Source organism: Neofelis nebulosa, chromosome 14 (genome assembly GCF_028018385.1).
Source record: "Neofelis nebulosa isolate mNeoNeb1 chromosome 14, mNeoNeb1.pri, whole genome shotgun sequence".
In the NCBI taxonomy this organism is placed as follows: domain Eukaryota; kingdom Metazoa; phylum Chordata; class Mammalia; order Carnivora; family Felidae; genus Neofelis; species Neofelis nebulosa.
In genome coordinates this window covers 54,006,711-54,150,889 of record NC_080795.1, presented here as the reverse complement: position 1 = coordinate 54,150,889, position 144,179 = coordinate 54,006,711, and the positions used below count along the sequence as shown (strand labels likewise).

The window sequence follows — 144,179 nt, the reverse complement described above, 5'->3', positions numbered from 1 at the left end:
TATCTAATGATCAGGTTACTTAATTATCAGGTTGTTAGTTGCAGCAGGGTATTTGGTGTCACTGATGAGATCATCCTAGCACTGATGTGCAGAAGGGACCAGGTCTCCACAAGGAAATGATTTCTAACAGCCTCACAAGTGGTTCAAAGTCACAGGAAAATGGGTGGGGTGGAAACTTGGGGGTGAAAGTGATAGGAATGGAGGTTTATTTGAAGGAGTTAAGTAAGATCTGCCAAAAATCAGAAGAATAGCATCTTTGAAAAATCAAAGGCCACCGTAATATTGGAAATGATTAAAAAACAAAAACACAAAAAGAGGCATTAATGTGGGATGAATTTTTAGTTTGTGAAATCATCATAGTAATTTCTCCTAAGACAAGATGTTTCTGAAGTATTTTATTACATTTTTTTTCTTAAACTTCCCAGTCTGGGGGGAAATCCTTTGCCAAGAAGGACAGCAGGGAAGCAGTGTAGTGGATGGATCAGGAGATGACATTAAAGAACAATTTCTCGGGGGAGAGGTTCATTGGTCTGTCCACCTGTTTTTCCATTCACACTTGTTAAATGCTTACTTAGTGCGTGCCAACTATTTGATAGGCTCTGTGCCAGACACTATAGATAGAAATGTAAATACGAAAAGCACAGAGCCGCTCCCAGCCTGGCGGGAGTGACTTACATAAACCACCAATTATATTCCAGTGTGTTAGCTGCTATAATTGAGGTGTGTACACTTTTTAAAAGATGTACAGTGTTAGGAGAGGCTAATTGCATGTAAAAAGGTTTAGAGTAATTTCAAAGACCAGGGAGAAGGCCAACAGGATGCAGGGCCAGGAGAAAAAAAACCCAAAAAACAAAAAACAAGCAATAAAAGAGTTGGACAAAAGCCCCTGACCAACAAACTGGGGAACAGAGAAGTTAGGAGGCATAGAAAATTCTCAAAAAGAGAGCAGCAGGTTCCTGGTCTCTCTCTGAGGATTTTCCGCAGTGAATGCTAATCTGTAACATACAGTACCTGACTCCCCCACCCTTGAATGTAGAACCCTACTGCTAGGGCTAAGGCATATGCTAAGTCCAGGGTTCTTGACTCAGACTCACTGGTTTTCAGTCCCAGTTCACTTACTGTCTGTGTGACTTTGGCAAATACTTTAGCTTTTCTGTGTCTCAATACCTTCCATTTTAAAGTAGGGATAACAGTAGTAGCTCTCTAGCTCTCTCACAGGGTCTTGTGTTCTTTTTAAGGATTACATGAAATAACATGAGTTAAAATTATTAGAACTCTGCCCACACACAGAGTGTACTGAGTAAATTTTAACAGTCAGTATACTTAAAGTAGAAGAAAAAGACTGCTGATTTTTGAGATGTGGGTTTCTGAACTTGTACCCGCTAAGTGGTTATTGGTTTCAAGAAGCGGCAGGGCCAGCTACAGAAGCTAAATGCTATCTATACTGCAGAGAAATGATAGAAAAAAGACAGGATATGAGTCTATTTAACGATGAAAAGCATGGATAGCATAGGTCCTTTAGTGTTGAACAATTTTTTTGAAATAAGTCAGGGAGGCTAGAGTGTCTAGCTAAGCATCACTATTTTCAAATTGCAGTTGAAACCCAGTATTTGATTATGAAATCAATTTGAAGTTTCATTAAAAAATTTTAGGTTGCAGATAATATAGTATTATTTCATAAATTTCTCATTCAAATAAGTAATAATATAATGGCTGACACTGACAAAAGAACACTATATATGATAGTAAGAACTTGATGTATACTTAGTTAATTCTCATAACAATCCTAACAGATAGATCTTATTATCAAATTCATTTTGCAGATGAAGAAACCAAGGGGTTAAACAACTTTACAAGGACAGAGATGATGTATTCCAGAACCAGGGTTTAGACCTGGAAGTCTGGCTCTAGAAGCTATGAGGTGTATGATTATAATATAAAATGTACACCTTACTATGGGTCTGGGTCAAAAGAATTTCAAAGATACTATGATGAAGAAATGCGCAACTCCCATCATGCAGCAGCTCTAGGTAAGTGCACTGTCTTTGCAGAATTTCCACTGGCTTGAAAATCATGTTAATGTTCATGTTACTTCTGAGTTTTAGCCATGTGATTTATTTAAAAAAAAAATTTTTTTTAATGTTTATTTATTTTTGAGACAGAGAGAGACAGAGCATGAACAGGGGAGGGGCAGAGAGAGAGGGAGGCACAGAATCGGAAGCAGGCTCCAGGCTCTGAGCCATCAGCCCAGAGCCCGACGCGGGGCTCAAACTCACGGACTGTGAGATCGTGACCTGAGCTGAAGTCAGACACTTAACTGACTGAGCCACCCAGGCGCCCGTAGCCATGTGATTTAATCTACTTAAGAATGAAAGAGGAACATAAGAGCATACAAAAAAGTAAGACATCAAAGTATTCAAGGACATGCTTTCAGAGAGAGAGAAAATGATGAACTACTAGAATGTGCAGGCCATAAAAAATTCCATTGGTATCATTCATGAAATGTTATTTCAGAAAATAAACATGTATTGTGCATCCCCTATTCCAAGTGTTGTGGGGAGCAAAGATAAATAAAACAGGGTCCCTGGTTCTCAAGAAGTTTACAGTCCAATGTGAGAGACAAACAAACACAAAATCTGAGTTACAATATTACCTGGTAAGTTTGATGATAGAATGTGAAGAAATGCAGTGAGCTCTTAAGTTGTACATAAGAGTGGCCACCAACTTGGCCTAGAGGATGATTATTATTTAAAAAAATTTTTTTTTAACCTTTATTTATTTTTGAGACAGAGAGAGACAGAGCATGAACAGGGGAGGGTCAGAGAGAGGGAGACACAGAATCTGAAACAGGCTCCAGGCTCTGAGCTGTCAGCACAGAGCCTGATGCGGGGCTCGAACTCATGGACCGTGAGATCATGACCTGAGCCGAAGTCGGACGCTTAACTGACTGAGCCACCCAGGCGCCCCGAGGATGATTATTTTTTTTATATTAAATATAATTTATTGTCAAATTGGTTTCCATATAACACCCAGTGCTCATCCCAACAGGTGCCCTCCTCAATGCCCATCACCCACTTTCCCCTCTCCCCCTGACCCCCCATCAACCCTCAGTTTGTTCTCAGTATTTAAGAGTCTCTTATGGTTTGCCTCCCTCCCTCTCTATACCATTTTTTTCCCCTTCCCCTCCCCTCTGGTCTTCTGTTAAGTTTCTCAGGATCCACATATGAGTGAAAACATATGGTATCTGTCTGTCTCTGTCTGACTGATTAAGCCTTGCCATGATTCTTGAGAGTGGGAAAGAGAAAGGGGTATTTCAGGCTGAGAGAAGAACATGTGTAATAAAGGAGTGAGAAGGTAGAGCATGTCTATGGAACCAGGAATTATTTCACCTTACTACTGTGAGAAGGTCTTTTGAGATAAACATTTTCTATGTTTCTACAACATCCTAATAAGTGAAGAAGTGCCAAACCTTGCCAAGGTGGTGGCATTCTGCTGGCTCTATTGAGTATGTATAATCGAATAGTAGTGCAGCTGGAAAAAAGAAAATTTCTACAATATTATGCCTGTCCTTAATAAATTCTGGTTGAAATGGCTTACCTAAGAGGTTAGTGTACTTCAAAGATCAAAACACTTTCTGTTGATTGATTGTCTGACTTTCAAGGGAGATGCTGCAGGCAGCAACTTTAAACTCTCCTTGTTTGTGTCAATTAGATGACGCTGTGTTCACCGCCTCTCCAGGGCACAAAAAGCCACGAGAATATTTTCTCCTCATTCTAGACACATGCTTTTAACAACATGTTTCAACAAGCAACATGAGCTTTTAGCAACCCAGAATTCAGTATAATGGGTAGTGATCCAGTGTCATTTTTAAAATTATTTTTCATGTTTATTTCTCTTTGAGAGAGAGAGAAAGTGCATGAGCAGGGGAGGGGCAGAGAAAGAGGGAGACACAGAATCCTAAGCAGGTTCCAGGCTCTGAGTTGTCAGCACAGAGCCTGACATGGGGCTTGAACCCATGAACCATGTGATCATGACCTGAGGTGTAATTGAATGCTTAACCGACTGAGCCACCCAGGTGCCTCCAGTGTCATTTTTTTAACTTTGTTTATTTATTTAGAGAGAGAGAGAGAGAGAGAGAGGGAGAGAGAATCCCAAGCAGGCTCCATCCTGTCAATGCAGATCCTGATGTAGGGCTCAAACTCAGGAACCATGAAATCATGACTTAAGCTGAAGTCAGATGCTTAACTGGCTGAGCCACCCAGGTGCTCTGATCCAGTGTCATTTTTAAAAAGAATCAGCCCATGCTTGGAAGAATAAGGAGACAAGGTGGTATGTGTCATAGAAATAAAAGCCTTGAGTGTCCCATAAAAGATGTGAGGATCCTATAAATCAGCTGGTTGACCCTCAGCAATTTGCTTCAGTTCTCTGAGCCTCAGTTTCCTGGTCTATAAAATAAAGGTGTTGGAATAATTGATGTGTCCTGGTTTTAAACGTCTGATTTTGAGAGTACTTTAGGCTATTCTTGAGAACCAAGAGAAGAGATGCTTACGATTCAGGCAGCTAAGAGTCCTACTATAGCATCTCTCTTACCCCATCATCTCAAAGGAACCAAAATGGAAGAAGTCAGTTTCCTCTCTGAAGTTGGACAAAGCTGTCTTCTGAACCGAGCCCAGGAAGTTGAACCCTCTGGTTGTGTCTCTGGAATTTCATCACATCTGTAAAACTGCTGGGCTCCTACTAACGGCAGACAGGGGTGCTCTATTTGGCTCTCCTGTGTTGGTTTACCTCCACTGTGGAAAAGGCCCAAAGCTCTTCTGCATCATAGACTTAATGCCATTGGCTTACAGAGTCTGTGGAGACAAAGAGCTGCAGAAGAGAACCGAGCAGAAAAACCCACATGATGCCAAAGGATCAAGCTCATGGGGACCTTTAAACCCACTGTACATATGCAGATAGGTCCCCTGGAGAATACAGGGTAAGATCTCCTCTCTGGAGATAATAATTTTATTTACCCCCTTGCTTTTTGTTCTTACAGAATGCATATTAATGCAAGAGAAAAACAGAGCTCTACTGGTATACTGATGCATATTTTATGGTTGTTATGTCGTAAATTCATCTCTTTTATTGGTTACTCCCTTCACTGTGGCTAAGGAAATGCCAAATCCTACTCCTGTGCTGTTGCTATAGTGATTCCTGAACGATAAAAGCCAGCCATGAAGTATTCAGGTGAAATTTTTATCCAACTAATGTTTAAATTAAACGTGGATTTTATTTATTAAAATATTTGAAATCCAGTGATCAGGGAAGCTGAAGCACTACTTTCCCAACTACCTTTGCCACTTCCTCTTTGATTGTTGTTTTAGGCATGTAGTTGTCTTCAGCTAAAGCCACGTACTTGAATTTTCTTATTCTCAGGTGAGAATCATGCAGCCGCAGGGAAGGCAGTTGGGTGACTGGCTCAGCAACAGTTTAGCCTATTCTTCAATGGAGCAATCTAATTAAAAAGAGGTTTCATTTTTATTATTTTATTATTTTATTTGGGTATAGTTGACACACAGTGTTACATTAGTTTCAGGTGTATAGCACAGTGATTCAACACCTCTATACGTTATGCTGTGAGCACCGCAAGGGTAGTTAGCATCTGCTATCATACAACGCTGTTACAATACCACAGACCATAGTCCCTGTGCCTTACTTTTACCCCTGTGCCTTATTCATTCCCTAACTGGAAGCCTGTATCTTCCACTCCCCTTCACCCATTTTGCCCATCTCCCCACAGCCCTGTTCTCTGGCAACTACCAGTTTGTTCTTTCTATTTCTAGGCTGATTCTGCTTAAAAAGAGATTTTAAATGCTTATTTCCCCACCCACTTGAACACTGGCCCTAGTATTCTTATAGTCGCAATAACTATCCTTTGGAAACTTGTTTTTATGTCTGGTTCCATTTTGTAGAATGTCCTTATCTATTTTTGCTGGGATACTATGCTTATATTTCTGTCCACACATTTCGAGACACAGTAAGCTAACCCATGGGTGGTAGGTCAGAACTTTGACACTGTGTCACATTCACACACGGAAGCAAAGATACGAGAATGAAATGGATGGGAATAGATGGAATGGAGGTTTTGCCAAGACAGCAGTAGAAGGACAGATCATCACTTGGGTACAGCAAATCTGGAGAATTCTCCTCAGCCCTTGCTCAGCATTGCATGGACCAGGCACTGGGAAACTTTTTTTTTTTTTTTTGAAACTTTTTTTCTCAGAACTAGGCCAGAGAATTAATAATTTTGGCTTTGCAGGCCATACCACCTCTGTTGTAAATGCTTACGTCTGTCATTGTAGTGCAAAAGCAGTCATGGGCAATAATATATAAATGAATACATGTGGCTGTGTTCCTATCAAACTGTTTATGAACAATGAAATTTGAATCTCTTGTGATTTTCATCTGTCACAAAATACTCTTTTTTTGGTTTTTGTACCCAACATTTTAAAAAATGTAAAAACTATTCTTTGCTCATGGGCCACTAAAATAACAGGCAGTGGGTCTATTTGGCCAGCAGGCTGTTTGCTGAACTCTGGCATTATATGTTAAGGAGATGGAATCTTGGGTGAGATTGTCTCTGAATTCTGGGCTCTTCCTATTTATCTGTTTTACCTTAGATAATTAATTTCTCCATGATTTGGTTTGCTCATGTGTAGAGCAACATTGGTAATGGTACCTACTCACAGAGTTTTTTAAGGTTTAAATAAAGGAACAGATAAAGAGTGTTTTTCGCATAAGAAATGCTCACTAATAGAAGTTATTATCATTTCACAGAGGGCCGCAGGGCACTATGGGAAATGCTCTGTCATCCTGGGACTGGACTGAAGTAGCCAGATTTGATATCATCAAAGATCCAGGTGACCTAGAAAGAGAATATGACTGTCCTGCCTTTCTTTAGCAGTCACTAAAGTATTAGAGGGCTCCTTCCTTCCACCTGCCCTGGCCGCCTGCCCCTGGCCACTGCCTACTGGCCATCTACAGCCCACTTCTGATGAGTGTTTCCCTATAGAAATGGCTGCTTGTGTTCTGCCTGCCAACACCTTCTGCCACCCATAATTTAATCATCTTCATTTCCCTTCCACTGCAGTTTCTAAATGTTGACACGGTGATTTCAGGACTGGTATCATCATTTCAGATCTGATGATGGCTGTGTTTTATACCTCATAAATCCAGAGAGGCAAATTTTTGCTGAACATTATGCAGCTGTTGGGCAGCAGAGAACTGCCTTCCCAGAGTTGTATATGAAAATACAAAGTTATTTTTTTTAATGATGCTTGTTGTTTTCTCTCCTCATTTAACTGTTCCCATTTATTTCTGGTTCCTGGTCCTTTAGGGCAGCTTAGAGCTGAGAAATATTTGCTTTGAGGAGGAGTGTAAAGGATCTAGACTAAGCATGTTTATTTGGAGGAATTTTGAAAATATCTAGAGGCTATTTTTTTGATGATTTGCTTTCTTTTTTGATAATTGGTTTCAAATCTTTCAAATCTCTTTCTTTCAAGAGAGGCCAAATCAAAATCTTAATTAATTTTGTTTTAAATATACAAGCCACAAGAAGGAATACTGTACCAAAATATTCACTCTCATTTAGGGAGAGCCAGAATTTTGAAGAATTTCATAATGGAGGCCTGTGACAACACTTTTTGTTGCTTCTTAGGAATGAAAAAGAATTTAGGTCTGTGATTCTCTACTGAGTTGTGTTGTAATTAGTTCAGTTTCTAAAAACCTAATTATTCATTGATAAAACTTTGGTTCTGGAGTCAGTTCTAATCATAGTCCCATCACTTACTAGGCTTTGTGGCTTTGAATATGTTATTAAAGGTCTCTCTGCTCAGTTTCCCTCTCTAAAAAACAGGTGGTTAATAATCACCCACCCTGTAAAGGAATTGTAGAATTGTAAAGAATAAAAGTCACAATTCATATACAGTTTAGAAAGATGCCTAGCACAGACGAATTCAGGGGCACCTGGGTGGCTCAGTCTCTTAGGCATCTGACTCTTGATTTCAGCTCAGGTCATGATCTCAAAGTTCTCAGGACTGAGCCCTGCATGGGAGGGACTCCCCACACTGACAGTGTGGAGCCTATGTAGGATTCTCTACCTCTCTCTCTCTCTGCCCTTCCCCTGCTTGTGCTCTCTCTCTGTCTCTCTCTCTCTCTCTCTCTCTCTCTCAAAATAAATAAATAAGCTTAAAAAAAAGAACTCAATAATGTTGCAGCTCTTTTTACTCGTTTATAATTCAGCAGGGAGTTCACTTGTCTGTACTATGCTCAGATCTTGCTCCCTTTCATTTACTGGGTGTGTTTTCTTGGGCAGGTTGCTTAACATCTCTGAGCCTGAGGTTTCTCATCTGTAACACGAAGATGATAATAGTGCTTAGGAGAAATTGAGTTAATACATTCAAAGCATCTAAATCAAGTCCTGACACAAAGTAACTGCCTAATCAGTGTTAGCTGTTATTATATTTGCAATTTGCCAAGGCCCTATGGTAAATTCTGGATATTTTGAGACAAAAGACATTGTCACTCAGGGACAGTGTGGCAGACTCCACAAATGGTAAAGAAGAGCACGAGTAGGTCATTAATTGTAACACAGGGTGATGATGGTGATGACAGAGGTGTGCACTGGCAGTGATTAGTTTAAGGTAACCGCCCTTAGGAAGGCAGGTAAACTCACGGTGGAGGGGGGTTGTGTGATCCAGAGGAGAGCTGGTGGAGTCAAACAGACCTGGGTTTGGTTCTTCTCCTTGCTCCTTACTAGTGAAGTTCCTTAGCACCTGAGAAGCTCCGTTTTCTTCTTAATAAAATGGCGGGTGATCTTACCTGTCTGCTTCTCGAGAAATACTATTCACTCCACAATGGGCAAATGGGAGATATGTGTAAACTATTGTAATTTTTACCTGGGAGTGGAAGAAGAAAAGACCATTGCCAAACTAGTACTAGGGTTAGAAAAGTAATTATCTCTTGATGTAAATAAGGCTTCATCTCCCGGATTCTACAGACAAAACTTTAACATTCCAGTGTTAGCCTCTGAACTTATAGAGATTCAAACAGCACAAATGACTACTGTACAGACAAAATAATTTAGCTCACAGGAAAAATATGATTAAAGTTTCCAGGAGAGTTATTTAAAAATTAATGCATTGGCTAGTCCTTGGTACAGACCTTACCTGGTGATTACTGTTTTACTGAGAACTCAAAGTGTTTTACTGAAAACTCAAGTCCAGCTAATCCCAAATAATAAGGATTCTGTGGTTCAAACACGAGAAATTGTCGGTTAAACAGATTTCTTCATTACAGAGTGTTTCATACCTTTTAAAATTAGAAAATGTATTGGATATCTCTATGAAGGGATAGAGTATATAACATTTCCCCAATGTATTTGACCATGGAATTCTGTCTTCTCTTCCTTTCCTCCCCCACCCTGCCCACTGTGTGTGTGTGTGTGTGTGTGTGTGTGTGTATGTGTGTGTGTGTGTGTGTTTCATGTCCTAGTCCAGTAGAACTCTTTTGGAAAACGTTGCTTTATCTTTTTATACACCCATATAATGCTCATATATGTCTGCTGCCTCCTACTGACATTCCTGCTAGTGTTCTGAAGGTCAAAATATAATATCATACCAGACACAAAAGTGTTCTTCACATCTCCTGAAACTTACAGGAGTCCTAGAGATTTTCCTTTGAACTGCTTATAGTGAGTTCATAATGAGCATCTTAAAATTTTTTTTAAAGAAAACTTTCTCAAAGCATCAGATTAACACTTTGAAACAGGGGGAAAAACAAATAATAGGAAAAAAAAGGAAAAATGATAGTTGAAATCCATTGCAAATGTGTACTCTGAAAACAGTCTTTCATCTTGATTTGAAAGAATTCTGCTTTGTGCATTAATAAAGGTTTTCCCCTCCATCTGATTCAAGCTCATCGTAGAAATTACTTTCAGGTATTGTTTGTACAAGGCTCACAACCAGAAAGAACGCCTATACATGTTGCATAAATAAGGATATGCTGCCTGAAAACAAATGTATCCTTTCAAAGATGAATGAAGAAAACAGCCATGGCCAAGAACTAGAACGTTCTAACCATGGCCATGAGTTGCGAAGTACCTAAACACACAATCAAGGACCCGTGTGAATTCTTCAAATCTGGGTCTATCTGGGAAAAAAGAAACACACTTTTGGTCAAAACTGTTGTTTCCATACATTTCCACACATATGAATTTACATACTCATGCAAAACCCCAAATGCACATAAATATTTCTGGAGCGTGTGAGCAGTTTCACGGCAAGACCCACTTGATGCTGGCAGGCACACTTGGTTGGTCTGCTGTCCTGAGCTCTGAGAGAGTCATGGAGCCCGATGGATCCATCTCCACCGGGGCCTTGTAACTACACAGATGGCAGTCCTGTTTTTACATGTGGTTTGGTGATAACCACTCAGTTCTTAATGAGGAATAAAAATAGATTTGATAAATTCAGTAAGACTGTAATTAATCTGTAAAAACTATAGAAAATCTCCAATTTGAATACCTTTAAAACTACCCAATAACTCATTCTACTTTTCCAATTTGTTCCCTCAAATTAAATTTGACCTGTCAAGCTGACATAATTCCATGTACATAGGATTACTGAGGGGTCGCAGTAAGATCGTTCCAAAGCATAGAGCTTAGACTCCACACGCTTGAAGGCAAGCTAAATGAGGAAAGTGAGCCTCCCCCTTCATTTCTCAGTAACTTTTAATTTGTCCTCAAAACAGGAATGCTAATTTAGAAACACCTTGTTCTGCTCTTTCTTTACATAAGATTTAAGACATGAATTATAAAAAATGCTCCATTTTTATTTATTTTTTTTTAAATAGCAAGTACTTGGTTGTTCAGATTTATCTTAATTGCTTAAGAATATTTTGTGAGGAAAAATAGAAGTTTAATGTTCTTACTTATCAGCAATTCCATATTCCTCTTTTTGTTGTTCCCAGGGATCTTCTCCTCACAGCTAAAATAACTTAAACCTGACCCGGAGCCTCAGACCTGCCCAAGACCCTTTGATGTAGAACTGTTTTTCACATCCCCACTTTGCTAGTAAGAAAACAGACAAAAAAGGTGGTAAGAAACTCACCCGCCTTCTGTGGAGCAGAGCTGGGATTTGAACTTGGGTGCCCTGTCCTTGGAGCCTGTGCCCTTAACCACATGCTCTGGGCCTCTGCAGTGCCTACCATTTGAACAGACTCATTCTTTGGGACCTCCTTTACTTAAGCGGGATGGAAAACAAGAAGCACACGTGAGAGTGCTCCCCGCCCCCCCCCCTCCCCCGCCACTGTTGAATTCTAGAACATGAGCTCCCAAAACAGCCACTGTAACTGTGCTTTCTTCCCCCATGACACTGTGTTTTTAAAAATGTTTGTTTATATATTTTTGAGAGAGGGAGAGACAGGCAGAGCGTGAGTGGGGGAAGAGCAGAAAGAGAGGGAGACACAGAATGTGAAGCAGTCTCCAGGTTCTGAGCTGTCAGCACAGAACCATACTTGGGGCTCAAACTCATGAACAGCAAGATCGTGACCTGAGCCGAAGTTGGACATTTAACCAACTGAGCCACCCAGGCGCCTCAGCCCCCACAACATTTTGAAGGAAATGGTATTCACTAGGATGCATAAATGCCACTGCATCTGTGAGATACTAGTCTCGTTAGAGTGTCATCATATTTCATATATAAAAATCAACATGGCTAAGTGACAAATACTTTTTTTGAGAAACCAACTTCTTTTTTTTTTTTTAATGCTAAGGGGGAAGGTAGTACAAAGACAGAACACTGAATTGGTTTCATCACGGTTATGTTTTGCCTGGCATAACACTCTTAATGATGAAGACAGGGAAGTGTTTCGATGCTGGTATGATCAGGTGGATGAATCACTACCTTTAAAGCAATACCTGTGAGGAATTGTGGGTAATTCAGGCTCACATGCTGTAATATTCAACAGACACTGATCTGTGTCCCAAGTTAATTCCTCAGAGCTTCCTCCACTTCTGCAGGTCTCTGTATCCTTATCAAATTTTTCTTCTTAGGGCCCCTTCCTTCTCTTAACTGGGAAAAGGCCCTCTGATACACTAATAAACCCCTGTGTGTTTGACCCCTGCACTCTCCACAAGCTCGTTGAAATCATGATGGCTTCACGTAGATCTCAACGTGCAGTCTCAGTCCTGTTTTCATCAGTGTCCAGTTCCTGCTGATGGGCACCTAGCGCCCCACTGATCTCTCATAACTCTCTGCACAACTTTTGCAGTAATTCACATTTCCTGCAAAGACTGCAAAACTTCTGTATCATCTCCACTGTTCAGCTTCAGCGATTGAAGACTTTCTTTGTAATCTCCATACTGTAAGTGCACAGCTTCAAAAGTATTTGTTGGCAATGTTGAATGAAGTCACCTGACACAAAATGTGTTTTATTAAAGCCCACCCTCATATTGGATAATATTCTCATTCCTAAGGAAGGAAGTAGTATGTCATCTTGGGAAGTATGATTTGTGTAGGGAGTATTTCTTCTTAGAAATTGCAGCAGACGTTGCTATTTCCTTCTTAATATTCATTTCCCGCTGAGCAATGTACTTTGCTCTGGCTTTAATTCTCAGCTCCTCTTGAAGCTCTGAAATGCAAGTGGAAGTTGCCTTTCAGGATTTGAAGGAAATCTTCAAGAAATCTGTAAGGGAGCTGGGAGGTAAGTTCTTTGAATTTTTGTCTCTTCCTGGAAAGTAGGTGCAATGGTTGGAGATCTAGCAGCCTTCATGGACCGTGAAGTAACTTTAGAGGTGCTAGGACTTATCTTATTGATAGAAGAAGCCTGAGTTTCTTATGTTCATGGACAAACCAGCTCAAGACTCCTACTTCTTTTATGTGAAAAAGAAATACTTTTTAACTTTGTTTAAGGTATAATTTTTGTTTGTTTCTTTAACTTTAATGTTATTTGCAGACAAATGCAATTCTAACCAATAGAGAAGTTAATTAGGCTAACTTAAGTGAGTATCCAATTAAATTTTAAGTGGCATAGTACAGGCAAAACATAGGAATTCAGTAATACCTTAAGACCTTCATAAGAGAATAAAGCAAGTTTCTAGTCCTAATTAGGGTGGGTTGTGAATCACTGGCAAAATAGGAAATGCAACTCAAAACTGTCATGAGCAATTAATTGGAAAATATGAGAAGCAGCTTTGTAATGCATCAGCTTCGCTAGGCTGAACTACTTTTCTCAGAATTCCTTTTTCTGTATGTTTCCAGATAGGGTGAGCCACAAGGGAGCTCCTTGCAAGCTACGTGGGGGGCAGAAAGGAAGCTACACACACTTTGTAACTCACACAACATGTCCAACCCATTCACTAGAGGCAGCAGTCAGGCCTGCAAGCATCCCACCTTCCTCGGGATCCTTCTTCAGCATCTCTGAATCCTGGGCCAGTTGTGTGAGTTTAACTCCGTGATGAAAGGCCCTGATTTCTGTAGATACTTACATCATCAAGGTCAGACAGAGGCAATAGGCAACCTGTGTCAGAGGAAACCTGTGTCATCACAGGGATTTCAGTCTTTCCTTGTGGGTTCCAGATCATGTTCATGGATTCCAACTTTTCCTTGCTCTCCCCTCCTTTATCTCCATCTTCCCTTCCTGGGAATGACTGTCTAACGAGTAGATTTTAAGCTCTAACGAGATGCAAAGACATTAATCTTGAACAGACCACTTAACCAGCTGCCACAGTTTCAGAAGTTCCAATCTCTGTGACAAATCCCTTCAGTAAACTGTAGTGGTTGCTGTTTTTATTAGGATTGTGTCATAGGGATTAAAAAAGAGAGAGAGAAGATGTGATAAAAATCCATGGAAGAGGAATCATTAGAACTCAGTATCTGATTACTCTTGATACTTAAGGGGAGATCGAGTAATGGGATGTGAATTCCAGCCTCCAGAATACAAGGGACTTAAAAAAAAAAATAAAGAAATGACTCTCCATATTGGTAAGATAGTAAAAGAAAAGCTTCATTAATTAGGAGAATCAAACAAGCAAGTGTGGAATATGGCAGAGATAAAAGTAAAAGATAGGGATATCTGCTTTATCCAGAGATAAAGCAGTCTGGAATGTGGCAGAGAAATGTGTAAATGAATATAAGGAAGAACATTAGCCATCCATAAGACAAACCCCTGGGTACATTGCTGAACTTGAATCTCTGAAGAGCCTTAACGGGAAATTTAAACAGGTGAAAATTGACTGATTGCATCACTTTTGTTTGGAGGAACCCAGCTCCAAGCTTGTGTAACCCCATGATCTTCTACTTTGGGGATGATACTGCTGCAGGTACCTGAACGGGACCATGAAGGAAATCAGGAAGGTAGCCAGGGTTGTAGTGTGGCTGAGCTGAATCAAGGGCCACTGTGGCTAATGGTACGTTAGCTCTGTGTAGCTCTGGAGATGGGTTCCAAGCTTGGAAAATGTCATGCAAGCTTCCCTACAGTCCCTGAACACTCCTTAGATGCCATTCCCATTGGCCCGTAATGATTAAATACACAAGGTAGAAAAAAGTGAAAAGATCTCATTACCTTCTTTAAGACACTTTTGTTTTTCCGATGAAGAAGACTGAGTAGTAGGTACCATGCTGTTGAAAGAGTTAAAGGAAAAGTTTGGTAATTAATAAAACCAAATGAGATATGATGAGCTGCATTTCAGCAGGAGTAGTGCAAGGAATAATTGCACTTTCAATAGTTGTTCCCAGCAGTACATCACTGATCATCTCCCCTGTGTAGTGAAAGAATTAGGAAGGGACTAAGGAGAGGGTGGGGAAGCAGGGACAGCAAGACAGAACTGCGGAGGGGCTGTGCCAAATAGTCACCATGACCTCGCCTGATGACAGCTCAGCTGTCTGAGACATCCCCAATTATACCCACATTTTTACTGAATTAAGTGGGAAACAATTCTTAAGCTTTCTAATGGAGAAAATATTGATGTTCTGGCAACATTTCTTTGAAGGCAACCCATGAAAGGGTTAGGATGAAAACAATCTTTTGGCTTAGAGCACTGAGGAAGCACGTTATTAACACAAATATTCAGAATAGAAGGCACTGAGATAGAGACAGAAACTATTTTTGTTGACCCTGGTATGTGCCTGAAATGTTCAAAGTTCTGATGTCCTATTTGGGAAGAGAAGTTATTGAAGACTAAACATATCTGAAACCTGGAAATCATTTGGGATTAAGGTTTTCAACAGTTGATTCTATAAAGCATATAAGGAAATGAATGCAGAGAAAGGTTAGACCCCTTTTCTAAGTTAAAGGAAGAGAATAAACACGGTGTTCTTTGCGGTCACCTTGCTTGACCCATGACCCAGGATCACTTCTCTCAAAGTGTATATAATGCTCCTTGAGTGCTGTAGTCAAATTTAGTCAATATCTTGTCCTCTCCTTGAGGTCAGTGAGCACCTCAAAGTAATAAGCATGATAAAACACTTTTTAGAATAGTTGGACTGGTCCAGGTATTGTTCAAGGCTTTTCTCCTGTATCCATCCATGTAGTCCTCATAACAATCCTATGTAATAGGCACTATTATTATTTCCATTCTACAAATGCAAATGCACAGATATAGGCACAGCAAGGCTATACAACTGGCTCAAGGTCACAGAGCTTGTAAAGGGCTAACTGGAAGTCTATTTTCAGAATCTGGTTGTACACAAGCACATTGTGTAGTTACAAAGAAATGGGTTACCCTAGAAAAACAGCATCTGTATAATTATATGTGAAAATGCTCACTGGTGGAAGCAGTACTTAACATGATCTTTTCTTACTGATTCTTTTTGGACTAAGAAGCCATTTGCACTACAAAAGTTAAAGGGAGAGTTGGGCAACTCTCTTATGACAGAATAAATTGGAATGCCAGAAGAGATGTGAATTTTTATTATTGATTAAACATAATGCTGTGTGTGTATATGTTTGGACATGAAATATCTGCAAAATGAACTTTAACTTCATGTGTAATACTTCATTTTAACTTCTAAATTTTAGTTACCACCATGAATAGGTAGGAATACCACTTAGCAACTTCTGTGCTAAATTTTAAGATCAGATGAGAAAACATATGTGAAACTTTTTCTTCATCAAGATTCTGTATGCATGACCATTATTACAATGGCCTTGACTATAGCCCTAGTGTAGCAAAGACCAGTATTCCAGTTTCATTGTGTAAATGAGAACCTTGAATGTTTGACTTGTTGAAGTCACAGCAAAAGTTGAATGCAAAGCCAGGACTTACTTGAAACCAGCAATTCTGAGTCCCAAGTCCAATGCTATTTTCATTATGCTTCATTATGTAACGATTTGGGATATGTTAAAGACAATTGCTATGTATTTGTCCAATATGGATAATGTAGAAAGACCAAGTGTCCCAATTGGTCCAGGATCCAAAAAGTTCTCTGGACATGGGACTTTTCAGTGCTTAAATCTAGAAAGTCCTCAGAAAACTGGGACTAGTGGGTCACTTTCTGTAACTCTAATTGTTTATGTGATTTAAAAGAAATACAACAGTTGTCGGTTTTAATGGCCATATGTTTATATAGGGGGAAAAACATGAAAAGATTAACATGCCATTAGGTGGGTTGTCATTGAGAGTGAATTAAAAAATAAATGGAAATATTTATTACTCACATTAAAAACTAAAAGAAATAAACATGGCGGAGTGTGACTGCTCCTCTTTCAACTCATTAAAAACATGTCACCATAAAGCGTAGGAGTATGGAAAAGCTTTGAGTGGAGGGAAGTTAGTGACCAGTGAGGTTTGAAATATTGTTCATAGACAGATGGGATATTTTTCCCTGAGTACTTTATGAGAATCTAATGAAGGTTGGAAAAAAAACCCTGTTTTTCACAATTAAATTGAAAGTGTCAATGGAATTTTTATAATTATAGTTGACTCCTGAACAACATGGGAGTTTGGGGAGTCAACCCCTGTGCACTTGAAAATCCAGGTATAACTTTTGACTCCCTTCAAACTTAACTACCAGTAGCCTCCTGTTGACTAGAAGCCTTGTTAATAACATAAACAGGCTGGCAATGCATATTTTGTACATGATATGTGTTATATACCATATTCTTACAATAAAGTAAACTAGAGAAAAGAAAATGTTAATAAGAAAACCGTAAGGAAAATCCATTTACAGAACTGTACTGTAAAAAATCTGCATATAGGTGGATCCACGCATTTCAAATCCATGTTGTTTAAGGATAAACTGTACATGGGTATGGAAATGGAGAATTTAGATTACTACTTCTTGATCGCTAACATTTACTGAAAACCTACTCTGTTCCAGACACTGTTGTTCTACATTTAATCCTCACAACTCTGTGAAGGAGACATTATCATCCCCATTACATATATGGAGAACTGAAGCATATTCAACATGCCCGAGTCTATGGCAAAGCTATGATACAAATCCAAGCCAAACAGCTCCAGAGTCCATGTTCTTTTTTTTTTTTTTAACATTTTATTTTATTTTATTTCATTTATTTATTTATAAATACATGAAATTTATTGTCAAATTGGTTTCCATACAACACCCAGTTCTCATCCCAACAGGTGCCCTCCTCAATACCCATCACCCACCCTCCCCTCCCTCCCACCCCCATCAGCCCTCAGTTTGTTCTCATGTTCTAATCTCTATGCGGCATCTAGTTAAGAGCATAACAGGAAGTGGGGGAAATGTTTACTTATATAGCTCTCACTTTGAAATCATTTCCAAATGTATAAGAAGTGAAGTATCCGGGAAGGGCCATAAGGAGGAACAGCTACTGGCGGATCAGGGATGTAGTGGGGAAGGGTTACCGACAGATGCATTATTAACGGGCGTCTTAGAGGCACCATTTTCCCTTCCTCTTCGTCTTCTTATTAAGCAGTCTCCCCTTCAGTGGTAGTCTCTGAGAGTCCATAGCTCTTGCGTTGTTTGAATACCTAAACAAGACGAAAAGAAAAAGAAATCCATGAAGCAGTTTCATCCTTGGCCCTGCCCCTGCCCAGTTTCCTTGAGGAAATCTGTGGTTCATTCTGTACCTTATTTCTTTTTTAAATGGAATTTTGTTAAGGAGGATTTTCCACAATTGGAATATGGGAGGGGATTATGGTTAATTTGTTATAGCAATAGCAATACTCTTGTAGAAAGTGTCCCGTAGAAATGACTCACATTCAAGATGGGGGTGAGAGAATGTTCTCTGCCTCTGTGATTATATTAACAACCACAGATATCAATTTTTTGTCTATAGAATAATATTTAAATGTGAGACATAGTAAACAGAGTACATTCATTCTGGTCTCTTCTATTCAGAGTACTTTACACAGACTTTTCTACAGGGGTAGATTATTTCAGACTTATCCTCACAATGATGAAGTATCTACCTCCTTTGTTCTGAAGGAAAGACAGATACTGAGAGATGAGCACCAGGAGTAAAGTTCCTACACATCCCAAGCCACTAATTGCATGTTTTAAAAGGCTTATGTAAGATTGGTGCTTTGTGGGGAGAGAAGAAAAAGCAGGCTTTGGGGTTAGACTTCGATTCAAATTCTGGTGGCTTCTCTTCTTAGCTGTGTCATCGTTCAAGTTTGTCATCCTCATTTTCCCTATCAGGAAAAAGAGATGATAAAACCAACCTATCTAACTCACAGAAATGTGAAAATTAAAGTAAGTCATGGAATTAAAACTTTAATAGATAGTAGACAAACAGTAGGCATATATTTATTATATAGACTTCCTGTGGAGTTTCCTACAAGCCTTAGACTTCCTTATGGGCAAAAATAGAGCAGAAATGGATTATCAGTAGTAGTCAAGTTTGTCAAAGTTTCCCTGCCTGTGGACCTAAATCTATCTGCTTACACAGGCATCAATTTGAGTGTGCTGTTCCATCCTTAGACAGATGCCAATTTGCAGAGGAAAATGTCGTGCTTACAGATTTCATTCAAATAGGCTTCGCTTCTAATGCTACTTGTGTGATTGCAAGTCTAGTCAGAACCCTTGAATTTTTGCTTCTTGAGAGCTGGTCAGGAAACTTTCCCACATGCGTGCCACATGAACCCGAGATGGCAGAATTAATGTTCTAGTCATTAAGAATTAAGAGAAATCTAAATTTTTTTTTTACAGTTAAAATATGAGCCCATAGGTTAAAATGAGTAGAGGTTGGCACTTGGCAATTTATTTTCTTCCAAATTTTTGGCAAGTATATCTGAATAAGACAATAGAGAGTTAAGAGCAAGGTAAGGATTAACCTTCTTTTGTCTAGTATACTTTAAAATTAACATTGTTTATCCTTAACTACTCACATTGATACACATGCCCTCATATGCACTTGTTTACCCGTTTATGTGAACCACCTGGAAAAACTCCCAAAGTATAATTGTTACTAATACATTACATATAATTCAGATTTTCTTCTTTTAAGGGAGATGGTGAATTCTGAAGGTAATTACAAGAAACTGAATAATGGTTGCCCTTTAGAACCTATCTCTTCAGTATTCTCATTTCTTTGCTTTCATTCCTGTCTTTTTACATCTTCATTAGAGGCATTCATTATAATTGGGCATTTCTAATTGAAATAAAGTTCTCAGAAGTTATTGCTGCAAGCACAAGGAAGAAAATGTTAATTTTCAGATTGATTAACAGTATTTTTAAATTACAGAATGATTGTCCAAACTTCCCAACCATGACAACTCAGATAAAGTAACTAAGATTGGGGAAAATTATGAATACATTATGTGTTTTAAATCTGTGTGCTTCTACTCACAATGGTAGATTTGTTTATCTATACCCCATAAATGCAGCTTGACACACAGGAGGTGGTGTAATGTTTTATTAACTAGATATTATGACATGCTAGTGAATGCTTACCCAATCCATGTAAAGGGAACCAGTTTATTCAACAAGTCATGGTGCTAAATGATTGAGTAGACCAGTGATTTGACTCAGAATTACACTTTTAGCTTTCACATCTTATTAACCTTTTCATACTCGACTCTTACTAGTCTCATGTAAAATTTTCAGGTCCCGGAACTTCTGATACTCTCTCTTGCTTTTTTTCTTCATATGCTTTTGCATATGCCGTTCAGTCTTCTTGGAACATACTTTCCTGTCTACTGAAACATCCGTATTCCCTGGCTAATATTTTCATGCATCTATCATTCAGTCATCCATTTATACATTTGAGAGTCAAGCACAGTCCAGCTCTAGCACATGCGCAGCATGTGGGTGGGAGGGGGATATAGCCATGAACAAGACGCTCATGGCTTTTCCACTCAAGGGATTTGCAGCTCTGGCAGAGGGTTTCTCCATCCAATCCCTTTCCTGTGTTTCTTCTCAGCTTTGTCACTGATGGGGAGAGTCTGTTACTCTAATAACTTTGACATTAAAGAGAAAGACAGTCCATAGTCACAGACAGGTTTGTTTGCCATATAGATTAACTTACCTAAGAGATCTATAATGAACCAACACCTCTAAGAATCCACCATAATCTTCCCATAAAGGAGCCAGGAACAGGGCCATTCCTGCCTTGACCTTCAGTGCAGCACTATTTCTGGGGAGCAGGAACCTTAATTCAGTAGCAAAGAGAATTAGAATAATTCTAATAGAATTATTAGAATTCTATAAGAGAATAGAGGCAAATCCTGACATTCACTTCTTTCTCTGAGTTAGAAGTCTCTTGTTAGAGTTACTGTGTCATTCTGCTCTCACTATATTATAATTATCTGTCCCTTTGCTCATTTTTCCCACTAAACGCTAAGATTCCTCCTAATCTTTGTGTCCTCAGAGTCTATCCCAGAGCTTAGCACATAGCAGATGCTCAGTAAATATTTAATGAATGAACCAGAGCAGCCACCAGGTATGGTAGCAAAGGTAACCTGATGTATATCCACAGGGAAGCCACTCGCATAGACCACAGTGTGCGTATTATTGACTAGAATTTCTCTGTTGCACAGCCACATGCTGTGACTCTGGAAATAAGCTAACAGTGTTACTGTCTGATAAGTGGTAATATGGTAGTGTGTCTAATTTCAGGTGCTAAACGTATTGTACTTCCATTGTTAGTGCTTGATCATACATTTAAGGGTGAGGGAAAATAGATTAGAAAACTCGTCTGTTCAAAACACCCCACAGTACACAATGTATTCTATTTACTGCTGATGAATATAAAATGGAATTTAGACTCAATACACTTGGGTTTGAGTTAAGATGCTGTCTTAATGGGTAGATAACCACAAGAACATTTATTCTCTACTTTCAGTCTCAGTTTCTTCATTTGTGATACCAAGGTAAAAATATCTAGCTCTCCTATCTGAGGTCTACAGGTCTATCCACTTTATTGTTCTCTACAACCATATTTTGGTTTTACTGATATTCTGCACTGATCTTTCTGTTTTCAATTTCTTTGATTTCTACTCTTCATAGTTTCCTTCCTTATGTGTGATTTCAGTTTAATTTGTTCTTCTTTTTCGATTTTTTTAAATGTAGAAATTGATCATTGACTTCAGAACATTCTTATTTTCAATAATAAAGAAAAGAGGGTAACTCTGAGGGGTCCCTGGGTAGCTTAGTTGGTTAAGCATCCGACTTTGTCTCAGATCATGATCCCACAGTTCGTGAGTTCGAGTCCCGTGTCCCGTGTTGGGCTCTGCGCCGGCAGCGCGAGCCTGGGGCCTGCCTCAGACTCTGTCTCCCTCTCTCTCTCTGCCCCTCCCCTGCTTACTCTCTCTCCTCTCTCTCAAAAGTAAATAAACATTAAAAATTTTAAAAAAGAGGACAACTTTGAATTAAACAAAAACATTTTTGAAGTGTATTTGTCAACATGTACATAAAGCTATTAGTAGATAATTGAATGAATACTTAAAACCATTTTTCTAACAAGTTTGCTGGGGTATTGTTTTGGCCAGATTAAAAACAACGAATCAAAAGTTGTCCACAAATAACTAGTTATTTAAAAATGGGTGTCTAGGTACTAAAGAAACTATGGGTGAGTGGAGAAAACATTAAGCTTCAAAGCAGAACATCTGATATGTTTTAATTTAAATTTTAGTTAGTTAATATATAGTGCAATATTGGTGTCAGATGTAGAGTTCAGAGATTCATCACCCACGTACAACACCCAGAAGAGAAATCTCAATTCCAGTCGAAATTTCCTGAGCAATCTTGATCAGGTCATGTCACCTCCTTTCAGAGGTGTGCAAATTATGACCCAAAGACCTGTTTTGTGGATCTGCCATCTCTTCTGTGGAAACAGTTCCACTGGAACACCACCACACTCACTCGTTCGAGTATGGTCTGTGCCTTTCACATTGCAGTAACAGAGCTGTGTAGTTGTGACAACGGCTTAATGATCCACGGTGTCTAAAATAATTACTCTCTGTCCCTTCATAGAAAAAGTTTACTGACCTTAGCATTACTGCCCCTGCTTCTTTATCTGTAAAATAGGAACGATAGCCCCTATTCTTCACAGGGCTTTTGCCAGGATGCTCACTTTGGTAAATTTGTGTGGAAACCTTTAGTGCAGTGCTTAGCATATAGCCATTGCACAACTGACGCCCTTCTAAAATTCCCACCCACCACCCAATGGTTGATTTAAGACTAAGCTATTCTCTTTTTAACCTTATGTTTATAAGGCAAGACAGTTATGTGCCAGAAAGCAAAATTCCACATTTTGCTTTTTAAAAACACTGTTATTTGCTTGTCATCATGGCTTTGTCAAACGGTATACTCTTTATCCATCTTTGTCATAAATAATTAAAATAACCAGAGGAGATTTTAAATGCTGTAGCTGATGCAGTGCCGAACTCCAGAGACTTCATGCAAATGGAAATGAGATAGAATATTTCTGAGTCTTTAAGTGGTAAAGATCATAATTTTCCTTATACAGCAGCAAAAAAAAAAAAAGCCTATAATAGTAGTCAAGATTCTTGGTGGTTCTTTCCTAAATGACATTGTTAAAGATACAGGATTTTTTTGCTTTTGTGCTTGATGTTTAGAAATACATTGCATGCACAATGAAATGATAATTTGGAAAAAAATAAGGGGCTGCTGCATGCTGTGTATACTGTAATTCTTAGCTAGTCATGCTGATTACAGCGAGTAGGTAAATAAGGAGAGGAAGTCACAGGGGGTATTTCCTCTTTGCAGAATTGCCTTTATTAAATTGTTCTCTACTGTGATCGTCAGCCTATATTGAGGTAAAATATAAGAACATTAGTAAGCACATCCTGTTTGATCTTAGGACAATAATCATGTATCCATCCTGATAAATTGCTGTTTCTATGTTATAAACCCTGTGCATTGAGGAACTGATCAGATTTCCATTTGCCAGTAAACTTGGTAGAATGCTCTGAGCCAAATTTGTGATTTAGTTGTAACAATCATATGGGTCTTTATGATGTACATTTTACAATCATCTCTAGTCGTGTTTTATGTCCGTTGTTTCTTCCTTTTGATCTGTTTTTATTTCCACTATCTAAGTAGTAATTTTGGAAGTCACATTCTATCTTTTCTGGAACAAGATTGGGTATAAATAGGTAATAGGGTAGTGGATAGATAATTTCCAGTGAAGTGCTAATATGTCTTTTGGTTCTCTCCTCAAGATACCTTATAAATAACACAACAAAATAACTCCCAGCTTAACACTTGATAAACCTTATAATTTATTAAAAAAATTTTTTTAAATGTTTATTCATTTTTTGAAAGAGAGAGACAGAGTGTGAGTGGTGGAGGAGCAAACAGAGGGAGACACAGACTCTGAAGCAGGCTCCAGGCTCTGCCCTGATGTGGGGCTCGAACTCACAAAATGTGATATGACCTGAGGCTGAAGTCCGAAGCTAAACAACTGAGCCACTCAGGCACCCCAATAAGTCTTACAATTTAAAGAGAACTATTTAGACGATACGGGAGTCACCTGCTCTCCGGACTAGATCACAGCACAGAGGGGATGTCCTGAGTTACCTTTCTGGAGTCGTCCACAGCCAACTCTGGCCCCAGGGCAGCGGAGGCGGGAGAGATTAACAAGATTGTGGCTGTTGTCTTCTTTCTCACAAGGCTAGTTCGAAAACATGGTAAATTGAAAAAAGGGGCAGTTGAGAGGTTTGAAATTGACTCTTAAACTTCAAGAAAAATACAACATCACTGGTACCCAGAAAAACCATCAAAAGAACAGGTCTATGGATACATCTGTGTCAGTACAGTTCAGAGAGTCGACCCTGATGTCCTGAGACATCTGCATGAGAACAGCTGCATCTCTGAGACATCTGCATGAGAACAGCTGCATTTCTTACACCCATCTAGGTTTGCGAAAGGAACTCACTCTGGGTGGGTCTACCTGAGGTGTGCTGTGGGTACAGAGAGAAAAACAATGTTGCCAGCTTTGAAAATGAGGATGAGAACAAGATGAAATCTCCAAGAAAGTTACCAGGCCCCTTGATAACGTTATCTCTGAGTTCAGGATCCTGACCTAACAATGAGGAAACAAGCAAGAAGAAGTGAAACCCAATTCCGTGACTGCAACCCCAAGCCCCTTGTATCACATTTCACAGTGGATATTCCTGCATCTTCCATTGTGGCATCTTTTGCTCAGAAAAAAAGCCAGGAATGTGCTGAGGGAATGGCCATCAGAATCCGTACCCTTCTCCTATTCCATTTGTTATCCAAATCACGAAAGGAAGAATGAACCATTTATCACCCAAATCCCTCCTGGAATGCGTTGTGATCAGAATCACTGGATTAATCCTCAGGTGTTAGCACCTCACTAGCTGCTTTTGATTCTGTTGGTGTCAATGATGAGAGAAGGTAGAATAAGTCTGACCACATATTAAAAATAAACGTTCAGGAGCACTTGGGTGGCTCAGTCAGTTAAGCATTGGACTGTTGCTTTCGGCTCAGGTTGTGATCTCCACTGTTTCGTTTAGTGGATTCAGCACCCCCGTCAGATTCTGTGCTGGCAACTCAGAGCCTGCTTGGGATTCTCTCTCAACCTTGTACTTATTTGCACTCTGTCTACTGTTTCGTGCCTTCTTCCCTTTACGTAACCTGCTCACCTGTAAGAAATTCTTTTGTCCCTTATCCTAAACTCAGTCAGGCTTCATATTCTCTAGAACCTTCCCTGTTAACCCAGATTGAATGAAATGATCTTTGTTGGTTTTCATACTGCCCTGTACCTACCTCCATTATTTCTCTCAGCATATTACATATGAAATTCTCCTTTGAAGTGTCTGCCACAATTAGACTAAGAGGCTCTTTGATGGTGTGGGCCCTACCTTATTTCATTCTCCTCAGTGCCAGCTACTTTGGATGTTGAGAAAAGATTTATTGAGTTAAACTGAACCGAATCAGGCAAGCAGTAAAGAACCAGGGAGCACGTAGGCACTATATGCACCATAGATCACACACTCAAACACAGAGCATGACAGATAAATAAATAATCGCGTGTTCTGTCAAAGGGGGGCAGCTCCTCTAATCCAGATGATCAGTTGTTACCAAGTGGGATTGCAGTCCCATCTTGCCAGATCTGTGGTTTTGGAGAAGTCAGAAGGGTCAATTTTTTAAGTAAATATTTCGATCTTAGATCTTAGTGGCAATAAATTCAGTTTTAAAGACTCTGTGGGCCAAAAAAACCTGGCTGTTTCCAGCATGAGGCTGCCAGTTGTGTCTCTGCTGTGATATTTCAACTAGGAATTTTGTTGTTGTTGTTGTTGTTGTTGTTACAAATTACAAAAAAAACAACTCTAGATATCTGGCACAAAACAACAAACAAAAGAAAAAAAAAACCCAAAGAAATATAGTGGAAGGATCTAGGAGAAGGGGTAGTTAAAGAATTGGAGGAACAGCTAAATAACTACGTTTGAAGCAGGACAGAGCCTGGATGGTGATAGCAAATCTTGGAGACAAAAAGTAATCAACAGAGGAGTGACCAGACTCAGACAGGCTTCTGTCTGTGTCCAGAAGTTATGACTTCAATTACTGAGAGGGTTGCCAGATGTAGCAAGTAGAATATTGGACACACAGTTAAATGTGAACTTCCAATAAACAACCAATTTTTAGTATAAGCACATCCCATGCAAAATCTCATTTTAGCAATTCTAATTAGTAGAAGTCAGAGTCTGAGTTGCTTAATTTGGGTCACATGTCTATCCTTAGTCCCCTGAATGAACCATCTAGGAGCACTTAAAGTAATGGATGATAGGCTTTTAAAAGAAAATTGGGTTTTTCAACCACAGGAAGAGGTAAAGAATGTTAGGATGTCAAAATGGACCATTCTATCTATCTATCGATCTATCTATCATCTATCATCAATATATATGTTTATCATTGTCTTTTTACATAAACATGTAGTAGGGTGATATTAAAAATATTTTTTATTTAAAAAAAAATTTTTGTATAGGGGCACCTGGGTGGCTCAGAAGGTTAAGCATTTGACTTCGGCTCAGGTCATGATCTTGCGGGTCGTGGGTTCGAGCCCTGCGTCAGGTTCTGTGCTGACAGCTTGGAGCCTGGAGCCTATTTCAGACTTTGTGTCTCCCTCTCTCTCTGCCCCTCCCTGTTCACACTCTGTCTCCCTCTCTCTCTCAAAAATAAATAAACATTAAAAAAAATTAAAAAAATTTTTTTTGAATATTTATTTATTTTTATTTATATTCAAGTTAGTTAACATATAGTCTAGTCTTGGTTTCAGGAATAGAATCCAGTGATTCATCTCTTACATATGACATCCAGTGCTCATCCCGAGACATGCCCTCCCTAATGCCTATCACCCATTTAACGCCCCCCCAGATCCCACCCTAATATTTTTTTAGATGTTGATAAGTCTGGATCAAGGTTCTCTGCTGTGCTGCATGTTATCTGTGCTGGATTGTGGGCAGGAGGTCTGGGGAGGATCTGAGGATCCAAGGAAGCCATAGAGAGGCACCAGGAGCTCTTGTTAACATCTGTTTACCGCTCAGTGTACAATTATTAGATGGTACAGGGGTGCCTGGGTGGCTCATTCAGTTGAGTGTCAGACTTCGGCTCGGGTCATGATCTCACAGTTCATGAGTTCGAGCCCCACGTCAGGCTCTGTGCTGACCGCTCAGAGCCTGGAGCCTGCTTCGGATTCTGTGTCTCCCCCTCTCTCTGCTCCTCCCCTGCTCACATGCTGTCTCTCTCTCTCAAAAATAAAGATTAAAAAATTAAAAAAAAAAGATGGTACAAAGGTAAACCTTAAGAAAGTGATTGTCCTTGTTTAGAAAAATACCTTGATGTAATGTTTTGACAAAGTTCGGGTGTCGCCTTTAAAAACAGAGGAGGAGAAAGTGAAGATATTCTGTGAGGGGTTAACATGAAGCTGAATCTGTGCCAAGGAAGAAATTAGAGAGTAGTAGAAGAAGACAAGAATGTGAGGATGCACACAGTCATTGGCCAGACTCTGGAAGGATGGTCATTGAGGAACGCCTGGTGGCATGACAGTATAGGACTTTTAAATGAGAATGGTTAATATTAAAATTTAAATTGGTTGTTGTGCTAAAGTATGCCTTCTGAGAGCAGTTTTGGAAGAAATAATATAAAAGGAGGTATGCTCTGCATGTGGGTTAGCAGAGACAGGAGAGAAGGGAGCAGTCATGGGAAGTGGGATGTGAGTGAGTCTGAGAGCTCAAGGGCTCAGAAATACAGAATGTGGGCATCGGAGGAAATGTGAGCTGTCAAGAACCCCTTTGAATTTTGTGTGTGTGGTGAGAGGAAGAATCTAGCATTTTATAACAATTTAATTAAATATCGGAGTACAGGGTGACTCCAGCTGACATTTGAGTCATAGATATGACCTAGATGGATAATTTACATTATGCAGTTGTAGCTTTCAAAAAACTTTCATTTGGGGGCGCCTGGGTGGCGCAGTCGGTTAAGCGTCCGACTTCAGCCAGGTCACGATCTCGCGGTCCGTGAGTTCGAGCCCCGCGTCAGGCTCTGGGCTGATGGCTCGGAGCCTGGAGCCTGTTTCCGATTCTGTGTCTCCCTCTCTCTCTGCCCCTCCCCCGTTCATGCTCTGTCTCTCTCTGTCCCAAAAATAAAAAAAAAAACAAAAAAAAAACAACAAAAAAAACTTTCATTTGTTTATTTATTTTTGAGAGACAGAGAGAGAGAGCACGAGCAGAGGAGGAGCAGAGAGAGAGATGGAGACACAGAATCTGATGCAGGTTCCAGACTCTGAGCTGTCAGCACAGAGCCCGACGCGGGGCTCAAACTCACAAACCGCAAGATTATGACCTGAGCTGAAGTCAGACGCTTAACCCACTGAGCCACCCAGGCGCTCCAGTTGCAGCTTTTATATTAACCACCAATTGCTTCATTCTAGGGATTGTTAACATGTTGGTTGTCAGGAGTGGCTGGCTGTCCGTCCTATTCCTGGTTCCCAGAGTCTTCTATGTCATTCTTTTTGTCCCAAACCTTGTGATGCTCAGATCTTAAGTTACCCTCTTTCTTGTGAGGTACCTAGGTTCTTTGTTGCCCTCTGTGTTTACTTGGAGTCTAGTAGTTATGATACAGGGCTTTCTCACTGCATGCCTAATATATGTGCCTATGTACAGTATATGCTGCTCTTGCTACTATTCATACTCTCTATTATATTTCTTTACTTTTCTCTTTCATACATGCATATTCCACTTGGTGCCGATACTACTGTGAATAGGAAACAATTCCACCCTTTTTGGAGCGTATGCCTGAGATCATGGACTCTGGGGTCAGACCACCTGGAGTAAAAATCTTGCCTCCACCACTTGTTATCAAGCTCCGAGACCTCTCTCTGCCTCAGTGGCTCCCTCCTGTAACAAATTGAATGGGGTTATTTTAATTGGGTCTCAGAATCCTAGAATTGGATGAATATGATTGTTGATTTAGGACCAGCTCTCATTACTGCTCATTCAAGGTGACTTTTTAAGCCTCTCTCTAGGGTGACCCTTAGGAAACCGCCCCCAGAAATCCGAAACTAGAACACTGATAATAGCGGATTCTGATACATCTTTCTTTCTCTTGTTTATGGCAACTCCTCTCCCAGGTGTACTGATCATTCTCCCTCTTTCCTTAGAGCACATTTCCATTATATCTGTTCACCAAACATTTTTAGTCATTTTTAAATTTATGAAATGAAAATATCAGACTGCATATAAACTTCTGCAGCTTATCTTTTCACTTAAAATTATATTGTTGACATTCATCCATACCTTTCCTTAAAATTTGTTTTCAATGTTTATTTATTTTTGAGAGACAGAGCACAAGCAGGGGAGGGGCAGAGAGAGAGGGAGACACAGAATCTGAAGCAGGCTCCAGGCTCTGAGCTGTCAGAACAGAGCCTGACGCAGGGCTCCAACCCAGAACCGCGAGATCGTTACCTGATCAGGTCGGACGCTTAACTGACTGAGCCACCCAGGCGCCCTAAGATTCACCCACATCTTTGTGTCTAGATGTTGTTCATTTGTTTTGACTGGTGTAGAGTACTTTATTATATGAGCATACCAAAATAACATTATTTATTATTCATTTCTTCTTTCAGTTTTCTTATTTCAGTTTTGTTTTGTTATTTCTTTACTACTAGGCAACAGGGTTACCATACACATCTGTGTATAGGTTTCCTGGTGTAGGCATACAGGAGTTTCTCTTAGGAAGAGAATTGCTGGATCATAGTCTATGCATATGTTCCACTTTACAAGACAAAACCAACTAATTTCCAAAGTATGGAGGCATTTGCAATTGATTTTTGGTATGGTATAAGCCTTATGTATAGCCTTCTTCCAACTCCATTTGTTTAAAAGACTTGCCCCCAAATGATTTGGTGTGCTAACCTTTTTTATATATCAAAGTTCCACATACATACATGTGGATATATCTTGCAATCTCTATTTCATCGATTAATTTTTCTGTCCCTCTACCATGACAGAATGGCTATAGCTTCAAAACAAGTGTGGATATTTGGTGGTGGCTGAGATCGCTCTCTTTTTTCTTGTTAGAGACAGAGGGAGAGAGAGAGAGAGAGGGAGTGTGAGAGTGTGTGCTCGAGGGGAGGGGTAAAGGGAGAAGGAGGGAGAGAGAATCTCAAGCAGGCTCCATGCCCAGCACAGAGCCCAAAGCGGGGCTCAATCCCACGCCCCTGGGATCGTGTCCTGAACTGAAACAAGAGTCAGCCGCTTAACCCACCAGGTGCCCTAGTGTGATCTTTACTGTAAGGTGTATTGCTGTTCTTTACATACCCTTTATGTTGTAATTTACTGAGGTTTTATTTTATTTTTTTAAAGTTTTTGTTTATTTATTTTGAGAAAGAGAGAGGGAGAGACAGAATCCCAAGCAGGCTCCATGCTGTCTTGAACCCACGAACCACGAGATCATGACCTGAGCCGAGATCAAGAGTCGGACACTTAAGCAACTGAGCCACCCAGGTGCCCCTACTGAGGGTTTTATTAACTTTTTTCTCAGTATATGAAAAAGGTCCTATGGCTTTTCTCCTTTAATCTGTTAATGTGGTAAATTACATTTATAGCACTAAACCAAGCTGTGCATTCGTGAGATGCACCCAAGTTATTCATTGAGTATTGTCACTTTTTATGTATTATTGAATTAAAATTATTAATATTTAGTTTGGGATATTTTGCAGAGAAATGAGAGAAATGGGTTTTCTTTCCCTACTCTGTCTGGCTTTGCTGTCTTGGTCGCTGTCTTCACAGAATGATTTTGGGAATCTTTCATCTTTCTATTCTCTAAAATGTTTTAATATTGGGTTGATCAGTACCTTAGCAAAATGTAACTGTACTGTCTGTGAAACGATATGCTCCTAGTGGTACAGGGAGAATGCTGGTAATGTTTAATATCTAGCTTTTGGTTGGGGAGAGAGGCAGAGTTGCTAATCTGTAGTGTCTGACAATTTCCATGGCATAAACTCTCCCACCAAGACTGATCTCAAGCTACTGATGTCAGTGTGACAGCACTGAATAAGGATGGTGATGACATCACTGAACAAGGATGGAAGCTCCAGCCTGCCACCATCATAATCCATAATTTCTGCTTCTGCCCTGCCTTCACACTAAGTGCAAAGGCAATTTCAGTGCAGAAATTGGAGTCAGAGGATCTAAAGGGAATCAAACCCTGGACGATGATGTGATATTAAACCTCTCCTCACGCTCCTCTCCCAGCCTGCCATGGGCACTGGGGAAAACGACCAGCACATCTCTGCCTCCTTCTTCACGTCTCTTACCCGCAAGGGAGACAGTGGGAGTGGAATGACGGTAAAACTGAACAGGCAGTGGAATTAGTGGAAAAGAACACATGATGCCCACAATTGTCTTCATGTACAAGGAACCTTCAAGGTAAACTCTATTATAGAGTGCTGGGTTTTTTTCTGCATAAGAAATTGAGTGGGTATTTTGGAAGGGTCTTGCTGGATCGTTAGCTGGGTCTCCTGTGATGTAGCCGTGGCTCTCCTTTGGCTGACCACTCCTTCCTCAGTGTTTTCTCATTGGTTAGTTAGTTAACATTTATTAATAAGTAATAAATGTTTATTTATTAATATTAAATAAATATCACATTGAACATATTTATGTTAAATATTAATAACAATTTATAACACAAGAAATTTTCTAATGACTATTTTACAATGACATAAAATAATAATTTACAAAATACAGATAAATATTCATTGAACATCTGTTCTAGTCACCAGAAGAGGCACTGCTCTAGGTACTAGGAAAACAGCATGAATAAAAGAGACACAAATATCTGTATTTTCAAGATCAGTTCTCTTTCCATCCTGTTTCACAGAAAACTAATCACACATTCTTTGATTCACCCTAAGAATATAGTCACTTTAGGCAAGCTGTGGAAACTTGCCATAGCCCCCACTCCAAAGCAGCCCTTGAGCTCTCTGCTGACTTCCAGATTTCCAGAGACAAAAGCCTGCTCAGTCTGCTGTGTCCCTAATAATGAAGATCTTCTGAGTGGTCTTGTTGAAACACCTCCAATCCTTTCTCAATCATTAGACTTGTTTTGAGGGGACTGGAGCCACCTGCCACTCTTTCTTAAAGGAAGAGGGCTTGGGGCTCAAAGGGTTGACTTTGCCAAAGAAACTTCCTCACAAAATCCTCTTTCTCACCTGTGCTCTGTTGGTGATGCAGGGTCATTGAGCGCAATGGTCAAAAATGCACTCTTGAGATGTTTCCGAGTGTTATTTTTAAGTTGGTGAGGGGTGGTAAGGGTAGAGACAACAGGAAGTCTCTAAGGGGATTTCTGTGTGCTAAAGATGACTAACAGGATCCTGGATGTCTGGCTATTGTCATGCTAAGGTTGTTTTTAGTCTACAGCAAGGCATTAACATTAAGGCAGCAGTGGGTTCCTTGAGGAATGTCCCATTCTGCATGTCTTAGGTATTTATCAATGGGCTGCAAGTTGTAAGGAAACTTAATTTTATCTCTATTTCTCTTGGCTTTGTTCTCCTCATCTCTGGTATTCTCTTCAATCACGTTTTGTGGATAAGATCTTGTTCCTAGTGTTGTAAAACCACCTTTCAGCTACAATTTTTCAATTTTGGCCTTCGTCAGTCCTTTGAGCGACCTCAGTCTTCAATGTAACATTTTTGGCCTGCACTCTAAATCAGAATGTCTGGGTTTAAATTGTAATCTGAGACCGATGACAGTAGCTGTGAGACATTGGGCAAGTTACTTAACCCGTCTGTGCCTCAGTTTCCTCATCTATAGAATAGGGTTGACGGAAGTTCCTGCCTCAGGTCTTTATCGTGAGAGTTAAAGTATGACAAGTTCTTACAATAGGGCTTGGACCACTGTCAGCCATTGTTATTTTATAGCCTTTCTCTGTGTATCAGTTGAAACTTCTAAATTAACATCCTGTTGCTTCATTATGTTTCCTCTTAACCTTTTTTATTTTCCTGTCCTTAGATAGGACAGGATTCAAGTCCATCCAAGGCACTCATTCATACCTAGGCCTCTGCTGGTGATGCCATTCTCCCACGTAAGAGTTTTTCCCTTTTTCTTGTTCACTATGTACAGTCGACATAATTATGAAAAATGAGCCTCTTCATCAAATTTTCCTAAGCTTGTCTTTGAAAGAGCAACTTCTAAGCTATTACCAAGCAAGGAAGAGAGTACAGTAATCATTTTTCTTTTTTAGTGGCAGCTAGAAATTAAAGCTTTCTGTGGGAGGAATTTAGTAGTAACTTTCAATACTGGTTTCTTTATTTTGTCTTTCAAGAAGGTAATTCTTCAGTAAGAGTGAGTGACTCTTTTAAAGAAGTTAAGGCAATAACTTTTTATGATGTTAATGATGGTTGGAAATAATATTGCATTATCAATTTGTGACATGTTCAAGGAAACACATCTCTATTTAATTGCTTTTCTCTGATTTTTCAAGGGTTATAATAGTTGAACTCTAAGTTCACAATAAGGTCATTAGAATCATAATTCAAAAAATGTGAAACTGGACCACATGATGCAAGGTTTCTTGATTTCTTGATGCAAGACCTCTGGAATTGCAAAGTAACCAAATTCAATATTTTACCTACTTAGTAGAATTCAGGTGCCAGAAAAGTACTTTGCATTTTTTCTCACTGAAGGTCATGGAATCTTTGAATATTCTCCAGTGGAGATCAAGCCAGGTTATAATTCATACAACTTTAGGTTAGTTTTGTGAGCAGAAAAATTCCCATCTATAAAAGAAGTAGGAAAACAACTCCTCTGAGGAATTAGAACCTCATATATTTCAGCAAATAGAGATTAAAGCTATTTTTGTGGAATGATTCTGGTTTTACTTCATATAGCAAAAAAGATTAGTTCAAACATTTTTTTTCTGGATTGGTTTTATCAACCAAATCACTGGATTTATGTTTTTCCTTTCCTGCTTCTTTGAATTTAGTTGATTGTTTGAATTAATCAAATCTACCTGTTGTTTTGGCATTATAATTCCTGATTGTTTTTCATGGGATGATGCTGGTCCTGCGAGATATTCATTCATTCATTCAGTGTTTATTTATTAAGTACCTGCTATATGTCAGGGATAGTTATTGGGGATAAAGACGCAAACAAAACAGAAAAGATCTCCGCTCACACAGTTTACACTCTAGTAAAGGTGATGAGAAATAAGCTAATAAAGTGGTATTTCTATAAGATCATGTAGTAAATAGTACTCTGAAGAAAAATAAGGTAAGGAGCTAACGAATAGAGAAGCATTATTTTAGAAATGATGCTTTTTGTAAATGGTAAAAACTTTCTGATGAAGTGATATCTGAATGCATATCAGAATAGGTCCATAAGAAAGGCATAGAGATATCTGGAGGAAGAATGGTCCAGGGAAAAGAATAGCAGTGGGAAGAGTTCTAAGGAAAAAGAGTGCTTGATGTATTCCAGACATGGCAAGGCAGTCAGTGTGGCTCGGGGAGGCATATGTGAGACAGATATTGATAGAACTGAGGGATCAGATCACATAGGACTTTCTGGACCTTGGTCAGAGCTGTGATTTCCATGCTGAGTTGATGTGAAGCTATTGGAGACTTTTGAGCTAAGAGAGGGTGACATAAAAGATGACATAACACATATTTGATTTATACTTTAAAAAAGAGAATTTTAATTGCTAAGTGGAAAATGTATGATAAGTTGGGAGTGCAGGTAGGATATTCTAGTATTTTTTTCTCATGATTCTATGGTCAAACAAGATTTAGAAACATTATATTAAAGATGAGTATTAAGGGACTTTTTTTGTAGAGCTTTGATATGCTGATGTATATTGTATATCTCAAACAGTGTGATGGAATATGCAATTCCCAATGTTAACCATGAAAATATCTTTAAGGACCCCCTTTGGAGATTAGTGTTCATAGACCTCAGGAGAGTGATGCTGATGCAGACACCACATAAATAAATCATCTGTCTTTTGAGAAACATAAACGCTTTCAAACAAAGCTGAGAGGGAAGTTTTCAATCAGAGTTGCTCACAATTTCTTCTGCAACCTTAATTCCTGACCCTGGTGAGATTGTTTCCTGTTTTTTAGCAAGGAATTGTTAGGATAGATTTTTTCAGAATTCTGTGTTGAGAATCAGCGCACTGAGTATAATTCCTAAATCCTTATGGAGTCTTGGTCTGTGCCTTTTGGAGCTAGCTTTTGATTAAATATCCACATTCCATTTACCAAAGGAAATAGTGCATAGAAGATACGTGTACATCAGTGGAAAGACAAGTCTGCCTTCTTGTGGAATGGCTAGTTTTTAACGGGCAGGAGAACCCTGGATTTGTCAGGAGAAATATTATGCCCTTTTGGGCAGGATGTTAACCTGGAGACAAAGTTATTCACACTAGGAAGTATGCTCATTATTTTAAAAGTAGTTCTTTAGCTAATGGAAAAAGCAAGTCATGGAAACCTTAGATTTTGCTTATCTCTTTGACATGATACGTGTGTCTCTTAATTATCTATGGAAACCAATTCAACACATCACTGTGTCATCACATTTTATTATCTCTGAAAAGATACTGGAAAAATTTCTACCCTATAACATTGCTAAATTAAAATGTTTTAAAGGTTAATTGTTAAATCACTGCAGGGGGAGGGAGGACATTTCAAAAGGTTGAGTTTCCAGACTAAATAACGGGTCTTTATCCTATCTAAAACCATTTGCTTAAGGTGGTTTTGGGTTTGCTTTATAGAAGGTTTGGTTACATGGGGGGGGGGGGGAGGGAGGGGGAGGGGGAGAATAGATGTACAAAGTGGTAGTTTGAAATAACCCACATACTTGGGCCCAATGAGGCTCCTTTCCTTAGGACAGGAGGTAGAATATGCAGAGCATGAACTGGGCACCAGGCTATAGAGCAAGGGCTTTGGAATCAGGCACTCTCTGGCTGGAATCCCAACGTTTTCACTTCCTAGGTGTGTGGCTACTGGTTGTTGTTTACATTTTGAGCCTCCATTTCCTCTTTTAATAAGAAGATGGTGATGGGTCCTTAATAGGGCTTGTTGTGAAGATGTAACAGGATAATACATTTGCAACTCATTTGTTGCTATCCCTGGGTGGAGCTGTTGTTTTCCCCCCAGCGTGCCAACTTTGAAGCAGAACTTGGCTGCTTACATTAACTAGAAAGGAACCACTCCAAAACACTAGTGAACAATGTGTATTTTACTAAATACATTGAGGGAAAGTTAGAGGTGGGCGTTCACACAGCACAGGATATATACCATTTCAAGCTGAAACTTGGAATTAGCTATCTCTTGCCGAGTGGGCAGGACTGCTAATTGTAGCACTATATCAATATATCCCTTCTTCCTTTTAGCAACAGAAGCTTCCAGGTTTTAGCTGAGAACATGGAAACCCAGCTAGAGATGACATATTTTAGTTTCTCTTCATTCAGGTGTTACCAAGTAACCAAGTCAGGCCCATGGGGTATGAACAATGATGCTTCCAATTGTCCTGTCATCTTCTCAGAGTTAAAGCTGCTTGTCTTGCACTCTTTTCCATTTCCTGTGGTTTAAAGAATACTGACAAACATCTTTAGAAGTTTAGAAGTTCCCAACTATTTATCTTTGAACTATTAAATGCTAGCAAAATATGCCATCTCATTTAAGCCACTACATCTTGAGTTCTATTTGTTAGAGCAGCCCTCTGATCATACACAGACCAATTCTCACTTTCAAATCTCTTCTCTCCTTGTCCTCCAGGGCCTGGTTTTACAGGTTTGTCTCTCTCTTCCCGCACCTAATGCTCCCATCTCACCCCCTTTTACTCCCTTTATCATGCAGCTCAATTTATTTATTTATTTATTTTTTTTTTTTTATTTTTTTTTTTATTTTTTTTTTTTCAACGTTTTTTATTTATTTTTGGGACAGAGAGAGACAGAGCATGAACGGGGGAGGGGCAGAGAGAGAGGGAGACACAGAATCGGAAACAGGCTCCAGGCTCCGAGCCATCAGCCCAGAGCCTGACGCGGGGCTCGAACTCACGGACCGCGAGATCGTGACCTGGCTGAAGTCGGACGCTTAACCGACTGCGCCACCCAGGCGCCCCAATGCAGCTCAATTTAACTCTTATCCATTTCCTCCAAACATCACTCCTCAGGAATCATTCTTTTCAGTCCACAAGGAAGCCTCCAGTCACTGGGGTGTATCTTCTTTAGAAGGTAGAAGAGAATTATAAATTACAAATAGCTTTTTTCCATGTTACACATGGAAAACACTTCACAGACTATGTAACTACCATGTAACAAGTGCTCAATGATGGGTTCCTCCATTTTCCATTTAGCCCTGTGCCTTCTCCAGGAGTTGACATTAGTTCTGGAACAAACTGGAAAGATCTAATGATCTACTTCTACTGTGGTACTGTACCTCTGCTGTAGATCAAAATCGAGCCATGTGAAAGATTCCAATTAGCGATAACCTGAGCCAGGTTTACACACTTTAAGAATGCTTTGGATGAAAGAGAATCTTCTTGGTGAATCCCAAACATGATTGTTAATCCAAAGGTTAAAAATATGTAGATTCTGGGGTCCCAATACTGGAAAGTCTGACTTTATGAGTTTGCTGTAGGGTCAGGAAGTCAGCATGTTAGCATATATCTCAGGTAATTTTGATGCAGTTATTTAGCTGGTGCATGAACTGACTAAAATCTTGGATATTATGCGTCTAAGATTTGGCAAAAAGCAGGTTAAGGGGAGACAAATGTCAGGTAATGCTCATTTCCACTACTTTCCCCCCTAACTCTCACCTCCCCTGGTAACACCAGAAAGATTAAACTAATAATTCAGCCATGGGATAAGGAGCCTTAAAGGTTTCCAACTACATCAAACCATGGGTCAGATTGCACTCTCAAGTTCAGCCATGTATGGCCTAGGACGATAATGGGCTTTGATGCTTACACATTCAAGTAAGCATCACAATTTGGCTTGGTATACACATAGAAATTGCCAATGAAAGACAAAGGGAGAATAACAGGAAATGGGAACACATCTGTTTGGAAGCCCAGCTACCTGATATGTTAGCTTTGGCAACCCTTGTACACTTTGTCCTGCCAGTGAAGCTACTGTCAGGGAAATTGAAACACTGACCTCATATGGCTGGGATCGGCACCAGTAATGCCTCTATACATATTAGGGCTTCAAAACAGTTCCGGAGGTTGATCTGGGGCTCAACTTGGCAGCCCTAAACCACACAGATCATTACCTATAATGGGAATTATGTATGTTTATTATTGAGCTGATTTCTTTTGAAAATGTTCATGGCTTAGAGTTGTAAAACTCACATACAGAAAATAAATTCAACATTTCAATTAAAAGCAGCAACTTCCAAACAGAAAAATATGTGATAGAGTTCCAGAGTCCTAACATGCTGCTGCAAACGCTGAAGGTCAGAAGAATATATTAGGAGGGAAAGTGCGGGGGCATCAGAGGCAACGAAACAGCCTTTGGAAGCTTTCTCTTCCATTCTCTGAAAAGAGTTGGGTATCCAACAAGTCGTGTCCCATTGCTGACCATCCCCCACCCTGCCCCAAGGGATCATAGGAGGCGGAGCTGTAAACTGCAGAGCCCATGTTTAGAGGACCTTCGGTACAGGACCAGAGCCATGGGATTTTATCCTCTTTGTATATTTTAGTTTTAAGGAACACCAAGAGGCACCATTTATAATGTAAAAAGTCTGGGGTTTCATTACATTTAACTTCATGAAAGAGTTTGTACAACCTTCTGGTGCTACTTTTGGGCATAGCTGTGAGTACTGAGCTGGCAGGTGAACAAGAGCTATTAATAAAAAGGCTCATCCTCTAGATTAGCACATTGGATTATGTGATTTGTCAAGTTGTCAGACATGAAGAAGAAATTATTTGGTCTTGTTTTGACAGAAATATGCTCAAGCATTTTGGATTACCTTCCAGGCCCTAAGTGTTCAGAGAATCTCAACACCTCTTGATTCAGTGGATCAAGAGACCTGTGTCATTTCAAATTACGCTGTCATCTCTTTTTGTGAAAATTTGTTTATGTTCTACATGTCTGGTGACCATTTCTCTGGACGACTGTCTAATAAAGACCTTCTCATCTTTATCTTGTTGCTCTTCTTTCCCTGCACTCTCTCACCCAGAATCATGTACCTCATGCCCTAGCAAGTTTCTAACAATAATGTTTATTGAACCCCTACTTTGTATCAGGTTTTGTACTTGGTGAGGCATATCACATATGTTTATTTCATACTTTAAACACGTCTAAGTAAGTGATATTATTCCCATTTTACAGATGAAGAAATTGTTACTCTAAAAAGATATATATATATATATATATATATATATATATATATATATATATCTTATATATATCTTATATATATCTTATATATATCTTATATATATATATATAAAACTTGGTCAAAATAATGAAACTAGACAATGTCCAAGCTACGATTTGAATCTATGTCTTCTAACTCCAAACCAGTGATGTTTCCATTATGTCATTCTGCTCCGCCACCATTGTAAGTAAGTACTTGGAATTTAAGCATATACACTTATGCACTTATGCACATATGCACTTATGAATTCCAGTGCATACATTATGCAGTCTAAATTCAACTTGGTAGAATGTTGCTTGATTAAAAGATTAGAATACACAGACCATAGACTATGGGACTAAAATCAAGTCTTTTTGTTTTATATCAACTAAGGAGTTTCAGGGATAAGAACCCCAGGTGGTCTGAACCTCATAGAGCATGCTCAGTTGCTCAGGGGACAATGATGCAAAATAAAGGACATTTTCTTACCTTTGGAAACAGGCACCTATGCTGACGTGGTCTTGGAAATCCATGTTATGATGGAGCCTGTCAGGTAAAATAGTATTAGTTCCTGTTATAAATATATTTTGATAGAAAAAGAAATAAATTTAGTTATAAACTTACTATTGAGCTCTTGGTCTGACTCCTAAAAGTTATGTGAATTTGGCAAATCTCAATCTCCCTATACTACTGTGTAGTTACCTATAAAATGGGCATTATAACACTAGGCAGGCCAACACTCCCATCCATGTAATGCTAGATTATACACTCTGGATTAGGGGCCGCTTCTGTGCGCCTTAAAGAGTACTTGGCACAATAGGAAGGTCCATTCTTTATTGAACTGATGAAGCTAAAATATGCTAATGGGTATGAAAGTAACTTGGAAACTATAAAAGGAATTGAAATAATTATTTTTCTTAAAAAATAAACATTTTATTTTAGAACAGTTTTAGATTTAAAAAATTTGAAGGTTATATATAGGTTTCCCAGTTTCTCCTATTGTTAGCATTTTACATCAGTGTGGTGCATTTGTCACAATTAATTAACCAATATCAATACATGGTTATTAACTAAAGGCCATACTTGATTCATATTTTCTTAGTTTTTATGTAATATCCTTTTTCTTGTTCCTCGTTCTAGGATCTCATCCGTAGTACCACATGACATGTAGCCATCTTTAGGTTCCTTTTGACAGTGAAAATTTCTCAGACTTTGCTTGTTTTTGATAACCAGGAAGTACTGGTTGAGTAATTTGTAGACTGTCTCTCCACTGGAATTTTTTATGACTAGATTGGGGTTATGTGTTTGGGGGAGGAAGACCACAGAGTTAAAAGACCATGTTCACCACATCATATCAAAGGTACACCCTATCAGTATGCCATATCCTTGTTGGTGTTAACTTTGATCACCTGGCTGATGTAGTCTTCACAAGGTTTCACCACTGTAAAGTTACTTTTTTTTTAATCCCCTTTCCATACTATATTCTTTATGCTTGTAGCGATGTCTCTGGTACTTTGTCTCACAGGATCCCCCTTAGGATCTCTTGTAGGGCTGGTTTAGTGGTGACAAATTCCTTCAGTTTTTGTTTGTTTGGGAAGACCTTTATCTCTCCTTCTATTCTAAATGACAGACTTGCTGGATAAAGGATTCTCGGCTGCATATTTTTTTCTGTTCATCACATTGAAGATCTCTTGCCAATCCTTTCTGGCCTGCCAAGTTTCAGTAGAGAGATCAGTCACGAGTCTTATAGGTCTCCCTTTATATGTTAGAGCACATTAATCTCTAGCTGCTTTCAGAATTTTCTCTTTATCCTTGTATTTTGCCAGTTTCACTATGATATGTCGTGCAGAAGATCGATTCATGTTACGTCTGAAGGGAGTTCTCTGTGTCTCTTGGATTTCAATGCCTTTTTCCTTTCCCACATCCAGGAAGTTCTCAGCTAGTATTTCTTCAAGTACATGTTCAGCACCTTTCCCTCTCTCTTCCTCCTCTGGAATACCAATTATGCGTAGATTATTTCTCTTAAGTGTATCACTTAGTTCTCTAATTTTCCCCTCATACTCCTGGATTTTTTTATCTCTCTTTCTCTCAGCTTCTTTTTCCATTTTATCTTCTAGTTCACCTATTCTCTCCTCTGCCTCTTCAATCCGAGCCGTAGTTGTCTCCATTTTAATTTGCAACTCGTTGATAGCATTTTTTAGCTCCTCCTGGCTGTTCCTTAGTCCCTTGATCTCTGTAGCAAGAGATTCTCTGCTGTCCTTTATACTGTTTTCAAGCCCAGGGATTAATTTTATGACTATTATTCTAAATTCACTTTCTGTTATATTGTTTAAATCGTTTTTGATCAGTTCATTAGCTGTTGTTATTTCCTGGAGGTTTTTTTGAGGGGAATTCTTCCATTTCGTCATTTTGGATAGTCCCTGGAGTGGTGCGGCACTGCAGGGCACTTCCCCTGTGCAGTCTTGAATAACTCCCGTTGATGGGCGGGGCCGCAGTCCGACCTGATGTCTGCCCCCAGCCCACCACTGGGGCCACAGTCAGACTGGTTCATGCCTTCTCTTTCCCTCTCCTAGGGGCGGGATTCACTGTGGGGTGGCGTGGCTACTTGCACACTGCCAGGCTTGTGGTGCTGGGGATCTGGGTATTAGCTGGGGTGGATCGGCAAGGTGCACAGGGGCGGGAGGGGCAGGCTCAGCTCGCTTTTCCTTCAGAGATCCACTTAGGGAGGGGGATCCGCAGAAGCACAGCTTTGGGTGTTTGCGCGGTGCAAGCAAGTTCCCTGGCAGGAACCGGTTCCCTTTGGGATTTTGGCTGGAGGATGGGCGAGGGAGATGGCGCTGGTGAGTGCCTTTGTTCCCCGCCAAGCTGAGCTCTGCCGTCCGGGGGCTCAACAACTCTTCCTCCCTTTGTCCTCCAGCCCTACCGTTCTCCGAACAGAGCTGTTAGCTTATAACCTTCCAGATGTTAAGTCCCGCTTGCTGTCAGAACACACCGCGTCCGGCCCCTCCGCTTTTGCAAGCCAGACTTGGGGGCTTTGCTGGGCCGGCTGGCCGCCCCTCCGCTCCGGCTCCCTCCCGCCAGTCTGTGGAGTGCACACCACCTCTCTGCCCTTCCTACCCTCTTCCATGGGCCTCTCGTCTGGGCTTGGCCCCGGAGACTCCGTTCTGCTAATCTTCTGGCAGTTTTCTGGGTTATTTAGGCAGGTGTAGGAGGAATCTAAGTGATCAGCAGTACGTGCAGTGAGCCCAGCGTCCTCCTACGCTGCCATCTTCCCAGGATCGCCTCCATACTATATTCTTTAAAAGGAAGTCACCCATACTTAAGCCACCTATACTTAGGTAGTGGGGTATTATGTTCCATCTCCTTGAGGGTGGAGATGGAACTTAATTTATTTGGAATTCTTTTTCATGGGAGATTTGCCAATTCTCCCCACTTGTTTAATTATTCAATCATTTATTTATATTCATATGGATCATGTATATTTCTTTTATACTTTGGGCTATGATTCAGTATTACTTTATTTTGTTGTGCAAATGTAATTATTAATTTTACTATTAATAGTAACCAAGGAGAATCCATAGTGGACTAGTATTCTGCTGAATTCTATTCTGTAGTTGGAAAGGTGATTGTGAGGTTCAGGACTTATGTCTATTTTGCTCACCTCTGTACTCTCAGAGCCTGACTTTTGGCTCATGTTATGTGCCTTACAAATACTTTCTGAATTAATATCTGAAATACAGTATTGAGTTATAACTGCCATTGATTATAGAGATCATGGGTAAACAGATTTGTTGTTGCAGGACTTCTAGCCAGGATCACAAATGTTTGATAGCCATGGAAACAACTTGCAAATTTATCACTAGACTCTAGAATGTCCTTTTCCACCCACATCACACTATACCATAATCACAGCTGGAACACAAAATGCCACTCTTCAAAGAGCTCCCACCATGGGTATCATAGAGAAACATCACATGTACTATTGAGAAGGCACATGTATCCCATGAAATTCTCTGTCAACATAAAATGGCCATGATGGTTTTCCCCCACCAGGCTCTGAAATACAGTACAATCACAAGGCTGAAATAGCAAGCACTTTGTGACAAGAAAGAAAAACCCTGCTTCTTATCTGACTTCAAATCTCCCTTCATTTATCAACTGCAAGCACTCAGTTTGAGTTTGGAGTGGGAGCCTTTGACTACGTAACCTGTCATGTTCAGTTAGAGAATGAATCTTGAAATTCCAACAGGTGCCAGCTATAGTGGCACAGGCATTAAGTTGAGTCCATCCCTCTGGTGGTACTACACAGTGGATATTTGTCCAAAACTAGGGGCAAGTCCAAGCTCTGGCTTTGATTTATAGCATCTGGCAGTTTCTACTGCTGGGATCTTGGCCAAAGCCAAGTTCTCTCCCTCTGTCTGTCTTTATCCAACTCATTTCTCAGTTAACATTTTGAAGTATTCTTCATGAATCCCAAAATATGCCTCTTGGAATTTCACCATGATCCTCCCAACATCTGTTATGCATTTACTTCTAAATCAATATTTTGCCAAATTCTAGCTCCTTCTGGATCAGTAAAATATGGAATTGAATTCTAGTTCTGTTATGAACTAGGCCAGTCATGAAAGCTCTCTGAGTCAATTTCCTTATCAGTATGGCAAGTAAAGTAATGCCTACTTGAATAAGATGGTATTGTGAAGGTTAGAAATTAGTTAATAAAAGTACTAGCTCATTACAGAAGCTAATTAAACAGTAAACATCTGTTTATTTGAAGGTGCAGAGGGAACTCTTTTCATAATATAAATGCAATAACACACTAATAAAAAAAAACAAGTGGTAAATGTATTAGGAAATGATTCTTCAGGCGTTATCCATATCCCTCATTGATGGGAGGTTGAACAGGTCATTGTGCTGATGTGGCCAGTTTATATTTTCTTGCTTGAACATTATTTTATTATCATGTCTGAGAATAGTCCAATTAATGAATTCTTTGGGATAGAAGAAAGTTGAAGGAGTTAAGACCAGGAACTAGACTCTTCCCCAAGTATAGGTCAACAATGAGAACAATGGATTTAGTTTTGGATTCCACCTTAATCCTGGTTAAGTAGAATCAGGTAGTGGAAGCAGCAGGGACAGAGAAGGAGCCAGGAAACCAAATCTGAAAATCAAGAAAATGTAAGAGAATATAAAATATAAGGGAAGGAGTAAGGCAGACTCAAAAACCAAATCTAGTGGTTATGGGAACTGATCAGGTAACTATGAGCAGATCTGGGATCTTGAATAAGAAGAATTGATCAAGGATTTGTTTCAATTCTAGTCAGTTTCTTAAAGAAGTTATAATTTTTTTAAATTTCTTTTTATATTTATTTATTTTTGAGAAACAGAGTGAGACAAAGTGTGAGTGGGGGAGGGGCAGAGAGAGAAGGAGACACAGAATCTGAAGCAGGCTCCAGGCTCTGAGCTGTCAGCACAGAGCCTGATGCGGGGCTTGAACCACGAACTGTGAGATCATGACCTGAGCCGAAGTCGGACGTTCAACTGACTAAGCCACCCAGGCGCCCCAAAGAAATTATAATTTTTAAGGGTGCATGTTATCATGATTTCCTTTTTCCACACCATTGCATCTGCAAACCCATTCTGTTGGCTTGTTTTTTCCTTCGTACTGAATGAGGTTTTATATACATTTCATAGCTTCTGCACACATTCTAAACAGTGACATGAAAAGTCTTAATTTTTAAGACCATAAACTATCCAATTTAACCTAATGTTATCACTACAGACCCTCCTTCAATTTAACACTTCTATACTCCATCCCAACCCACACGCTGGACTTGACCCAAGCTAGTGCAGGAGAGAGCATGGCTAGCCACTTCTCCACCTTTCCCCAAAACTGCCTGGCTGCTTTTTCTCCCCATTTATAATTCTGCATCCAAGGTTAGAGGGGAAGGGCAAGGGCTGTAGCATGGAGGGAGGGAGTATGTGATGGGTACAGTTTCTCCCATCACAGTTGCATCTCTGGGACATTAGACACCTAAACATTCTTTATTGATTGGTGTTTTGTGGGTATTTAGATTTGTTTTCCTCCCCCTATAGAAGTCCACCCAGGAGGTCCCTTGACATAGGCAATTGCTCTGCTGGTTGACTGCTCTGCACCTTAGCTGGGATGAGCACAACTCCTCAAGGAGTTTGCAGGAGTTAAGTCCACAGAAGCTTCATTGTTGGAGTGTAGACAGCTTCAGAAGACCCATTTTAGTGCCGATTGGGTATCCCTGATCAGCCTTCTACCTTTAGGCTTTGACTTTTCTAAGAACTGTGACTAAATTTTAAATGGGCTCCTTCGCAGGGCTTTTCAAGGGCAGCGGTAAGTCTGTCAACAATCTTGCAGCTCTCCTCTAAAGAAATAATCCCTGCAGAGCTTCAAACCAACTTCACCCCACCCATCTTCTTTATATAACCTGGAGATAAGCAATGGGCCGAGCATCACAAAATTGGAGTCAGAGTTTCTTGGCAGGTTATACATAGATGATATGGTGCCTATTGCTTATGGCCTTTGGAACTTGACCAACATTCCAAGACCACAAAAAGTCATATCTAACTGGTGATTACACAATAAGAAGCCTCTCTAAAACATTTTCCTGTGGTGCTGCTGTCTTAGCTTCTATCCTTGCATTGCCTTAGGAGAAGGAGACACCTTGAAGGTGTCTGACAGTTTCTCATGCACAGGGTAATTTCTTCTTCTCAGAAGTCATTGCATAAAAGTCTTCTGTGTTTATCATTCATCTAGTAAACTCTACGCCTTATTTCCTGAGTTATCTAGTATAAACAATTTAAATCTCTCTGTGTCAAGTGTTTTCAAACTTTTTGAAGACATAATACCTAATCCTTTGGATTGTTATGAAGATTTGAATGAAACCCTGTTAGTTCAGTACTGACCACAGCGCCTTGTCTATAGAAAGCACTCGGTAAAAGATGGTTGAAAAAAGTTGTCTTTGGGGCACCTGACTGACTCAGTCAAAAGAATATATGACTCTTGATCTCAGGGTGATGAGTTCAAGTCTCATGTTGGGTATAGAGTTTAATTAAAAACAAACAAAAAAAAGATCAAAAAAGTCTTTGTGTGATGGATCAGCCTGTTTGATGGAAGGCTCTTCTTGTGAAGTTCTGGGAAGTAAAGCAGGGTTCATTCTGTATACTGGAGGTTTTGGTTCAAGAGTACCCTTCTGTAGCAGGGCAGAAGCAAGGTCACATTGATATATGCATGGCCCAGACGGAATGTTTTGGTGAAAAAGGAAAATAAACCAGAGATACTTTGACAGAACAGTCTGTTTTACGTATATACAGTTTTTGAAGGACCAAATCTTGTCTCTTTATTTATGATGAAGCGAAATCGTGATAATAAGTGCTGTAAATCTGCCTTTTGGGATATAGTAGGAAATTATCCTGGTCAAACATTGCCTGTGTGAAATGCATCTGAGTTGAGAGACAGAAAAAAGCTCCAGTGTTCATACCTTGAAAATAGTTGTACTACCAACTATAAATTTTTTCTGTCTCTATCTCATCTTTAAGAATATTCTATGAGATTTTTCTAAATATCCTGCCAAGTTTCACAGATAATATTTCTGAAAAGGTGCCACCTATAAACTCTATCATCCTAATTAATAGTCATGAATGTGGTTTATTTAACAAGCTCCATTTTAGGAAAGACACCTGCCCAATAGTTCTCTGTATCCTCTTATCTATTACCAATAGGTATATTTAAAGTAACCTAGCAAGGACTTCCAATTTTATTTTTAAGAATCCAATTCCTAGCACTTAATGTTTTTACTATTTTCTGAGGTAGTAGTCTAAATATATGGAAAACACTTGCATATAAGAATGGTCTAAAAGAACATTTATTAGCCCTGAAGAAGTGTTTAGGCACCCACCTGTGACCCAGTTTAGGAGAAATTATGTGGCTAAAAGATTCAAACAGGGCTGATGAATTCAACTCAATTCTTTGAGAGCAGAAATGCTGACTGGGTTCGGTTTAACGTATATTATTGTAATCAAGACAAAAGCATTACCAGAGTAAAACTGGTCCCAAATATTTTTTAATGGACATATTTTGAGTTCCTGCTTTCCTGTTGATGAAAGGGAATTTCTTAATGGGCAACACAGTGTTCTAAAAAGGAAACCCTAATGACAGGGACAATTGTGGGACTGAATTCACATCTAAATGTGTATGTGGTTCAGACTTTCAAGTAACTATTGCAACACTAGCTTATTCTATAATATGGTTAAATTATTCAAAACCAAGTTATTCAAAACTTGCAAGTTATTCAAAACCAAATAGTTAAGACATTTCTATGTTTTTTCAGTATTTTCTTTTTACATTATCTCTCTTCTATGAGAGGCTCAGAGACCTAGAAGATACAGAGTCTGGAAGAAAGTAACTCTGTGCTCCCTCTCTCAAGCCTCCCCATAATATTTAGTATATAAACATGTCTAGTATAGGGACAAGTGCTTAAAAATATCTTTGGAATCTTAAAATAGGAAAGAAGTAAAAAAATATAAAGGCTAAGAGAAGTAGAAGTTGAGAGAGGGATTCTCATCTACGTTGTCTGTGTGATGGACACATAGAAGGGTGAGTTGCAGGGTGGATGGCTGGATGGATCTGCTTTTCCACATATGCTCAAGTCTATTTCAACAGGTCAGGTAACACTTAGGATGTACCCTCTTCCAAAGAGCCTGAACATATCTGCCCTACTTTATCAGAAGACAAGAGGAACAAAACTGTCCTTGGGAAAAAAACAAAGACCTTTTTGTGTTTGAAGTCCAATTTGGCTGCTGAGTGATTATGTGAGCTGAGAAAAATCCCTCAGTATCTTCAAACTTCAATTTATCCAATATAAAATGGGTGCTTTAATACATACTAAACAGAGGTTTTGCTAAAATTCAGTAAGATAATGTATAATCCAACTTTTCAGACAAAGAACATTTGGACACATTACTTGTTATTTTCCTCACTTCATGGCAGGTTTCTTTAATAAAAAAGATACAGTGTAAGTTTCAAAGATGGGGATGTCTAGATTCAATATCCATCAAATATATTAGAAGCATCTTAACCATCAGCAGGCCAGGCTCTGATATCTCCTATGCAAATCTGGCTGCCTCAAAAGAAGTTCATCCAGACCCAAAGGCTATTCAATAGTCAAATAAATCCATTCAGTCAAGAACTATGTGTTGGATGACTGCTCTGTGCTAGACACTACGCTGAGTTCTGTGCATATAATTTTTGCCTGAGCAAAGGTAAACTGACATACAGGATGACTTTAATTAAGACAAGTAGCTCCAGAATTAGAGCTATAGCTGCAGTTCCAAACTAAACATGTGATACGGCCATGTATATAAACATAGGAATGGTGGGGACTAAGCCACACCAGAGAGCTCAAATCTATCCTAAAGACAGTCACATTCAAAATAATTAGAAAGAAACTGTACTTCCCAAAGAAAATATGGCAGGCTGAATTTGTCCTGGTAGTTCTGAGTTTATGGTTCCGTTACATGGCCAGTTATAGAGATTAGATTTATAGCAAAAACCAGGAATGGGCTAAGCTTTATATTCTCCTTAGAACTTCTTTTAATGTTTATTTATTTTTGGAGAAAAAGAGACAGAGCGTGAGCGGGGGTGGGGGAGGTGGGCAGAGAGAGAGAGAGGGAGACACAGAATCTGAGGCAGGCTCCAGGCTCTGAGTTGTCAGCACAGAGCTCAGTGAGGGACTTGAACCCAGGGACTGTGAGATCATGACCTGTGTTTTAACTGACTGAACCACCCAGGCACCCCATATGTCCTGCTTTATGTGATATGGAAACAAAGAAATCCTAAGCAATTGAGAAATAGCTGTCTTCCAGATAACACATAGTGAACTAATTGATTTATTTGTTTCAGAATAATGTTCTTATTCTGCCACGTGATACTCTACAAATCTGGTCCAAAAATCTTTTGATTTTCTTCTCTAACATTTTCTCATCTATGCTATTCTGGCCAAATGACTCTACACATTATCCCTGTATGTGTTTTGCACTTTCCCACTTATGTGTCCTTGCTTCACCTGGACCGATTTTCCCACATTTTATCAAACCCAAATACTTTTCCCCTTTTAGGACTAAATCAAGTGTACTCTTTGCTTCAACTAAACCGACATTTTGTAGATAATAGCTCTCCTTCGTGATATATATTCTTTCCTTGTTGCAGACAACAGAATCCACTCCAACTGGCTTAAAGAGAAAGAGATTTATTAAGTGGTACAGAACATCTCAGTTGCTGGAACAGTAGGAGGAGCAGCCTATAGGCTGGTGGTCAGTTCCCAGAAGACCACAGTACTCGCTTGGTACAGGAACTATTGCTACAACCCATCCCACACCCTTACTACTTCTCCTGCCACTTCAGCCATCAGAATGAATAGTTAGAACCTCACTTATTTTTTCCATAGCTTACTTTTGAGCCAAAGTTTTATACCAGCATATCTGATTGGCTGAGCACATATCACACATTTGCACCTTAGAGACCAGTAGGTGTGGGAAATTAGGTGTTCATTATATTGAGATTCACAGTGTGGGGGAACTTTGAAAATGTGGGGCAGGTAATCAAAAGATTTGGGTAAGCCCAGAGTGACACATGTCCATTGAATTTAGACTCTCTTTTACTCTGGATTTTGGCTCTGCGTGTATTCATTCATTCATTCATTCATTCATTCAGTAAGGAAGTAAGTATTTTTATGAATTATGATATACCTTGTATTATGTTGTCTCTAGAAATCATTATCCTTAAGAAGCATACAGTTAGGAAACCCATAGAACTGTACAACACAAAGAATGAATCCTAATGTAAACTATGGACTTTAGTTAAAAAATAATGTATCAATATTGATTCATCAATTATAATAAATGTACCACATGAATGCAATATGTTTATTATAGGGGAAACTGAGGGTAAGAAAGGGGTGAGGGAATACAAGGAAATATCTATACTTTCTGCTCAATTTTTCTTTAAATCTAAAATTTCTCTAAAATTAAGTCAGGGTGCCTGGGTCATTCAGTTCGTTGAGCATGTGACTTTGGCTCAGGTCATGATCTCATGGTTTGTGACTTCGAGCCCCACACTGGGTTCACTGCTCTAAGTGGAGAGCCTGCTTTGGATCCTCTGTCCCCCTCTCTGTGCCCCTCCCTTGCTTTCACTCTCTCTCTCTCTCTCTCAAAAATAACAAAACATTTAAAAATAAATCAATTAATAAAAAAGAAGCTTACAATGTAGAAGGTTGGAAAAACAATAAAGCAACAGTTAAAATATAGGGAAGGGGCGCCTGGGTGGCGCAGTCGGTTAAGCGTCCGACTTCAGCCAGGTCACGATCTCGCGGTCCGTGAGTTCGAGCCCCGCGTCAGGCTCTGGGCTGATGGCTCGGAGCCTGGAGCCTGTTTCCGATTCTGTGTCTCCCTCTCTCTCTGCCCCTCCCCCGTTCATGCTCTGTCTCTCTCTGTCCCAAAAATAAAAAATAAAAAACATTAAAAAAAAAAAATAAAAAAAAAATAAATAAAATATAGGGAAAATAGTGTTATAGGACAGAGAAGAGAGTTTAAGTCATATTTTAAGGAGATTTGTTGTAGGAGTAATGGAAAAGTGAGGAAAGGTTTCTGAAAGAAGTCACACTTGGTTGTAAACTGCAAATGGGAGGGAGCACAGAGAAGGAAATTAAAGAGATTGGTGTGTGCAAATGGAGGATGTCTGAAAGTGCAGGACAAGAGAGAAACTGAAATTAGCTGAGCATGGCTATAGTAAAGAGAGTGATGAGAGGGTCATATAAGATCAGACTGGAGACACCCAATGGGGTCCGGGCCATAAGGGCCTTAGATGCAAAGCCTCAGAGGTTTGGACATTGTCTTATCTCCACAACAGTGTCTGCTTTTGGAAAATGTTTATCCTCAGAATCCAGCACAGCACCAAGCATATAGTGCTCTATTCATTGATGATTTGCAAATGCCATTACTTCTTCCATATCTATTGACCTTCTACTTAGGGAAGGGCTTTCTCTTTTCCTCCATTTATTTATCTATTGGTTTATTTCCTTTTATCAGTATGGGCTCATGGATTCTTATTTTATTCAATGGGTTATAATCTGTTATTCTAATGAATTATTTTGATGCTCTAATTGTCCCAGATTTGACAAATAGTAGCCTCTTCAAACTGGCATCTGCATCCTTCAACATGTCTCCATCATTCTTTGAGGACTTCCTTATTATTTGGCAAGACAAAGTGTTCTGGATTAAAGAAAATAAAGAAACATGACAATTGAATGCAAAATGAATCCTGGCTTAGTTCCTGGACCAGAAGAGAAAGGTTTTCTATAAAAGTTATTACCAGAACAAATGGCCAAATTTGATTAGGGCTATAAATTAAATTATAGTTTTGTATCACAGTTAATTTCTTCATTGTTAACTGAGAACATATTCTTATTTAAGGAAAATACACACTGCTGTGTTTAGGGGTAAATGGGGATCAGATCTGTGACCTACTCTCAAATGTTATTTAGGAAAAAATAACAATAGTAGTTGTATATATATGCATATTTACGTACATATGTAACATATTAAATATTATATATACATGAGAGAGATTGATAAAACAAATGTGGTAAAATTTCATCATTTGGGAAATCTTGGATATGGATATATGGAATTTTTTATACTGCTTTTGCTATTTTTCTGTAATTCTAAATTGTGTTAAAACACAAAATTTAAGAAAATAAGCAAACAAAAATATGTTGTTTTTCTAGGGAGCATAAATTGTCTGGAAAGAAAAGGGGAGAAAAGAATCCAAGAAGGGAAGCTATTATAGGCATCTGAGGAGAAGTGGCCATGACATGGACCAGACAATGGAAGCAGTGGATATATCGGGTTGTAAACAGACTCCAGATACAAATTAGAGGTAGAATTGTCAGGACTTGACTATGAGCTGTAGGGAGGATGAGAAAAGGGACACTTTATAGGAGGGTGCCTGGGTTTGGGGCTTTAGTAATTTGATGAACAGTAGTGTCATTTACAGATATAAGAACCTAAAGAGGGAAATTTTGCAGCAAAGGTGAAATCAAAAACTTTTATTTGGACATAAAAATTTGAGATGGGTATTAGTCATCAAAGTGGAGATATATGACATACGTGAGCAACTCAGTGGAGAATTTTGTGCTGGAATAAAACTTACGGGAGTAGCCGGAATAAAGGTGGTATTTAAGGGGTGCCTGGGTGGCTCAGTCAGTTTAGCATCCGACTTTGGCTCAGGTCATGATGTCACGGTTCCTGAGTTCAAGCCCCGCATCAGGCTCTGTGCTGACAGCTCAGAGCCTGGAGCCTGTTTCAGATTTCTGTGTCTCCCTCTCTCTGCCCCTCCCCCACCCACGCTCTGTCTCTCTCTGCCTCTCAAAAATAAAGAAACGTATTAATTTAAAAAAAGATGTTATTTAAAACCATAGAACTAGATGAAATTACCTACAAAGTGCGTGTTAAGGGAGAAAACAGTTTTGAGGAACTACCATATTTCAGAGTGGAAACATAGGGCCTGCCATGTCATTTATGGGGCTCAGTGCAAAATAGAATTGCAGAGTCCTTTGTTCAAAAATTATTGAAAATTTCAAGATGGTGACAACAGAGCATTAAACCGAGTTGGAGGCCCATCTAAGGGGGGGCGGACGGGCAGCCTAGTATGACTGCCCAGGTTGCACATTTATGAAACCAGTCCTGTACACAAAGAAGGAAGTTCCAGTAAAGGATATATAAAAAGGAGCATTCAGAAAGGTGTATCTCTGACCTCATAGAAGCCAGGTTAAGAGAATTTTCAAGAAGAAAGGATGTTAGCTATTTTGAAAATGTTTAAGTAGTTTCAACAGAAGTAAGAGAAATCTCTGTGAACTTGGCTACATGTTTTACTGGACAAAAGTCACTTATGAATATTGGACAGAAAGACCAATAGAATAAAGCAAAGGTAAAGAAGCAGAGAGAGTGAGTGTAATTTATCTGTTTGAGGAAGTTTTGCTCTGAAGAAAAGCAGAGAGGTTAAGTGATAGATGGAGGGGAACTTGAGTTTTTAAAGTGAGAAATGGAAGAATTTGTAGGCTGATGAATATAATCCAGTAAAAAAAAAAAAAAAAAGACAGAGTGGTAAGAGAAGGAAACATCTGTTTAATTGGATGACATCTTTAGCAGTTTCTCTGACTGCTTGGATACAGGCACAGATGAGGTTTTTGGGAAATTCTCCATGGCACTATTGTGTCTCTGCACAGATTGTGAGCAGAAGCACTGACTATCTTTTCAGGGACATTTGTGTAGTGAAAGGGCTTGGAAAATAGAAATAATAGACTCTCTCCCTCCAGAATAAAAGGCTGGCATGCTTACTCTCCAGCATAATAAAGATAATGTCTTTAATATATTGGGCATGTTTCCTGCCAATTACACCTGATTCAGGTTCTGTACGATTAGGGCTCCTCTTCTGTAATGCAGCCCACTGAATGTACAGGTGTCACCCAAACCTCGCTGTGTCACCCTGTGGGAACTGGGGCTCAGGGAACCAGAGGAAAAATGCCGATGCTCTGGCTACCACTACTGCGGAGTAATAAAACTCTTGTCTCTGATTCAGGAGGCTGTGTCTTCTGCCAGCATCCATGAAATAGTGGCAGGTTGGCTTGTTAACTTGCAAGTAGTAAAAATAATTACTACTTACACTTTAGACACTTTACAATTCTTGACAATGAGCTCCAAAGGAAGCAAGAGGCCACATAGTTGAATAGTTTAATACCTGAAGAGAGGGATTAAAATCCTGGGATTATAGACTCTAACCTGGAAAAAACAGGCAAGTGATGGGGTACCTGGGTGGTTTAGTTGGTTGAGCATCTGACTCTCGATTTTGGTTCAGGTCATGATCCCCGGGTTGTGGGATCAGGCTCCATGTCAGGCTCCACACTAAGCACGGGGCCTGCTTAAGACTCTCTCTCCCTCTGCCCGTTTCCCACATGCACTCTTCCTCTCTCTTTCTATAAACAAACAAGCAAGCAAATAAATAAGCAACAGGCAAGTGAGGTGAAATATGGTGATGAATAGCAAATCTGCGTGTGAGGGAGTGTGTGTGTCTGTGTGTGTTGGGGGCAGGTAGATGTTGCAGAACTTCGTTAGTTGGAAGAATTATTTGGCTGTATCATCTTAGGTAGGGATAATACATCATAAGTTCAATTCAGAGTGTGGAATACTTGAAATCAGTATTTCAGAGGTGGCATAGTTGCTGGAGGCAAGAAGGTCTGGATAAGTGGCTCAGGTTGAGTGAATAAAAGTTTGGGGAATGTTTCTGAGAATGTCTCAGAGCAAGGAAGGTATTCAGGCTTTGATACTAAATACTTACCATGCTAAGTCCCTAGACAATTTCTCTTTGCCACAGCTTTTTTAAAAAATATAATTTATTGTCATGTTACTAACATACAGTGGATACAGTGTGCTCTTGGCTTTGAGAGTAGATTCCTGTGATTCATCACTTACATACAACACCCAGCGCTCATCCCAGCAAGTGTCCTCCCCAATGCCCATCACCCATTTCCCCTTCCTCCTGCCCCCTGCTCCACATCAACCCATAGCACTTAAAGAAGTTTGGTGGAAGTGGTCAGGGTGAATGTCTAGTCGTTCTCTTTGACCGCACCCCGCTGTGATTCTTAGTCCTCATCTGTGCCCAACACTATCAGTTGGGCTCCTTTGCCTTCAGCCTTCTTTTGGAGACAATGAAAAGCACTCACTAAAGTTTGGAAGACAGGAGAAGGGAAAGGATTTGGTTGTTTCCCTCCTCCATTTCCTCCTTGGTTTTGCTGCGGTTCTGCTTGTGACTACATCTCTCCCAAATTACAGTTTCTGTCAATCAGACCCGCTTCCATGACCTCCGCTCTAGCATCTTTTCCTCATTTGTCCCTTCAGGCTTGTGAGCCATAAATGCTTCCAAAAATTGCTAGTTACTATGCACCTCAAAATCACAGGTTGGTTCCCTTAATCTTGCCACACCTCAATAAACAGCTTCTCCATTAGAAAGCCTCTTCCAAGTTCCGAGTTCCCAGCTGTGCCATCTGTTACATGCTGGGACCCCAAGTGATGCAATGTTATTGGGCAGGGAGTTGGTGTCACAAGGTGGGGTACACAGAGAACATTCTTACTGAAAATAGAAGAGACAGCTGTTCTCTCACCCAGCTGTGATAGGGTGTTTCATCTGCCAGGTTTTGGTGTCAAGGTTATGGCTAATTTAATACAAATGCATTAGAAAGTCTTCATGTTTTCCTAGGAACTTGAGTATCATATGAATTTTATCATGAAAAGTATTTATTCTTTGGAAATTTGAAAGAAGTAATTGATTCAAGTATCTGGACTGAGTATTTTTTGGAAGTAATTTTAGAAACGTTTTAAAATTTATGTTATTGTTATTGTCTTCTGTTTTTCAATTTCATTGTGAGAATTTGACATTTATATTTTTCTTTCAAAAATGTCCATTTAAATAGAGATGGTCAAGTATAGCTCTCATTCAACACACTCATCAGACATTTATTGATTGGATTTTATGTTCCAGGTACTTCTCTAATTTAAGATATCCATATCTAGATTTTTCCTCTTCTCATTGGATTTCTTTCAGTTATATTTGATTATATATACCTATTTTGTTCAATGTTTCTAGAAATTAATTCTTGAATTTATTAATCTATTTGAGGAAATTTTGCTTCATCTGCTTTTATATTAATGTATTCATATACTATATGATTTCCATATTCTTACTTTTTAAATTTTTATTCTATTTCTTAATTTTCAAATGAGCACAATTTTCACTTACTGTTGTAACATTTTTAACTTTTTTCTGTTTCCAAAATTAAAAATAGCTGTCATATAAAATTAAAAACGAGGTTAACATTAAGTACTTCCAATGCAATGAAAGTTAATATTTTAGTATATATCCTTCAATATTTTTTTCTGTCCGTATGTGTCAATATTTGGGTTTTTTTTTTTTTGTTTTAATTTTTTGCAAAATTCAGAGAAGGCTATATATATGCAAAGATTTATAATTTGTGTTTTTTCACTTATAGTAGAATAAAAACAGGTCTTTATACTGTTGAATATTATTCCAAAATTTATTTTTAATGCATGCTTACTCAAACACTTCATATGTCAATTCTTATCCTTTATTGTTAAAAAATTATAGTAATTCCCAAACTCAGGTATTATAAATACAATTTCCATAAAGATCACTGTCATTTTCATAGTTGGCATGTATATACTTGATCCTTATTAACAAATTACACTCTCACAGAAAGTACATAAAAGTGCCCATTCTACCCACCCTCAAGAAGATCTTTTTTTTTTTTAAGATTGTTATTTTTTAAGTAATCTCTATGCCCAACATGGGGCTCAAACTCACAACCCTTAGATGAAGAGTCACATGCTTTACTGCCTGAGCCAGCCAGGTGTCCCTATTTTTTAAAACTATTTAGTTATAATTTTTTTGTTTGAGTATCGCTGATACACAATGTTACATTAGTTTCAGGTGTACAACTGCATGATTTGAAAAGTTTATACCTTATACTATGCTTATCACAAGTGTAGCTACAATTTGTCCCATTACATCACCATTATAATATTGACTGTATTCCTTATGCTGTGATTTTTATTCCTAAGATTTATTCATTCCTTAACTGGAGGCCTATGTCACCCTCTCCCCTTCACCCATTTGGCCCAATTCTCCACCCTCCTCTGCCTCTGGCAACCATAAGTTTGTTCTTTGTATTTATAGGTCTCATTCTTTTTATTTGTTTATCCATTTGTTTTGTTTTGTTTTCCTTTTCTTAGATTCCATTTATGAGCGGACTCATATGGTACATGTCTTTCTCAGTATGAATTATTTCACTTAGCATAATATTCTCCAGGTCTGCCCATGTTGCCTCAAGTGGCAAGACCTCATCCTTTTTTTTTTTTTTTTTTTTTTGGCTGCATAATATTTCCATATATGTATATACTACGTCTTCCTTATCTATTCATCTATCAATGGACAGTTGGGTTGCTTCCATTATCTCAGCTATTTTAAATAATGCTGTAATAAACATAGGGGGCATATATCTTTTCAAATCAATGTTTTCATTTTCTTTGGGTAAATACCCAGCAGTGGAGTTATTGGATCTATTTTTAATTGTTTGAGGAAACGCTGTACCTGTTTTCTATAGTGGCTGCACCAGTTTACAGTCCCATCAACAGTGCATAAAGGTTCCTTTCTCTTCATATCCTCACCAACACTTGTTATTTCTTGTCATTTTGATTTTAGCCATTCTACCTGGTGTAAGATGATATCTCATTGTGGTTTTGACTTAACGTTTCCCAGATGATTAGTGATGTTCAGCATCTTTTCATGTGTCTGTATGTCTTCTTTGGAAAAATATCTATTCAGGTCCTCTGTGCATTGTTTAATTGAGCTGTTAATTCTTTTGATGTTGAGTTGTATAAGTTCTTTATTTTTTTGGATGTTAACCCCTTAATGGATATATCATTTGCAAATATCTTCTCCCATTAAGTAGGTTGTCTTTTTGTTTTGTTAATGATTTCCTTCATTGTGCAAAAGATTTTTATTTGATGCAGTCCCAATAGTTTGATTTTGATTTTGTTTTCCTTGCCTGAAAAGACATATCTAGAAAAATGCCAATAGCATTTTTTTAACAGGACTAAAACAAATAATTCTAAAATTTTTATGGAACCACAGAAGACCTCAAAGCAATCTTAAGAACAACAAAGCCAGATTTCAATATATACTACAAAGCTGTAGTAATCAAAACAGTATGGTACTGCCCCAAAAGTAGACACATATATCAATGAAACAGAATAGAGACTCCAGAAATAAATCTATGATTACATAGTCAATTACTCTATGACAAAAGAGGCAAGAATATACAATGGGGAAAAGACAGTCTCTTCAATAACTGGCACTGGAAAAATTTGACAGCTGCATGTAAAAGAATGAAATTGGACCACTTTCTAATACCACACACAAAAATAAACTAAAAATGGATTAAAGACCTAAATGTGAAACCTGAAACCATAAAAATCCTGAAAGAGAGCACAGGTAATTAATTTCTCTGACATTGTCCTTAGCAACATTTTCGTAGATAGAGTTTAGCACTTTTTGGTTATTAGTAAAGCTGAACATGGCTTCAAGTTTAATATCTGCTCATATTTCTTCTTCTTTGAATTATGTTCATATGTTGTGCCCATTTTCTCTCTTAATGTTAGTGTAGAAGATTAACTATTTGTCCCCTATATATTGGAAATATTTTTTTCTCAAGTTATGATATTGCTGTTTTATGTTGCTTTAAATATTGAAGTTTTATGGAATTTTTACAAAACACTTTTTTTTGTGTAGACATATCAAAGTTTTATTAAAACTTATTTATTTATTTATTTATTTTTTCTTATGCTTAACAAAATTCTTTCTCCACAGAGATCAGACATATAATTTCCTTTTGTTTTTCTCATTCATCATGATTTTTTACATGTATGTGTATATCTATAAACATATACATAATTCTCTCTCTCTCTCTCTCTATATATATATATATATATATATTCTCTTGGTTCTGTTGCTTTGGAGAACACTAATACATGTGGTAAAAGTCATGAGGAGGGACGCCTGGGTGGCTCAGTCTGTTGAGCGTCCAGCTTTGGCTCAGGTCATGATCTCACTGTTTGTGAGTTCGAGCCCTGCGTTGGGCTCTGTGGTGACAGCTCAGAGCCTGGAGCCTGTTTCAGATTCTGTGCTCCTCCCCTGCTCGTGCTTTGTCTCTGTCTCTGTCTCTCTCTCTCAAAAATAAATAAACATTAAAAAAAGTCATGAGGATGTTCTCTTCTGCTTTTAAAAAAAAAATCTATTGCATAATCTTAAACAGTAAGATCTACAATCTATCTTGAATTAATATAACATTTTGTCTTTTTAAACTACATATAAAATTTGTAAATATTCAAAAGATATAACTGAAAGCATCTTTGTATGATTTGTAATCTTAGTAAGTATCTAAAATGCTTCACCATTAAAACCTGGTTTTGTCTATCTTCTTGAAAGAATATTTTTATAAATTCTATTATGGGAGTATCACTGGATTATAAAATTACTGAATTGTTTTTGAGATATTCAACTTTACAAAGTGACATTTTAGCCTTTACTGAAATTATATCATTGGTCTCATGATTCTCACTTGCCTATTTCTATAATAAATTATGCTAATAAATTTCTCAAATTTAAATTAGCATTAATTTCTTGATGTATAATTTTCATTATATTGTTCTGCTAAATCTAATTTTAAGATTCTGATTTAACCTTTATTCATATGTAAGATTGCTTAGTGAAAATTTTTAAATTAAGGATATATCCTATTATTCACAAAAAGAGGAAAAGAAAGCCTAAATTCACATAATTAGTTTTTTCTTCTTTAAAAATCTATTAATTTAAAGCCATAGATTCTACCCTGAACATTGCTTTAGCCAGAGTCCATACTATTTCTTTTTTATGAAATTTCCATTAGTGACACCTAAATGATCTATAATAGATTGATCCAAGAATAATTTGGAATAGTGTTTTAAATTTTTTTATGCAACCATTTATAATACATTTAAACTTTATTGTTTTGTGATTATAGGATGTGCTTTGTACATATTTTACTTTTGAAATTAAGGTTACCTTTATGACCTATTGTATGGTTAATTATTGTAACTACCATGGTTTTGTTAGGAAAGAATATACGGTTTTTATGTGGCAATGTTAGCTATTAGGTCAATTTCATTATTCATAGTATTCATAATTATATTACTAGTCTATCAATAGTTACTTGTCTACTTAATCAGTTAAAACCTAAGAAAATATATGAAGTTTAATGTGTTTGTATCATAAAAATTTCTCCTTATATTTCATCAAGTATTGATATGAATCTGTATACACATACATTCACACATGTATTCAAGCAGTTTTAATGCTTAGTATGGAAGTTTATGAATGTATAGAAAAGTATAGAGATAGATGTGACAAATTTGAATTACCTTCCACTGAGCTTCAACAATTATCAATACATGAATAATCTTATTTTATTTATCCACTCCTATACCTGATTATCATCCCATATCATCCACTCGCATACCTGATTATTTTGAAGCAAATCCAGTCAACTCATCTGTAAATACTTTAATGTCTATTTCTAAAAGATAACTCTTTATTAAATGTAATATGATATCATTATTATGTCAAAGATAAATAATTGTTCAATAATCACATGCACTTGTTTCATAGTTTTTTTTTAAAGTGTATTAGCATCTAAGTAAGAGCATATATGGACTTAATATGTCTACTAAGTCTCTTTTGAGCTATTAATTTCTAACTTTTTTCTTACAAATGTTTATTAGGTAAAATAGGTCATTAGTTCTATAGAGTTTCCCACATTTGGGGTTTTAGTGATTGCACTTCGGTGGTGTCCCAGTGTCACTTAAATATATTCCTCTGTCCCTTATATTTTCTGCAGATTGGTAATTAGATCCAGAGCTCCTGGTCAGATTGAGCTGTTTGTTTGACAAGATCTCTTTACTGTGGTGGTGTATGTTTCCATCAGTTATCATTTTAACATTTTCTTGTTTCTCCTTTTGTTGTGCTCTCAGCCATCAGGGCTTGTTCTAAAATCCATTAATCATTAGTACTGGTAAAACTGTAATATTCAAATTCTATTACCCATTTCTTTATTAGTTGGAATAGTTCTATAAAGACAAACTTCCTTTATCGACTATTTGATTATTCTTTAGGTCCAGATTATATAAGACGGTAGAGTGTATACTTGAGTCCGTTCTTTTAAATAAAAGAACAGACAGGCAAGGCACCCTATCAAGGTCATAGTTGAGGACAACTGGAAAATATAGACCATTTCTCAGAATTGGTGTCAGAAAAACAGAAGGCAGTAGTACTTAGCATTTGTCCATTAATTCTAATCACCCTTTGGTGGAAGGCTGTTCTAAGGGATGTTAACTCCCTCAAGTTTCTGAGCTATGCATGAACAAGAGGCAGAAAGCAACAACACATTGCAAGCTTGAGAAAGTGGCTCTCAACATAATGTGAGACATAAACCCACAGGGGATTGTCCTTCCAGTGCACTTGAAGCTTCACCCAGAGGTGTGTTCATGAGAGTGTGAGGTAGAGCATCAAAGGCGGTTACATACTTGGTATCTTAGCATCCTTCAAAAGTGACAAGTGTGAGTTTGTGTGCATGTGTGTGTGAGCTATCAAGAACCCATAGATTTAAGCATATTTATGTTTTTAATGGATTGCATTCATTTTTTAATTGATGCTCAATTATCCTTTATATGGCTAGCAGGAATCGCTTCACGTTGGCTCCTGTGTCTTTTTGACATGACCCTAGTAGTGGTGGATAGCATCATTGATATGTAGCATGGTGAGATATTGCAGGCTTATTATAAGTACTTCAGCATGAGACTTAGTATCAGTCATTTCTCAAAGGATCCCTGGTTTCTTTTAATGAGAAATGGTCATTTAAAGATATGTTAGGATCCCATTGCTACTACACCAATTACGTCTTCTAGGCCTTTATGGTAAACAGATCTAGGAAATAGGTTTGCATCATTAAAAGAAAATAATCTTTTGAAGCACACAATACCGTATCATTAACTATAGGCTCTGTGTTGTACAAGAGATCTCTATAATTTATTCAGCTAGCATTCTGAAACTTTGTACCAATAGGGCAAATTGCATTAAGGGGTCTTACCACAAAACAAAGAACAACAAAAACCAAAATGACACAGAGAGATTTTGGGAGGTATTGGATACATCAAGTAGCTTGATTGTGTGATGGTATCATGGGTGTTTGCATATTCATACTCACCAAATTGTATACATTAAATATATGAAGTTCTTTGTATATCAATTGTAGCTGAATAAAACTATTAAACATTTTTAATAAATTTAAAATAAAATTTGAATAAATCAAGAAAATTTTTTTAATGTTTTATTTATTTTTGAGAGAGAGGGAGACAGAGCATGAGTGGGGAAGGGACAGGGAGAGAGGGAGACACAGAATCTGAGGCAGGCTCCAGGCTCTGAACTCCAAGTCATCAGCACAGAGCCCTACAAGGGGCTCAAACTCACAAACTGTGAGATCATGACCTGAGCCAAAGTCGGAAACTTAACCGACTAGGCCACCCAGGCACCCCATAAATCAAGAAAATTTTAAAATATCATTTTCAGTTTATAGTGACACTTTCTATTCAAATTGAGGACCAGAAGGTTTTTCTTTAATCTCATCAATTTTAGTAACAATCTCATCTATCTTCTTTATCCAATGCCAAAAATTTGTGACAATATAATTATTCACTTGATTTACCTCAAAATACACACACAACAATCTCAGAATAACAATAAAAACACTAGCCACAAAAATATGACCATGGAAGAAAAGCTCACATTTTTTTCTCAATTATTTTTGTCTTTTGCTTATATCCTACTAGGGATACATAGTCTAGTGTATGAACTACAAAGAGTCATTTTGGGATTGTTCATCTCCGTGTAGTTAGGCCACCAAGTGGTTAGACAATTAGGTTTATCTGTTTTAATTTCCATTTTATTCTTAGGTATTTAAAAAGATATTTGATTTCTTAATGTTAAATGGTGTTAAGCTAAATCAACAAAATAAGCCAATTTCTCTCCTTGTTGATATTATTTGCTTCTTCCTCCAATAGGTAAACATTACAAAAAAAAGATTATTATCCTTTCATTTTTATTTATTATTATTTTTTAATTTTTTAAACAGTTATTTATTTCTGAGAGACAGAATGTGAGTGGGGGAGGGGCAGAGAGCGAGGGAGACAAAATCCAAAGCAGCTCCAGGCTCTGAGCTGTCAGCACAGAGCCCGATGCAGGGCTAGAAGCCACGAACTGTGAGATCATGACCTGGGCCAAAATCAAGAGATGGATGTTTAAGTGACTGAGCCATCCAGGCACACCTATTCTTCCAGTAAAAACATAAAATTAAGTGTGTGTGTATAATATATTTGCGTATAGGGGCGCCTGGGTGGCTCAGTTGGTTAAGCGGCCAATTTAGGCTCAGGTCATGATTTCGCAGTCTGTGAGTTCGAGCCCCGCGTCGGGCTCTGTGCTGACAACCCAGAGCCTGGAGCCTGTTTCAGATTCTGTGTCTCCCTCTCTCTGACCCTCCCCTGTTCATGCTCTGTCTCTCTCTGTCTCAAAAATAAATAAACGTTAAAAAATTTTTTAAAAAAATAATTTAAAAAAAAAAAAAAAATATATTTGTGTATATAACAAATATGTATATGTATGCATGCATATGTGTGTATCTCCCCATCACCTTTCTTACACAATGGAACTCTATACACTCTTATTCACTTTGCTTTTTTCACATAACACCACATTTTGCATTTTTCAACTTTCATTGTGATCTCCATTGTATAACTGAGAGTTGGGTTTTATAAAAATAATTTATCAAATTCAGGTCTTTCTTCAACTTAGGAGAGTTTTCTTCTATTTTTTTTTTTCTTATGAGTTCCTATTAAGTTTGTTCTAGTATCTTTACCAGTATACATAGGAGAAATTTCCTTTCTGTCTTTTATGTCTCTCAACTCATTTTTAACTCATGATTGAACAAAGTCCCTTCCTCTGCTTTCCTAGAAAGCTTGAATCCCAAAAGGATAGGTTTGCTTTTCCTCACAGGTATTTATGTCCTTTATTAAATACTGCTATTGCCAAAGAAAGAAACTAGCTGAGTGATTCTTACACATTGAGTGAATGCAAAAATACATCCAAAAAGGTAGGAAAGGCTGAGACACAAAGGACTGTAACAAAGAAGCCATCCATCTTTTCTTAGTTCTGATGACAGTGTAAGTCATTATAAACATCATCCATAAGGCAAAGATAAAGAGAAGATGGAAAGACAGCCCAGGGAGACTGTCATAGTTGTGCAGGGGTAGATAACACCACCTAGAGGGACAAGCCTATTGAATTAAACCAAATGACCCGCTAGAATCTTGCCTCCTTCTCAGGACTTTACTACTCTAGTGAATTGATGCAAAACAACTGGTTTTTGAAAGCTAAGGAATGCTTAGTATATATAAGATACAGCAAACATTTATTGTCCATTAAGTATTAGGTCAGGAGAGAGCAGATTAAAAACATTTCTCTTTTTGGGGAGGGGTGGGAGGGAGGAAAAAAAGCAAAGGTTGTAGAACTTGGTCAAGATCATAGTGAAATCCTGTGACTTGCAGAATCTGAAATAACATTTTTCTCCAGCGCTACCTTGTACCCTAACCACAAAGTAACACTGGATTCTTTATAAACTAAAACTACTGGCAGTCCCCTGTGTAATCTCAGCAATATTTTGGCAGAAATATAATTCTTTCTTGAGGAGTTATCACTCAGAGTTTTATTTGTCCTTTTCTGAGTGGAACATTGAATCACATTGTAGATAGCTGCATTGTAGCTTATTGATTTTAGTTTCCCTTGTTGTCTACATGTCTTCTGTTCTTTTCCCCTTTCCTTTAACAAAGTTTAAATGAAACTTAACACTTCTAAGCATAAGTCTGTACAACACAAACTTCGAAATACAAATTTGTTGTAAGGGCTCCTTCTCAAACAATGTGATTACTATGTATTAGAGTAGATATGCAGATAAAGAAACTATATAGCTTATTAAAGGTATATAAGACATATGTCTTAGTGTTTATTGCATAGGACATCTTTAAATACAAAATTACCATATCAGGATGGCCCCTTGGAACTCCATGAACTGTTGATTAGGGAGTGTAATACAGTCTTGAGACCCACAGATTTTAAGAGAATACATAATTCCCTAAAGTTGAATGTAAGAGTTTCTGCATATATGCATCTTCCTGTAGTTAAGTTCCATAGAGTTCTTGAAATTTGCAAAGGGGCTTGTGGCCACCTCTCTAATCTCCATGTGAGAATTAATGCTATAGAGGAAAACAAAATATATTATCAATTTTTTAAAATTTGTTATGGAAAATGTGCTGTGTAGATTTGAATATCTTAATCTAGTTGCTATAGTCTAATATGAGCATATATTATTGTGCATTTCTATTTCTATTAAATGGTAACTTCCATTCACTAAATGTCTATTACTTTAAATGTTTTGTCTTTAATCCTCATAGATCCGTCTAGGGTAGATAATATTCTCCTCATTTTACAAGGACACTGAGTCTCCAAAAAGTCTGATGGACTTTTAGAGTAAGTAATTGGTAGAATCTGTTTGGCTACAAATGCTGTATACATTTTTTTTTCTCAAAAGGTGGTAAAATTTCTTGTTTTATTGAACAACTACTATATCAGACCATGAACTAAAATCTTTACATTTGTTTGCTCTTAATACTCATACTCACCTTGCAAGATGATATCATTATTCTCATTTAACAGGTAAGTGCACTGAAGCTAATGAGGTCTCACAAATGGAAAGAGGCAGAGCTGGGTTCAAATACCGAAAAGTTGTAATATGTTTGTTGCCTTTTACACGCTCAATAATCTCTGCAAAGTAGGTTGCCTGAATGGGTTAGAAATGTGTTCAGATGCAAGTTTAAGCTTCTAGAGAGTCAATAAGGAGCTTATTCTCTTATAACAGGAAATCTAGAAGACAGTAGTGGCTCAGGGATGCTGCCATGCCTGGAGGAGATTTAGCAACAAACTAGGCTCATCCAGTCTTCCTGTTCTATCATAGTTACTATGTAGTTTTCATCCTCGTGAGATGGTAGCTTTACTTCCATGCATTACTTTCTTACTCAGCTTAGAAAACTGGGAAGTTGCAAAAGGCAAAATAAAGCAGGCTTTTCCTCATGAGAATTAATTTGGGAAGGGGAATTCTCTGAGGAATGTCTTGGTAACTAGAACTTAATGACCACTCTTAGAAGCAAGGCCGGGAGATAATCAACTATGAATTAGGTACACATTGCTGCCCTGTACTAATTCTGGGTTTGGTTAGTATAGAAGAAGAAGAATGGAAATGGATAAGAAACCAGTGAGGCATGCGAAGTGATTTTTTTCTCTTTGACTTTATTGGTGGCCTATTGGTGACCTTATTCAATAACTGTAGAGAAAACACTAATTTAGAAGACATGGAGTCCAACTAACCAATAGAAACCTAAGGAATTACTAAATAATAGGACCTGATTCTGTAATCTTAGGATTCAGTGGTCAACAAGATAGATATGGTTTCTGACTCTATACATTTTAAAACATTGTGAGGAAAATGTTCAGAATGTGTAGGAGTACAATGATCCCTGCCAAAATGGAATATAATGTTGAATATAAATAAATATTAGGGAGACCTAATCTAGTTTGACTGTCAAAAGATGAGATCTAAAAGATGAATAAGAGTTTGTAAGTCTAAGACCTAAGGGAAGGCAGGAGAGTTTCAGGCAGAAGAAACAGTATCTGTGAAAGATTTGTGGGAGAGGAAGGAGATATGGTACATGGAATGCATGGAGAAAATACAATGTGCCAGAGCATCAAGAATTTAAAAGGAAGAGTCAGAAGAAAAGAGTCAAGAGCTAGAGAAAGGAGCCAGATTATGATAGGCTTCTTAGATGTTTAGGTCTTGGATCCTTAACCTAAGATCAGTGAGAAACCAACAAAGAGTTGTTTAAATATGAGTGATGCATGATTGAATTTTTATTTTAACATATCACTCTGACTTCTTCTCAAGAGTGGAAGAGTGAGAGATAATAGGGCATTTTATTATTCAGAAATGAGAGAATGGAAGCTTAGATTAGTATGGCACTGGAGAAAGTGGATGGATTCCAGTGATATTTAGGTAGAAGAGTCTACCTATCTGGGTTATGGATTGGGCTAACGTCGTTGAGAGCAAAAGAATAAGACTAAGGTTTCTGGTTTAAGTAACTGAGTGACAATCATAGATTGGTAAAAATAACAGATTGATAAGCTTGGTAGGCATCATTTAGTCCAACATCAATAATTCACAGACGGGAACTTGAAGCCAGGATGTGAAGAAACTTCTATAATAGCTGTTTTTTAATGGTTGAGTTGAGATGGATTCATTTACCAAAATGTATTGAGCACCTATAATTTTTCAGACCATATGCCTAGCACCTGGAGGTGCAGATAAAAACAATAAAGAATTGGTTCCTGCTCAGCCTCTCAGAATTTAAGCCCAAGATGATTAACTTCAGCCCAAGGCTTCCTTGCAAAACATGAATTTATTTTTTCATTTCTGAGCATCTATACAGAGTGATACTTTATGGTATTTTGTCCATCTTTAAATTAATATATTGAGAAAAATTATTTTACTAATTTGAATCTGCATAACTATGCATAATTGTACTTAAATCTTACCAACATTTATCCATACTAACTACACAAATCATCTTTTAAAAATATATCCAAAAAATAAAATAAAATAAAATAAAATAAACCTTTCTGTAATATTATTTTAATTTTCTAGTTGTAAGCTTTATCTGCTCTATTATAGTTTAAAATAGTTAAAAGCACAATTATGTCCAATTTTTTGTATTCTATCTTAGTGCTTAAAACAGTATAAATAATTGTGGTTGAAAATTTAATTTTTTGGGTTTTAAAATTCCACTAGCTTTACTTAGTGTCATGAGATTCAGAATTCCACTTTCAAAGTTATTAATGATTTTTTTCAATGCTTTATATAAGAGTTTAAAATTTAAAAATTAAGTTCTTTAGGGGCATCTGGGTGGCTCAGTCAGTTAAGCCTCTGACTCTTGATTTCAGCTCAGGTCATGATCTCATGGTTTGTGAATTTGAGCACCCATGTTGGGCTCTGCACTGACAGTGTGGAGCCTGCTTGGGATTCTCTCTGTCCTCTCTCTCTGGCTCTCCCTGGCTCATGTGTTTTTTTTCTCTCTCTCTCAAAATAATTAAGTAAACATTAAAAAATTAAGTTAAATTTTTATGAATTTTTTAAAAGCCACATTTTGTTGGATTTTCTTTCATACTTTGGTGTTTATTCTGTTTATCTTTCAGGAAATGTATTTCATTAGAAAATCGGAGAAAGGTTTCCTTGACAACCATAAAAACAGGTAAGAGCTTTTAATCTCAAGGTATTTGTTGCAATAGTGATTTTTTTGAGTGTAATGATTGATTTTGTGCCATGTGAAAGTTTATGTGCTTTCAATATGGGAATTTTCCTGGAAATAAGTCTGCAGAGTCCCTGACTGTCATATTATTTTACATTAATATGTTCTATCAGTATGCGGGTTTAGCTTTAAAATGGCTTCAAGAACAAATAGTGGACACTAAACCCAAATAAATGAGCTGTGGATCGAGAAAGAATGAGTATCAAGAAAGAAAGAATAAATATCCTTTATTTTCAAATAAAGTAACATTTCTCCCATATTCTATATCAGGGTACATTCTGAAGGATTGATCTTAAATTTTATTTATAGCTTGGGGCACCTGGGTGGCTCAGTTGGTTAAGCATCTGACTCATGATCTAGGCTCAGGTCATGATCTTGCAGTTCGTGGGATCAAGCCCCACAACTGGCTCTGTGCTGACAGCATGGAGACTGCTTTGGATTTTCTCCCTCCCTCTCTGCCCCTCCCCCCACTGGCACTCTCTCTCTCAAAATAAATAAATAAACTTAAAATATTTTATTTATAGCTTGATTTTGAAGTCTTAATCAAGAGTCTTCAACAGTAAGATTATACAATGATAGAATTATTTGCCTCTGGAGATATTTAGTTCCTATCATTAGAGAAATTTAATGATATGATTAAATTATTAGCATAGTAAATGTGATAGTTCAGAATCCAGGTACATAGTGCTCATTAGAAGTAATGTTAGAAGTAGTGATAGTGGGGCGCCTGGGTGGCTCGGTGGGTTGAGCGGCCGACTTTGGCTCAGGTCATGATCTCAGGGCTCGTGAGTTTGAGCCCCGCGTCAGGCTCTGTGCTGACAGCTCAGAGCCTGGAGCCTGTTTCAGATTCTGTGTCTCCCTCTCTCTCTGCCCCTCCCCTGTTCACACTCTGTCTCTCTCTGTCTCAAAAATAAATAAACGTTAAAAAAAAATTTAACAACAACAAAAAAAAGTAGTGATAGGGACAGTAATGGTAGTAGTAGCAGAAATATATAGTATTTATCGTTATTATAATCGCCTGAGGTGGTATATTGTAGAGCAAGTTCCAATATAGGATAGATGGCCAGATTGTATGTAAATTAGGAATATTTCCATACTTTAGATATATTAGATCTCTAAGATTTAAGTGTTTAAATTGTATAAATGAATATGAAGGACTACTCAGTGAGTAGTTTCATCTTTCTAGATTAGCTGACTGGAATTTTAAATCAAAGTTAGTACATGAAACACTTTAAAACTTTGTATTCTATACTGAGGAATTCTCTTTTCAACTAACATTAATAAATATTACACACAGAATTAGTGTTGCAGTCATTGTGTGAGTGTAAGGCTGTCCCATATTTTAAGGTCTTGCCCCGTCTTAAGTGGTGCTGGGTAAGTGGTTTTCCTGGGTGCTGTTTGCTGTTCTGGCAATAGAACTGAATCAGCTTTGCCCACTATACAAGTAAAAGTCCAATATATGGCCCAGAATGGTGTGTGGAGATGAGGTATTATATACAGTGGAGGTATATTGATAAGAATGGGCTGAACTGTTTTGACAGAAAGGCCTCCATATTTGGTGGTTCCAATAAGCTATGAGTTTTATCTTCCTGTCATGTAACTGGAGTGGGATGGGGATATCAACAGGTGACCAGGAACCACCCAATCATTCAGGGAACAATTTCCTTCCATTTAGTTTTTTCACCATCTTCTAGAGTATTTGTTGCAGTATAGTCAGAATAGAGTCACTGATACATTTGGGTTTCAGACAATGCGAAGGGCAAATATTTGAGGGAAACCTCCAGGAAATCTCACTCACCCCTTTCGCTTATGCTGGAGACTCTACCTAACCACAAGTGAAACTGGGAAATGTCACAGAGCTGGGCAGCCCTTGGCCTGGCCTGGCCATATTACTGTGGAGGGAAAGATTAGATTTCTGGCAGTGTCCTCATGGAAGTCAGGCTTTTCCCCCAGCTGTGCGATGGGGAGCCTTAAAGATAAACCACAATGGGCTCTCTATCTCTGACAAAGAACTCTTTCCTTGAAGATCAAACAAACATCTGTGATGCACACTTGTGAGAAATGGCCTTTCAAGGATGCTAAAGATGGAGATATTGTTTAGAGACCCTTGGTCTCGGATATTGATATTTTAAAAATAAGGTGTCATCTTGCTAAGCCTGAGTTTGATTTTAGAATCAAGAAGGACACAGATGTCTGTAAATGTTTTCCATTAAGGATACAGGTTGTTTATATTCTCCCAAAAGTGTTGTGAAAGCCACTAGTATAAAAGGGTTGTGTCACATCAAACACTGAGTTTCTCAGTTCCAGCAATGCCTGACTTTGGGCTGACATTGTCAGCTGCTAAGGGAAGCTGTGCAATAGGTGTTTTATCTGCCCCTGCTTCTAGAGGTGACCTTGCTGCTGATAAGTCCTTTGGAAGTTTTTATTGGGAATTGAGAATTTTATCTCACTGAAAGTGGAATATGTATGTGGCCTTTTGCCATGAATCATATATACATATATATGACATTATATATATTATTAGATGCACAATCTTTGTTATAATATATAACAAATACGTTATATATTATATATATGCATATATATATATATATATATATATATATATATATATTTGTCATAAACCCTATATATTTTATTTTATTTTTCTAAAGGTATTATTCTGAGGAGAACATAAGCTTTACCCAAAGGGATCAATGAAACAAAACAAACCAAAAAAGAATCATGAAAGCTTGAATGAGGAAAAATTGAAAGATCAAGAAACATATGCAACTTAGATTCAACTTGAGACTTCCTTTCTTCTCTTTCAATTATTTAACAGAATTTGAGCTGAACCTTCAGACACCTCTTTATATGGTTGCAATCTACTGAAATTCCTTACCCCTACGATCCCACAGTATTATGTTTATTGTAGGATGTCTCGATTCAGTCTGCAGAAGACGCAAACTTTTGAGAGCTCAAAATATTTGAGCTCATGGAGATCTGTTACAGGCATGTTCTTTAAAATCATGTGGTACTTGGAAATTTTAACTTAATTGCCCTATCTCAAAATTTGTTTTAATAGTATAACAACTTTTTCAAGGAAGTACAATAAGAATAGAGGGCTCTCTGATAGAGATGATGAAATCAAAAGCACCACATTTTCTATCAAAACCCTTACAAATCTAGTCATGTCTAACAATCATTTGTGGTAAACCTTTAAATTTTTTTAATGTTGATTTATTTGTGAGAGAGATAAGGGGGTGGGGAGGGGCAGAGAGAGATAGGGAGACACAGAATCCAAAGCAGGCTCCAGTCTCTGAGTTGTCAGCGCAGAGCCCGACACGGGACTGGAACTCATGAACCGCGAGATCATTACCTGAGTGAAGTCGGATGCTTAACCGACTTAGCCACCCAGGCGCCCCTATTTGTGGTAAACCTTTATTGCTTGCTTATTTATTAAGGCCTTACTTGGGTAGTAGATAAACTTCTGAAACAGAAATTAAAACACACACACACAATTTAACAGGAAAAGGTAGTAGAATATCTGAGAATCTCTATTTATCATGAAAATTTACTTGATTTTTGACAGTCAAATGTTTTATTTTTTTAAATGTTTATTTTTGAGAGAGAGAGAGAGAGAGCAAGCAGAGGAGGGGCAGAGAGAGAGAGAGACGGGAAGAGAATCCAAAGTAGGCTCTCTGCTGACAGCAGAGAGTCAGATGTGGGGCTCAAGCTCATGAGCCTTGAGATCATGACCTGAGCCGAAGTCCGAAACTTAACTGACTGAGCCACCCAGGTGTCCCTGTCAAATGTTTTAAATTGAAAAATAGCATAATAGGCAAGGAGTAGCTCAGAGTTGTAGCAAGGAGAGTAGCAGTGGTTTGTTTTGTAGAGTGCATCCTTAAAAACTGGATTTTGCTCTTCACTTTCTGCATCGCACCCTACTGGCTTCCTAAGTTTAGTTTCCTTCTATTAGTCTCAGTTCTATGATAAGGCATTCCTAAAAGTAGGGCAAAATCCTCATTGATCTCACAGCATGAGGTTTTCCTTGTTTGTTGCAGTATCCTGTATATCTGGCTTACCGTGACATTAGGGAAGTTTAGGTGGCCGCTCTGATGGAGATTGTCTATCTCATCGATAGGATTATGGAGGACTCTAACCCAGCCTGGGTAGAGTCTGGACATGGCACATCTATCAGTGCTGGATCATTGATCTGTGGAGTGTCATTAAAATACCAATAGAAAATCATGAACTAAATGTCAAAAAGGGGAAGAGAGAGAGACAGACAGAAACTACTACTGTGTTAACTCTTTTTTAAGCCATATTTACTTTATGAGAAAATGCACCATAAATATTCCTTTTTTGGTAGAAATGTTCCAGCACTCATAGAAAAGCTTCTTATCTTTTCATTTCCCGGCTGATAATGTGATTTGAGATAATCACCTGGAACTTAAAGTGTGGATCATAATAGTTGCGTTAACTATTATTGAATATAACTCTGGTCTTTTTTTTTTTTTTTAAAGTTTTTTGAGAGAGAGAGAGAGCACAAGTAGGGGAGAGGGGCAGAGGAGGAAGTGAGAGATATATAGAGAATATTAAGCAGGCTCCACGCTCAGTGTGGAGTCCAAGGCAGGGTTCAATCCCATGACCCTGGGATCATGACCTGAGTCAAAATTAAGAGTCAGATGCTCAAGCAACTGAGCCACTCAGGCATCCCATAACTCTGGTCTTTTAAAGAATAAAACTCAATCAATACTGAGAAAGAATTGCCAGACATTACCCAGATCCCATTATGATTTTTATGAGCATATCATAGTTGGCTGAGTTGTTTTAAAAGTTATTTTTCTTTGTCCCAGTGGTCTATAGAGTTTGAGATGTCTCCCATCAGTGATAAATCCATTTTGACCTTGCACAAAGTTAGTGCTAAAGCATAAAATAGAATTCCATATTTCAAAGTCTACACTTTGCTCAACAACAAAATATATTGCAAATGATAAACTATATGAAATGAAAGTGTCAATAGTTATCCGCCCATTTCGTTCCAGTCTAGATGATACAAAATACAAATATTCATTATGCTTGCAGCAAATTCCATTCTTTTAGAAGCCTTTCAGGAAACCAAGATTGAAGCACGATTTACACTGTGTTCTATGTGTGTCACTGTTCCAACTCGTTTAAAAGAAGCTTTGTGTACACAACTTTGGTTATAAATTAGGATATTAAAAATTAATGACTGTGCTTCATCTTTCTCTTTTTTAGGACTTACAACTAAAATCTAACACAATTAGTTGTTCACTGAGTCTCAAACTGTCCCTCAGCAGAGAAGCCCAATTGCATCAATAATTTTTTTAAATGTATTTATTTATTAAGGTTCTCTTATTTAAGGATTAAAATTCTACCACAGACACTAGCAGGGTATTATTTGATTTTTGAGAACATATTTTGTCAGTGTTAACTGTATAAATTGATTTTGCAGATATAGAAAACAAGTACCAAAAAAGAAACTTTGAGGGAAACTGAGCATCAACATTACATGTTCCTTTTTATTTTCATATTGTACTCTGAGATCAAGAGTTTGTTAAAATGCCAAGTACCCTCCTTTTGGTCATAGCAGTGTGGGTAGACTAAATAAGTCATTTTTTAGAAATGTTCACTTATTTTTGAGACAGAGACAGTGCATGAGCAGGGGAGGGGCAGAGAGAGAGGGAGACACAAAATCCAAAGCAGGCTCCAGGCTCTGAGCTGTCAGCACAGAGCTGGAAGCGGGGCTTGAACTCACAAACCATGAGATCATGACCTGAGCCGAAGTTGTTTGCTTAATTGACTGAGCCACCTGGGCTCCCCTAAATAAGTTCTAATTTTTAAAGAGGAATGAGATTATTTTTGTTTAGAAAATATGCGAGTTAAAAATAGCAAATATTTGGAGTGCCTAGGTGGTTCAGTTGGTTAAGCGTTTGACTCTTGATCCCAGATCAGGTCTTTATCTCAGGGTTGTGAGTTCAAGCCCAGCATTGGGCTCCGTGCTGGGTGTGGAGCCTACTTAAAAAAAAAAAAAGTAAAATAAAAATAAATAAATAAAATAAAATAAAAATAGCAAATATTCTCTAGAAGCTAATATATCACAAGCTCTTTGTAAGGTATGTATGTACATTTTAACCTTTAAAAGTTTAATAGCTAGGATTGAAGTTATGATGGGGGAGAAAAGTGGCAAATTTCATTTGAAGACAAATTGTGTGTGTGTGTGTGTGTGTGTGTTTATAACCCTATAACTTCATTCTGCTCACCACAGAACATAATTTGTCTTGGTAGTCATCATTCACTTTTCACTAGGTCTAGAATATGTTGTTCATGATTGAGCAATACTATTATCCTAAACCAGTAAATAAGTTTCAATATGCTACTTACAGTGTGTTTCTACAACTCAGATTAATAAACAGCTAAAGAACACAAAGATATGATGAAATGCTTTACCATATAGGATTGCAAATTAAATGTCAGATTTTAATATTTAAAGATGCTCAACTTTATTCATATATTTAGAAGTGAAACTTGTTTATCCTTTAATAATTGAGTTTTATTTAGGACTAGCTATTACCCTGTTTTTTTAATAACATAGCAAAACATTTTTTAAAAGAAGAAAAAGTTTTAGACTTAGTGTTTTTAATCACATTTAATTTGAGAAAGGCAAATGGGAGATTTTGGGCTACTTCTGAGAAGACACCTTTGAGGTCGATGGGAGGTAAATAGTCCTTTTTTGTAAAATAAGAAATGTGGAGTGACTGAGTTTTCAAAACTCCCTTAGAAGCAGAAGAGGAATTCCAGGGCACGGCACTTATGTTCCTGGTGTATTTACCTTGTAAAACAGCACATCTCCACACTTATCAATCTGTCCACCTTCCATACCACTAAGCAGCGGGAACCTCAAGTGTCTCCGTTGACAAAGGGCCAAGAAGATCTGCACCTCTGGGTCACAGGAAGAAGTTTCTAGGACAGTGACACATTCTTTACCCTATACTTATTCCCTTGATCTGCTTACTCTTTTGTTTACACTCATACCATCGGCCTTTGGCAAAGGAGAGAAAATCCATTTGGAAAGGGAATTTGTAGATATCAGGACTGATATCTCTAGATAGTGATAGAGTTTGAGTTACCCATTTGCTGATGATTTCTTAGCATGGATTTTCAACTGAGTAGCAAACAGTGTGGGTAATCTCATATCTACAGAGTCTGATAACTTTGGCCCACTCAATTATCCCATGAGAATTCTCTAGTTCCCCTCTCCCTCTATCTATAGAGAGACTATAGCAGAATGAGTAATCAGCAGGAAGAGTAATGAACTAAATGGGAGCTATAGTTTCTCCCTAGCTGAGGACCAGATAATACCGAGGTAAAGAGTAAGGTCCACCTACAGTCAGGTCCTGCATCAGTCAGGTATTTCTGCCTCAGAGAATACAAACTTAGGGTTCTTAACTTGGAATTTCTAAGGAAACAATCTATTTAAGAATAACAAAAAAACCCCCCAAAAATGAATAAAGTGCCCATGAAATTTATATTTATGGTTCAACCAAAGATATACCTTTAATTACAAAGACCTTTAAAAATAAACACATTTTGTAAAGTTCAAGTTTATTCACAGGTTATTTCTCCCAGGGGAGTTATATTGTTCAGTGATTTAGAGAACTAGGTTCTTTCTCACACTATCTTAAAATCCTTTGGAGTTCAATTTTTTGTGCTCTCTCCATGTGTACCATTTTCTCCCTCTTGATGCTGCTTTCATCTGATTATCATCTCTTCAGACATCTCTTGTATGTATTTTAGAGAAAGCTTGCCGAATCTCTCTTTGAGCACCTTGAAAACCAGCTTTTGCTAGCACTAGCAGGGTTTATTGCACTTTGTAAAATGCCTAATGATTTCTCAATTTTTTCTTTTAAAACCAAGATATTGATGCTGCTTCCTCCTTATTGGTGATACATCCACCCCTCTTTATTTGGCTCAAATGCCCTTGTAAAAATTATTTTGGTTTTCTATTCTTGGCTTATTTTTGGCTTTGTTCCTGGAGGATTGAGTTATTTATATTTCTCTTATTTGGGCAGTAATATATGGATTTAAAGGTGGTACTCCCAGAAGGAGAGAAAGACTTTGGAAACAAAGCAAAGTATCTCTTGATGGTACCTGAGGTTTCTTCTGCCAGGTTTTTGGAAATGACTTTATAGTACATCAGAGAGTAAGATGACAAAGTTCTGTCATTGCACACAACCCACTGCACATTACGTGGTGTTTCCGAAATATTTAGGGTGTCTAAAAGATGAGAAATGTCACTCATTATTTCAAAATGCAATCCATTTTCTTCCTGTGGTTAGCAAAACAGTGTAAGACATATATGTTTTTGTGGGATTTGTTTTATTTTTTTTGTTTACCCAGTATGTGTTCTTCTTATGTTTATAATAGTGTAATTTTGCTTTTGGGTCTTTTATGACCACCTACAGTGTGGGTGACACTACAGTCAAGGACTCTGGTGTTTCCATGTTCCTGTCAGGTTTTTTGTAGGGCTTCCTGGAGAAGGCGATTGAACCAGTGCTCTTCAAAGCTGGTCAGCATAGGGTGATCAGATCTCAATAAGAGGATTTCTCTCCCCAGGCTCCATGGGCTCAGGGACTGGATCAGGATCTTCTGCCTGAATCTGCCCTTGCCTCTCTTGTCTGTCCTTTGCTGGTGAGCCACTGCTTCAGACCTGGTCACTGCCCTCTACTTGCCTCTTGGATTTAACTCTCCACAGTGTTCCTTGTAAGCTTATTCTTGTCCACAATATGACTGCAATTCCCATTTTCTCTCTCCTTCACAGCTGAAAGTCAATGTTAATGACCAGTGCATCAGCCAGGCTGGCCGGTCCTCTAGTCCCTTGCTTTTTCAAGATAGGTGATTAGCACAGATTACAGCTGAAAAAGAAGGAGCTGACCACTTAGGAGTGAATAGGGGGAATATTCTGGGTTTCAGAAATTATTTACCTTATTGGATGAGTTCCATATGTTGAATAATCTTTTTCCTGTTCTAAAATTTTCTCTGGAAACATGCTTCTTTCTGGTATTATGGGTTCTGAGGTAAGAACCACAGGGGTCACACAAACCTGGGGAATGTCACTCAGCTAATTCCTTTCTACTCGCGGCTATGCTGTGACTACATTACTAATTAAAGATTGCTTCGTTGACATACTCTCCAGCCAACCTTGGGTTCAACAGAATCTGAACTTCAAAGAAAAAGGTACTTCAAAGAAAAAGGTGTTCCTTGCTTTATTGGTCTATCCATAATTCTCTGCACACTATAAAAGATAACTTATCGTATTTCAATCAACACCTGTCTTTGTGTTTTTTTTTCCTTTTGGTATTATTTATAAATAGATTTTTAAAGTATAACTTATACACAATATTATATTAGTTTCAGGTATACAACACAGTGATTCAACAACTCTATGCATTATGCTATGATCACCACAAGTGGAGGTACCATCTGTCACCATCCAATGCTATTATAAATCCATTGACTACATTCCTTGTGCTGTACCTTTTATTCCCATGACTTATGATTCTATATCTATAAGCCTATACCTTCCACTTCTCTTCACCCATTTTGCCCATCCCTCCACTGCTCCTTCCCTCTGGCAACCATCAGTTTGTTCTCTGTGTTTTTAACTATGATTCTGCTTTTTGTCTGTTTATTTGTTTTATTTTTTATATTCTACATGTAAGTGAAATAATATCATATAGGTACACAATGGAATATTATTAAACCATAAAAAATATGAGATCTTGCCATTTGCAACAATATGGGTGGACCTAGAGGGTATTATGCTAAGTGAAATAAAGCAGAGAAAGACAAACAGCTATGTTTTTGATATATGGTGTTTCTCAAATGTTTTCTAATCCATTTTATGTTTTATTTTTCCTTTGCATTAAAAGGATTCTTCAATGAATCAATTTATCCACTATTTTGAAAGAACCTTGTGGTAGCCTATTTTTTCTTTTCATCTGTGTACTTTCTTCCTTCCTCAGTCCCTTTGGTTCTACTCAGATTGACACCACCCTCAGCAGTATTGACCCAGTCTTAGCCATCAGGGCATCAGGCTTCCATTAGCCACAAGATTGGTTCAGAAATAGGCATGCGTCAAAAGCCAAGCAAATCAGTGTAAAGGTAAGGAATTTTGCCTGAGTTTCTAAGGAAAGCTGCACTCTTTTCCAGTTGGTGTTCGTAAGCTGGTAGCTTACAGCCTGAAGCTTCTGGTCATTATCTTAGCCATGCCATATAGTAAACCTAGGAACAAAGCCCACACACTGAAGAGCAGAGAGGGAAGACCCAGAGGAAGCAGAATTTGAGAAAATCATTTGAGACTACATCTCAGCTAAGCTTGAAGCCACATCACCTCCCTATCCTGTTTTATAAGTCAGTATTTTATTAAGCTGGTAGAAAAGAAGAGAATGTCATTAACTTTATTAGAAAGGCAAACTAAAAAATTGAGTAGGTATTGTCCTGCCAAAGAAATGTAGCGGGTTGTTGTTGTTGTTGTTGTTTTTCTTTCAATATTTAATGATGATTGTCTATAGTCTTTTAATTTAATAGGGAAATCGTTATACCTTTTATTAATAGTCTTTGGTGTTAGGTTCTCAATTACACAAAAGAGAAAAACACCATAATTGAGGACTACCACCCTGCTCAACATCATTTTTCTATCTTTTCTCTGAGATTATCACCTGTGAGATCTTCCTGACTGTAATACAGAATGTCTCCACCCTCTTATGATAAAGAGAAGAAATTTAGAAGCAAAGAATGTTCTAGATCTGTTTTCTCTGTAATTACAAATTTATTACTGATATAAGCATATGAGCATACACCACAGGAATCTTCCACCATACTATCTATGCATGTCCTGGGTTTATCACTTATCATATGATTTTAGAGGTGTGGTATAGTTGTTGCTCAAATGTACATCTTCCTTTCCATCTGTACCTCAGTATCGAGTATTCCAATAGGTAAGGGTCATTCCAGTGGGTTGAAACTCTGTCTTTTGCTGTCTCTTAGGAAACATGCAAGGATTACCCATAATATGGGAAACCACTAATCTGCCACCAATATCCTGGCTTGAATTAATATATAAGATTATTTTTCAACCAGTATAGAGAGAGCATGGTTTTGAGGGACAGGTCAAAAGACAGGTAAGTTTTAAAAGTGACGGAGAGCCAATTCTACTTTAAGTGGCATGAGCTTTGATGAGTTTAGAACAAAACATCTTGAGAAAGGAAGACGAGAGGGAGTAGGAAAAGAACCAAAGTTGGATCTAAAATATTTAGTTTTAAACTCTCCATGTGATCTATCACATACCCCTTGCATGACCTTGAGAATATACTTACCATTACTGAATCTCAGTTTTTTTAATTTATAAAATGTAAATGACCGTATGTTCCCTGGAGTTGTGTTGTGAGAATTAAGTGGGTGAAAACCACAACTGGCATATGTGAACATTTAGGAATTACTAGGAAAGCATGCAAGCAAAATGGCATATCAGAAAAAGCAAAGCTTATGAAGCTACGTAAAACAGAGTTCATATCCACTACCTACTAACTGAATGACCTTGGATTTGTCCTCCAGTTTCCACATTTGACTACTGAAAATATAGTGTCTAAAGAGTTATTGTGAAGATTAAATGAGGTGCCATACTGTTCGCATCTGGTGCACACACTACTTCATGGTGTATCACCCGTTGGAGCTCAGTCAACTTGAATTTCACTGGAAACTCAGAGCATCATTGGCTTTAATTAGTTAGTTTGTTTGTTTTTACCAAAATGTAAATTTCAAAGAAGTCTTCCAACACTATTATGAAAGTGAAATCATGTAGGAAGTAAACAACTCTGCGTCTGTGCCTTGTGATTCCCTGACATTAATCAGCACACACTTGAATCTACAAAATTGAGTTTATTTGGTGACCAAGAAACCTGCATTACACAAGCTGTGATCCCAGACAACTTTTCCATCTCATGATTTTTACTCTTGCTTTGTCTAATCTGAAATGTAATGGGAAGATATACCAGAGAGAAGTCACTTTTAAGAAAAGAATGTTCCCTGATTTCTACTTGAGGTAACTCCAATTTGACACAAAGACTTATAAATTTGTTTGGAATTCCAAGCACCGCCCCCCCCACCGGAAATAATACTAGACTTGGTGATGAGGTCTCCGGGTCAGTTAGAAGGAAAAAGGAAATCAATACAAGCCACAAAGTCCCTGAGCTGTAGGATTCATGGTACTACTCTCAGGGCTGCTTTCTGCGGAGAAAGGACCATGGCTGCCAGAGGCAGGATCAGCCGAGGAAAATATTTAACACAGCGAAATTTGTATTTGGCTTCTTCACATTTTCCATTCAGTACTCTTTAACCACTGTTTAATCTTTCTTTTCCCAGGACTCGCATACTACCTTGCAATAAAACACTTCATATAATTCTACTAGATTTCCTTCCTCTCTCTGTCCCTCCCTCTTAAAGCCACCACACTTTGGAATAATCCACCTTTCCTTCATCTCTAATTCAAGCTCTTGCTCCCTCTGTGACACAATTCCCAACCAGGGAGAGGCAAGATGATTGCATTAATTTGTGTAAAGTGAATTATCCATGGTTTCATTAGCTAACAGTTCTTTACTTCTTTAGAGAACAATTATTTTTTCCACATTAACATATAATTAGTGTTATTTCATGTCATGTAACAGATGAAGTCAAAACAAAGGACAAACTGTGTGTGTGTTGTGTGCAGGTCTTCTGCCTAAGGTCATTCAGGTTCAAGGCTGGGGGGAACACAGGAGTTCCCCTATGTTAGGGGGTGAAATCCAGTCTCTGTTCTCCTGGCCAAGCCTTATACCCAAGTGTTGAGTGCCTTCAGGGGGGGAGGGAGACATCTAACTTGTAAAAAGATGTGGCAAGTTCCAGAAGTGGCTCTGAGTGAGGGCAAGCTAAGTTTTTTGGCAAAGGATAGGCTATACAGAGGCCAGCTCTGTACTGGAGAGCATAGCCTATGGGTGCCATTTCTGCTTTATCTACCTAGTTTCTGTCTTAACTTTCTGATTCATAACATCTTGAAATGTTCCAATTTATTTTTCCCTCTGGAATGGATACTTGGCAGTATAGTAGTGAGAGAAAACATAATGAGGATCATGTGTGGGTCTATCTTGGATCAGAGTCCATCAATGCTGAGAAAGAGGCATTTTCTTTGGTAACACTGTGTCCTGGTGAGCAGCCTTACTGCATATTACTTTTTTCTATCAGTGGCTATTGCCTGAGAATATTTTCCAAACACTTTGAGGAGATTTACACAATTATTTAGAAACTACACTGTATTTATCTCTTTTACCTTATTTATCTCTTTTTTTCCTGTCTCTGTTTTTGTCACTCTCTCCTTCACTTCTCTAGTCACAGTGAAATTCTTTCATTTCTTCCAGAAGCCAGGCTTTCTCTTGCTTCTGGAATCTAGACCTTCATACTCTATTCCCTTTATTGTGATCCCTTTCCCACATTACATTATCTGGCTAGCTCCTATTTAGTTTTCAGATTAAATGTCACTTTGGTAAATTGTCCATGTCCTTTATATATATTTAACTCCATTCAACCAAGACTGGGCTATGTGCTGTCACCAGAACCTCTTAGAGCTTTATTACTTTCATTTTAATTACTTGTTATCCTAGGAAGACTGGAAGCCCTGTGAGGTGAGGTGGGGTGGGGGGGGCACTCTCTCTTCTCATGGCTGTGTCTTGAGCCCCTAGCATATCAGACATGGTCAATGAATTTTTGTTGAGTGAATATTATTGTCATACATGTTGTACCTTTAGACCTACAAGCCTGTGCAAGAACAAAATCACCATCTGGATTTGAGGCAATGTACTTCACCATGATTAGAAAATTTAGTTGTATTAGTGAAGGGCTATGCATGCTTCCAATTATTCAGTCCTGTATCTTCAAAATCATTTAATGTGAAAAGCATGTGAAAATGTAAAAGAGGAATTAAGGGTCATTTGGAGGTCCCAGTTGACTTGGGCAGGAAAAGGGAAAAATATGTAAGTCACCTGGTAAGGATTTGGGGGTGGGGGTGGGGGTGGGGCTGGGAGTACGTGTCCCTTAGCACTGGTGTTCTCAACCTGCATACAACACTTGGGAGGGAGCTGTTGCCAAGGCCCTAACCTCTTCTACCTTTTTCTTTCTCTTCTGTTTACAACACACTTGGAAATAGCAAAACTGTATCAACCCAAAAGGTGGAAAACCAGCTTTTGCCATTCAAAGCAAAGTTTGAATGCATTTATCCTGATAGGAAGCCAGCAACTGTAATGAAGGTATTTGTAAAATAGGAAGGAATCCCCAAATGTCTAGAAGTCTAAGTCTACCTGTTACTCCATCTTCTTCTCCCCTGTAATCACAGAGGTCAGGATCATAGCATTAAACCTTTTATCTTTATAATTCCATAAATGATACATCCAGGAAAGATAAGTCATTCTACTTAATTTATTTGTTTTCTTAACCTAAGAAAAGAAGAAATTGTCTGTATAGCTACTCTGAATTGTAAACAACTGATGTTCCCCCAAGGTTCAGTAAGAAACATTGAGATTTCACCTAAAACCCTTTAGAGAGGCCTGGAAAATTGCTAGGCATCTCAAGACAGCTCATCGCCATTCTAGCATGGGCTATTACTCAAGTCTGTGACTGTGATCATGATAATGTGCATCTCCGGTGGGTGCACCCCACTGGTGTTTTGTACAGGGCAGCTATACGGTAATTCCTGTGTCCCCATGGATGCTTTCACACCAGCACTTACTTTCCTGGGGCTTTAGGCAGAGGGGGATTTTCTCTCTAAGCTTACGCACCTCCTGGCAGAGGAAATAGAATGAAAACAGAACATTACCTGTTTTCAATGGTGGCACCAATTTTAAAGCTGTGCTATTTTAAAACAAAGAAACAGATGGAGAAGTTACAAGGAAATGAATCCTGTATTTGCTCTTTGGAAAGCACTTACTGGGTAATTGCTGGGATCTGAGTGACTTGAGGTGGGAAATGGGATGTAGATTTAATGAGATCCAGCCTAAGGCACGATTTGCGGAAGCCCCGAATGGCGGGATAGTACAGGGTTATTTCTTGCCTTCTGATTGTGTTTGCTTGGCCTCTGTGAAATGACTAGAATTTCTTAGTCCAGTACTATGGGATGCATCCCATTCCATAGCAGTGACTGCTAGGGACACCAGATTGCAATAGCACATAGGCAAATCAATGTTGGGGAACCGATGCCTTCCAGGCTAGAGGTCAGCCTGTTCCATAACAAAGGGGTTGACTAAAATCGTTGTGATGTTCCCCTCAGCTTGGCTAAACTTCAGATTGGTTTCTTCCAACTGTAGCCCCCTGACCTTCCTTTTCTTAGAACATTTACTTTAGAAAACTTGAAATTATAAATTCTTACTCTGCTCCTTTGAAATATATATAAATCTTCCCACAGCCTTTTGTCAGGTTTATAATCCAGGAATTTCTTGAGGATCTATTTGTTGAAAATATAAACATTGAAGGGACAGCAACCCTCTTTTCTAGTCCCTGTGGCAGAGTAGGAGCCTAACTATAATGGAGACCAGTCAGTAAACACAGATGACCTAATTACAGAGACAAACATTCACAAACTCAGAATAACCCATCATGATGGACATAACCCACAGATGAACCTCCCTCCTAATTTCCTCTACTCACTCACCCCAGGACTTAAAAAATTCCCTACTGTTTGTTTTAATGGACTTAAGTTCAGTCTCTCTTCCCTTATTTCAATAGTCTTGAATAAAGCCTTTCTCGCCTATTTAACTTTGTCCATTGCAGTTTTAATTTGAAAGGGTCTAATGCAAAAAATGGTGGAGAGAATCTCGAGTGGGTCATTTAACAAACTGGGTGCATTAGTTTGCTGGGGCTGCTATAACATGGAACCATAACAAAATAACAAAATCTCCCAGTACGTGAGGCTGGAAGTCCACGATCAGGGTGTCAACAGGTTTACTGACTCCTGAGGCTCTCTTCTTGGCTTGCAGATGGACCACCTCCTCCCTATGTTTTCAATGGTCTTTCCACTGTGTACATGCATCCTTGGTGTTTCTCTGTGGTTCTGAATTTTCTCTTTTATAAGAACACCAGTCAGCTTGGATTAGGATGGCTTCATTTTAACTTAGTTACTGTTTAAAAGGCCCTATCTCCAAATACAGTCTAATTTTGAGGTATTGGGGATTAGGGCTTCAATATATACACCTTTCAGGGGAACACAATGTAGCTGCTAACACTGGGTCTCTATGACTACTATCTCTGAGATAGAAGCTGAAGGGACTCCATTTTAGAAAGGCTCCATCTCTGCTGTTTTTCTGCTAGACCCCATTTACTCATGATCTATGTTTTGTCTCTGAATAGGCTAAAGAAGATATATTCTCATTTCCAGCAGGGAGCAAGAAAGTTTATCATTCTCTGAATTTTGTCCTAAGCCCCAAACACCTGATAACACCTAATGAAAGGAACAATCCAAATGACAGCCCTGCCTTAGTTTAAAGCTAGGTTCTCTTTTCTGCTTATTATGGATCTTTGATAAGAAATACAATTGCTGAGAAGTCTGTTTTGCTTACTGTTTGCTAGGAGTATTGTGAGGCCTTTCCTGAATGTAACCCGCTGTGTAGTAGAATGGGTTGTAAAACTTCCTAAATGTAGTCTGATATGTAATGAAATGAGTGATTGTACATAAACTAACCGGCATTTCTCGCTTCTGTAAACCTGCTTGCTTAGCACATTCCTCACCTTCCCCCTTCCCCCTTTTTCCTCCCGCCACAAGTAACGGACAAAGCCTTCCCGCCAAAGGACAGACAAAGGACGCCCAATCAGAGAACAACAAATGTCCTTACTTTAAAATCAACTAATCAGGCCCCTCATAATTTGAAACCTCCCCTGTGCTATTTGTCTCTGTCTATAAAAACGCTATACCAACCCTGATCGTGGCCTCTTGCGTCACCGGCGACGAGTGCGCAGAGGACCAGGTTCGAACCTGCAATAAACGACCCTTGCCACTTGGCTTTGACTTACGACTCTGGTGGTCTTTTGTGGGAGGTTTTGGAACTTCAGGCATTACACTAAGAACAGCCAGATCCCAAACATATTCCAGGACATTAGCTTCAAACAAATCTTGGCTTATGCTGGCATCGATATGCTTATCTTTAGTAATTTATGGAATAATACCTATTATTCACCTGATGCTCACCTTTGATTGGACCCTACCCTGGATTCCTGGAGGAACTCTTACCCTAGGCCCTTTTCTAATATTAATCCCTAGCCCCAAGCAAAGACAAGACTTATTCTCCTTTCCTTTCAGAGTCTCCCAGTCACTGGGCCTGCTATTCTCTCCCTGTGGCTTACTCGATTCAATAAAATCTGTTTCCACTTTCTCTGGCTCACATTTGATTTCTATCCTGCATGAAGCCAAGATCCTGTGGGACCTTCCCCTGGGTTCTTGGACTCAGCCTACCTGCATCGTCTCTACCACTACCTTCTGAGAGAAAACTGCTCCCTGAAGCTGCCAATACAACCATTTTGTGAAAACCTTTCTCCAGATAACAGCCATCCATATCTTAAAGTTCTCTACTGTCAACACCAAAAGGAATAGTAGGTGAATATTCAGTGTTTGCCAAAGGAATACATTGTACATATGGAGAGGGCATAGGATGGGGAGGACAGGGCTACTCCATAGGGAACAATGCATTTTTGGAAGATGAAGATACTTGTTACATAAATTTCACTTTTGCCCCATTACATTACTACATAACTCTCAAGTGCCAATCAATATATCTTTTTAAAAGATCCTGTAATTGTGTTGGAACTAGCATAATTATATTACATTTTTATTGCAAATATAAATTAAACAGATATCAACATTTAAAATAATGATAATTTTGGTTACTTTATTTTGGCACTCCTAAGAGGCAATCAATCCCCCCACCCCACACACAAATGAACTTCTAAAAGACCCTGCCTAAGGCAACTCAAACAAGTCTTTGAAAGAGTTTCAGAACAGAAGTAAAGCCAAAAATTTCCTTTTAGGAGTCCATATAAAATATCAGATTCCATTTTATATTAGAAAAAACCAGAAATTGTAAAATCTGTATCAGATAATTCCATGAATACAAGATATATCTCTGTGTAAGGCATGCTATGTTCTTTGACAAATTTATTTGACTGCTAATTTAAAAGACTGATAAGATTGTGAGCCAATGTGCCTCATTAGTATCCCACTGCCTGCCAAGAATTCACCGGTGTTCTCTAAAATAAAAATATAAATACAAGTAGAGGTATTTATTATGAATTGGAACTAAAAATTCCTTTCAGAATGAGAAAGTTGTCCTTGGGCAAGATGAAGTTAAAATCCAATTTTTCTGTTGCTGAGTTATTGGATGAGTAAATAACCAAAGAAAGTGTGTACTTGGCTTGCTGAATGGAAGTTCTGCTGTCCCAGTAAGTTGTTGAAAATATGTGTAAAGATACATTCATTTTCCTATCTGAACTCATTCTTAGCATACATAATTTAAGTATGTATTTATGTGGGTTTTGTTTTTCATGAGACATAGTTTTAGCCTTATTGAAAGTGATTATACACATAGATTTTTTTTTTTTTTTGGCCAGAACCCTACACTTTACTCATATATACTCATTACCCGTCTAAATTTCCTGACCTCAGGATTTAATGTACTAACACTGCGTATTCATGCAATTCAAGTCACCAGTCCCCTACTCTTATTCTTTGTTGTTGTTGTTGTTGTTGTTGTTTTTCTGGGACACTTCATTTCTTCCAAAATACTTCCAGCCTCCCAAATCCTAACCAAGGTCATAGGTTTTCATTTCCCTTATTCTTTTTAGCTTTTATCTCATCTCTTCTTTCCTGTCCACTCATCCACTCTTGGGAAATTATTTCCCCATACTCACCAATTGTCATCATCATCATCATCATCATCAAAATAAAACAACAAATAACTAGGGAATGGGCCGAGATGGCAGAACAGCATGGAAGTTTTTTTGTTTTGTTTTGTTTTGTTTTGTTTTGTTTTGCATCTCTCATCCCTGAAATGCAACCAGATCAATACTAAACCAGCTTGCACACCAAGAAAACTGATTTGAGGATTAACACAACAGTCTGAACAACCTGAACCATAGAACTTGGCAAGTATGCAGTGCAGAGAGGTGAACTGGAAGAAAGAGAAACTGCAGAGGGCAGGGAGCTGTTTTTGTTTGCATAAAGAGGACAGAGATAGGGAAGAGTAAGGGAAAAGCATCCCCTCCCCCACGAAAGGAGCTGGAAAGAAAAAGTCTGAGTGGAAACAGCCATAAGGGACTGAACAAAAAAGGGAGAAAGCAGAAAGGAGAGTGTTTAAATTCCATTAAGACTCTATAAACAGGGGAAGCACAGAGTCTGAAACTCCACAGCTCAATACCTGGTGGTGCTCTGGTGGGAGGGTGGATCCATGGGAGCAGAAAGTAAGGTCCTTGGGGTCCTGGGCCACACAGGAAGTGGTTGTTCCCCTGCTGGGAAGTCATTTGATAGAGGTGGTGTGGCCTCCCCACAGTCAAAGGTTCTAGCAGACCATGGAGAATGGCTGCATTCACTGCTGTTGGAGAGGATGTTAGGGGTGACCTGGTGGCAGATGTGTGTTGTGATTTGCCATAATCTCTGACATGCTGCTGCTACATGATCTCACGAACTTTTTCTGGGGCAGGCTGGCACCCGGGCACAGTCTCTAGGCCTCTGCAGCAGCACGGTCATGCGAATGTTCCTGCGTGTGGCCAGTACCCAGCCATTTCTCAGTGAGACCCTCCCCCAAAGGGTAGGAACGGGTCAAAGCCACAGTCACTCAGAAGGGAGGAGTTGGGAAACACAGCTCCATGTGAGATAAAACTCAGGAATGAGGTGCTGTCTGGCAGCCTGCTTAGTCACAGAGAGTGTAGGAGTGGAGAGTGGATGGAAGCTAGAGACGAAGGAGGGGTGCTTGATCACTGGTAGGGGAGAGTGCAGAGTTCTGATAATAGAGTCTGAGTAGTTGGGTGACACCCCTCACTCGCATGTGCACACACACCTATAAGCTTCACAGCAATCCACCCCAGTAAGCTAAGCAGCACCATCTAGTGGAAGATGGAGCCGTTACACTAAACCTCGCCCAACTGGGCCAACTGCACTCTTGAGGAACACTGTAAGTCTTTCTGCCTGCTTAGTTTATGGACTATAAAGTGCTTCATAGTTTGATTTCTAGGGGAAAAATAATTTTAATCGTACTTGATTCTATTCACTGATCCATCTAGTCAATTTGTTTTCTTTTCCTTTCTTATTCTTGAATACAGAAAGAGAAAAAATTTATTTTTATTTTCAATCTTAAATAAAAATATTTTTCTTTAATTTTTTCTACCATATTTTTTATTTTTGTAAATTTTTTAAATTCTTTTTTACTCCTACCATTCATTTTATTCCATTTTATGATATCCAGTTTTTCAAATTTTCAAACTATTTTCCTCTTATTTTATCTTCCTTTTTTTTCTTATCTTTCTCTTTTTTTTCTAATCTAATCAAGTTTTTTTCAACAACCTAAGAAGAAAACCACACCTAGGATCTAGCATCAATTATTTGATTTTTTGTGTTGTTTTTAATTTTTTAATTTTAATTTTTTTTACTTTATTAATTTCATTTCTTCCTTCAAAGTAACAAAATGAAGGAATTCACCCCAAAAGAAAGAAGAGGAAGAAATGACAGCCAGGGACTTAATCAACACAGATACAAGCAAGGTATCTGAACCAGAAACTAGAATCATGATAATAAGAATATGAGCTGGGGTCGAAAATAGATTAGAATCCCTTTTTGCAGAGATAAAAGAAGTAAAAGCTAGTCAAGATGAAATAAAAAATGATATAACTGAGCTGCAATCTCGAATGGATGCCACGGTAGCAAGGATGGAGGAAGCAGAGCTGCAAATCAGTGATATAGAGGACAAACTTACAGAGAATAATGAAGCAGAAAAAAGAGAACTAAGACAAAAGAGCACGATTTAAGAATTAAAGAAATCAGGGGCGCCTGGGTGGCTCAGTCGGTTAGGCGTCCGACTTCAACTCAGGTCACGATCTCGCAGTCCGTGAGTTCGAGCCCCACGTCGGGCTCTGGGCTGTTGGCTCAGAGCCTGGAGCCTGCTTCTGATTCTGTGTCTCCCTCTCTCTCTGCCCCTCCCCTGTTCATGCTCTGTCTCCCTCTGTCTCAAAAATAAATAAACGTTAAAAAAAATTAAAAAAATAAAAGAATTAAAGAAATCAGTGACTAATTAAAAAGAAATAATATCTGAATCATAGGGGTCCCAGAAGATGAAGAGAGAGAAAAAGGGGTAGAAGAGTTATATGAGCAAATCATAGCACAAACTTTCCTAAGCTGGGAGAAGTCACAGACATCAAAATCCAGGAAGCACAGAGGACTCCCATTAGATTCAACACAAACCGACGATTAACAAGGCATATCATAGTCAAATTCGCAAAATACTCAGACAAGGAAAGAATCATGAAAGCAGCAAGGGAAAAAAAGTCCTTAACCTACAAGGGAAGACATCAAGTTTGCAGCATACCTATCCATAGAATCTTGGCAGGGAAGAAAGGAGTGGCAGGATATATTTAATGTGCTGAATTGGAAAAATATGCAGCCAAGAATTCTTTATCCAGCAAGGCTGTCGTTCAAAATAGAAAGAGAGATTAAAAGTTTCCTACAAAAAAAATTAAAGGAGTTTGTGACAACTAAACTGGTGCTGCAAGAAATTTTAAGGGGGACTCTGAGGGGAGAAAAGGCAAAAACAAAAACAAAAAAAACAAAACAAAAAGGCTCAAAAGCAACAAAGACTAGAAAGCACCAGAGAACACCACCAGAAACTCCAACTCTACAGGCAATGTAATGACAATAAATTCATATCTTCCAGTGCTCACTGTAAACATCAATGGACTAAAGCTCCAATAAAAAGACATAGGGTAACAGAATGGATAAGAAAACACAATAGATCTATATGCTGTTTATAAGAGACCCATTTTAGACCTAAAGGCACTTTCAGATAGAAAATAAGGGGCTGGAGATCCATCTATCATGCTAATGGTCATGACAAGAAAGCCTGAGTAGTGATACTTATATCAGAAAATCTAGATTTTAAAATAAAGACTGTAATAAGAGATGAAGAAGGGCATTATATCATAATTAAAGGGTCTATCCACCAAGAAGATCTAATAATTATAAACATTTATGCTCCAAACGTGAAAGCACCCAAACAAAGAAATCAATTAATCACAAACATAATAATACCATAATAGTAGGGGACTTCAACACCCCACCTACAACAATGGACAGATCATATAAACAGAAAACCAACACTGAAACAATAGCTTTGAATGACACACTGGACTGGATGGACTTAACAGATATATACAGAACAATTCATCCTAAAGCAGCAGAATACACATTCTTCTCCACTGCAACTGTAACATTCTCAACATTCTCCAGAATAGATCACATATTAGGACACAAATCAGTCCTCAACAAATATGAAAAGACTGAGATCATACTGGGCATATTTTCAGACCACAACACTATGAAACTCGAAATCAACCACGAGAAAAAAATTTGGAAAGATAACAAATACTTGGAGACTAAAGAACATCCTACTAAAGAATGAATGGGCTAACCAAGAAGTTAAAGAAGAAACTAAAAAGTACATGGAAGCCAATGAAAATGATAATACCCCAGCACAAAACCTCTGGGATGCAGCAAAGGCAGACAAGAGGGAAGCATATTGCAGTCCAGGCCTTTCTAAGAAGGAAGAAACATCTGAGATACACAACCTAACCTTACACCTTAAAGATCTTGAAAAAGAACAGCAAATAAAACCCCAAACCAGCAGAAGACAGGAAATAGTAAAGATGAGAGCAGAAATCAATGCTATCAAAACCAAAAATCCCAGTAGGACAGATCAATAAAATCAGGAGCTGGTTCTTTGAAAGAATTAACAAAATTGATAAACCCCTAGCCAGTTTGATCAAAAAGAAAAAGGAAAGGACACAAATAAATAAAGTCAAGAATGAAAGAGGAGAGATCACAACCAACACAGCAGAAATACAAACAATAATGAGAGAATATTACCAGCAATTATATGCCAAAAAAATTGACAATCTGGAAAAAAATGGACACATTCCTAGAAACATATAAACTACCAAAAGTGAAACAGGAAGAAATAGAAAATTTGAACACACCCATAACCAGTAAAGAAATCAAATTAGTAATCAAAAATCTCCCAAAAAACAAGAGACCTGGGTCAGATAGATTTCCAAGGGATTCTACCAAACATTTAAAGAAGAGTTAACACCTATTCTCTTGAAGGTATTCCAAAAAATAGAAATGGAAGGAAAACTTCCATTTCTATGAAGCCAGCATCACTTTGATTCCAAAATCAGACAAAGACCCACTGAAAAGGAGAACTACAGATCAATTTCCTTGATGAATATGTATGCAAAAATCCTCAACAAGATATTAGCCAACTGGATCCAACAATACACTAAAAGAATTATTCACCATGACCAAGTGGGATTTATACCTGGGATGCAGGGCTGGTTCAATATCTGCAAAACAATCAATGTGATTCATCACATCAATGGAAGAAAGAACAAGAACCATATGATCCTCTCAATAGACACAGAGAAAGCATTTGACAAAATACAACATCCTCTTTTGATGAAAACCCTCAAGAAAGTAGGGATAGAAGGATCATACTTCAAGATCATAAAAGCCATATATGAAAGACCCAACGCTAATATCATCCTCAATGGGGCAAAACTGAGACCTTTCCCCCTAAGGTCAGGAATAAGACAGGGATGTCCACTCTCACCACTGTTATTCAACATAGTATTGGAAGTCTTAGCCTCAGCAATCAGACAACACAAAGGAATAAAAGTCATCCATATTGGCAAGGAGGAAGTCAAACTTTCTTTTTAACAGATGACATGATACTCTTTTTTGGAAAACCCAAAAGATTGCACCAAAAAACCCTGCTAGACCTGATCCATGAATTCAGCAAAGTCTCAGGATATAAAATCAATGACCAGAAATCAGTCTCTTTCCTATACAGCAATAATGAAGCAACAGAAAGGGAAATCAAGGAATCAATCCTAGTTATAATTGCACCAAATCCCATAAAAGACATAGGAATAAATGTAACCAAAGAGGTGAAAAATCTATACACTGAAAACTATAGAAAGCTTATAAAAGAAATGGAAGAAGACATAAACATATGGAAAAATATTCTATGCTCCTGGATAGGAAGAACAAATGTTGTTAAAATGTCTATACTACCCAAAGCAATCTACATATTCAATGCAATCCCTAACAAAATAACACCAGCATTATTCACAGAGCTAGAACAAACAAACCTAAAATCTGTATGGAACCAGAAAAGACCCCAACAGCCAAAGAAATCTTGAAAAAGAAAACAAAAGCTGGAGGCATCAAAATCCCAGACTTGAAGATGTATTACAAAGCTGTACTCATCAAGACAGTATGTCACAAAAACAGACACTCAGATCAATGGAACAGAATAGAGAACCCAGATATGGACCCATAAATGTATGGCCAACTAATCTTTGACAAAGCAGGAAAGAATATCCAATGGAATAAAGACAGTCTCTTCAGCAAGTGGTGCTGGGAAAACTGGGCAGCGACATGCAGAAAATAAAGCTGGACCACTTTCTTACACCATACACAAAAAGAGACTCAAAATGGATGAAAGACCTAAACATTATATTGGAAGCCATCAAAATCCTAGAGGAGAAAGCAGGCAAAAACGTTTTGATCTCAGCCGCAGTAACTTCTTACTCAACATGTCTCTAGAGGCAAGGGAAACAAGAGCAAAAATTTTCAACTATTGAGACTTCATCAAAATGAAAAGCTTCTGCACAGGGAAGGAAACAATCAGCAAAACTAAAAGGCAACTGATGGAATGGGAAAAGATATTTGAAAATGACATATCAGATAAAGGGTTAGTATCCAAAATTTATAAAGAACTTATAAAACTCAATACCCAACCAACAAACAATCCACTGAAGAAATGGGCAAAAGACATGAATAGACACTTCTCCAACGAAGATATCCAGATAGGCAACCGACACATGAAAAAATGCTCAATATCACTCATCATCAGGGAAATACAAATCAAAACCACAGTGAGATATCACCTCACACTTGTCAGAATAGCTAACATTAACAACTCAGGCAACAACAGATGTTGGTGTGGATGCAGAGAAAGAGGATCTCTTTTGCTTGCTGGTGGGAATGCAAACTGGAGGTTCCTCAAAAAATTAAAAATAGAACTACCCTACAATCCGGCAATTGCACTACTAGGTATTCATCCAAGGAATACAGGTATGCTGTTTCAGAGGGGCACATGCACCCCAATGTTTTTAGCAGCACTATCAACAATAGCCAAAGTATGGAAAGAGCCCAAATGTCCATCAATGGATGAATGGATCAAGATGTGGTATATATATATATATATATATATATATATATATATATATATATATACACACACACACACACACACACACACACACACAATAGAGTATTACTCAGCAATCAAAAAGAATGAAATCTTGCCATTTGCAACTATGTGGATTGAACTAGAGGGTATTATACTAACTGAAATTAGTCAGAAAGACAAATATCATATGACTTCATTTATATGAGGGCTTTAAGATACAAAACAGATGACATAGGGAAGGGAAGCAAAAATAAAATAAAAACAGGGAGGAGGACAAAACATAAGAGACTCTTGAATATAGAGAACAAACAGAGGGTTGGTGGAGGGGTTGTGGGAGAGGGAGATAAGCTAAATGGGTAAGAGGCATTAGAAATCTACTCCTGAAATCATTGTTGCACTATATGCTAATTAACTTAAATGTAAATTTAAAAATTAATTAATTAATTAAAAAAACCCCAATAACAGTTCACATACACCTGGTGTTTACCATGTGTGAAGAACTAAGGACAGTGCATGGATTAGTCTATTTACTTTTCACAACAAACTTATGAGGTCATTGCCACTGATTATTATCATCAGCTTTTACAGTTGAGAAGTCTGAGGCACAGAGATAAAGTAATTTAGCCACAGACACACAGCCATTTAGTGATAAAGCCAGAATGTGAGCCCAGATAGTCTGGCTCTGTGACTGACTGGGATACAATAATGGATTATGTGAGTAGAAATGATGTATGATAAACCCCTAGAAACTTTTCTAGCAATCCTCCATGCACTTTTCTCCCTTCATCTGTCTCTGAATGATGATGATCCAGGATAGGAATGCGTAGCTCCAAGACGTGCATTAAACTGTTAAATGGGTGAAATTTTGAGGGTGAGAGATGCTAAAAAATAAAAAGCCTTTAGCTTCACAGCATAAAAGTAAGACAGTTTGTTTAGCACTCATTTATGGAAGAACCTTAGATCTGAAATTATAAGCCTGCTTGGTGGCAAATGGTATTAACAAGAAGACAATCTGGCTGGCCACAATGTTTTGTTTTGTTTTGTTTTGTTTTTAAGTAGACACCCATATCCAGAAATTCTTAGCTCCACTGTCTTTGTGTCATAAGAATAGACCAGTTCCCAAAGTAGACGTACCTTAAGGTCATCTCAGACAAATTCCTTCAAGCACACAGATGCCACTGAGTCCTGGCAGCCTCTTCCTTTCAGGGACACAAAGGAGGGGCCCAGACGCAACTCAGAGAGGGAAAGCTGGAGCTCCCATAAGTTGAATTGTCTGCACACACTGGATCAGTTTAGAACCATAAATTCAGTGAACTGCAAATAAAGAAGAGCAAATTCAGGGGAAACTAAGATTAGATTGTTAGTTTGTATGTAACTTTTATTGTTAGAGAAAGAGAGTACGTGTTCAAAAGGGGGGGAAGGGGAAGAGGGAAAGAGAGAGAAAGAGAGAGAGAGACAGAGAATGAATCTTAAGCAGGCTCCATGCTTAGTGCAGATCCTGACTGAGGCTCTATCCCATGACCCTGGAATCATGACCTGAGTCAAAATCAAGAGTTGGATGCTCAAACGACTGAGCTACCCAGGTGCCCCTTGGATGTAACTTTTAACATGTTTTTTGGGGATTTTTTTTTGCTATACATATTTTTATAAATTTAACTTCATTTAAAAATATTCTCATATATTTACACATTTATGCAGTTTTATACAAATGCCTAAATGTGATCCTTGCATATCCTATCGTTTTTTGCTTTGTTTTCTTTTCTGAGTGCCAGAATTTTTATTTCCCTCTTTATTCCCATTATCCCCCCTACCCTTCCCAGATTGTCATTTTTCCCTTGTTCTCCATGCTTTAAAAATAATATGCGGGGTGCCTGGGTGGCTCAGTTGGTTAAGCATCTGATTCCAGCTCAGGTCACGATCTCATGGTCTGTGAGTTTAAGCCCCTCATGGGGCTCTGTGCTGACACTTCAGAGCCTGAAGCCTGCTTCAGATTTTGTGTCTACCTCTCTCTCTGTTCCTCTCTTGCACTCACTTTCTCTCTCTCTCAAAAATAAACATTAAAAAAACAATTATATGCAAATACACACACTCAAATACATACACGAATATATTTACATGCACACAATGATAAATATACATATGAATCATATATAAATATATATACATATTATGTACACCTAGTGAAATATATGTACATATATCTACATCCATAAATCTGTACATATATATACATCTATAAATATATACATATATCTTGTGCTCTCAGTAAAGTTCTTTCTGTTCCTCCACAGTTTCATTTGTAGAACTGAAGAGGGACCCCCAGAACTCCTCCTCCTGGCACAATACACCCCCTGCATCCCTCCCTTAAAAGTCTGCCTCTTGGGTGATCAGGATAATGCCATCACTCTCATCCCTGTGCAGTGGGTAGCCACAAGCAGCCCAAGGATCCCAGGCTTATTATCATCAGTCTGGGAGCTACACTTGATTTTTTCCATTCTGTACAATTCTTTCTCCCCACTTCCCCTGTGCTCTCTGGAGCTTACAGTCTGTCCTCAACAAAATCCACTGTCTTCCCATTCCCTTCTGTGAATGTTTCCTTCATCTAGGTATTAGTTTCCTGCAGCTGTTATAAATTACTGCAAAGTTGGTGACCTAAAACAGAAATTTTCTCTCTCCATTCTCAAGTCCAGAAGTCCAAAATCAGTATCACTGGGCTGAAATTAAAGTGCTGGTGGGGCTGTGTTCCCACCAGAGGCTTTAGGGAAGAATGCACACCTCACCTGGCGACTGCTGGAATTGGTTGGCTTGTCACATCACTCCAAACTTCAAGGGAAGTTATTTTCAAATCTCTCTCTGGCCCATTTTCATGTCACTATCTCTGTATACCTTTTCTTCTGTGTTACATCTCTCTGACCCTCTCTTATAAGGACGCATGTGATTGACTGCATTCAGCGCCCACCTGGATAATCCAGGATACTCTCTCCATCTTAACAATTACATTTGCAAAGACTCTTTTTCCAAATAAAGTAACAATTACAGGTTTGAGGGATAATGGCTTGGTATCCTTGGAGGCCTTCATTTAGGCAACATCAATCTGCCTGCCCTGTCTCAAACCTGATGCTTCCCCAAGAATCTGCTTCTTCTTCAGGACCCTCCAAATGTAGCTAGTTTTTGTTTGTTTGTTAGTTTGCTTGCTTGCTTGCTTGTTTTGTTTTGTTTTGTTTTTTTAAATCTCACAGCCCAGAAGTGAGGTAAGTGTCCTCCTTGATTCTCCTTAACAACATTGTCCCTCTCTCCTTCCAAAACATGCCAACTTCAGGGTCATGGCTTGGTTCATAGGTTGGAGTCTCACATCAGCCTCGCTGCTGTCAGCACGGAGCCTGCTTCAGATCCTCTGTCTCCCTGTCTCTCTGCCCCTCCCCTGCTCACACACTCTTGCTCTCTCAGAAATTAAAAAAAATATATTAAAAAAAAACCATTCCAACTTCAGAGCTCATGCTAGCATACTATACCATCCATCCCTCCTTTAGCCATCATCCACAGACCCTCAAGCTACTCCTGAAGAATTTTATATTGTTTGCTCTGACTCCTCCTAACACTACTCCTACTATAATTCTTGGTGATTTCAATGTCCATGCCTGCAGTCTTTCCAGTTTCTCAGTCTCTGAGCCTTCCCTCTCCTAGTAGCTTATAACTTTACCCCATCTCAGCTTTTCAGTTCCATGATTATATACTAGGTCTTGTCAATATTAATCCTAATAATACTAACACTAACAAAAAACTGTATCCCCTTCACAATCTCAAATTTTAAGCACGCTACTCTTTGACCTATATTTTCAGCTAATTCCCTCTAATACCCCAACTCCAAAAAAGCTCTGATCTATCTGGCTAAATGGCAATATATAGAAAACTGTGAAGGATATTATCCTGTCACCATTCATTATCCTTTACCCCTTGTAGGTCATACAGAGCCAATCTTTGTGTCACCCTACCCTGTCTATGTTCAAGTCTCTGCCTAGTCCAGATGTGTACCTTGGCAGCTGAGTGTGGCTGGGGAAAATCCTCAGATGACTGGGCTCACTTTGAATGTATCACCTCAGGGGCGCCTGGGTGGCTTAGTCAGTTCAGTGTCCAACTTCGGCTCAGGCTCACAGTTCGTGAGTTTGAGCCCCACGTCGGGCTCTGTGCTGACAGCTTGGAGCCTGGATCCTGTTTCAGATTCTGTGTCACCCTCTCTCTCTGCCCATCCCCTGCTTGCTCTCTCTCTCTCTCTCAAAAATAAATAAGCATTTTAAAATTAAAAAAAAATTAATGTATCACCTCAAGAAGAGCATTGGTGCTGATGGAAAATCCCACTGTATAGTTCTTCCCCTTGCCATTCCTCTAGATGATTACCCATACCTTTCCTCTTCAAACTGCCAAGATTTCCCTCAATCTTCACCCTCAGCTGACAACCTTACTTCTGTACTTCACTATGAAAATACAAGAAATTAGAGAACATCTTCCACACACTCGCATCTGCCAACACCCAGGATCTGTTCCGCATCTCTGCCTCATCTATGATTCAGGAACCATTATCACCTCCTCAGACCATTCCCTTCATCTGTGCACTAACATCCATTTCCACTTAGTTACCTTGAAGCATCACTCTAGTGGTTGCCTCCTCTCTCTTCCATCATGAATTTTCCCCTACCGGATGGCTTTTGTTAGCATACAACTAATCTGAAATATCTACCATCTTAAAAATCAAAACAAAACAAAGCATCCCCTTCCAGCTACTGCTATATTATTATATTGACCTTTCTCATTTATTTATTTTCTATTATTTTATTTGAGAGAGAGAGATGGAGAAAGAGAGATCAAGAGAGCCCACACACTAGTGAGGGAGGGGCAGAGGGAGAGAGAATCCTAAGTAGGCTCCAAGCTCAGTCCTCAGTGCAGAACCTGATGTAGGGCTCCATCTCATGACTGGATCAACTATGAGATCGTGATCTGAGCTGAAATCAAGAGTTGGAGCCTCAACTGACTGAGCCACCCAGGCGTCCCTACTCTTTATCCTTTAAATCAAAGCTCTCTTAAAAGATATGACTGTTGTTGTCCCTTATTTCCCTTAGTCTCCTATTCTGTCTTGAACCCTCTTCAATCAGGCATCCATCCCCAGCGCACACACACACACACACACACACACACACACTCCAATCTTGAAAACAGAAATGCATAAATGATTTCCATGTTACTAAAATAAATTTCCTCATCCTATCCTATCTAGCAGCAACTTTGACCACTCATCTTTCTGAACCAATTTCTTTATCTGGCTTCCTTGCACCTGCTCTCTTGTTTCTCTTTCTACTTCACTTAATGGTCATTTTTCTCAGTCACCTTTGCTGGCTGCTCCCCAATCTCCAAACTTTGGCCTTTGACTTTTTGGTCACTATTCTATGCCCAGTGCATAGAATCACATAGAATGAACAAATATATAGGATATTTTTTAGTTTTATTCTAAGAAAATAGGGCCATATCCTTCACAGTTCTCTATGTATTGCCATTTTAATGCAACAACACTTCATGGAAATCACTTTGGGGTGATTGGTGTAGCTCTATTTCATTTCATAGTGTTATATACTATGGAGTGGATGTGCAAAAATTTATTAAAACATTTGCATGTTATGGGAAAGTCTTTGCATCCAGTTCTTTTGTGATGAATAATGTGGGAATTAATATCCTTCCACTTTTATTCCGGTTTCCCAGAAGCAGAATTGTTGGAACCAAGGAAGCATGTACATTAAATGATAACTGTTTTAGGACTGCTTCCCACAAAGCCTGTTTTAATTGCTGTTTTTTGCCATCATGGCTCTCTAATGCTGTATTTGATAGGTATTTTGATTCTTTCAAATGTTAGCTAGACTGATATGTAATGACTGTTCCTTTAATTGGCATTTCCCTGACTAATATATTTAAGCAGCATGACTTAGAGGTTAGAAACACTGGCTCAGATGCCAGACTTTCTGGATTTTAATTCTGATTCCAACGCTTACTAGCTGTGTGACCTTGGACAATTCTCTTAACCTCTCTGTTAAGAGAGGTTTTTCATATATCAGAAGGAGATAATAGGAACTACTACTTCATCTGTTTTATTTTTGTGGAGATTAAATGTGCTCATGTAAATCAGAGCAGTAACTTGTACAAAGTAAACTGTCAATAGATATTGCTTTTTATTATTACTCCTCCTCCTCCTACTATCATTATGATATCTTATGTTTCTGTTGCAAATCTGTGAATTAAATCTTATTTCCTCTGCCCACTTTTTGATTGGGTTATTCATCCCCATCACATCAAGTTGTAAATACTGTGTGTGTTGTAAACATGAACACTCTGTTAGTCACGATAGGCTATGTTACATCATGTTAAAACATCTCAATGGATCAGCACAATAAAAGTTTATTTCTCAACTTGCCAAAGTTTCTTATAGGTCAAGAAGTCCTCCTTCACCTTGTAGATATTATATCCAGGAAATGTTGCTTCCAAAATCATCATAGCAGGAAAAGAGATATGGAGGGTTGTGGCAGGCACCTCTTGGTTTTCACACACTTATGTAATCCTCTCCTCCTGCATAGGTTGGATTTAGTGGCTCACATATAGCAAACATAGTGTATTAGAGATGATGGGAGGTCATATTTTAGATTAGGCTGAAAAAAAGACCATGCTTCTCAATTGTGCCTTGCTTGTGTTCATTCTGAGAGAAGCCAGCAGCCCCACTTGACAAGGAACTGAGAGAGGCCTTTAGCCAATAAGACAGCAAGGAACTGACATCCTCATCCAACAGCCTCTGAGGAACTGAATTCTGACAACTACATGAATGAGTTTAGAAGTGGATCCTTTCCTAATCAAGACTTCAGAGCACCAGCCAACAATCTGGTCACAGCCTCTGAGAGATCTTGAACCAGAGGGCCTAGTCAAGCCTCATCCAGACTCTGGACTTACCATAGCTGTGAGGTAATAAATGCTTGTTGTTTTATGCCTCTAAATTTTAGGGTAATTTGTTATACAACAAATAACGAATGCAAGGATAGAACAGGATATTTTCAAGGCCAGCAAGTGGCTTATGTCATATCTGCCCATACCACACTGGCCAGAATTTAGTCTCATGGCCCCAGTTGTGGTTAGGAAGAGAAACTGGGATGCTGAACACACAGAGTTTTCTGTGCTATGATTTCTTCCTGTGCTCTTTGCAAATATTTTTTCTATATCTATTTTTTGTATCTTATCTCTGTTTATGTTATCTTCTGTTACACAATATATATATTTTTTCATTTTTTCACAGAGATATCCACATCTTATATTTTCTAGCTTTTGGTTTTCCAGAATTGGTTAAGTAGGTCTCCGTTAGCACTTGATTGGGTAAAGTAGAATAAATTCTACTTTATTCTCTTACAACATTTCTATTGCGTTATTTTTTAGATAGTTTTTAATTCATATGAAATTTACTTTTGCGTTTGGAGCATAATTTAATTTTCTTTCACGTGGATAATGATAATAATATCATTTATAAATAACCCCCTGCCCACCATACACACACTAAATTGAACTACCAACTTAGTCACATGTATCAATTTAGTCATCATATAGACTGGGATCTAATTCTAGATTCCCTTTCCTGATCTGCTAATCTAGTGTCTATCACTGTGCCAACACAATATTGATTCTGTTACAACGGCTTCCTATAATTTTTTGATATCTGTTAGGCAGGACCTCAACCCCATTGCTCTCTTTTTCATTTTTTTTGACTACTTTTTGGCAACTATTCTTCAATATAATTTTTAATATTCTTTTATCTAGTAGCCCACATGCACCATAAATAACAACAAAATTATCTCCTGGGATTCCAACTGGAATTGTATTATACTTCAACATTAATTTGAAGATATATTTATATGATACACTGTTTATTCTTCTTTCTCAAAAAAGATAGCTTTTAATTTTCCTATTTATTATATAAATATAATTATAAATATTTGTGAATATCATTAATAATTATATATATTGTACAATATTATATATATAATAACCATTGTAGTATCCATCAGGTTTTGGCCCTTTTGTATCGTTTCCTGTTCTGTCTTTTGAACCACATATAATTTTTATCTTTTTCCCATATTGTTTCTCAGTTTATTAGAGGAAAATCACACATCTTTCCTGTGCCTTACTCATCTCTAGTTTAAAGAAACAATGCCTTTACTATCGCTTATTGTACATTGAAAGGCATGGAGTCTATTGGTCATAGACAATGTAGTGTATTGACTAAGGCCACCTGGGTTTAAAGCTCAATTCTATCACTTTCTGGCTTTGTAATTTGGGGCAAATTATTTAATTCCCTTGTACCTCATTTCCTCAACTTTAAAATAGGAATGATAATATTTCTTACCCCATTGGTTGGTTGTGAAGATTAAATGAATTAGTGCATAAAAATAATGGAATAATGCTTAGCACAGAGTATGAATTGAGAAGGATTTGTCTATTTTCTTTTTTTGGACTTTGTTTTATTTATTTATTTAATATGAAATTTATTGTCAAATTGGTTTCCATACAACACCCAGTGCTCATCCCAACAGGTGCCCTCAATACCCATCACCCACCCTCTCCTCCCTCCCACCCCCCCATCAATCCTCAGATTGTTCTCTGTTTTTAAGAGTCTTTTATGGTTTGGCTCCCTCCTTCTCTAACTTTTTTTCCCTTTCCCTCCCCCATGGTCTTCTGCTCAGTTTCTCAGGATCCACATAAGAGTAAAAACATATCATATCTGTCTTTCTCTGTATGACTTATTTCACTTAGCATAACACTCTCCAGTTCCATCCACGTTGCTACAAAAGGCCAGATTTCATTCTTTCTCATTGCCACATAGTATTTCATTGTGTATATAAACCACAATTTCTTTATCCATTCATCAGTTGATGGACATTTAGGCTCTAACAGGCACATGAAAAGATGCTCAATGTCGCTCCTCCTCAGGGAAATACAAATCAAAACCACACTCATATACCACCTCATGCCAGTCACAGTGGCTAACATGAACAAATCAGGAGACTATAGATGCTGGCGAGGATGTGGCGAAACGGGAACCCTCTTGCAATGTTGGTGGGAATGCAAACTGGTGCAGCCACGCTGGAAAACAGTGTGGAGGTTCCTCAAAAAGTTAAAAATAGATCTACCCTATGACCCAGCAATAGCACTGCTAGGAATTTACCCAAGGGATACCGGAGTACTGATGCATAGGGGCACTTGTACCCCAATGTTTATAGCAGCACTTTCAACAATAGCCAAATTATGGATTTGTCTGTTGTCTTAATGGTAGTGGTAAATAATTGTTAAAATTTAATTCTCATTATTTATATCTGCTTCAGATACAATTATCTTCTTGTACAAAGGAAGAAAAAGTAAGAGTCAATTGTTATCTACATTTAATAAAGTAAAATATTTCTTATATCCAAAAGGACTTATTAATATGAATGGTTTTGATTATTTGCTTTTGGTATTAAAAAATGCTGTATTTTTTTTACCACTGTTTTCTTAGCAATTCTGATAGTGCTCAATGCAAATTTATTTTTGTTCCCTAGTGAAATTTTAATGATTCCTTCAAGGAATTGTTGAAACTATTCATCAATAGTAAATCACCTATATACATATATATATATATATTTTTTTTTTATTTTTTAAATGAAGTTATCTGCCTTCTTGTTATTTTTTCAATACTATCATTGAGGAAAAGACATGCAAGTCTTGCTTTAAACTGTTTATGGGTATTCCTGGATGGTGTGTTAATTAGCCTTATGTACCTGAACTATTGTGGTGGTACCATGAATTGTGTATCATTATTCATCCCAGGGACACAACCCCAAAGCACAGGGAAGGTCAAGTGTGTCTGAAGAAAGGGAAATTATAGAAAAATGTTTAAATTTTTTTCTCTACCTCATTATTTTGCTTGTTGTTATGGTTCAGTATGATATTGCTTATGAGACAGCAAGGGAATTTCCTTCTTATCTTTCTTAAAGCATACCCAGTGGTCGTAGCATTTATTCAACAAGTAATTGTTGAGTGTGTTCTAGCCATTGTTCAAAGAACTGGGGAAACAGCATGAAGAAAACAAACAAAAACAAACAGCACTGCCAAAAGAAAAGTTTCCACTTTTTAGGAATGGAATTCAAACAATAAACAAGTAAATAAATTAATAATATAATACCCAGGAGTCATAGATAATATGCCTATCCAGAGCTGGCCACTCTAAGTAGGTATTATTGAATAGGGACTTATAGGAAGCCAGGGAACCAGTGCCACAGAAGCCTGAATGAAGAGTGTATAGACAGAGATCATTAAGATTACAAATGCCCTTAGTATATTTGAAAATTGGCAAGAAAGTCCATGAGGCTGAGCACATGGGCATGGTGAAGAGCTCTGGGAAATAAACTTAGAAGGAAGCTGGGGGCCAGATCCTGCAGGTCCTTGTAGATCAGAATAAGAACTCTGGACATCATTCGACATGTGAAAGGAAGACATTGAGGAGTGGAGGACAGGCAGAGAAGAGTGGTGATTTCCATTTTAAAAAGATATTATCTGTATTATTTTATTTGCCAAAATTATTATCTCCTCAATCTCCACCTTTACCATGTCTTTACCAGAACCCGAGTAGAGCTGAAAATTTGCTCCACTCAGTAGTGGGGAATGGTGATGGTGTTAAGCATCTCCATCTAAGGCATGGAATTGGCTGGGTGACTCTGGAGCCAGTTCTAACTCCACATAAAAAGATCATCTGGGTCTTGTTGAGGTCTCTCTAAGGAAATGGAAGTTAGAACTTCTGGCTTCACCTTGACTGAATATTTAGGCCACGATTATAAGCAAGTCTTTTTTCAGTTTTTCCCCCTTTCATTCACCTATTCAACAAGCATATAATGAACATGCACTGTAAACCATTGGTGTGCTAAGCACTGAAGATACCACCATGAAGGAGATAGACAAGGTTTCTAACCTCACAGCACTTTTAGTATTGACTTACATATGACTCTAGGGCATGCTGTTTGAAGACCGATGTAGCCAGACCTACTCTCCTAGTTTCATGAAGTACCATTTTATACCAATGTATTATATTAGATCAGCCTGGCCACTTGAACCCTCAAGTGCATTTGCCAGGTGTCTATATTTATAACAATGAAATGACTGGATTTATAGTCATTAGTAAATATACACTCTGTAGCATGCTCCTGGTAGTAGTATCACCTTCAGGCAAAAGACAGTTTAAATTATGCTTCTAAGTGAAGGTACTTTGCCATTGGCACATTGGCCATTCATGTATTATGTCTTTACTAATCTAACACTTTAAAAAGAACTTACTAAATCAAAACGAAGCATTCAAAGACACAAAGGCAATCATGTCTTATGACCTGGAATATATGTAACAGGACTAAAATTTCACTGTCTTCTAAGAAGAGCCAGTGATTCCTTCAAGCAGGAATAGGCACATATTCCAGGTAAAGTTTTGCTTTTTCACCCCAAAGAACCCCAACCAACACTATCCTCTGAAAATATATGGCATATATGACCCACCAGCACAGGATCTCATCAGAATAGAAACTCACTTTAGAGTAAAAGAGGAGTGGGCCCATGACCATACACTGGTCATACCATACCAACCAGAAGCTGCTGCCTGACAGTATGCTGGAAATAGTCTTTTGGAGGCATGGCTTAAGTGTTAATTCAGTGCTAATTCATCCTTTTACAAGGATGGGGCACCATCCTCCAGGTCACTGTATATACCTTAAATCAAAGAACTTTATTTGGAACTGTGTCTCAAATGGAAAGAAAATGATTGGTCCCAGAATTAGGGGGTAGAAACAGGAGTAGCTCTACTTATCATCATTCCCAATAACCAACTGGAGGAATTTGTGCCTGTTGTCCCAACAACCCTGGTCTACTTAAGGCTTGTTAAGTCTTGGTTCCTTAAGAGAGAATATTTCTACAAAGACACAGAAAAAAAGTCACGACTAATGCCTGGGCATTTCAGTCTCCTTGTCACCAGAGACTATTGAACATGAAAAGGAATCATCATCTTGGCAAGAATTTTTGACTCTGATCATCAGCAGGAGGAAGGGTTGGTATTAACACAATGGAGGAATATTGACATGTACGTGACCCAGTTGGGCACCACTTGGTATCCCCTTGCCCTAGTTTGATGGAAAATGACAATTCTCAGGCAACCTCAGTCTGAAAAGTGCATAGTAGCCAGCCAAGACTGCCAGAGGTGCTTCGTGATGGTAAAAGGAATATGGAATGGGTAGTAAAGGAAAAAGCAAAACAACATGATGAGTCTCAGTTGTGACCTTTAGATCAGTTGAACTGTAGGAGTTACAGCCAGCACCATTAACCTTCTTCTGACTTTTCCCTCAGAAGAGACACCCATCAGCATCCTGAAGGAGCTGCTCCTTGAACATATATGAAGAAGTGGATGAGCATAGCATCGGGATGCACCTCCTTGGTCTCCCTTCAAGGAAGGACTTGTTAATGAAACTACTGGGGAGGACTGCTGGCAGAGAGTTTACAGCTATAAGTCTCTTTGGGGATTGCTTCAGCTGCAGAGAGCTGCTTGGCCAAGGTCACATGTGTCTCAGGGCTGTGCAATCAAGGAAGGAGTAATAAGAGACCAGCCATTTTGGCCCAAAGCAGAATATGTCAGATGATGTGGCAGAAGCTATCTTAGGACCCACTTGACTTCTGTATTTGACCAATCCTGCTTCTTTTCTTTCTCTTTTACAGGAGTTGATCCCAAGGATAATCCTTAGTAAGCCTCCCAACCACTGAAATTGTCTGGGTCTGCTTCCTCTGAAAATTGTCTACTACTTTAAATGGAAAATCAATTCATTCCAGTAACTGGTTGGCTTTCTTTCATCCATTTCATGGAATCAAAGTTAAGCTCTTGGAAGTTCATTCTGTCTTATTGTGATCGTGACTGTAAGTGCAGTTAAGAAGTTCACCATTAAAAGTAAAGTTACTTGTTTTGTGGGGAAAATATGAATACAAATTTTGGTGGAGATAGAGAGCATCATTATAAAAACAATATTAATACTCAATTAAGAAACTCATGACACAGAAATATATGTGGAGTTTGTTGTAGTGTACTCTTAATTGAGGGGCTGGCAAATTTGTGTCTTGTGAAGTGCCAGATAGTAAACATTTTAGGCTTTGCAATCTGTATGGGTTTTGATGCAATTACTGAATTCTACTGTTCAGTGCAAAAGCAGCAATAGAAAAATCCATAAACAAAAGAGCATGGATATATTCCAATAGAACTACATTTACAAAAACAGGCATAGTTCCAGATTTGGGCAGAGTGTTGTAGTTTGCCAACCTCTGCCTTAATTCATCAGCATCCAAATGAGTTCTAAAATTTTATCAGTCAAAATAGAACTTATGCTTAAAATTTTAAAATATAATTCTATAAACCAGTAAAAGTACTGAGGGTAAAATTTTTATTTTGATGAAATTGATGTCTTATAAAAAAAAATGCTATAGCATGGCTTATAGCATTCTCTCTTTGTACCCAACATCAATTATATTTTATGTGTTTCAACATCTAAATAAGTATCTTTGATATTAATTGAAGTGTTCTAAAATGGTATTAAGATTATTTTTACATGAGTTCTTTAAATTTTGACTGTATTTTGTTCCAAATTACTTTGAAAATTTTAATCAAAATGTTCATAAATGGGGTGCCAAAAAGTCCAGTGTTTGAAGCTTTCAGTGTATTGCAATTACTGCAAACAAAGCATGCAAGAAACCAGATACTGAAATTTATCCTTGTAAAAGCAAGAGAGAAACTGATCAATTAACTTTTTAGAGCTCAATGCACAAGGCATAATTTTGAAATTCAATAATTGTACTTTTGAGTATCTCAATTTATGGGAAAAATCTTTTTCTGAAACTCCTATTTTTAATTGAATATATATTCAACTAAAAATACATATATTTTTCATCAAAATAAAATGAAATTGAGAAGGCCTATGATTTTACATCATGCAAGTTTTGTGAAAAGAATTATGAATAGTGGCAAGTTACCTGGCAGGTTTTATCCTGTAAGAATATTTATTGAAGAAAGATACTTTAAATGAAGGGGGAATAAATCTATACAAATTTGGGCTAAAGTACTTGCACATTAAAAAAACACAAAATTTTCCCCATGCAGCAGAATTTTTCTGAGTTTATTAGGTAATAGCACTAATAAGGACAAGTTTTCTTTAATTAAAACTTTGTATTTTATAGGAAAGAGACAAGAGTACCAAATTTATTAATCCTAAAGTGCAAGTTTGAAAAATATTGTTGGCAGTTAAAAAATAAAAATAATTATACCATATGGAAAAATATAACCTTCAGAAAAATACCATTGGCAATATTAAAAATGGACACAGCTAAGAAATTGATTAAAATGGATGAATAGGTACACTAACAATTATTTTACTTGTAATCACTGTAAAAAGAAGTCTTTAACAATTTTGCTTTATTTTACATGTATTTTATTTTAGAAAGAATTTAATTTTTGAAAGTAGTTTTGAATAGAATGGCTTTACAGTCCAGTTAAAATAGTAAACCAATTTGCAGTCAATCTATATGTTTTAAATTATGTAATTTTAATTGATTTTAGTGTTCCTTTTTATTTTCAAACTATACAATATAAATTATTGTCATCTTTGTAACAGTGATCAACAAAACCAAAGGATCGTTAGAACTCATGCTGTCTTCATGGCAAAGAATGAGAGAATTCTAACAATTTTCATTAGATATCTCTGATCATGTTACATATAATCTCATCTGATCCTCTTCTAATCCTAATGCCTATTCTAGGTATTTTCTCATTTAAAAATCCAAGGAAAACAAGGTTTAGAAAGGTAAATTGCTAAAGATAATACAAGTATTAATTTATAAGGACAGAATTAAAACTTTCCTTCACTTATCTCTAAAGTCTACACTCTCAATTTTTAGGCCATAATGTAGAGGCCAGATATTCATCTTATCGTTTTTTGTTTTGAGAGAAAGAGAGGGTGCAAGTAAGGGAGAGAGAGAGAGAGAGAGTGAGAGAGAGAAAGAGAGAGAGGCTCACCCAAAGCGGGGCTCTTGCTCACCTGAAGTGGGCTTGAACTCATGAACTGTGAGATCGTGACCTGAGCCAAAGTTAGATGCTTAACAGACTGAGCTACCTAGGCACCCCTCATCTTATTATTAAAATCATGTTTGTTATCTGATTATAAAATTGAAAATACAGAAAATATTTTTTAAAAATATCTTTAGGGATACAGGAGTGCTGATGCATAGGGGCACATGTAGCCCAATGTTTATAGCAGCACTTTCAACAGTAGCCAAATTATGGAAAGAGCCAAATGTCCATCAACTGATGAATGGATAAAGAAGTTGTGGTTTATATATACAATGGAATACTACTTGGCAATGAGAAGGAATGAAATCTGGCCATCTGCAGCAACGTGGACGGAACTGGAGGGTATTATGCTAAGTGAATAAGTCAGTCAGAGAAAGACAGATACCATATATTTTCACTCATATGTGGATCTTGAGAAACTTAACAGAAGACCATGGGGAAGGGGAAGAGGAAAAAAAAAGATACAGAGAGGGAGGGAGGCAAACCATAAGAGACTCTTAAGTACTAAGAACAAACTGAGGGTTGATGGGGGGCGGGGGAGAGGGGAAACTGGGTGATGGGCATTGAGGAGGGCACCTGTTGGGATGAGCACTGGGTGTTGTATGGAAACCAATTTGACAATAAATGATATTTAAAAAAATCTTTAGTAATACCCAGAAATAACATTAGTAGTACTTTGGGTTATTTCCTCAATGATTTTTTAAAAATTTATTTTGACAGAGCATGCATATGCACATGAGCAGAGGAGGGGCAGAGAGAGGGAGAGTGAGAGGGAGAGAGAGAGAGAGAGAGAGAGAGAGAGAGAGTCCCAAGCAGGTTCCATGCTCAGTGCGGAGCCTGATGCAGGGAAGGGGGCTTGATCTCATGACCCTGAGATCATGACCTGAGCCAATGTCAAGGTCAGATGCTCAACCAACTGAGCCACCCAGGTGGCCCTATTTCCTCAATGATTTTTCTATACATGGTTGTATTTAAGTCATTGAGATCATACAATGTACTACATTCCTTCAGCCTGAGAGAAGAAATAATCTAGTAACAATTGACACTAAACATCCAAATAGCCTTGGAACGTTGTTGTTATAACAACTTAGTCTTATTCCATTAAGTGCTGATTTTGCACTTCAAGGACCTCAAAGAATGGCTTTACAAAAGAACCCTCACTTACACTACATAGATGAGCAAACTGTATACAGAATATTTAAATTGCACTAAGCTCCATTTGTAGGGATCTTCCCATAGACCATAAATTTCTTGAGGGCAGAGACCATGTTTTACTGAAGTTTGTGTTTGGGCTTTACAGGACAGCCACTCAAATTTATTAGGTACTTCAAAAAACTTGTGTAATTGAAATACATTTTGCCATCTGAAAAAGCTTTCATGGTATATATAAGTAATGTTGAAATGCTTGTACAGCTGACATATGTAATTAGAGGAGGGTCTGAGTGGAACAAATTGTAAGATGCTACCTTTTAAGTATTACTTAGGATGAAGGACTCGTGACACTTTGAAGACATTTTTCCCCCTTGGAATGAGAAGTACATCTCAAATGCAGTCAACTCTGGACATTTATAATGATGACTGCTTCTTCTATGTGTAATAAAGAATCCTTAAACACTTATCATTATGAATGATATCATAGTCATTTTTACCTTTCATTGTGAATAGTGAAAAAAGAAAAATATCCTTTTGGCTTGTAATGATTTGTTCTTAAATTTGGCATTTAGCTCTAGTTTTTAACTCATGGTAATAATCTGAAGCAGGAATAATAGCTTGCCTTATGTAATGTCGATTATATCTTTCCCAAGTCTCTATAGTTTTTTTAATGATTTTCTCTTAGACATTTTTACATCAAGACTGTTCCTATTATTTGCGGTAATGTTCTAATTTTATTAATACTAAATTAAGAAATTTTATGAATTATGAATTCAATGAATTTGTGATGAATTTATATATTACAAAGAGACTTTCTGACTTAGACATAGCTTCCTTTTATTATATTGAGGGATGCAATTAGACTGAACTGGGTTCAAATTGTAACTCAGCTTTTTTTATTTGTTTGAGCCTCATGTTCCTATTTGTAAGATAAGAGATAACTACCTCTTAGTGGTACTTTGAGCATTCCAGAAGGTAACAGGTGAAGACTGAGCTGATGGGCTGGTGTATGATACATGTTACCACCCAAAAAGTTGTTTTCCTTCTCTTTCCTGAAAATGCAAATGCAAGAAAAAGAAAAGAAATATAATAATAAGGACTGCAAGCTTCTTAGAAGATGCATATTCCAAACAGATCAAATCCTATCTTAAGGATGCAGAATTCTTAAAGTATCAAATGGGTTGAGACATACCTTATCCTTGGGTATCTACCGGAAGGGTTGTGCTATAGAACTCATAACCCAGTGAGGAAGAAGAAGGAGAACCATAGTGGATATAGACAAGGAGTCAGCTCCAATTAGCAGACACGACCACTTTGTGTTCTTAGGCCAAATCTATAGATACAAGTGAAAATTACAGAAGCCCCATCTATAGCAGAAATGCCATTCACCAAGAGGGTTATGCATGCACAGGCTAGATGCTAGCCTGCTTCCTAATACAGCTAGAGAGGCCTGGAGAAGGATTCCTGATTGCTGAGCTGAGCCCCGCAGGGAAATTTGGAGTTAGCTGGGCAAGAAAGGTGCATTCAAGTCTGTGAAAACAATGTGAGCAAAGGCAAGAGAGTGGTTGTTTCGGGTAACTGGAAACAACAGTGTATCCAGCTAAGGATCATCTGAGCGGTGACAGAGGTGCTGTTGGGAAAAGGTGGGAACCAGAGAGCAGATCATAAAGGATCCTCTCTGGCATTCTGTGGTTCCAGTCACACGCAAATGCTTGCAGTTCCCTGGAAACACTCTCTCTTAACTCTGCAAATGGCCTTCTTATTCCTCGGTTTGTGTGGCTCATTCCTCCTTCAGGGTCTTTGCACTTGCTGTTCCCTCGATTTAGTTACCTCTTCTGGATTTTGTTGTGGCTGGCTCCTTCTGACCCGTCACATCTCAAGGCAAATGTAACTGCTCAAACCCTTTACACATGTCTCTATCTCTTAAGAGTTCACCCCTAACACCTCACACATCCCGTTGCTCTGCTTTCTTTCTCCTCATGCTTGTCATGATTTGAATTTGTATCATACACTTTCTTGTGCATCTCTGTATCAGTCACCTCCCCCCACTTATAAGGATAGTGCCATAAAAGTCGGGACCTTTTGTTTTTTTTCATCTTGTTCACTTCTGTAATTCCAGTACCTAGAATGGCGCACAGCATCGGCACTCCAGAAATAAATCACAAGTGTTTCTTCTGCTGAACAGTCTCATCATTTCTACATCAAGCCAATTCCAACTTCCCCTTCCAGTGGCATCTAGGAATCTCCTTCACATTAGTCTCACCTACTTTTCAAAATGAGCATGGTTTTTTTTAATTTGTGTTCTCTGAGAGAGGCTCCTGTGCACATTTCTGTCTTACCCTCATCCTAGTGCACTTGAGTCATCTGTTTTCTGGTCTGCCTCTCTGGTTTTATTTTGAACTCCCTGAGAGCAGGAGCACATCATCTGGTTCTTCTGTGACCACATGTCCAACGCGGTGGCTGAGGAATTATAGATGCTAAGATTCTTTCCTTGTTATTGACTGATGGTGAATAAATGAGAGCAGGTAGTAGAGGACTGAGACAGAGGTAGGAGAGCAGATAGGAGTCTCTGACAGCTGCTCCTAGGAATTGCACCTTCAGAAGTATCCTGCCATGTGCAGAACAGGTATGCATAAGGATGATAGTGATGTATAATGGTGAAAAATGGAAACATGCCACATTCTCATCAGAAGGTCCAATTATGTATCTGACATCACTTATAATGGAATGTCAAGCAGCTATTAAAACTATCACATACGAGGGTGGCTGGGTGGCTCAGTCAGTGGGTGTCTGATGCTTGATTTCCTCATGGTTCCTGAGACTGGGCCCCACACTGGGCTTTGTACTCACAGCCCAGAGCCTGCTTGGGACTCTTTCTCTCCCTCTCTCTGCCTCTCCCCTGCTCGTGAGCACAAATGTGCCTGTTCTCTCTCTCTCTCTCAAAATAAATAATAAATAAACATTAAAAAATAAAAATATCACATGCCTCCATAGGTATTGAAATGGAAAACTCTCCAAATCTTTCATTAAGTGAAAAATAAAAATCAAGTGAGAGGTTGTTATGTAAAGCATGTTCCCATTTATGTAAAAATAAATCAAACCCTATATATTTGCATCTGTACATGCACATGTATGCAAATGTAAGGAAAAGAACCAACGGGATATGTACCAAATGCTTAATAGTGGATATATCTGTGGGAGGAGAGATACTGGGTAGAATGAGGCAGTACAGAAAGAGATAATTTACCCTTTGTACTTTTATTTTGTTTGGATCTTTTATAATAAGAAAATTTATTGTTTATTAATTATCTATTGTTTATTAATTATGCAATTAAAAATAGTTTAAGAAATCTATGTTACTAAAATGGGCAAGAAGTTATGAGGATCTGAAGTATGACAATGACTGAGAAACTATATCCTTGATATCTGTAAGAAGTAAAAATAACAGAAATTGATGAATAATTAGTTGCAGGAAATGAGGTAGAAGGAAAAGTCTAGAGTAACTAACATTTCAAGCTTGGATACCTGCGTGAATGGTGGTATCATCCACCTGTGTCAGACAACAAGGCAAAGAATAGAAGATTTACATGGGAAGTTGTATTTAGTGCAGGCAGGTTGAGTTTCAGGTGCTCGTACAATGTCTAAATGGACACATTCACTAGTTAGGTACATTCAGGGCTGTAGGACTGGAAAGTGACTGGGAATAAAAATGCAGATTCGGGTCAGTCAACACAGATTGGATATTGAAGCTTAAGAGTATGGGAATTTTCCTAGCAGAAGCTGTAAGTGGAGGGCTTGTTAATAAATCTTTGGAAACTAAATGCAAAATTTGTGAATATGTCTTCTCCGACGTTTGGCTCCTCTGAAAGAGTTCCTGGTTTTCAACAGTAAACCCTGAGGAAAGCTGATACTTTTAATGGGATGAGGGAACAAGAAAAATCATGATGAAGACTTAGAACAACTTGAATTATAGGAGAAGAACAAGGACTTGAGGATATTAAAGTGGAGGAAAAATCAAGAGAAAAAGTCAAAAGTGTGAAATTCTGCATGGAAGTCCACTAAAGGAAATCTTACTGCAAGGAGAGTAAAGGAGAAAATAAGAACAATTAAGGTTATGTTCTGGCAAACAAATATCAATCTCATTGATCAAGAGAAATAGAACATCAAAGTGGATGGATGTAAGATGCCTATTTATTTATAAAATTCCATATGTTTCTTTGATATTTTGTTCATTTTCCCCCCAAACTCTGGAAATTACACAGCTAGACTAATGGTCCATGACCATGAGCCAAAAACTGGAGAACCTTCAGATGGGAAATGTTTATTGGGGGCTGTTACATAGTAACATTTACTTTGTGCAGTGAAAGCATGTAACAGCCTCCAAGCAGTAATTTGTCACTGTATCATGTATACATTATTATATACATATTAATAAGTAAGTACAATCTCCTAAAAGCCAGTAAGTGACTGAGCCAGAGTATAAAGCTAGGCATTTGGCTCTAGATGTAGATCATTAACACCTAAACCATCTATTCTTCATTAGAGGAGTACTAGAAGTCATGTTACTAATCCAGTACCTATCTGGTTACATCAGATTGCTTCCTAAGGCTTTTCTGAGGAACATGATATTTCAAATAGCATAATGGTGGGACATACAGTACTTGAATACATGAAATACTTTCTCCTGGATGCCTAGCCGAGTCTTTGCAGAGCTTGGAGAAGGTTGCAGTGAGCAAAGATATGGTGCAGAGAACTGGTGTCTAGACAGCAGGCCTTTGATTCACTCCACAGGACTCTGATGGACATGAAAAAGCATGCCATCAATTTAGACTTGAGTTACCCTGGAGATTAGTTAGGAAAATGAGTACTAAAAGTGTAATGGAAATTTCATGACTCATTTCAGGTATCCAATTAGATTTCATTTCATTTTGCATTTTCCTGTCTTCTCCCACACTCCCATAGTCTGCCTTTACTGTGTACGTTCTCTCTGGGACTTCACATTTGGTTGATATGATTTATACATATTGAGAACCTGTCTCTAGTATCTTTAATATACTGAGTCATGGTGTGGTGTGGAAACTATAACTGTTACAAAGAACAGATGATCTGTGAGTCAGGGATTTCTGCCAAAGAGAAACAAAAAATACAGTGCTTTTGTGAAAATAATGAAGAAAAAAGGAAAAAGGAAAAAAGAGCGAAAAAGAGCTCTTTGTTCCCAAACTACCTGGTTGCTTGACTACCTGTGAATCAATTTCAGCAGAGGGGGTGCTCAATTCCTTCCCATCTCAGAGTGAGATTTTTTTTTATGTCCAAGATAAGAATCCAAAGAGGAACTAAATAGGATTTCTCTACTAGGTGCAGACAGCATCCCTGGCAATGTTCCTGCAACTGAAGATGTTCAGACAGCCAGGAAAAGCATATTTTCCCTTTTATTCAAAGTAAAAATTAAAATGAATTTTACATTGTTCCATGTCTACATGTAGCCTTTATATTTTTGGGTCTGTACTGTAAAATAACATAAACCTTGGTGATAAATTTGACCCATTTCATTAAAATGTTCATTTTCAGGCAAACTCTTCCCTTGTCAAGCCAAATCTTCCATAAATCTTCTAAATCACCAATTTTGGTTTTATTTATTTCTTTTTTAAATCACCCAGTCATGAGTGAAAAAACAAAACAGAAGAATGAATGCATGATAAGAAGTGCCAACATTTGTAGAAATGTGCAGCAATATGCAATATCATAGAAGTCAGTATCATCTTGTTTAAAATCACATATTCTCACATGGATTTTGGTTATAAAATTTTCAGTGTCAGGTAAGGTTTGTTTTCAAGATCTATAATAAGATTGGGTATAAATTTGTTCAACTATGGTTGCTTTCCAAATAATTTCACATCTGTGATTAAACAAACAAATTTTCTTTTTGATGAAAAATAGAGCTCTCTGTTGGAATTTTTCTTATTTATTCTATGTATTTAAGAGAATATGGAAAAATTGGGGAAAATGAAGGGGTCATGACACCTCTACATCCAATCCTTTTCCCAAAACTATTTATCACAATCCAAATAATACGAGGTGTGAACATTTGAATGAGGTTTAACAAATAAATCTAGCCTTAGAAAATTTTAAAAGTACATGAAAGATTATAGCTTTAATCTGGCAAAGCTCTTAAAAACCAGATATGTCAAGTGGAGTGGGAAGAAGAAAAGGTTGGTTTCTGAACTGAGAATAAAGTGAAAAGACTGAGGGAGGACTGCAAAGATAAGAGAAGATGAGGTCTAGTGGTTCCAGTCTTTTCATGAGGCTCAGCAACATTTCTGCCTTTCCATTCTGTTATATTTCTCTGCACTCTCGTAAACACCCCCTCCACTTTTTTCCTTTGGCGGGTTCTAGAGTGTTTCTTTTGCTAGCTCTTTCGCACCCACCAAGAATTTGTTTAATATATTGCAGGATAGTTTCCAAGAATGTCTAAGTACTTTCTGCCATGACTATCCAAGACATTGGGTAACTGATGTGATTTCTAGTTCGAGAGTAGTGAATTCATGACTGCATTTGTCAGAAGCTGTATTGTGTGGGGAGATGTAGAATGACGGATGAGGAGCTTCAGCGTTCTGGGCATAGGACACTGGCATTCACTATGTTCCTTGTGTTACTTTATGCTTCAGTAACTGCATCAAGTCCCAGAATAGTGGTCTTCAGCATTTTTCCAGGTCAGGCTGTATCCTGAGCCATTCCAACTAAATATGTATAAGGACTGGCTTGTAGAAAACTAGTTCAGAGTCTGATTAACTCTAACTCACGTATTGTCATCTACAACTACTCTAAATCTAGGGTCTACAAGAATATTCCTCTACTGGTTCTTGCTTTTATGCCTCTTTATTGGCCTGATTTCTTTCTGTAACATTTAGATGAGTAAATCTTGCTTAGTTTTTCATCTCTGGGGTCTTTTCTGGCAATCTAAGCCTGCTTTTCACTTTGTTATTATGCTAGTCATACCATGAAGGGAACTTTGTTCTTCTAACTCTTTAAGGTAGGTGATTCATGATCACCTGCTGAACCTCACAATGAATTCATTATATGTTGAGGATATGGATTTAACAGAAAAGCTTCACCAATGCCCCCTGATCCTTAGAGACAGAAGCAGACCCTCTATTCTTCTCTCTTCTGTACCACCTTGTATGTATTTTCTTTTGTTGACTTTTCTTATTCTTCTTTTCCTTCTAAGATATGAGAACCTCAAGAGCATGTGATCTTACCTTCTTAATATTTGTATCTATGTGACATATCCTAGTCCCAGTCATTTACATAGACATCCAACAAGTGTTGTTCTCATGAAGAATTGAATGAATGGATGAATAAATTAATGAAAAGCTGGCTAAACACAGCTTCAGGCTGTAAGATCATGAGGACCTTTAAATGTCTAATGTCTACTAAGAGTCTCAAAAGACTGTATTCATTATTACAGTCATATGATCATCCTAGGCAATGATCAAAAAATCTTGCTTTTAACAAAAGGATAAACAATCTGAATCTCCCTCTAAACTAAATTTGTGAGAAGGCATTTAGTGATCTATAAATTACACACACACACACGCACACACACACGCACACACACTGGGGAAAGGATATTTGAATTCTTATTGTGGATTTTTTGGGAAGCTTAAAAAAGAAAGTAAAGTTATTTTCCCTCTGACACTGAGGTAAGGTGTGTGTGTGAGAGAAGAGTGAGTGGGGAGAAGGGTGGAAGAGGAGAGAGAAACAGAGGCAGAGATAGAGAGAGACAGAGAAACTATGCATATGTATTTTTTTCTTGCACAGGTAATCTTAATAAATCAATGGTTACTAAAACCCAACTTTGTGGATACTCTTAAACAGACAAAACAAACCATCCTTTGTAGGTGCTCCAAACTAATTAGAAAAAAAATTTGTAGTTTTATTATTCTAAGAGGTAAATGTTATCTTCAAAATATCTCTCTTACTAATCATTAGAGGTAATTAAATTCCCATAATGATACTCCACTACTCATATTGCTCTGGCTGAAGACAGATCATAAAGTAAATACAATTTACAATGTAGGATAATAGGGTTGACCACTGAGTTTAACAAGCAGCAAGTTAATGAAAAAGGGCATAGGTGCCACCCCACTGCAAGCCTGTTGGAATTGCTTTTTTGATGGTTTGAAGCTGCTATTCCCTGTGCTTTAGTCGAACCATATCTGCAGGTACCAAGCACATGTATTTCTTCCCAATGTTAATCTCACCTCTGCCTTCTCCTCCTCCTGCTCTTCTTTCTGTCTCTCCATTTTTATCTTCCTTTCATCTATCACTTAATTCTCTGTTGTAAACTGGGTACACTTTTATTTATTTAATTTTTAATTTTTTTTTTTTGGAGAGAGAAAGTATGAGCAAGCAGTGGAGAGGGGCAGAGGGTGGGGATAGAGAGATAGAGAGAGAGAGAGAGAGAGAGAATATTAAGAAGGCTCCACACCCAGCGTGGAGCCTGACATGGGGCTTGATCCCATGACCCTGAGATCATGACCTGAGCTGAAATCAAGAGTTGGTCATTCAACCAACTGAGCACCCTGGGTAAATTTTTAGACCCAGAACTTATAACAAGAAATAGGACAGTCTTTGTTTTCAATACGCTCAGAGTCTAGCTAAAGAGAAATACAGGAAACAATCATTACAAAGTAATCTGATAGATGGGTCTATAGTGGTATATGTAGAAGAGGAAACACCCAATTGATTCAAAGATAAGATCATGAAAGCATCAAAAAAGGAATACCCCTTGAAGTTTGTCTTAATAAGAGGAACAAACACTTCTCTAGATACTTGATTACTATCTTCCTACTTTATATTATAGGAACTTCAGGAATTATATGCCAAATGATTAAATATGTTAATTTTCTAGTTAATGAATATGATAAAAAGTATTCCAAGGGGATGGAGCAACATAAAATCAAAGAAGCAAGAGAGAATCTGTTAACTGCATAATGAGCCAAAAATGACAAAGAAAAAATGAAAATATGTTTTTTGGGGGGACGATTGGATTAGGAGTAATTTTCCTGTGGATTATTTAAAATATTATTATTGAAGTTTATTCATTTTTGAGAGATAGACCATGATCCAGGGAGGGGCAGAGAGAGAGGGAGACACAGAGTCTGAAGCGGGCTCTGGGCTCTGAGCTATCAGCACAGAGCCCGATGCAGGACTCGAACTCACGAACTATGAGATCATGACCCGAGCCAAAGTACAATGCTTAACCGACTGAGCCACCCAGATGCCCCATCTGTGGGTTGTTTTTAAGTGAAAGTTATGGTTGACATCATCCGTAGGAGCAAAATATTTTGCTTATTTTTTTATCATAGCTCTTTATGAATTTTGTATTCTACTTTTTTTCTCCCAGTTGTATATAAAAAATATTTTCTAGATTTCTACTAAGTCTTTATAGTTAATTCAAAAATGGATGTATAATATTACAATTCCCTCATCACTTACCTAACTCGTAATCTTGCTTTTTTTAGGAATATAATTAAATCATAGTACAAACCATTATAAGTATCTTTCCATTTGGGGGCAGGTGAAAAGAGAAGCAGTATGTAGTTGGGTATGGGCTGCAGGAAGCTTTGTCTGGTTTGTGTCCTCCTGATTTCCTTTAGGGTTACTAAATGCTATGAAAGGCCCTGCAAAAGAAGATATTATGTACCTGAAACCGTCTTCTCAACCCAATTCACATTTAGATCAAGAATTCTCCAACTGTGGATAATAGGAGATGCCATAATAACCATTGAAATCAATGATCTAAAGAATCAAGTGACACACTCCAAGGGAGGGATGGTGGGCATTTCCTCCCTCAGTGTGTCAGAAAGGTGCCAAAGAGGGACACCTGGGTGGCTCAGTCGGTTAAGCATCTGACTTTGGCTCAGGTCATGATCTCATAGTTTGTGAGTTTGAGCCCCATGTCAGGCTCTGTGCTGACAGCTTAGAGCCTGAGCCTGCTTCAGATTCTGTTTATCCTTTTCTCTCTGCCCCTCCTCTGCTTGTGCTCTGTCTCTCTCTGTCTCTCAAAAATAAATAAATATAGAAAGAAAGAAAGAAAGAAAGAAAGAAAGAAAGAAAGAAAGAAAGAAAGAAAGAAAGATGCCGAAGAGAAGGGCTCTGAGAGATGCACTGGGCACCTTCCTCATCTCGGCATCCCGAGGAGTGTAGCTAGGCCAACTGGAGACACAGGTGTGATGGGAAGCCCCAGAAAGACTCAGAAGCTGTGATGGTTAATTTTACATGTCCACTTGGCAGGCGCAGGGTGTGTAGATAAACATTCTGGGTGTGTCTGTGAGGATGTTTCTTGATGAGATTAGCACTGGAACTCAGTAAATTGCTCTCTCTCCAGTGTGCATGGGAAAACATTCAATGCTTTGAGGGTCTGAATAGAAGGAAGGAAGATTTCACCCATTTTTCTTCTTCTTCTTCTTCTTCTTCTTCTTCTTCTTCTTCTTCTTCTTCTTCGCTCCAGCTGGGATATCTCATCTCATATTTCCTGTGTTCCAACTGAAATTTATGCCACTGGCTCTCTGGGTTCTCAGGCCTTTGGATTCATACTGAATTTCACAACCACCTTTCCTGGGCTTCCAGTTTGCATATGGAGATCTTGGGACTTCTCAGTCTCCTCCACAATTGTGTGAGTCAATTCCTCATAATATGTATCTCTCTATTTCTGGTTCTATGCTTAAGTCTCCATCTACATCATAGATCTAGATATGGAGACAGATAGATATGGTATAGGGATAGGGATGGGGATAGGAATAGGATGTAGATGTAGTTATGGGTATAGGTATAGATATAGATGTCTCCTATTTGGTTCTGTTTCTGTGGGGAACACTGACTAATACAGAGGTTTAGAGGGAAGATGGTGATCTTGGAGCAAGAATGGTGGTGGTGGTAAACAAAAACCCTGGTGGGCACATGAGAGGTTCTAGAAAATGCACATGAAATGAGAAAATAGTGGAGGTCAAACAGCAGAAATTCAGCCAAATCAGACACAGAGCAAAGGCAGAGAGAACAGGAGCCCAGAGCACCTATGGGGCAGGGGTAAGGGCAAAGAAGCAAGAGGGAGGGGGTTAAGATGAAGGCTTATAAGGGTTTTAGTACAAATTGGTTGCTCTAGACACTAGAGGTATAAAAGAGGTTGTTTTTTGTTGTTGTTTGTTTTGTTTTCTGTTGGGTTTTTTTTAGTGACATATAGGAAAATAAAAATGATTGTAAATAAAATCTGGTACAGAGTCCCAGAAGATGTGAGTTGAAAGTCATATATGATACTATTTTGATTGTTGACCAAAGTTTTGAGCTGGGCATAGAAGCACTAAGGTAGGTGAGAGATTTGGGTGCTATACTCCATTTATAAAATGGCTTCAGTGTGTCACAATAATTTATTTAGGCATTTCTTTGATATATTTTTTGGTTTTGTTTTTAAAATGAGAGTCACTTCCTCCAGAAATCCTTTGATCTCCCCTGATGGGCATTTCTCCTATTTTCCCATCACATCTCATACTTCAATTATAATAGCATTTATCACACTGTTTTAGACCTACCTGTTTGTATTGTGTAATATTTTTGTGGGTGTCTTAGTTTCCTAGAGCTGTTATAACAAAGTACCATAAACTGGGTGGCTTAAAAGAACAGAAATTTATTATCTCACAGCTCTGGAGGATAGAAGTCTAAAATCATGATGTCAATAGGGCCATGCTCCCTCTGAAACCTATAGGGGATACTCTTTCCTAGTCTGACTATCTCTTTCCTATCTCTGACTTCAGGCATGTGTCAGAAATCCTCAGCATTCCTTGGCTTGGAAATGTACCACTTCAATCTCTTCCTCTGTCATCACATGACCATCTTGTCCCTGTGCATCTCCTTCTTCCTCTCATAAGGACACCCATCATATTGCATTAAGGGCTCACCCTACTCCAGTACAGCCACATCTTAACTAGTTACACCTGCAATGATTCTATTTCTAAATAAGTTCACATTCCGAAATACTGGGATTTCAATGTATCAGGTTTTACTTTGAGGGGGAGGCACACACAATTCAACCCATAACAGTGGAAAAGGATTATGTCTATTTTAGCTGTTTTACTTTTGGATCCTTAGCAATTATCCCACTGGCAAACACATAGAACTTGCTCAATAAAAACTGATGAATAAGTGTGAATAAGAGAATGAGTTTGTAGTAAGAAATCACTTTGCATTCTTGTATAAAAGAAACTCACGTAGAGAGAGTAGAAGGTAAAGCCAAGGAACTCTAAGGCCCTCCCAACTCCACAGTTCTGTGATTATCTAAACACTGGTTCAGCTTCAGCTTTTTAGAAAGGGTCTGTGAGTAGTTAACTGCCTACAGATTACATCTCTATAAACCCAAAACAGGATGTGCGTAAGATCATAAAGAATATCTTAATGCATTGAATTGTATGCTTATTGTTTGGTGTTTTAGGGGGTTTTAAAGGTCTTTGGCCTTGTATCTTCACTTAACTTGTTTTTAGGTTATTTAGGAGAGGGACCAAAATCGGTTCGAGTTGTAAGACTGACATCTTCTGGCTAACTCTGGATAGTGCAGAAAGGGTGAAGCATCAGAAAGAAAAGGTCATTCTGGGTTTACCTGTTGAACATTGGTGACCAAAAGAAAAAAGAGATATATATGGAAATAACACAAAGCTATTCACAGATAGATAAATTAAATTAAGTCTATTTTATAAAGAAAGAGGGAGCATATCGCCTGACAGATATTTGGTGGAGTTCACCAGAATTGATTTTGGCCTTGAAGAAGAAAGAAAGCAAGGACAAATAAAACATGAATGAAGAGACCATTCAGGAAATGTGCATGAGGAAATACATTGATAGTAAATGTTCTTGATGAAAGACACTCCAGAGTTCTTACAAGAGATGTGGGAAAGAAGTTTTTGGATAGTTTAACAATCAGGCTACAGTTTTTGCTGTGGTCCAGAGGCAGAGCTATGGTTAGATATGAGAGATATGGGTACGAGTTTACATTTGTACCTTCTGCCATTAGTAGTACATTGTACATTGGTACATTCGTACCAACTTTCCCCCCAGTTTATTGTTCTCCATTTCTCCAAATCGTTTCATTTTTCCTTTCATGATGATGCAGTGCAGAGCACATTTCAGAGCACAGTGTCCCGGGTGCCCTGATGCCTCCCTGCTAGAGATTGCTCCCCGCTACTATCAACCTGAAAGGACAGCAAAAGAAAGAGAAAACAAGTGAAATTAATCAATCAGTAAAGCTACCGAGAGTTGCTCATATGTTGGTGGTGAGAGCATAGAAGGGCTACAAGGTGGAAAGCAAAAGAACGAAAGGGCTGAACAATTGATAATCCAATCATTGTTGCGGTAAGTGCTACCAAGGACGTACAGGGTACTCAGAGAGTACAGAACAGGGAGTCCTGATCTAATATGAGAGGAGGGAAATGTTTCCAGACACAGAACATTTAAGCTGATACATAAAGAATAAATGTTTCTTTTTAGCTAAGGGAAAGGATCAGAAGGCAGCATTGCAAAGAGACAAAAGCATTAAGTATTAGGTCACTTAGGCAAGAATAGAAATCTTCTCATAGGCCTTTCTGTGTGCCAGGCACAAATTGATGATTTCATATGTGACACTGGATCCCCATAATAACAAAACTGTTAAATAAGAACCATTATTGCATCCACTTTATGGATGAGGAAACTGAGGCACAGATATATCACATAACTTATCTAAGATCACAGAGCTAGTAAGTGGCCAGTTGAGGACTGAAACCCAGGCAGTCCACCTCCAGAATCTGGGAATATAAAAAGTGGAAGAAGGTCAGAGTAGCTGGACTTTGGGAAAGAAAGCAGAGAGGGGAACTTAAAGTTGGAGAGGTAGACAAGGATTACACCCTGTGGGGCCTTGTGACCATGTTGGAGAATTTGTTTTCTATCCTCATAGTAATTAAACACTGTTGACAGACACTAAACAGTCATGGAGCAAGGAGAACTTTGCCTTTTCCAAACGTCAGTCTGGATGCAGTATGGACAGAGACTGTGGTTGATCTCCTATGAGATCAATGGGAGGAAAATGCCCTTGCTAAATTACCTCCATGTTTCCTGTATTCTGTAAAAATGTCATTGCTGTTTAACGGTCCACACTACAGCACAGGGGAACAAAGCAACCTGTTCTCATGCATTCCTGACAGGGTAGAGGTTATAAGGCGTTATTTGTGCAAAAGATACTGAATACTAGATGTAGAGGACACAAGAAATATGTCATTTGCATGTCCATAGCCTCAAAGAAAAATAAAATATTGACAGTATAATGTAATAACACATGGTAGGGTCACACTACACAATACGTATGAATAAGAAAAAATTATTTATAATTATATAATATAGAGTTTCCTGATAATTCAGTCCTGCATATGTAATGCAAACCATTTTAGAGAAGATTTGCAAGGAAAGATGGATGTGCTGATGTACGAGGTCACTTAAGAAACTTGACAATTTTGAGCCTTATCTCCTCAATCTCTGAAGTTGATTGCATGTTGCAAGTGACATTATCACATATACAAACGTTTTTAAAAAAAATTAGAAAGAGTGGGATCTCTGTAATAGCTCTTGAAGTATCACCTAATTGAAGGTTTGGTCATGCACAGTTACCCTAGCAGAAGCATGAGCCTCTTAAAAGCAGATACTATGCCATAGAAGTCAATTGCATCCATTTTATGGATGAGGAAACTGAGGCACAGATATATCACATAACTTATCTAAGATCACAGAGCTAGTAAGTGGCCAGTTGAAGTCTTCCTTTCACTGTATCTAACTTAATACTTTGCACATATAAGTGAAGAAGATTAGTGTTGAATGAATGCATGGTGAATTAACAGATGAATAAAGAATGTTGCCAAGTGACTGAAGTTGCCATTTCTTCTTCAGGTGTGCTGGCTTACTTCTGTATATTCAGCAAATGTAGCCTGAGCCTTGTCAACCATCAGTTCACAACAAATGCAGAAAACTGATATGCCTACCATCCATTTCATAGAAGCCTAGAGGAAGTAAAAATATAAAACTCACTTTACACAGAAGGAGCCTGAATGGCTTTTTGGTTTTTTGTTTTTTAGAAGGCCTGCATGTTTTAGTGCAAAAGGGATGTGCAAGAATCAAGTTGTAGTAAGGTTAAATTTAGTGGGAAGGAGCCCCCTGTGTATAACTAGAAGACTAAAGAAGACCAAAAGGATCATAGACCTGGCATCTTATATGTGGCCCTAACACACCTACAAAAATATTTTAAAGAAAATATGTAAAGCAGCCTTGAGTTCCATTTGGAAATATCAATGTAGAAAAATTTCTATTTCTATTTATATTATATTTTGCAATTTCTCCCTCACAATCTGAAGGTTTTCATTTTCTTTTCCATAGTTGTACTGATTATTCACCTAAACTTTTAGCATCTAGCATAAAGTCTCATAAACAAGGTCACACACCATTAATAAAAAATAAAAGAAAGATCCACATGCAATTCATTTAGTAAGCGGTAATACATGGTTGTGTCCGGTGAACAGAGGAAGGGTCAGCTCCCATGACGACCATGTTCCACACGCACGCAGGGCAGGCCTCCCTGTGCAGACCATGCAGTGTCCTTGAACAGCCCTAATCGCTGCAGCAGGAATTCACTTCCTGGCTCCCCTGAAACATGATGCCACACTCACCACCAACCAGTTTCCATGACTGGTAAAATGAAAAGGAAATTGTGTGCTTTGAAGGGAAGACAGTGTTGCAGTTATGGTCTTCTACAAATGCCAACTGTGTTTTTTTTTCAGGGCTCTGCATTCTGTGCCTAATTTTATATGTCAAAAACTGACCCGGCTAAGGGATGCCCACGTAGTTGAAAAAACATTTATTTCTGGATATGTCTGTGAAGGGGTTTCTGGAAGAGAGTAGCATTTGAATTGGTAGACAGAGTAAAGAAGATCACCCTCGGCAAGGTAGGTGGGCCCCACGCAATCTATTGAGGGCCTGAAGACAAGAAAAAGGTCAAAGAAGGGCAAATTTGTTCCCTGTTGAAGCTAGGAAGGACATCCATCTTCTGTCTTCCAACATTGGTGCTTCTGGCTCACAGACCTTTGGATGCAGACTGGTACTTACACCATTGGCTCCCCTGGTTCTCAGGCCTTAAGGTTTGGACTGGAACTACCACGTCAGCTTCCTCGGCCCTCTAGCTGGCAGACAGCAGATCGTGGGACTCTTCAGCTTCCATAACTATGAGGGTCAATTTCTTTAACAAATTTCTTTCTATGTATCTCCTATTGGTTCTGTTTCTCTGAAGAATCCTGACCGATACACAACCCTATGCAAGCAGAGAACGGAAGTAGGAGGACATGGGCAGGAGCTGCCTGAGAAAGAGGAGATGGGAGAAAATATAAACCTACTGGTGAGAGCTTTATAATGTATAGGTATCTCCTGCCATTTCTAAAGTCATAACTTGTTACTCTATGCCAGTACCTAGCCTTTAAATTACACATTAACTGTAAGAAAGAGGTGTCACAATATCCTTTTAACATATGCAGCAGAGACTCAGTGTTAAGTAGGTTAGTTGCCAAATAATGTTTCCATTTGATTCTAAAGTCTATGATTTTCTCTCTACCAAGGGAATATATGGAGCTCTGGGATGTTTCTCTTCCTTCACCAGACTATCTGCTCACCCGGGATGGGGACCTAGTCTTCTTTTTTTTTTTTTTTTTTTGGTTATGGTCATATTCCCAGTGTACAGAACATTGTTTAGGTGCTTAATTGTTTTTCACCATTTGATTGATGATGAGGACAAAATCATGAGCATTCTTCAGGAAAAATAAGAGTGTCTCTAGAGACTGAAAATAATAATAATGAAAGCTATAAGAATTTGTGTTGGAGGGGCACCTTGGTGGCTCAGTCGGTTAAGCGTCCGACATCAGCTCAGGTCATGATCTCATGTGCTGACAGCTTAGAGCCTGGAGCCTGCTTCCGATTCTGTGTCTCCCTCTCTCTCTGCCCCTCCCCCACTTGCACTCTGTCTCTGTCTCTCAGAAATGAATACATGTTAAAAAAATTAAAAAAAAAAATAATGTGTGCTGGATAATTTATGATTGCCTCTCCAGATCCACTCTCCACTTGGCTCTTGGAGTTTGGTTTGAAGGACTACATCAGGGAGGCTCCCCTGCCATCCAGTGTTGGGTTGGTTTCAGCCAGTGGTCAGCACTGGTGGAAGATCAACAACCTGGTGGAAGAGGGCAGAGTAATCAATCCACTGGCTCCCTCCTTTGAGGTCATCTTCACTTGGCCAAACCTTTCCAGCCAGGGTCGCTGCTCCTACAAAGGAATCCACTATGTGTATTCCAAATTTCAGTAACCGCTTCTTCCCCATGTCTCTTCAGAACTGGTGGTAGAAGTAGCTTCATAGTTTTCATTCCTTGTTTTCGTTTTTTACCCTATCCACTTATTTATAATTCATTTATCGAATTCTCTTCAATTCCCTATTTGACTGTGGCATCCATTTTATGCCAGGATCCTGAATTATTCAGTAATGTTCATTCATCCACTTGACAAATGTTTATTAAACCACAATTATATGCCTGTTATATATATTTTGGGGGGAGGAGAGTAGTGGCTCTCAGAAATCTGATTTATCCCTTCTCTTTGATAGTATTGTTTCCCCTTTGCCAGCAATGCATCACCCAGGTAAACAAATATGTGTGGTTAAAGTTTTTTCTGTTCTTCATCTTCATTTTTTTATTTGTGCATGTTTTTGTTTTGTTATTATTTTTTTGCATTCTGCTCAGGTATGGGTAATTTTTTTTCATTAAAAAAATTTTTTTAACGTTTATTTATTTTTGAGACAGAGAGAGACAGAGCATGAACGGGGGAGGGTCAGAGAGAGGGAGACACAGAATCTGAAACAGGCTCCAGGCTCTGAGCTGTCAGCACAGAGCCCGACGTGGGGCTCGAACTCACGGACTGCAAGATCATGACCTGAGCCGAAGTCGGCCGCTTAACCGACTGAGCCACCCAGGCGCCCCGGATAATTTTTTTGCATGCTATGTAACACTGAATGGAAGACATCCCCTGAAAGCTGTTTTTCTTCATACTAACTCTTGGAAATGTAGTACCTATTTACAAATACGCCTTAATTTGCATTAGTTACATTTCAAGTGTTCAAAATACATGTTGACTAGTGGCTACTGAATTGGATTGTGTAGTTCTACAGCCTTGATAGAGCTCTCTCTGTTATCTGTTTTCTTTATGTTCTGCTCTTATTATCTTTATCTGTTTATACATTCCCTACTTCAGAGATCTCGTATGCCAAAGCAATTAGCTATATTGATGATTCCAAATATTATATCTCTATATAGAATGTTCATGGGCACTATAAACTCAGTATAAATCAGACTCTCCCATTGTACCCAAGAAAGTGACTTCTTCACTTTATCATTTCTAGTATTGGCATACTATCACCCATTCAGTAACCAGAGCTTAAAAGTTCAGACTTTCCCTTTCTATCACCTACCAATTGTTTCCAAATCCTATGGCTATATTCTTAGAGTACAACACTCACTCCTTGCATTCCTATTTCAGACCCATTGAGGATGTTGCTGTTTAATTTACCTAAGTGCAGTCTTTATGTTGTCACACATTCTTAAGAAATATTCTAAGGCTCCATATTTCCTAAGAAATAAAATCAGAGATTTTTTAGTTTGGAATTCAGGGTGCTTTATAATATTATCTTTATACATCTATTCTTATCTCTGAGTAGTTTCTTTTTTTATGTTTATTTTTTTTTTTTGAGAGAGAGAAAGACAGAGCATGTGTGGGGAAGAAGCAAAGAGACAGAGAGGGAGACAGAGAATCCCACACAGGCTCCACACTCTCAGCACAGAGCTGGACGTGGGGCTCTATCCCACAAACCATGAGATCATGACCTAAGCTGACATCAAGAGTTAGATGACTAACCAACTGAGCCATCCAGGTGCCCCTCTGAGTAGTTTCTTATATGTAATCTGTATTCCAGGAAAACAAACAAACAACAAAAAAACAAAAAGTTCCCCAGAACACTCTGCAGTTTTTCCCCCTTTATGTCCCTTTCTTTTTACTTCTTTACCTAGAATATTTTCCTCCTTTACCACCTGGCTCAATCCTGCCCATGCTTCAAGGCCCAGTACCAAAGGTACTTCTTGTAGGAACCATCCCTATACTCTTTCTCTTTTCTCTTAGAAAAAATTGAATGTGTTCTCTCCCTCCTTGGAACACACAATTAACTTCATTTTTCTTTTATTATACTGGCTGACTTTGGCCTTGTAGTATGTTTATTTTATATTTTTCATTCCCTTCTACTAGTTTTTTTGAGGGTTAGCTTATGTATGGGAAGCCAGAAAGAGAGAGAGATAAGACCACTCCTGCTGAGAGTTTTGGAAAACAAAAAGATCCAAATTAGCATCTTGAGATGAAACATTTAAGGATTAGGTGAAGAATTAGAGTCAAGCCAGGGAGGCTCCATGGCTCAGTCAGTTGAGTGCTGACTTCAGTTCAGGTCATGATCTAGCTGTTTGTGAGTTCAAACCCTGCATTGGGCTCTGTGTTGACAGCTCAAAGCCTGGAGCCTACTTCAAATTCTGTATTTCCCTCTCTCTCTGCCCCTTCCCTGCTCACACTCTGTCTCTCTCATTCTCAAAATGAATGAATGCTAATAAAAAAATTAAAAAAAAAAAAAAGAATTGGAGTCCAGTCAATTCTTAAGTATGGAATAACTGTTTTCCTTCCACTGTCATCTCCAAATCTAGGCAAACTTGGTATTCCCCTAGTGTGCCCATTAGTTTAATTAAATAATATTTTTAGTTTTTGCCTAAATAGATGCGAGGACAAGAATTTCTATTATAGCCTTATTTTGGTATGGCAAGTATATACCACTAGACAATGTGTTTTAATTACTTTGATAATTTCTATTCTTTTTTTCCCATTTCAATGAAATAGAGGTCTAAAAAGACATTTACCTAAATCTTGAAGTAAGTTGTCCCAGTAAGTTGTCCCAGTATGTCCCATTTTCTCTTAAATGTTTCTGTATTTTCAGCTTCTTTTTAATTTATTTTCACAATAGCCTTCATATATTTCTAATCATAAATATCAAGTTAAAAATCAAGAATATATCATGACATTTTTTTGGCTGAACTGCCTTCTATTCTCTTTCCAAAACTTTGCCAAGTTGCATACTTCTTAAGGTCAAGGTAACAAATAAAAGATAAAAGTACACTTCAGCCAAAGCACTTAGCAGCCTGTCAGAAAGCACTATAGTTGATTCTGATTAAAACCAAATGAAACCACACTTTCTTGAAAAAAGGTTTACAGAGTAACACAAAAGTGATAGCAAACAATTTATGCTGAGGGCAGCTGCTAGCGGCCTAGAAGAGTGACTCATACACTGCTGAGAACTGGAGGTTTGAAGAGTGAGTTTGTAGACTATGGGTATACTTTTGTGTACTTTTTCAAAGTTTATTTATTTATTTTGAGAGAAAGAGAGAGAGAGAGAGAGTACAAGCAGGGAAGGGCCAGAGAGAGAAGGAGAGAGAAAGAATCCTAAGCAGGCTCTGTGCTATCAGTGCAGAGCCAGACATGGGGCTTGATCTCATGAACTGTGAGATCATGACCTGAGCCAAAATCAAGAGTTGGATGCTTAACCAACTGAGCCACCCAGGCACCCATATGGGGATACTTTTAGAGGTTTCTGTAGGGTATCAGATGGGGATTTTTCATAAAGGTCTTGATTTCTACCTATTACTCCTACTAAGCATAGGAAAAGCCTAAGTTTAATAATGACAAAGGATGCCTCCTCCTTAAAAATCACTGGAGACCAAACTCCAAACTCTCTGTTTGCAAAGTTTATACCTCATTTATACTACTTATCTCAGTTGTAAAACAAAAATTTGAGAACCTACAACTAGAATTAGTTGATATTATATATTGATATTGTATTACATTTATAAAGAATCACTATTGAACTTCCTACCTCATGCAAAATGCATGAGGATCATCTTAACTTTATATGTGGCAGGTGAGGTAGGAGGGGCATTACAAAAAGTCAAGTGGATAAAACATTGTAGGAATAGGAGGAGAAAGCAGGGATTTAGGGAGAAGATCTGCAGCTAAGATTTGGTCATTGAGAAAGTACTACTGATTTCTGTCTCTGATAGAAGCAAGAATTTCAACAACCCCCATATCCTATGGGTAAAGTAGAGCCTGTCAGGACACAGATTTAATGACCTGTCATACAAGCAGCCACACTATCCTAAGAGGGCTCATGGGATAGATTAGTTGGTCAGGGCAATCAGCAGTGCAGCAGAAAGACCTCTGACTTTGGGGTTAGAAACTTGGTAACGTTAATTTAGCTCTTCTACTTAGCTGGGTGTTATTGGAAAATTGTTGAACGTCTTTGAAATAATACCTTATCTCTCAAAGCAGAGGAGAATACCTTTGTTTTTGTGAGAAGTAATGGGATAGAGTATATGTAGAACATGAACTATGTGGATACATAATTAGTTTGGCTAGATCCAGATGAGGCTAACCTAAGTTTGTTCATCTTTGCATCTCTAGTACCTGCCATTTAGAATGTACCCACAGCTGCCAAATCAATGAATGAATAAAACAAGAGGAATCCTTGGGTCTTGAAGGAGAAAGAGTCTTGAAGGTGCCTTCGCACAAAGTGCCTTATTGGGGGCCATACAATAGGGGGTGCTTGAAGGTGACGATATAGTAATAAATAAGGGACTAGGAGGGAAAAGAGGAAAATGTGGAAAGTGGAAGGAGATGGAAAAAGGTCAGAAAGGGGAAGGATGGAATACCGAATTTTTCTAAGCTGGGAAAATTGTGTTGGAGTGTGAGGTGTATATGTGTGTGTGCACATGCACATGCATTTAGGTGAGTGTACACGAGAAGTTCAGTATACCACTACCTATTTGGGAGTCCTTTTCCTTTCTTTTTACATCTGTCTCAAAGGTGTGCATACTTAATAGTGGAGTACATAAAATAATCCAGGGTTATCTCCTAGAATTGTAGAGCAAGATTCTAGTACAGTTAAAGTGGGTTTTTGGAGATATTCTTTCAAGAAAAATAGATTTTTAAAAAACTCTTGGTAATGACTATTGTTTACTTATTTTATATTATGATCTATGATTTATTTTTCTTTTAATTAAAAAAATTAAAGAGAAAGAATGTGAGCAGGGGAGAGAGGAGAGAGAGAGAGAGAGAGAGAGAGAGAGAGAGAGAGAGAGAGGGAGAATCCTAAGCAGGCTCCACACTTAGCATGGAGCTCGACACAGGGCTCAATCCCACGGACTGTGAGATCATTACCTGAGCTAAAATCAAGAGTCTGATGTTCAACTGAGCCATCCAGCACCCCTGGTCTATGTTTTCAAAGCAGTTTTTTAAAGTGTCTCTTATTTGCTATATGAAGTATACTCTTAAACTGATAAAGTGAGTTTTTGATCTATTCCTGGTAAGTATTTCTGGTTGTAAAAGAGAGATGTTTTTGTAGGAGCAGATATTGAATCTGCTGATAAATTTGAATCTGTTATCAAAGGAAGAATGCAACTCATTTTGGAACCCAAAAGCTCATGAAACATTTTTATAAATCAGTTGTTAAATAAACTCTCCCTTTTAAAATATGCAATGCATATGCACTACTCCCCAACTGCTATGAATGCTCAGTTGACAGGAACCACTTGACCTGGAAGTTGCCCCAGTGCCTACAGCCAATGTACAGTGTGTGGACAGATATGAGTGTTTAGAAAGCTGGTCTCCTCTGTGATCCACTTGTGTACCAGAGACTTACTGCGTGTGTCAGGCTAAGGGAGGACTTTAGCTAAGATTACATCCCTTCTGAGCTCTTTTCCCTTCTTTATCCTGCTTTCCTCTCCCTTATAGGTTGCACCTGGGAGTCTATCTTCACCATATCTCTTTTACAAGAATCCTCATCTCTGGCTTTGCTTTTAAAGAACCAAATTAAGTCAGTCAATGTAAAGACTTTGACTTTTAGTCTGTGAGTGAAATGGGGGCTATGACAGGATTTGGGAAATGACATTGTCTGGCTTATATTTAGAATCACTCTTTTCACACTTGTGTGGAGAAGAGACTCAGAGAGAAAGGGATGGGAACAGAGAATTGAAGACAAGAGGATGATCACAGTAATCCAGGTAAGAGAGGATGGTGGCTTGGTAGCAGTAAAGGTGGTAAGAAGCAATTAGTTTCTGGAGTTATTCTGAAGTAATATCATACAAGACATTTGATGAATCATATATGATATTGACATTAACTGTAAAACATAATAGTGCACTCATAAAGCTGGTTGATTAAGTGGTCTATTTCCTGAAAAGCAGTCTTTGTTCTTCATTCTTCATAGAAACAGGACTTAATTAGCCATATGTTTGATTTTGATTCATTGTTTCTTCACTATGAAGTTATGACAGTTTTAAAAGGAGTCCTATTGAGATCAGTTTACTTCTGTTGAGATCAGCTACAAAATATTTGTAATTATTAAAAACCTATGCTAAAACATCTAAAGACCTAAGTACAGTTCACGGAGAGGAAACATTAGGCCAAAACTTGCCAAAGAATCTATCTAAACCACTGATATTTTCTACACTTGTCTTGGAAATGGATCTGCACCTTATGCCTTCAGGGTTTTTCTACCTTTGTCTACATCCCATGCCTTCTAATATAAATTGAATCTAATATAAATTTATAATCTAATATAAATTTACCTTGAGTCTGATAACCTCCAAACTATAAACAATTAGGAGAGCTGTGTAGGTTTAGATTCTATCAGAGAGAACGTTAATAATCTGAGTGTTTATCTTCTTCACCATATGAAGAAGGAAGTTATACACAAATCCTAACTTCATCTACAGGCATCCAACTCTATTCTTTCAAGGCCCAAAGTAGGCAACAAATCACTTGTTGAACAGTAAGTAGTAATTTTCTCATTCTGAGCTTGACTTCTTCCCCTACTCCTCATTCAACTCTCCACCACCCCCACTTAATGTGAATGTTAGAGTCAATGTGGTGTTAGAGTCAATGTGGTGTTAGAGTGAATTTTTATGTCCTAAAAGTACAACTTAATATCAGATCCCCATCTGAATGGAGAAAATTACAGGGAATTAACTCAAAGAATATCACATAAGGAAAGGGCATGTATATTTTTCTTGCTCATATGTTTCCAGGTAAGTTGAGAGGGTGAAACCTTTGTAACTGAACCTTCAAAGTTTTTATTTCCTTAGGATTCTGTTCCTCCTATTTTACAACTTGTCTCTCTCTCTCTCTCACACACACACATACACACACACAAAATCAAGCTAAGTTCTAAGAAAGAATCTCATATCATTACATTTAACTTTTGCTATTTTCACATGATTAATGCAATTTAATTTCAGGAATTCAACTGCCATAGCTAAGTCAACAAAGTACATTTACTATTGAAATAATAAATCATATTGTACACCTTCAGAATTCTACTGAGATCTCTGAAGGAATTGTTAATTAACTATAAAAATTCAGCGAATAGTGTGGTTCCAAATTAAATCTGTATCTCATTTATTAAGTGCCTACAGGAGAGTCACCACTTCATGACTCACAAGTAGATACCTAATAAAATTTGTTATTGGCGATACACATTTTGAGACAACTTTAGATCACCCTAATAACAGTTCTCTATTTTACCTCCTAGCTTGACCATTTCTTGAGAAAAATCTTATTACTATATCTTATTTGTAAGCTTAATCTCTTCCCTTATTAATGTCATACTCAGCATGTGATGTGGTCCTATTTTGGGGATAGACAATAACAGATCTGTCTCTCTGCAGATACAAGCAGAGTTTATGGCTAATGTCCTTCTCTATACAATGCAGGGAATTAAGCACTGAGGTTAGCAATATTACATTAGAATCTAAACCTATACAGTTCCTCTGGAAATTTATAATCTTGATGCTATGAGATGCCTCTCTCCCTTATGATGTCTCCTTATTTATTTATTTTTTTTGATGTTCCTTCAAGAGTGCTAGAGTCTTATTAAGTTGTCTCTCTCCCTATACTTCTGTGATTCTTGGCTTAACAAGTTTGCCTGAGCATTATATTCCTCTTAGCCAGTGCTAATAGAAAAGCCACTGCTTTTCCAATGAAAGGTGAAAATATCACAAAACTTTCTTTGAACTCAGTGTAGTAGAGAAGAAAGGTGGCTAATAGAATTATAGGAGTCAGACTACAATAAGTTCTATATATGAATATAAACAAAGAGCTCATGATGTTCCAATGGTGAGAACAATTAATTTTGATCAAGGGAATTAGGAAGACAATTCAGAAAATATGTTAATTGTCCAAAAAAAGAGAAGTAAGATTTCGACATGCAGATAAATAAAGAAAGACATTGTTAGGCAGAGAAGAACATGAGCAAAAATCAGAAAGAGCCATTCAGAACATGAAACAAGGAAGCTGTGGGGTCCAGACTGTGAAAGGCCTTAAGGTGGGGCTGTCTGAAATGTAGTCTGGAAAATTCTTAGCTATTATCTCTTCCTATTGCTTCTAATCCATTCTCTGTCTCCTCCCTTTTTGGTGCTCCCCTTATATATACATCATACTTTTCACCTAATTTCCAATCTTTACTGTTCTTTGTTTTTGTATTCTGTATTTTGTATATCTCCACTTTTATCTCTATTCTTTTCATTCTGCTAGATTTGGATTTAGTTTGTGCTTCTATTTTCCTTAAAGTTAGGTTTTGATTGACAAAATTATTTCCCAATTTGGTAACATTTTAAATTTATAATGGTAAGCCTTGAACGGCAGTAAATACATGTACATACATACATCCACACATGTGTGCACATGCACACAGAGTTAGTTTATAAAAATCGAGTGTTAAAAGAGAATTTCACATAAGATCATTAAAATGTGTATGTATTTTTTAATTTATTAAATGTAAACTTTTCTAACAAATATTATATTTTAATTTTCACTGATGTCTCTCTTCCTTTATGTCCCTCAAAGGATGCTTTCTCTTTTTAGAGACCTAATAATTTGCTAAACTCTAGATAATATTAATTAGAGGAATAAAAGCAAAAGAACAAAAGCAAAACAATGTTCAATTTGCTATATAATCTCCATATGAGCTCCATTTTGTATCCTTATCTGTATACTGATCCTAAAGCCAAAACTTAAATAAGATATGTAATAGAGTAAGGCTAAATCATTTTAAGACTAAGATTTGGAAATAGTGATATTTAAACAATGTTATGTCAATGTATCATATAGTAAAGTTAGTGAGAAAATAAATATGATATAGAGAAAAATGCTAATAACTCAGAAAAGGTAAAGAAGAAAAGGTAAATTAACACCTATGCCCACAAGACAAGGTTTTTAACGAAGTTAAATTTGAATTAGACATTAAAACCTGAGTGCTTTAATCAAATATACCATTATACTGTCTTTGGACTCTAACATTTTCCTAATTGCAATCATACTTCAAAATTTAAAATTGCTGAAGGAGGGCAAGATGGCAGAATAGCATGGAAGTATTTTTGTGTCTTGTGTCCATGAAATGTAGCCAGATCAACACTAAACCATCCTGCACACCTAGAAAACTGATCTGAGGATTAAGCCAACAATCTGCACAATCTGAACCACAGACTCGGGAGGTACGTGGTGAAGAGAGGTGAACTGGGGGAGAGAGAAGCTGTGGAAGGCAGGGAGCTGTTTTTGCTTGCGGAGAGAGAATGGAGACAGGGGGACAGTATGGGAAAAGCACCCCCTCCAAAGCAGCTGGAGAGAAAGTGGAAAAGTGGAAAAAGCTGCAGGGAATGAACAAAAAAGGGAGAAAGGAAGAAGGAGAGGGTTTAAATTCCATTAAGACTCTATAAACAGGGGCAGCACAGAGTCTGAAACTCTGCAGCTCAATACCTGGAAGTGCTCTGGTGGGAAGGGTGAATCCCCAGGAGCAGAGTGAAATCCAAGGGATCCAAGGGCCATGCAGGGAAAAGTGTTTCCCCTGCTGGGAGGACATTTGGTGGATACTCTGTGGCATCCCCACAGCCAAAGGTGCCAGCAGATCCCAGAGAACAACCACGTACACTGGTGCTGGAAAAAGGATGTTAAGGGTGAAGCCTGGTGCCAGATGTGTGTTGTGATATTCCATATCCCTGAAACACTACTACACGATCACATGAACTTTTTCTGGGGCGGGCTGGCACCCAGCCACAGTCTCAGGGCATCAGCAGCAGCACAGCCCTGCAAACGTTCCTGGGTGCAACAGGCACCCAGTCATTGCTTGGTGAGACCCTCCCCTGGAAGGTCTGAGTGGGTCAAAACCGCAGTCCCTCAGAAGTGAGGGGTTGGGAAACACAGCTACATCTGAGATAAAACTCAGGAGGGAGGTGTTGCCTGGCAACCTGATGCTTGTTCATGAACAGTGTAAAAGCAGGGAGTGGATAGAAGCTGGAGACAAAGGAGGAGTGCACGATTGCTGATGGGGAGAACAGAGTTCCAATACTAGAGATTGGGTAGCTGGGTGATGCCATTTTCACTCCTTGTGTGCATGCACATACACACCTACAAGTGCCACAACAATCCACCCCAGTAAGTTAAGAAGCGCCATCTAGTGGAGAATGGAGCCATTACACTAAACCCCGCCCTACTGGCCCAACCTCACTCTTCAGCACAAGTCTCTCTATTTGCTTAGTTTATGGACAATGAAGTGCTTCATAATTTGACTTCTAGGGGAAAAAGATACAATTTCAATCATATTTAAGTCTGTTTGCTGGTCCATCTATTCAATTTTTTTCTTTTTCTTTCCTTTTCTTGAATACCAAAAGGGAAAAAATGTATTTTTATTTTCAATTTTTATTAAAAATAGGTTTTTAAATTTTTTATACCATATTTTTTACTTTTTTGTAAAATTTTCAAATTCTGTTTTACTTCCATCATCTAATCTTATTCTATTTCATTGTCTTCATTTTTCAAATTTCCAAACATTTTCCTTTTTCTCTTTTTCTTTTTTGTCCTTTCCTTTTTACTCTAATCCATAAAGCTCCTTTCAACAACCAGACCAAAATACACCTAAGATATAGCATCATTTATTTCATTTTTTTGTGTGTGTTATTTTTAATTTTTTAATTCTATTTTTTGCCTTATTTCTTTTCTTCCTTCAAAATGATGAAATGAAGGAATTCACCCCAAAAGAAAGAGTAGGAAGAAACGACAAGCAAGGACTTAATCAACACAATTACAAGCAAGATGTCTGAACCAGAATTTAGAATTTTGATAATAACAATACTAGTTGGGGTCCAAAATAGATTAGAATCCTTTTCTGCAGAGATAAAATAAGTAAAAGGTAGTCAGGATGAAATAAAAAATGCTATAACTGGGCTGCAATCTCGAATGGATGCCACGGTGGGAAGGATGAATGAGGCAGGACACAAAATCAGTGATATAGAGGACAAACTTCTGGAGAATAATGAAGCAGAAAAAAAGAGGGAGACTAAGACAAAAGAGCATGATTTAAGAATTAGAGAAATCAGTAACTCATTAAAAAGGAACAACATCAGAACCATAGGGTCCCAGAAGATGAAGAGAGAGAAAAAGGCATAGAAGAGTTTTGTGGGCAAATCACAGCAGAAAACTTTCCTAACCTGGGAAAAGACAGAGACATCAAGATCCAAAAAGCATAGAGGACTCCCATTTTTTAACAAAAACCAACCATCAACAAGATATGTCATAGTCAAATACACAATACTCGGGCAAGGAAAGAATCATGAAAGCAGCAAGGGAAAAAAAGTTCTTAACCTACAAGGGAGCACAGATCAGGTTTGCAGCAAACCTACCCAAAGAAACTTTGTAGGCCAGAAAGGAGTGGCAGGATATATTCAATGTGCTGAATTGTAAAAAATATGCAGCCAAGAATCCTTTATCCAGCAAGGCTGTCATTCAAAATAGAAGGAGAGATGAAAAGTTTTCCAGACAAACAAATATTAAAGGAGTTCATGACTACAAAATCAGCCCTGCAAGAAATTTTAAGGGGGACTCTCTGAGGGGATAAAAGACCAAAAAAGAAAAGAAAAAAGAAAAAAGAAGAAAGAAAGAAAGAAAGAAAGAAAGAAAGAAAGAAAGAGAAAAAGAAAAAGAAAAAGAAAAAGAAAAAAAGACCAAAAGCAACAAAGACTAGAAAGGACCAGAGAACACTACCAGAAACTCCAACTCTACAAGGAACATAATGGCAATAAATTCTTTCAGTACTTGCTCTAATCATCAATGGACTAAATGTTCCAATCAAAAGACATAGGGTGACAGAATGGATAAGAAAACAAGATCTATCTATATGCTGTTGACAAGAGACCCACTTTAGACCTAAAGACACCTTCAGATTGAAAGTAAGGGGATAGAGAATAATCTATCATGCTAATGGTTGACAAAAGAAAGCCATAGTAGTCATACTTATATCAGATAATCTAGATTTTAAAATAAAGACTGTAACAAGAGATGAAGATGGGCATTATATCATAACGAAGGGGTCTATCCACCAAGAAGACCTAACAATGGTAAACATTTATGCTCCAAATGTGGACGAAACCAAATAAATATATCAATTAATCACAAAGATAAAGAAACTCATTGAGAATAATACCATAATAGCAGGGGACTTCAACACCCCACTTACAGCAATGTACATACCATCTAAACAGAAAATCAACAAGGAAACAATGGCTTTGAATAACAAACTGGAACAAATGGACTTAACAGATATATTCCATGAATATACGGATGAACATTTCATCCTAAAGCAGCAGTGCACATGGAACGTTCTCCAGAATAGATCACATACTGGGACACAAACCAGCCCCCAACAAGTTCAAAAAGACTGAGATCATACCATGTATATTTTCAGACTACAACCCTATGAAACTCGAAATCAACCACAAGAAAAAATTTGGGAAGATAACAAATACTTGGAGACTAAAGAACATCCCACTAAAGAATGAATGGGCTAACCAAGACGTTAGAGAGGAAATTAAAAGGTACATGGAAGCCAATGAAAATGATAACACCATAGCCCAGAACCTCTGGGACACAGCAAAGGCGGTTATTAGAGGAAAGTATATAGCAATCTAGACCTTCCTAAAGAAGGAAGAAATGTCTCAGATACACAACCTAACCTTACACCTTAAAGAGCTAGAAAAATAACAGCAAATAAAACACCAAGCCAGCGCAAGACAGGAAATAATAAAGATTAAAGCAGAAATCAATGCTCCCAAATAAACAGTAGAACAGATCAATGAAACCAGAAGCTGGTTCTTTGAAACAATTAACAAAAGTGATAAACCACTGGCCAGTTTGATCAAAAAGAAAAAGGAAAGGACCCAAATGAATAAAGTCAAGAATGAAAGAGGAGAAATCACAACCAACACAGCAGAAACACAAACAATAATAAGAGAATATTACCAGCAATAATACGCCAAAAGAAAAAAAAGGGGGCTATCTGGAAGGAATCGACAAATTCCTAGAAACATATAAACTACCAAAACTGAAACAGGAAGAAATAGAAAATTTGAACACACCCATAACCAGCAAAGAAATTGAGTTAATAACCAAAAATCTACCAAAAAACAAAGAGTCCAGGGCCAGATGGCTTTTCCAGGGGAATTATACCAAACATTTAATGAAGAGTTAACACCTATTCTCTTGAAGCTGTTCCAAAAAATAGAAATGGAAGGAAAACTTCCAAAGTCTTTCTAGGAAGCCTGTATTACCTTGACTCCCAAGCCTGACAAAGACCCCACTAAAAAGGGAAACTACAGACCCATTTCCCTGATGAACATAGATGAAAAAATCCTCAACAAGATATTAGCCAACTGGATCCAACAATTACACTAAAAGAATTATTCATCACGCCCAAGTGGGATTTATTCCTGGGATGCAGGTTCAATATCTGCAAAACAATCAATGTGATTCATCACATCAATAAAAGAAAGGACAAGAACCACATGATCCTCTCAATAGGTGCAGAGAAAGCATTTGACAAAATTCAGCAACCTTTCTTGATAAAAACCGTAAAGAAAGTAGGGATAGAAGGATCATACCTCGAGATCAAACAAACCATATATGAAAGACCCAATGCTAATATCATCCTCAATGGGGAAAAACTGAGTTTTCCCCCTAAGGTCAGGACTAAGACAGGGATGCCCACCCTCACCACTGTTATTCAACATAGTATTGGAAGTCTTAGCCTCAGCAATCAGACAACACAAAGAAATGAAAGGCGTCTAAATTTACCAGGAGGAGGTCAAAATTTCACTCTTCCCAGATGACATGATACTCTATATGGAAAACCCAAGAGATTCCACCAAAAAACTGCTAGAACTGATCCATGAATTGAGGAAAGTGGCAGGATATAAAACCAATGCACAGAAACCAGTCGCATTCCTATACACCAATAATGAAGCAACGGAAAGGGAAATCAAGGAATCGATTCCATTTACAATTGCACTAAAACACATAAAATACCTAGGAATAAATGTAACCAAAGAGGTGAAAAATCTACACACTGAAAACTACAGAAAGCTTATGAAAGACATTGAAGAAGACAAAACAAATGGAAAAATATTCCATGTTCCTGGATAGGAAGAAAAAATATTGTTAACATGTGAATACTACCCAAAGCAATCTACATATTCAATGCAATCCCTCTATCAAATATCCCCTATCAAAATAACACCAGCATTCTTCACAGAGCTAGAACAAACAATCCTAAAATTTGTATGGAACCAGAAAAGACCCCAAATAGCCAAAGCAATCTTGAAAAAGAAAACCAAAGCAGGAGGCATCACAATCCCAGACTTCAAGCTGTATTATGTTGTAATCATCAAGAGAGTGTGGTACTAGCACAAAAACAGACACTCAGATCAATGGAACAGAACAGAGAACCCAGAAATGGACCCACAAACGTATGACCAACTAAACTTTGACAAAGTGGGAAAGAATATCCAATGGAATAAAGACAGTCTCTTCAGCAAGTGGTGCTGGGAAAACAGGTCAGTGACATGTAAAAAAATGAACCTGGACCACTTTCTTACACCATACACAAAAATAAACTCAAAATGGATGAAAGAACTAAATGTAAGACAGGAAGCCCTCAAAAACCTTGAGGAGAAAGCAGGAAAAACCTCTTTGACATTGGCCGCAGCAACTTCTTACTCCACACGTCTCCAGAGGCAAGGGAAACAAAAGCAAAAATGCACTATTGTGACCTCATCAAGATTAAAACTTTCTGCACAGCTAAGGAAACAATCAGCAAAACTAAAAGGCAACCGACAGAATGGGAAAAGATATTTGAAAATGACATATCAGATAAGGGTTAGTATCCAAAATCTATAAAGAACTTATCAAACTCAATATCCAAACAACAAATAATCCAGTGAAGAAATGGGCAAAAGACATGAATAGACACTTCTCCAAAGAAGACATCCTGATGGCCAACAGACACATGAAAAAATGCTCAATATCACTCATCATCAGGGAATACAATTGAAAACCACAATGAGATACCACCTCAGGCCTGTCAGAATGGCTAACATTAACAACTTGGGCTACAACAGATGTTGGCGAGGATGCAGAGAAAGATGATATCTTTTGCACTGCTGCTGTGAATGGAAACTGGTGCACCACTCTGGAAAACAGAATGGAGTTTCCTCAAAAAATAAAAAATAGAACCACCCTATGACTCAGCAATTGCACTACGAGGTATTTATCCAAGGGATACAGGTAACCTGTTTTGAAGGGGAACATGCACACCAATGTTTGTAGCAGCACTATCGACAATAGCCAAAGTATGGAAAGAGCCCAAATGTCCATCGATGGATGAATGGACAAAGAAGATGTACTACATATATACAATAGAGTATTACTCGGCAATCAAAAAGAATGAAATCTTGCCATTCCCGACTACAAGGATGGAACTGGATGGTATTATGCTAAGTGAAATTAGAGAAAGACAAATATCACATGACTTCACTCATATGAGGACTTTAAGATACAAAACATATTAACATAAGGGGAGGGAAGCAAAAATAATATAAAAACAGGGAGGGGGACAAAACATAAGAGACTCTTAAATATGGAGAACAAACAGAGGGTTACTAGAGAGGTTGTGGGAGGGCGGATGGGCTAAATGGGTAAGGGGCATTAAGGAATCTCTTCCTGAAATCATTGTTGCATTATATGCTAACTACTTGGATGTAAATTTAAAATAAATAAAGAGAAAAAAATTTTTAGCCAAAATTTAAAATTGCTTTAAATACTTATGTAAAATACAATTACAATAATATTTCCTTAATTTCTATTTTCGTGTCCAACTGAAGGCAAAATTGCAGTAATTTGTGAACATAAACCTTATATATTTTAAATAATTTCAGATATACCAGATGGCTGTGTCTGTTAGTCTGGTAGAATAATTGCTATAACACAAGTTTTCAGAGGCTTGAGGCCATAAATAGTGAGTACTTATTGAGCACAATAAATGTTGTTGAAGGGGATGTGGGCAGGGACTTCTCCATGAGATCATTCAGAGATCCAGTCTTTTCGATTTTATTCATCCCCCTCTTCTATCCAGAAAATCCTCTTCACTTGGTCCATAGGTAGGAAAAAAACAATGA

General features: G+C 38.1%; 1 long non-coding RNA gene and 1 pseudogene across 1 annotated transcript; one reads left to right on the top strand and one right to left on the bottom strand.

The window, feature by feature from the left end:
• The first annotated feature begins 22,754 nt into the window (after positions 1-22,754).
• Positions 22,755-24,811, top strand: LOC131494537 (protein BTG3-like; annotated as a pseudogene).
• A 12,265-nt stretch (positions 24,812-37,076) lies between these two features.
• Positions 37,077-88,439, bottom strand: LOC131494442 (uncharacterized). Its single transcript, XR_009253406.1, has 4 exons — positions 88,005-88,439; positions 39,799-39,855; positions 38,106-38,220; positions 37,077-37,581 (listed from the first exon to the last, which is right to left on the bottom strand). It is a non-coding gene; the product is annotated as an uncharacterized LOC131494442 (long non-coding RNA).
• Between the last annotated feature and the right edge of the window lie 55,740 nt (positions 88,440-144,179).